This window comes from Pimephales promelas, chromosome 8 (genome assembly GCF_988280905.1).
Source record: "Pimephales promelas chromosome 8, fPimPro1.hap1.1, whole genome shotgun sequence".
NCBI classification, from domain to species: domain Eukaryota; kingdom Metazoa; phylum Chordata; class Actinopteri; order Cypriniformes; family Leuciscidae; genus Pimephales; species Pimephales promelas.
In genome coordinates, this window is record NC_142776.1 from 20,964,028 (window position 1) to 21,091,931 (window position 127,904).

General features: G+C 38.6%; 5 protein-coding genes across 27 annotated transcripts in view; all 5 read left to right on the top strand.

Annotated features, from left to right (window-relative positions):
• The window catches only part of kif1aa (kinesin family member 1Aa), a 75,292-nt gene extending 71,252 nt beyond the window's left edge, over window positions 1-4,040 (top strand). For all 20 annotated transcript variants that reach the window (XM_039691487.2, XM_039691489.2, XM_039691490.2 and 17 more), the window contains 4 exons: window positions 332-460; window positions 536-728; window positions 807-925; window positions 1,013-4,040. In XM_039691487.2, coding sequence (XP_039547421.2) covers window positions 332-460; window positions 536-728; window positions 807-925; window positions 1,013-1,055 — 484 coding nt within the window. In that variant the 3' untranslated portion in view covers window positions 1,056-4,040. The remainder of the gene's footprint in view (window positions 1-331; window positions 461-535; window positions 729-806; window positions 926-1,012) is intronic.
• Window positions 4,041-5,580: 1,540 nt separating this feature from the next.
• Window positions 5,581-14,464, top strand: scly (selenocysteine lyase). Its single transcript, XM_039691607.2, has 13 exons — window positions 5,581-5,682; window positions 6,179-6,294; window positions 6,405-6,514; window positions 6,814-6,914; window positions 9,478-9,661; window positions 9,845-9,972; window positions 10,231-10,392; window positions 10,480-10,586; window positions 10,706-10,742; window positions 10,932-11,015; window positions 11,608-11,710; window positions 12,034-12,109; window positions 13,482-14,464. The coding sequence occupies exons 2-13, from the start codon at window positions 6,182-6,184 to the stop codon at window positions 13,633-13,635; spliced, it is 1,359 nt and encodes a 452-aa protein (XP_039547541.2). The 5' UTR covers window positions 5,581-5,682; window positions 6,179-6,181; the 3' UTR covers window positions 13,636-14,464.
• Window positions 14,465-14,798: 334 nt separating this feature from the next.
• espnla (espin like a) lies at window positions 14,799-48,813 on the top strand. The gene is made up of 10 exons (XM_039691608.2): window positions 14,799-15,294; window positions 18,383-18,573; window positions 28,001-28,187; window positions 28,292-28,474; window positions 28,624-28,755; window positions 42,506-42,646; window positions 44,549-44,702; window positions 44,946-45,091; window positions 46,859-47,023; window positions 47,110-48,813. The coding sequence occupies exons 1-10, from the start codon at window positions 15,001-15,003 to the stop codon at window positions 48,589-48,591; spliced, it is 3,075 nt and encodes a 1,024-aa protein (XP_039547542.2). The 5' UTR covers window positions 14,799-15,000; the 3' UTR covers window positions 48,592-48,813.
• Window positions 48,814-49,049: 236 nt separating this feature from the next.
• klhl30 (kelch-like family member 30) lies at window positions 49,050-55,587 on the top strand. Of its 2 annotated transcripts, none has more exons than XM_039691605.2 (8): window positions 49,050-49,180; window positions 49,926-50,764; window positions 50,848-51,034; window positions 52,980-53,066; window positions 53,669-53,824; window positions 53,945-54,133; window positions 54,360-54,505; window positions 54,614-55,586. In XM_039691605.2, the coding sequence occupies exons 2-8, from the start codon at window positions 49,991-49,993 to the stop codon at window positions 54,857-54,859; spliced, it is 1,785 nt and encodes a 594-aa protein (XP_039547539.2). In that variant the 5' UTR covers window positions 49,050-49,180; window positions 49,926-49,990; the 3' UTR covers window positions 54,860-55,586. The 2 variants fall into 2 exon arrangements, with proteins under 2 accessions (XP_039547539.2, XP_039547540.2); XM_039691606.2 differs by having other exon boundaries at window positions 49,062-49,176; window positions 54,614-55,587.
• Window positions 55,588-56,666: 1,079 nt separating this feature from the next.
• crocc2 (ciliary rootlet coiled-coil, rootletin family member 2) lies at window positions 56,667-116,802 on the top strand. Of its 3 annotated transcripts, XM_089134143.1 has the most exons (38): window positions 56,669-57,667; window positions 58,030-58,177; window positions 58,289-58,394; window positions 60,684-60,804; window positions 84,362-84,526; window positions 84,708-84,791; window positions 84,961-85,067; window positions 87,538-87,682; window positions 88,206-88,312; window positions 88,759-88,965; window positions 90,348-90,444; window positions 91,012-91,101; window positions 91,318-91,458; window positions 91,778-91,977; window positions 94,095-94,277; window positions 94,813-94,957; window positions 95,746-95,892; window positions 98,157-98,387; window positions 99,290-99,483; window positions 100,930-101,057; window positions 101,409-101,578; window positions 103,830-104,009; window positions 104,941-105,075; window positions 105,606-105,749; window positions 107,287-107,525; window positions 107,638-107,797; window positions 108,918-109,085; window positions 109,164-109,548; window positions 110,862-111,013; window positions 111,342-111,462; window positions 111,550-111,713; window positions 111,908-112,159; window positions 112,239-112,427; window positions 113,505-113,654; window positions 114,544-114,744; window positions 115,321-115,452; window positions 115,813-115,992; window positions 116,085-116,802. In XM_089134143.1, exons 1-38 carry the CDS (start codon window positions 57,626-57,628, stop codon window positions 116,166-116,168), a joined length of 5,994 nt encoding a protein of 1,997 aa, XP_088990269.1. In that variant the 5' UTR covers window positions 56,669-57,625; the 3' UTR covers window positions 116,169-116,802. The 3 variants fall into 3 exon arrangements, with proteins under 3 accessions (XP_088990268.1, XP_088990269.1, XP_039547349.2); XM_039691415.2 differs by lacking the exon at window positions 60,684-60,804 and having other exon boundaries at window positions 56,671-57,667; window positions 58,289-58,395; XM_089134142.1 differs by lacking the exons at window positions 60,684-60,804; window positions 116,085-116,802 and having other exon boundaries at window positions 56,667-57,667; window positions 58,289-58,395; window positions 115,295-115,452; window positions 115,813-115,949.
• Window positions 116,803-127,904: the final 11,102 nt, after the last annotated feature.

Genomic DNA, 127,904 nt, shown 5'->3' on the forward strand with positions numbered 1-127,904 from the left:
GTTTTGAAAATGTACACCTTACTTGTGAAAATAGTACCAAAGCGAATAATAAAAACTGTAAATAATTTGGAGTCTAAAAATGGTAGAAAGCCTAAAAAGTATGTCTAACCAAGTTGTGTTACAAAATGAAATTGATATCACAAACATTTTTCCCTATAAAAGGGAATGCAATGTCCAATTTTGAGTGCTTATGCTTTTGAATGAATGTCCACTACCAGGGCATCGACAGGTACAGGCTATATTGTCATGTTTAGAAATATTAGTCTAACTAACACCATCTAACTAATACAGTAGTTAGTAAAATCTGTTTTCTTACTGCTCATATGTGTAGACCCCCAACACCTCGATCTCGTGCTGTCAGCCCCATCCCTGAGTCTGACACAGAGGGCAAGAAGTCTCCTCAACTGTCCAGATCAAGGACCCACACTTTCGTGCCAGATATTCAGGAAATCCGTGTCAGGTAATTTTCAGTCAATTTCATGAATTTACAAGTTTGGAAGATGACTCTAACCTGTACTCTATTTTCTCGCCACAGCCCAATTGTGTCAAAGAAAGGTTATTTACACTTCCTGGAGCCCCACAGCAATGGCTGGGTCAAGAGATATGTGGTGGTGCGCCGACCTTACGTCTACATCTACAACACAGAGAGAGACACAGTGGAAAGGGCCATTCTTAACCTGTCCTCGGCACAAGTGGAGTACAGCGAAGATCAGCAGGCCATGCTGAAGGTAAAACATCTACAGATATTTTCTTTTCTTTGAGTAAATCAGCTGAACTGTGTAACCCAATGTCTGTCTGAACTGCAGACCCCCTACACGTTTGCGGTATGCACAGAGCATCGTGGGATACTCCTTCAAGCCAGTAATGACAAGGAGATGCATGACTGGCTGTATGCCTTCAACCCTTTGCTTGCTGGATCTATCAGGTACAGTGGAGCACATATCAAACTCTTTCACACATGCACAAAAAGACCTTAAATGCCAATGTTTGTTCAATCGTCTTCTTCCGACAGGTCTAAACTGTCTAGAAGAAGAGCCGGGCAAATGAGGTTTTGAGCCCACCACATGTACAACTCTTCGAGGACAAAACACACTAAGGACTACTTGTAAATAGATCTACTGACAGATCCCCCAGTTTCTGTGCTCAATCAACTCTCTGACCCTCTGTTTCCTTCATGTGTGTACCTGCACCTGCCCACACTAGCACCAACTGTGCACCTGTATCTTAAAGGCCCCTTTGTTGTGCATTTACAGTGGCCTAAATATTCAACTTATAGCACCAACAGAACAGGCTAACTACTTTTTTCGGGTTAGAGATAGTATGCTAATGTAGTCTTCAGCAACATTTTAGAAAGTTTGACAATTCTGAAGCCGTCAGCTCATGCAAACACATCTAAATTTGGTACTGTGAAGAGTGAAATCCATATCTTGAGGATCCCATGGCCTTATTGTGCTACTCGACTTGCAAGTCTATGGGTTTAAAGCTGGTCGGAATTTAAGTCAGCAGACCGTGTGTTTATTTATCTCTTGGCTATGGAAGATAGAATTGATCAATGATAAGCAGTTCTTGGCAAGGAGCAGATGAATCACATCATATTACGCTCTTACTCTCTTTAAGTGCAGTTCTTGGACACAGTACAGCCCACCATAAATACTCATATACCTCTATAACGTCTCCCTTGAAAGGCCTTGAAATGCAGTTTTCAAAATAATCAGGGAAAATTTGGCAATGGGAAATTCGCTGTATGAGGACCATTATAAAGATTTGGCCTATTTTTGTTGGAGTACACTGGTCAGTAGATTTATCTAAAATGTATCATAATCCAGTCTAATATTTTATATAAAAAATGACCGGTATCCCCAAATTATCTTATATCTGTCTAATTTATTTTTACAATTTCTATTAAAGTCTTATCTAGTTAGGTATTTATTTAACATGTTTTTATTTATTTCAGCATGTATTTATTGACAAAGACTGTAATATTTTTTGAAGAAGTACAGTGCAATTTCTGCACATGACACTTTTTTTTTTATCATGAGTTGACTAAGCTCCATTTTGTGACCGCACTGCTCTCATTCCCCCAACATGACGAAATGCATTTGGGGAACAGGTTAGAAGTGAATGCTGGGATAGCTGCTATAACATGTAGATTACTTGAATTTTACTTTTTAGATGTTAGTTTTGCTTAAGAAAACCTTTTTTTTTTTTTCAGGTAGAGAAAAATTATCATTATTGCCCAGAATCCTACATGAGTGTTGGTACAGTGGTCAGTTTTTTAGAAAATGGAAGGTTTAGAAGTTTGTTAGAACAAATGAAATGTACAGTAATGATGGAATTTTATATACTCACCCCAGAGAGTAATGAGATATGATTTGTGCCTCTTGCATCATCAATTTTCATCATCCACTTTCAGTAACACCCTTTCTCTTTGTGTGTAATCATTCTTGTGCACAGGCAAAATCAGTTTTAATTAGTTTTTAGATCGTTTTCATGCCCAACAGACTAGGTTTTGAGATTTATAAGCATATCTACTGTAAATGGTGTAAATGATTTTTTTCCCACAATTGATTTCTTGCAAATGAACAAAACAAATCTACTTATTCACCCAGAAACATTTTTTTTTCATTGTAGGTTTTCATCTTGAACTCCCGAAATAAGCCCTTCTATTGTTCCTAACATCATTTTGGACCTATTTTTTGTGATAAAAATCATATAAAATATGTGAGGAGCTGATAGAGGGCAACATGATACATTTTAAACACCATTTTTTGGTTTTAAATTTGTCACAGGACGGATTGTTGTGCTTATTTCCAATTGGCAAACCCCCTTAAAAACAGGAAGCCATCTGAGCTGAGTTCGCTGATAGTTGTTCAATTTCAGCCGAAATATGGAATATGAAACAACATTTGTGATTTAGACACTTTTTGTGACAAAGCATTTGCAGGTGAAGTCCTGTAGGCCATACCTTGACTTAGGCAGTTTCTGGAGCAAAGCTCATGCTTTCCAGATGGCTTATAATGTCAGATGATTGGATGATCCTGCAAGTTGCCTAACTAACTCAAGCATGTTCAGTGCATAGATCAATTGTTTGCAAATCACCCGAGGTTCCTCCAGGGCAGCACGATTCAGGCACATGTGTATGACTGAGGCCAGCCAACCTACAGCACATGCTCAGTACAGCAAGAATCTGAAACCCTGAACAAACCTCTGCTGTAAGCATTTATATGTCTATGAATTCTACACTTCTAATTCCAAAAATCAGTTACTAATATGGGTGTTAGGATGGTATTCTGTTTCTGTGAGTAAAAGCAGAAAGCATATCCCTGATATGCTTCTCAAACCCCAAAGAAGGTTCTCTGTTCATGCACCTTTTCCTTTTTCCAGACACTGTATGTCAATCAGCTTCACTTTACTTTCATAACCAGGTCAGAGTAAGTATGAACAATGCCACTACCTTTATAAACAAGTGCATATGTTAATAGTAATAGCAGGTGTGTCAATAAAATTATTTAAAAAATATATATAGTTCAACTATTCACTTTCAGTTTTAGTACATACTGTACAAGCAAATGTAAATTGTCTTAGTTTTTGTCTGTGCACCTTGTAGAAAGTAATGCAGAGAGCTGGATTGTACATGTTATAGCTGTCCTATACCATTTTTACTAGCAATTTCCATAAAACATCGCATTATCATGTTTCCACGCTAAAAACATTGCATCCATTTTACCACCTCCCAAAGTATAAGAATGAATCAGTTCTCATAATCGACACCAAATATCTGTGTGCTTCCATTCGCCTCTTATGCACAGACTCCATTCATGAGCATTCTTTTTCTGTCGTTTTCGCAGTTTTACTTGCCTTGTATATAAACATGATTGCTGTGAATGGTGTAATATGCAGTTGTAACCGGTTTGTACCATCTTCAGTGGGCAGTAGTTCAGTGTCTCTTTCTGAGTGTTGGAATTATGAGTCAAATGTTTGTGTACACTTAACACATTGTCAGATATGAAATAAATGTGGAACTTATGCAACACGACAAATGACTTTGTCTTTTGGGTGTGTTTATTGATTTTTGAGCCAGTTTTATGCATGAGAAAATAGGAAAACTTGTTGAATAAGCGGTGCAGTGGTCCAATTCACAACACTGATCCAAACAAAAGATGTTTGTTAGTGTTTGTCTATTAGGTGTAAATTTGCCTTATGACGTCAGAGCCCAGAAGCCTAATTCGCCGCTGGTTCCTTTGAGATTTTCCTATGAGGTTTATAGGTTTTTTTTTAAATTTATGAAGTCATACTTTGTCATTTTGTACAAAAAAAATTACTCGCACCCATATAAAACATTTATAGCAGTTCTGTTCTACTGACAGAACAATTTTTGATAAGTAACTAGATAAACCAGCCTGGGGTGTGAGTGTGTAGGCTATGCAGTGTACGCTGTAGAAAAAAATGTCAAAGTGTCGACAAGTTATGTTAATCCACAGGCTCTATTTTACTCATGAATTGAAAAACCCCAAAGGAACATTTTTAAGCTAGGAACCAGCCACGAATTAGACTTCCGGGTTCATACCTGCACCAATCTGATCTAATTTCAAGATAATAAATGGAAGCATGTTGAGAGAATAAAGTCATAATTGCGAGCTATGAACTCAAAATTAAGATTTTTTTTTAAACTTGTCGCAATTACCCTTTTTATATAGGCTATTCTGTGGCAGAAAGCTGAAATTTATGAAGGTTAATGTCATAAAGAATGACAAGTCTGATTCAACGGCGCTGGCATTACTGTTTGATTTCAAGAAGAAAACAAGCAATTTACTATTAACTAGCCACTCTACTGTACTGTACATGCCTGATCTTAATTACAAATACCACAACAACACCTTTTACCATATGCCATACAGTTTGCATACTGAAAAAACAAGGCTTCTCAGCACCGTGATTTGATTGGCTATGATAGTCTGTCAGTCATTTATCTTTTATAAGTTCAGTTCTCATTGTGACATTTTCTTTTAAATCTCATTTGCAAATGGGTCACTCAACTACAAGACCTAACTTCCTTTACAGCTCTTATTTATTTTCCTTTATCCCCTGAAATCCCTAATGTCCACCTTAATCCCTTAATCCTTTAATTCCACCAATGTTCAAGTTACAGCCTTAATTGCTTAGGTTAGTATCTATTTAAAATAATGACGTTGTTTTCATGCTACTACAATTTTGTGGCTGTCTATTCCATATAGGTATCAATTATTCTTTAGGTAACGTTAGTGTTTATTCTTTAGGTATAGCCACTAGTATGATTTTTTTTTTTTAAGAATCTTAAATGTTAAAACGGTTTGCCATGCTGTCTTGCCTCAAGTCAAATCTAATGAACAAAAATGTTAACTCTACTACGACGAAGGCTTAGTTCATGAATATTAATAACGTGACGTACCACGAACAAAGGCTTCGCTTATTAATATTACTACTACTAGCTAGCGTTATCCTACAGATGGGACCTTTAACGTTTACCATGTAACAGTAACGTCAGCACGATCTGATTAATATTTCATGAAGCAGCCTTCGCTGTAGTAGAGAAACAGTAGAGAGAAGTGCGTTTCCGGTTCAAAGTGCAACGATCTGCCGTATCACCAGTTTAACCGTGAATCATTGACAGGAGTCAGGAGGACATTCGCTTAAGAATAAAAGGTCAGGAAATGGTATATAATTACATAGGCTATTCAGGTTTATCAGTAGTTATCTCAGTGACGGTTCTTGTAAAGCGACTATAAAGGCAGTTTAAGTAGCAGCTGTCAGACAACACACAGTGTGACTCCACCAGCAGTCTATCATCTAGCTAACGTTACACACAGTATGAATGAAAGTGCAATAAATCACTTGCGCGATTTTATTGCAACATTGTGTTTTATGAAACTTAATTTAGATTAAATGTCAACCTTGTATTTACCATGGCTTGTCCACGAAAAAAAAACAAAAACAAAACAAACAAAAAAAACATTATGTTATGCAATTCAACAAGCCTTGTTATGGCATGACCATAGACTATAAAAAAATATGACCCGGGCATGACCCGTATTACTGTTTTTTGTCTTTAGTGGTAATACTTTTAAAGCAGGTTTTTATTGCCATGCATGTTTAGACTGATGTACAGTATTTTGTCCTTTTGTCCATCAATGTAATCCAGATAATGGCTGAGAAGATTGATACCCCTGTCATCCTGGATCATAATTTATGGGGAACCTTAACACATCATTGTGCATCTGACCTGGATCATCATGGTGTGGCTGATGGGCCAGACAGGTAATGAATATGCCAATATCAATCTTAGACTGGACTAACCCTAAGTCATTCACAGTCAATACACCACATGCTCCAGAATGTAGTTTGTAAAACAGATTTGTCTGCTGCAGAATATACATGGACTACAACGCCACCACACCAGTCGATCCAGAGGTAATCAAGGTTATTACTGATGCTTTAACTGATGCATGGGGAAATCCCAGCAGTAATTACCTACCAGGTATGTGGCTCTTAAAGATAGATGTATGGCAGACCTCGACCGCTGACACACATTTAAAGGGATAGTCTACCCTAAAATTTAAATTCTGTCATCATTTACTCACACTCACATCTTTCTAAACCTCTCTGGATTTCATTTACTTCCATTATATGGGCATAAAACACTGATAGTTTTTTGAAAGAAAGAAAGTCCAACAGTTTTGGAATACAATGAGGGTTTGTAAATGATGACAGAGTTGTCATTTTGGGGGGAGAACTATCCCTTAAACACATACTCATATAGTTTTCCACCAATACTAGGTCTGAATGCCAGAGACATCATTTACCATTCCAGAGACACCATTGCAAGGATGGTTGGTGGAAAAGCAGCAGACATTATTTTTACTTCAGGAGGAACTGAGGTGAGGGTTTCAAGAGCACAGTTCAAACAGAATTTAGCAAATGTTCTTCTTTCCTTCTTTTTGCTAGCACAGTATTGAATGCCTTAAAAGCTGTTTCATATGGGTAATTCACATTTCATGAAATCAATAATTATAGTGAGTAAAAAATACTTTTTAATGAATCTTTTTTCTGCAATTTCACTTCTGTCGTAGCTTTGTTCTAAACCCGATACAGGTGCGGTCACATTTACAGTTGCATGGCGAAATTTCGTAGGCAAAGTCCAGTCATTTCAATATGAATCTCCATGATTCGGAGTCTCACGTGAGCATCAATTTTATTAATGTGACTGCACCATAGACTGTAAAAAAATATGGACGTAGTATCCGTGATGTCACCCGTAGGTTTCTGAAGAGCGTTTTTGAAGCCTAAAGTGGGCGCTGCCGACCATCACTATCTTGGCACCGTGCCACCCCTCGTCACTACCGGATAAAATAAAATGGGCAAAAAGGCGAGATGTGGTTGGAGCCGAGGTGCTAATGCTATGCTACTGTCCTTACGCTAAAGTGTCAGCTGTTTGAAGAAGTAAAGCCAATAGTTAAAGTTAATGTTTTTGCCCTTCGAAATACTACAATAGTTAAAAGACGTAACTAAAAGTGAGACTATTTACTTTACTTTTTTATCAATTTTATTAATCCCATAAGGGGCAATTAGTTAAGAGCAGCATGTATACTACAGTACATAACACAGATCACACACATTTCTCACAAGATACAAGCAGTCAGTCAACTATGTGCATTGTGATGCATTATTATTTTGCTAGTTAAAAATGTATTAATATGCAGACAGTAACTTACAATATTGCTCTGAGCTTGTTCGTTTGATAGTGATTTGTGCGCATACAAGTCAGTCAGCATGGCATCGCACATCAAGTTCGTAAAGAGCTTTATTCGGTCCATTTCAAAATCTGATTTTGGCCACCTCTCAATTCCTCAGATGAGTTAAACCAAAGATATTACCTCAGAAGTTCAAGTAAATTAACTAGAAATCCCCCCTCATTTAAGTGTGTGCATCTATTGCATGGATGGACACTAAAAAGTAAAATAAGTTTACAACCACGTTGTAAACATATTTTTTTCTGCTGTGAAGTTGGGCTTGTTAACATGGGGGACATGCAGATTTGGACATTCGGACTCACGCGTCATCCGGACTCAGTTATATTAAAAAATATCTTGGCAGTGGATTGCAACCAACAGATTGAAGCTTAAAAACATGCATCCATCTGTCATAAACAACTTCACGTGGCTCCGGGGGGTTAAGAAAGGCCTTCTGAAGCAAAACGATGAGTTTGTGTAAGAAAAATATTAATATTTAACACGTAACAAAGTAAAATTCTAAAAGGTACAATATGCAAGATTTTTCGCCACCAGGGGTCGCTAACTTCTAACAATAACAAAAGGCGTATATTAATGAAGCATATTCCACATTAATCGGAATTATAGATCTTGTCGTCAAGCTGATGGATCTTTTATAGATGAGTGAATACATTGATGTTTTTAACATGACTGTGGTATGAAGCAGGGAGCGATTGCTAGACATATACTAGTGCCACTAGTGATATAAAAGAATAACTATATTTCATGCTACAGAACTACACGCAAGTGCTGAATTAATACTCACACAGATCAGTTTATTAGAGGAATTAAACTTGAGGTAATGCAGCGCTGTTTCACTTGCTCTAACAGTCACACTATCACACTAAACGGCATTTGTGGAATGTTGTCAGTTACAGTAGGTTGTGTGTTGGTTGTATGAGACTTAGCTAGATCAACATTAGAGAATAACATACAGATCATTTTCTAACTTTTGATCATGTTGAACTACATAACATTGATTAGTTGTATGTACATGTGCTCACCTGTTTAATAAAGTAACATGCAACACTCGCGTCTCTGTCAAGTCGAAGTTAGTCGCGGATGTGGAGCTCTCGGCATCTCGAAAGATGTTTGTTTTAGTCCTCTTTTTGTCCTCAAAGTCTGCTTGCCATGGTCCATAATGTTTGAACAAAACAACAACAGCATGACCGTCCTTCTTGGCATAACGGGCATAACCGACCCAGTTGTCAACGTCTGTACGCCATGGTTGCAGTACGAGGTGTGTCAAACCTAGTGGAAACCGGGGGTAACGCAGATATGACGGCATTGACGCAACTTTCTCACGATTTACAAATAGTTGTAAACATTTGGGATATTGCAAGTTATCAGCTAAACAAAATATATAACATTAGCCTAGCGTGTTTTAAAAAAAAATACTTTTCTGCAAAAATCCTGCATATTGTACCTTTAAGTGGAATCCTTATGTTCGTTTGGCCGGAAGCTAGTTATTTTACTTGTGGACGTTGACACGAACATTCGTGTTGGTGCGAACAAGCCTTTACAATTGAAACACTTATCCGTAACGCTTCTTGTGGTAATCCTAATGATGCATGGCGCTTGTGTTTAGAGGTGCGTTGAAAAAAATCAGGTATTCAGAAGAAATTATTAAACTTTATCTTTATTTAGCTCTCTTTTTCTCCTGGACTTTCAGGCCAATAATCTGGTATTTCACACAGCTGTGGAGCACTTCAGGAAGAGCAAGACTTCTGCAGAGGGAGGCATGAACAGCCAGCAGCTGAATGGAAGAGGCTCCTTACCTCATATTATCATCTCTAATGTGGAGCATGACTCCATCAAACTCACAGCTGAACACTTGCTAAAAGAGGGCAAAGCAGGTTAGTTAGCAGGACTGGACTTTTGGTCTAAAACTTCAAATGGAGACATTGTTCTCTAAAGGTTTAGCTTGAGGAAGTACCTCAGTGTACTACTATAATTGAGAATATTGCATCCAAAATATGTCTATTGCTATCTGTATTATGAATGAACATAAGATATTTGTGCTTGGATTCTCGTTGTAGATGTCACATTTGTGCCCGTTTCCAAGGTGACGGCTCGGGTAGAGGTTGAGGATGTCATCGCAGCGATTCGTCCCACCACTTGCTTAGTGTCGATCATGCTGGCCAATAATGAGACAGGCATTATTATGGTGAGCGTGTTGCTCTGACAGCAGTGTGTCAAACTATTTCATAGTTAAACAATATAATGTGGCTTTGTTTTGGCCATTGGAACAAGGCTTTATTGTGAGTGTGAAATCGCTTTTATAAACAAGTTTTTTATAAACATTATGTTAAAGAGTAACTTGCATTGTAGATGTAAGTTTTGCTGTACTAATGAAAATAATGCTGTAGATTTATTTTTGTGCCATGATTTAACATAAGCACTGATGAGATGTTCCCTTCAACAGCCAATTAAGGATATTTGTCAGAGGCTGAAGGATGTAAACAAACAGAGGGCTACATCAGCTCCCAGAATCCTTCTGCACACTGATGCAGCCCAGGGTATCGGAAAGATACGAGTGGATGCACACGAGCTGGGAGTGGACTACATTACCATTGTAGGACACAAGGTAAGTAACAAGAGACGCTGTTGATATCTCATCTCTCCCTAAGCGAAGAAAATTAGAGATCACAATCCTGTTAATGGTGTGTTCCAGTTTTATGGCCCTCGAATCGGTGCTTTGTTCGCGAATGGTCCTGGAACCACAACCCCTATTTACCCTCTGCTTTTTGGAGGAGGACAAGAGCGCAACTTCAGGCCAGGGTATGACATGGTTTATTGTGGTATGTGGTTTCGTGTATGGGTGATGAATTATTGAACAGAATTAAAATAAGTGTTACCGACTCTGAAATCAATACTGTGGTTATCTCTTTATTTCTCAGAACTGAGAACACAGCAATGATAGCAGGCCTGGGAAAGGTAAAACCCACTATATATATATATATATATATATAATATCCTCATTTATTAATTCATTCATTCATCAATTTATTTTTTAATTATTTCTATTTATATAATTTATTTTATTTATTTATTTTCAGTATAAAGTTTGCTGTTTGTACATGTTAAAACATTTGAAAATGTATTTTTTTTTTTTTTTTTTCAAAGGCTGCCGAATTGGTAAGCTTAAATCTAGCAGAGTATGAAGCCCATTTCCTGGATATCCGATGTTATCTAGAGGAAAAGCTGCTTGTAAGTCTTTTTTCTGCTTTATAGATGACTGGTACAAATGTTTCAGGGGATATTACTTTAGCATATACGGTTTTAGTGCTTTCAAATCAATTAATCGCATCTGATATAACAGTTTGTGTGTGTACAGGTCAAAAGTTTGGAAACATTACTATTTTTAACATTTTTGAAAGAAGAATCCTATGCTCGTCAAGGTTACATTTATTTTATCAAAAATACAGAAAAAAAAACAGTAATAGTGAAATCGTATTACAATTTAAAATAATGGTTTTCTATTATTTATTAAAACAAGATAAATGAGGATGCGGTTAAAAAGGTAATCCATTGATAGCCCTAAGTATATGTGCACGCATATTACAAACTTTTATATTAGATGTGATTAATTGCATTTAATTGATTTCATAGCACCGATGAATCGCATCAAACATAAACGTTTATATACAGTATACATATTACTAACTAGCTCACTAACACCTCTGTCCAACCTAGTTTTGGTGTCTGAATATTTTTTGGGTTGACTGTATACAGTATATGTATATACATGAATAAATTTCATTTATTTATTTTTATTTTTTTTTATTGTATTATTTTTCAGGCTGTCTTTGGAAAAGATAAGATTCACTTTAACAGCCATTTTTCTGGATCAAGCATTTTGCCCAACACATGCAATGTTTCCATTCTGGGAAGAGGACTTCAAGGTGTGTGGATGGCCTCCTTTTCTAGCTTCATAATAAGTACATTATACCTCCTGATATGTATAGGTTCAAAATGTTACCTATATTTATAGTGCACATGTACATTTAACATTCATAAAGATTCATCACAGACATGATATATTGAAGCTTGATTAACTGACATGCAATTACAGTGGCTCCATTTTCTATAACAACATCAGTGATGTTTTTTTTTTTTTTTTCACATGTGTATTGGTTAGAAAAGTAGGTCAGGTCTTGACCCTGCAGATTTGTAAAACACAAGAGCTCTTGTGAATAATTGATAAGACTCTCCCCCCCTGCTGTAGGGCATAGAGTGCTGTCCACCTGTAGGAGGTTGTTGGCCAGTGTGGGTGCTGCCTGCCACTCAGACAGAGGAGACCAGTAAGTCATCTGTACTTACAATGAATATGTTTGGGGTCAATATCAGTTGATTTTTGTATCAGGACAGAGTTTTCTCCAGTTTTGTTAAATCCTGTCCCTTGAATCCTTAAATGATTTTTGATTATGGATGTGCTCTTAAATCCTAAAATAAAGCTTAACCATTGAAAAAAAAAAATATATATATATTTTAATTGTATATTACAAGATATAACCAACGATGCAATGTTTAAACATGATTTTCAGCTTCTTATTGTTAACACGCTCACCTCTTAACCTTCAAATGGTCTTTGTTTTCTGTTTACACTTCTGGGTTTCAGGGTCTATACAACCCCAACAATTGATTGAGTAATTGTACAAAAAAATATACATTTTTAATCATACAAATAATATATCATTTTTTTTGTTTACTTCTCATCTATTCATTAATGCTGTTTTTGGAGATATAAAGTACTTACTTACTTACTTATACCACACAATTCCTACACCATTAGCTTTAGCATTAGTATATGAAATATTATTTTTTTATGATACATTGCATTTATGCTCTAGTACTAGGCCTTCATTTCTGTGTAAAAAATTTCAGATTTATGTCAGATGTTTTTTTTTTTTGACACATGATGAAATACCAGAAGTGTAAAAACATTTTTTTACATACCTTCAGAACAACCGAATCAAGCCCAGTTTTTGTGTGTGTCTGTATAGATAGATAATGTATGAAAAGTCACAAAATCTTATTGCACTGAGATGAAGGGAACCCTTTTTTTTTTATTTAGTAAAAGTCGATTGGGGTTGTATAGACCCCATGACCCGATTGAGGGTTAAGGCCTGTTTAAACTAAGAACAATAACTATAATGATAACTATATTAGTGTCCACATCATCGGCGATGATGTAGTTCATTCTAAACACTCTTCAGGTAAGTTCTGTGAACATAATTTCAGCACAACAACTATCCTGCAAGTCAGATGGTTTTTCATTGGCTCTTAATGTAGAAAGTACTGAAAGTGAATTAGACATCTTTTCTCTTTGCCGTTATCATTGTAATTATAATGTGGACTTCAACTTAGATGTTTAATCTGGTAGGCTAGGATGTCCTACACACATTACTACATACAGTATAAAGCAAACCTTCAAAGCGAATTTCATGCTTTCATTGTTAAATATTTTCTTTAAAAAAGTATATTGATGGTTCAAAGGGTTCATGTTTAAGTGATTAGAGCACACAAAAACAAAGGTTCACTCGAACGTGGATAATGAAGTATATCTGGGCCTTTAGTCTGAATAAATCTTGATGTGTTCATTCCTTTCATTTAAAAAACAATCTTTTGCCTAATCCTTTTTATGGAAATTTTGTTTTGCTCTCAATTCCTTAGACCTTCCCATATTCTTCTAAGCTGTGGGATTCCGTATGATGTGGCAACCAACGCTGTGAGGATTAGTGTGGGTAGAAGTACCTCCCGTGAAGATGTGGACATTGTCGTGGAGGATCTGAGAGACACTGTAGAGCAACTGGAGCGAATGAACTAGTACCATTTGTTCCCTGAGGTGTGGATGTTGCACAATGCTTTATTTAGTCTATAGCTATGTGACTTTGCACTAATTCGATAGTGTCATGAGTAAAGGATTCAGGTTTCAGGGTCATGGATCTACAAACTATTTATTTAACAAAATATTATATTTGATCTAAATCTTATTTGGTTAAAACATTTGATATATGGAACTGCAGGGAATTTACTGTAGCTGAGAAATAGTTTTTAAACTTTATTTTTAGTTTTTAAAAGCTTGTATATAGGGGTGTGCTATATGAATCTTCTACGATAATATATTGTAATTATTTTAGCAATTTTAGTATGTCACTCACTTAGCATAAACCAAACAAAAGCACAACTTGAGTCCACACTATTCACTGAGTTAGAATGTCCCCAATGTTCAAAATATGGGGGCAAAAAATGTCCCTGAATGAGTTGTTTTTTATATCATATCCTGTATTTATATCATCAGATATAGTTAAGCAACAATTTTTGTAATTGTAATTTTTGCCAACGAGTAGTTCCAAACCATCTTAAGTATTAAGGGGTCAGTCTAATATTATATTTAACACACTGTGATGTTTTTCTTTTTTATAGTTTCATATTTGAATGATGTGTAAAAAGATAAATGTATAAAAATAGTTCTAATTATGTTGTAGATGTCCATACCCTATTTTTCAGGGAGAGACAAAGACCTGTTCATTGTAACTTGGCGGCTGCACTTAGTTACTTTGGAATGTGACGGAGCGTGCACGTTCAGAATGAGACGAGATATCTGTTACCAGTGCAACAAAGCTGCAACAGCATTATTAAATGAGCTAAACGGACTCTCTTTAAACGTCTCAGTGCTGATGTGATCTCACCTGACACTGAATCATTAAAGTTCATATGCTCTAACCAAACTGCCCCATTCTAATCCCTTGTTGTCTTTCCAGACACACTCTTGGCCATTCAGACAGAAATGAATTTTTAACATGTGAAAGTGAGGCTCACTGTAATCTCTAATCACATGCCTGCACACCAGTCACACACGTTTTAGTAGGTCTGCAGAGGCCAGTTCTCTCATTACTCTTGTGTCTGCTGCCAGAAGAGAGGGCAACCTTGAGCAAGCGAGCACAAAGGCAACGGCCGGGCCATGCAGAGCACCGGTGGATTGTGACGTCTTTCATTACCTTTACAGCTCACCGGGCCAGACCTGCTGCTCGCCTCCGCTCACCCAATCCCACCAGCTGGCAGACGTTTAGGTGTCGGCTTCCCCCGTGTGTGTGTGCATGTGTGCCGCGGGGGGTAGGTTGAGTTGCCCTACACACCCTCCGAATCCAGTCATAGGCGGTCGGCTCAGGTGCAGAGAGGCAGGGTTGACATGGTGCTCCAAAAGGCCATCGCCGCAGCCCGTGAGGGAGACCTACGGGCCCTCAGGGAGCTCGCCGAAACTGGATGTCTGAACGACGCCATTGCGGATGCACAGGGGGCGGGACTGGTGCACCATGCTGCACGCTGTGGTCAGCTGGACTGCCTTTGCTTTCTGGTGACAGAAGCTGGGCTGTCGGCCGACACAAAGGCCCTAAATGGAGCCACACCTGTCCATGATGCCGCAGCTACAGGTCACACCCGGGAACTAAAGTGGCTGGTACAGGTTGCAAGATGCAATATTAAGGTGAGTGGAGAGTGTAATCCTGTTGTGCGGACAGAGTTGGGTCGAGGGTTGATTTCTCTTTCTTCTGGAGGTCACAAAAGATGATGTTCATGCTGTTCTTTTCCATGCATTCAAACTAGATGGTGTCCAGAGATTTTTTTTAAGCTTCAAAAATGACAGAAAAACACGATATAAGTAGTCCAAATATGACTTGTGCGATAATTTCAAGTTTTTAAATAGCCTGTATTGTACTCTATTGTTATTTTTACACTAGCTCCACCCACCAGAGAAAATTCCAAAAGACACTAGACTGGTTGCTGGGACAGTGGCATGGAGAGATAGAGCAGTGGTTTTTAGATCTTGACACAACTAACCCGAGTTCCAGTCCGACGACTTACTGTCCCATTCTTCTCCCTTTGGTATTTAATAGTGGGAATAATAAGGTCCCAATAAGCCAGCAACCATTTTAATGTTATAAATATGCTCTGAATATGTTGTTTCTTACTGAATGTTACTCTGAGATGCAAATATTATGTATTATAATAATATTATACTAATATTATAATATTACGAAAGTTCAAGAGATTTCCACGATGTGTGCATGAGAATTGTGCAAGAAGTAGTAGATAAATAACGCAATTCTCGCGCATGCTTCGTGGAAATCTCTTGAACTTTCGTCTCAGGTCCAAAAGGAAGAAAAGGAATAGTCAAATAAAGTCGTTATTTTTGTTTTATTTCCGCACAAAAGTTTTCTCGTCGCTTGATAAACTTAAACTAAATAGTTGAGCCACTGTAGTCACATTTTCTTCATTGAAACCGTCAAGTTTCAATCCTTTAGGAGCCTATGTAGCAGTGATCCACCTCTCAAATTTAATCCAAAATATCTTCATTTGTGTTCTGAAGACAAATGAAGGACTTACGGGGTTGATACAGCATGGGGGTGAGTAATTAATGACTTAATTTTCAGTTTTGGGTGAACTATCTCTTTAATATGAATGATGCCAAAAAGCACTGGTTCTCATGTTTCTCCTGTTACTAATTTCATTGCATATGCCCATGTCACAGAAATAGAAATATTGTTTATTTTGGCCTGATACTCACATCATATGGTTATATTGCACACAATATTAAGATTTCTAAAGGATCATGTGACATTGAAGGCTAAAGTAATTGCTTCTTAAAATTCAGCTTTGCCACCACAGGAATAAATTCAATTTGTTTAAACAGTTTTGTTTAAACAAATTGTAATAATTTTTTACAGCATTAGAGTGTACTGTATTTTGATCAATTAAATGCAACATTAGTGAGCGCAAGAGACTTAGTTGAAAAAAAATGTTACCCTCCCCAAAACTTTTAAAATGGTATTTTTCCACAGACGCCAACATAAGACAGATTTTAAACAACTTGAGGGTGAGTGAAACAGTTTTTATTTTTGGGTGAACTATCCCTTTAATGAAATGCCTGACAGCACAGTTATGATATTTATCCATAGATGAGGTCAATAACGCCCATTCCTGCTAATGAAATACATCCTGGACTTGCCGTAATGTATGAACTTTGTTTATGATGCAAACCACTAACCAAAAGCAAGAATGTTATTGGTAAGCAACACCTGCTCCAAATATAGCACCTTACATACTGTAAGTAGTTCTCCCGGTCCAGAAACTGTAGAACGGTGTAAATGGTGTGATTACATCACTTTCCCTTGCTCTGTTTACTCATTGCTCAGTAGTATTGCATGACCACTGTAATCATGACCAGATGGGTTAGAGGGGGCTCAATTTAACCGTTAATGCTATTTGTTTACCAGGGGAGAACAGGCCATACTGTTCCTTCGAGACACACACACACACACACACACCTCCTGTTCTCACACTAATGCAAACCAGCGCAACATCAGCAACCTCTTGATCTAATTTATGGCCAGCTGTGTTGTATTAAAGTAGATGTTTTAAGTGCCTTGTTATCACGAACTAAAGTGATAACAATATTCTAGGTTGGTGGTCTTGCTTGGAGTTCATCAGAGTTTTTTTTTAAGCCTGTGCTTGCCACGGTGAGGTCAAAGTTGTACAGGGTTGAATTATTAATGAACGTTTCCTTGGTCTGATTAAATAAAGATGGCTACACTAATTTGATCACATTGGTGGAATAGAGGAGTGATGTGTCAGCAGCAGCAGATTTAGTAGAATGGATTTTATGATGACATCATGAGCTGACCTCTATCAAACTGAATGTTCTTTCAGCTCATTATGAACTCAATGGCAGCATAGTTTTATATTATTTGTATGCTCACTTTTCACATTCAAAAATAATAGAGTGTAATATTAATCATTTTTCCTTTAGTTTCCTCCTGCTTATGCAAACTGTGAAATCTGGCGTAATCGTCAAATGAACTGTGGATAAAAATCTGGTTTAAAAAAAACATGCATTGCAAGGTTTTAGAAATGAACTATTTCCATACATGCCAGTTTCATATGATTTTGAAAACTTTTGTACCAGTTTCAAAATATTGTTTGTTTCTAAAAATGTTACGTGGTCTAACCATCAAGTAAAAAGTGATTAAAAAATGTGTTTAGATCTTAATCATTAATATATCAAAATATAAAATATATTTTTCAATGGAAATAAAATTGACAATATTGTGAATTCTTAATTCATAAATAACACATTTCACCTCAAAAAAAGGTTTTATGACTTATGAGACTTATTTGCGCAATCATAAGGTTCTGCATGGGTGCTTTCTATGATATCATATCCTGGATTTCTTTTCAAGAATGTAATTATTTTTCGTCTTAATGCTTTTTCTTCAATATGCTATAAGGACACGTGTCTCACCGTGACATTTTTTGCATTATGCTGCTAAAAAAAGATTTTAAAAAAATTAACACAAATTAACACCATAAAAGAGGTGTATAGAACACATTGTATATGTAAATGGTATGTTTAATGTATTTATTATAAATTAATAGGGCAATGCAGATATTATAAATACATATATAGTAAAAGCATCTGTTCAAAACAGTCATTGTAGGAAATGGAACATTTGTGTGCAACAAAGAAAGTAATTTAATAAGTTGTTTATGACTCGTATTTGTTTGTTTGTATTCAGGATCAGGATTCTGGCGGGGCCACTCCGCTCCATCTCGCTGCTCGGTTCGGGAAAGTGGAAGCTGTCCACTGGCTGTTATCTCATGGGGATGGAGCAGAAGTAGAAACAAACTGTGGTGCTCTTCCTGCCCACTATGCTGCAGCAAAGGGTGACCTCACCTGTTTGAAGCTGATGATCGGTCAAGCTCCAGGGTACAGTGTTACAACTCAGACACTTACTAATGAACAAGATAAATCTCATGTGGCAGAGGTGGATGAATAGAATCATGTGACAAATTGTTCTGGGTCACTAATCTTGTGGGTCACACGTCTTGAGTTATTTGATTACAATGAGTGTATTTTTAAAAACAGATCCAATTACTTTTTGTAAGCACAGCTTAACATTTATCTGAAGCAGATAGACATTTTTGTTTAGTATGGTGATGTGTTATCTATTGATGTATTGACTGCACAGAGCCATCTACACGTTTCAAAGCACAGCCACTTACTGTATAATTGGAACAGCATGTGCCAAAAAAGCTGCTCAGTAATGTTTTCAACAGCTACCTATTATATTTTTTTTTATATGATTATGGCCTGCTTTCACAGACAGGGCTTAGATTAAGCCAGGATTAGGCATTAGTTTAATTAAGACATTTAAATAGCTTTTATACATGTTAAAACCGCTCAAATATGCATTTTTGTCTGGGACTAGGCTTAAAGGGATAGTTCACACAAAAATAAAAATTCTGTCATTAATTATTCACCCTCATGTTGTTCCATATAAGTAGACTTTCGTCGTTCATCTTCAGACCACAAATGAAGATTTTTTTTTTATGAAATATGTCCATTGACAGCTATGCAACTACCACTTTGACTCTTTAACAGTTCATAAACAGATCGTAAAACTAATCCATATGAATTGAGCGGTTTAGTCCAAATTTTCTGAAGATACACAATCACTTAATATTGTGAACAGATTGAATTTAGGCTTTTATTCACATCAGTGAACATAAACAGAAGCTCAACTGAACCTGCTTGACTTACGAGAACAAACCTCTTGCGGAAGCTCAAACGTGCAGCGTAACACTCAAGAATGAATCTCATTGGCTCTTGCTGATTCTCAAAGGTGCTTCGTAACACACAAAATTTAACCTCATTGGTTATTGAAGAAATTTAAACGTTCTGCTTCTGCGTAAGACGAGAATGAACCTCATTGGTTCTCGCATGTCAAGCTAACATGCCTGAGCTTCCATTTAACACAACTGATGTGTGAGTTGATTAATTATATGTGAATAAAAGCCTAAATTCAATCTGTTCATCATATAAAGTGATCGAATATCTTCAGAATATTTGGACTAAACCACTCAATTCATTTGGAAATATAAATAATAAAAAAAATAAGATTATTAGAAGAAACAAGGATTATTAGAGTATGTTTTCCAAGAATACACCATTTCCATTTTGGTAACATTTTATAAAAATTATACAGTAATAAAGTATTTACAAATAATTCGCGAACTATTCATTCATAGTCAATTAATTAGGGTGACCAGATTTCTCATGGTGGAATACGGGACGGGATTGACAGGCACATTGTTAAAATACATTGGTTAGGATTAGGGGATACAATTTGTACAATATAAAAATCAATACTTCTATGGAAAGTCCTTATAATACATAGAAACCATATTTGTTTGTTTGTGTGTGTTTTATTTATGTATCATTCATTTATTTGCAAGGAAGGACAGTGCATGTTAACATAACATCTCAAAAATATGCCAGAGTTAGCTAAAGGTTTTCATCTGTAGTCCTAGGCCCGATGTACAGTAGGCAGGCACCCTGGACATAAGTAAGAGGTAAAACAAGTTGATTATCACAAAATACAATGAACAGTGCATTTGCTGCCGTAGCAGGAATAAGACACCAAAACAAACATGCAACAAGTAGTTCTTGTGCTACAGAGCTTCAATCAGATACAGTACAGTATCTGATTGAATACAGTACAATACAAAATCACCATTAAAGGACACAGCCAATAACAATATTCAGTTATAATACAAAGCTTCAAAGGCAGAGTAAGCATTAAAATGCAGCAGTATCAAATTAGATAAGAAGAAGAACATGCAAGATGACTCAAGAAAGCGCTGATGGAAGTCCAGTGCTGGCATGTTTGAATTAAAGTTAAGTTTGGAAATACTAAAAACCGAAATACTTAAATTCTGTGACTATTTTAAGTTTTTCACCATGATATTACAATGTCTGGATTTGCTGTGGAGTTGGTAGTTTTAGTAAAAAAACATACCAACTATCTTTTTGACATTTAAAGGGATACTCCACTTTTAAGTTAAACAGTTGAGTTTTGACTGGAAGTCAATTGGACCAGAAACTGTCTGGTTACTGATATTCTTCTAAATATCAGAAAATCGGCTGAATGGGTTCGAAAATGGTAAAATTCAACTGTTTAACTCTCAGGGAGTTGTAAAATGAGCCTATTTCCAATTCCAAAAAAAGTGGAGAATCTCTTTCATTGAAGGCTACACTGGTTTAGTGATTCACTGATCTTTACCATAGTGTTTGTTAGTTTAGTTGCCACTGCTGTTTTTGATGGCCCATGTATGTATAGAACTGTGTCGTCTGCATACATTTGAATATTTACTTCTGGGCACACACATGGTAGGTCATTAATACAGGGTTTCCGCTGAGTCATAAAACATCCTAAATTTAACAATAATAAAATATGATGCAATTACATTAAATAGGCTACTACATAAACCAATTAAGTATAAAACAATAGTGGATTTAACATACATTTTTAAAAGGTATATTTTTTATGTAACCTTCTCCCTCTACACACTTTGATCAATTCAAGAATAATTCATGCAATTGTATATTGTGAATTTGAAAGAATTAAAAGTGCAGTTTCTTGTCTCTCCTCTTTGTATTAATCAAGTGGTTGAGGTTGAGATTTAGCAATTAGTAATATGTAGACCAATACTTTCTAGAGATAGTAGCCTGATTATTACATTAATCTAACTACACCGTTGAAGATGTCAGTTAATAATTCATAACTATTTTAGAGTAACTTACTGTTATAATATAGTAAACTTACTGTTATTCAACCTAAAGTAGGCTACTATTACTTTGATAAAATTTTACCTAAGTAAAAGTAAAAATACCAGTCTAAAAATCCACTCAAGTAAAAAGTAGTTAATTTAAAACATGAGTAAAAGTTGCTGAGTAACTTGTGGGGGTGGGGTGGGGGACTCCCCCATGTGGGGAGAGTTGAGAAACATCTCAGAAAATATCACGGTTTATGGTATTAAACAATTATTAAATATATAAACTGCATTCTTAAATTACGGTTATTATTATCATCAGTTAAAATGACAGTTAAATAAATTAAACATTTGTTCAATAAAACATATCAACTAACTTCAATAATTGATTATGAATAAGATTAACATCTTATTTTTTTATCATTAATAACTTATTAAATTATGTTTGAAAAATAAGTGAGTTCTATTAAATGTTTTTTATTCCAATTTTTTTAATGATTTAATAGAAATATATTATCAAAAACGGTGGTAATCAAATAAAAGTTTAGCAAACGTTTTAAATCCTTTTATTTTTTGGCAAAGTGCTACAAAACAGATTTAGTCAATTAAACCATGGACAAACAATATATATTCCTTAAAGAATGTGTAAATACATTTTAGTATTATTGTTGGTGTTTAACAGCACTTCCTCTTTAAAAAAGGGGAGGAGACCGCAAGAAACTCTGAGTTTACTGAAGAAAACCTGCTCCTGACCAGGTTAGGTTCACGGAGTAAGTTACCATGGTAACTGACTCTGAGTATAAGTTACCTCTCTTTCAGAAATGGGCTTGACTTACTCTGCTGTCTCAGGTTTAACTTACCTCCCTTTCTGAAACGGAAAACCCAGAGTTTCCCTCATTTCAGGGTTAACATACTCAGAGTTTTCACTTAACCTCCTTTCTGAAACAGGCCCCTGATTAAGGCTTTTATTTATCTTCCAGAGGCACTGGAAAACACAAGGCTGTGCTCTGATGACAAAACAGAACAAAGTGTGTGTGCGCTTAATGTATTTGTAAATATTTTAAAGAACACTGAATATTAATGTCCAATAAAGGTTGGTTTAAAGGAGTAAGCACTCAATTGCTGACATTTTCACACCTTTACCAAGACCTAATCTAAAGTGAGAACTATTTATGGTTAGCAAGTTGTTAATAAAGCATCATCTAACTCTTTAGTTATTTGAGCTTAAACAATAACACTTTGTTAATTACAGTGACAATGAATGAAGATCTCACCATTTTGTACATAATATATTAACTACAGTTTATAAACTATTAATTAACTATAAACTTATAGTTTATAAGTGATTTATTTATGCTTTGTTCCTGTATAATTATTATAGTGTTACCTCAGTTGGTACTTCAAATTTTCCCATTTAATTCAACGTGTTTATTGCTATTTCTTTGTAATTAATTGTAATTAATTTACTAGTGATTTCTGAGTGAAAATTGTTTCTACACATTTTTTTTAGTGTGGAGACTAAAATATTCATATCAATTCTTGTGAAAATTATAATTCTTATTATTCCATCTTGTGGTGACCAAAACTAGCTTTTGACTAAACTTCAGGACATCAAAAACAACAACAGTAAAGAAGCATATCATGTTATTCATCCATGTGTTTGGATATCTGATAACACATGCTTTGCCCAGGTGGTGAAATGGGAAGTAAACATGAAAGTGTGGCACGCCCTGATCTACTCATCAGAAAAAAGTCACACATAATGCACCCCTTACAACGAAGATACTTGAATGTGCTTCCTTATTCTCATTTAGGAAGACTAGTGCAAAATGGCCAGCGGCTAGAGCGGCTAAAGCCAATGTGACTTCCGTGGTTGTATCAGGGCAGACTGGAGACTCCTGACTCATGGGCTGGAGTGGGTTCTGGAGAGTACTCATGGGCTGGAGCGGGCTCTGGAGCAGACTCGTGGGCTAGAGTGGTTTCTGGAGAATACTCATGGGCTGGAGCGGGCTTTGGAGCAGACTCATGGACTAGAGTAGTGGATTCTGGAGTAGTGGATTCTGGGACTCATGAGCTGAAGCAGGCTCTGGAGCAGACTCATGGACTAGAGTGGGTTCTGGAGAGTACTCATGAGCTGGAGCAGGCTCGGGAGCAGACTCATGGGCTAGAGTGGGTTCTGGAGAGTACTCATGGGCTGGAGAGGGCTCTGGAGCAGACTCGTGAGCTAGAGTGGGTTCTGGAGAGTACTCATGGACTGGAGCGGGCTCTAGAACAGACTCATGGGCTAGAGTGGGTTCTGGAGAGTACTCATGGGCTGGAGCGGGCTCTGGAGCAGACTCATGGGCTACAGTGGGTTCTGGAGAGTACTCATGGGCTGGAGCAGGCTCTGGAGCAGACTCATGGACTAGGGTAGTGGGTTCTGGAGAGTACTCATGAGCTGGAGCAGGCTCGGGAGCAGACTCATGGGCTAGAGTGGGTTCTGGAGAGTACTCATGGGCTGGAGCGGGCTCTGGAGCAGACTCGTGGGCTAGAGTGGATTCTTAAGAGTACTCATGGGCTGGAGCGGCCTCTGGAGCAGACTCATGGGCTAGAGTGTGTTCTGGAGAGTACTCATGGTCTGGAGCGGGCTCTGGAGAAGACTCATGGACTAGGGTAGTGGGTTCTGGAGAGTAAATATGAGCTGGAGCAGGCTCGGGAACAGACTCATGGGCTAGAGTGGGTTCTGGAGAGTACTCATGGACTGGAGCGGGCTCTGGAGAGTACACATGGGCTGGAGAGGGCTCTGGAGCAGACTCGTGGGCTAGAGTGGGTTCTGGAGAGTACTCATGGTCTGGAGCGGGCTATGGAGCAGACTCATGGACTAGGGTAGTGGGTTCTGGAGAGTACTCATGAGCTGGAGCAGGCTCGGAAGCAGACTCATGGGCTAGAGTGGGTTCTGGAGAGTACTCATGGACTGGAGCGGGCTCTGGAGCAGACTCATGGGCTAGAGTGGGCTCTGGAGAGTACTCATGGGCTGGAGAGGGCTCTGGAGCAGACTCGTGGGCTAGAGTGGGTTCTGGAGAGTACTCATGGTCTGGAGCGGGCTATGGAGCAGACTCATGGACTAGGGTAGTGGGTTCTGGAGAGTACTCATGAGCTGGAGCAGGCTCGGAAGCAGACTCATGGGCTAGAGTGGGTTCTGGAGAGTACTCATGGACTGGAGCGGGCTCTGGAGCAGACTCATGGGCTAGAGTGAGTTCTGGAGATTACTCATGGGCTAGAGTGAGTTCTGGAGAGTACTCATGGGCTGAAGCGGGCTCTGGAGCAGACTCATGGACTAGGGTAGTGGGTTCTGGAGAGTACTCATGAGCTGGAGCAGGCTCGAGAGCAGACTCATGGGCTAGAGTGGGTTCTGGAGAGTACTCATGGGCTGGAGCGGGCTCTGGAGCAGACTCATGGACTAGACTAGTGGGTTCTGGGGAGTACTCATGAGCTGGAGCGGGCTCTGGAGTAGACTCATGGACTAGAGTGGGTTCTGGAGAGTACTCATGAGCTGGAGCAGGCTCGAGAGCAGACTATATGGGCTAGAGTGGGTTCTGGAGAGTACTCATGGGCTGGAGCGGGCTCTGGAGCAGACTCATGGACTAGACTAGTTGGTTCTGTTGAGTACTCATGAGCTGGAGCGGGCTCTGGAGCAGACTCATGGGCTAGAGTGGGTTCTGGAGAGTACTCATGGTCTGAAACGGGCTCTGGAGCAGACTCATGGACTAGGGTAGTGGGTTCTGGAGAGTACTCATGGGCTGGAGCAGGCTCGGGAGCAGACTCATGGGCTAGAGTGGGTTCTGGAGAGTACTCATGGACTAGAGCGGGCTCTGGAGTAGACTCATGGGCTAGAGTGAGTTCTGGAGAGTACTCATGGGCTAGAGTGAGTTCTGGAGAGTACTCATGGGCTGAAGCGGGCTCTGGAGCAGACTCATGGACTAGGGTAGTGGGTTCTGGAGAGTACTCATGAGCTGGAGCAGGCTCGGGAGCAGACTCATGGGCTAGAGTGGGTTCTGGAGAGTACTCATGGACTGGAGCGGGCTCTGGAGCAGACTCATGGGCTAGAGTGAGTTCTGGAGAGTACTCATGGGCTAGAGTGAGTTCTGGAGAGTACTCATGGGCTGAAGCGGGCTCTGGAGCAGACTCATGGACTAGGTTAGTGGGTTCTGGAGAGTACTCATGAGCTGGAGCAGGCTCGGGAGCAGACTCATGGGCTAGAGTGGGTTCTGGAGAGTTCTCATGGGCTAGAGTGAGTTCTAGAGAGTACTCATGGGTTGAAGCGGGCTCTGGAGCAGACTCATGGACTAGGGTGAGTTCTGGAGAGTACTCATGGGTTGAAGCGGGCTCTGGAGCAGACTCATGGACTAGGGTAGTGGGTTCTGGAGAGTACTCATGAGCTGGAGCAGGCTCTGGAGCAGACTCATGGATTAGAGTAGTGGGTTCTGGGGAGTACTCATGAGCTGGAGCGGGCTCTGGAGCAGACTCATGGACTAGAGTGGGTTCTGGAGAGTACTCATGGCCTGGAGCGGGCTTTGGAGCAGACTTATGGGCTAGAGTGGGTTCTGGAGAGTACTCATGGACTGGAGCGGGCTCTGGAGCAGAATCATGGGCTAGAGTGGGTTCTGGAGAGTACTCATGGGCTTGAGCAGGCTCTGGAGCAGACTCATGGACTAGAGTGGATTCTGGAGAGTACTCATGGGCTGGAGCGGGCTCTAGAGTGGACTCATGGGCTGAAGAGCAGTGTGTGGCCACACAAAATGGCCATCACCGTTACTGGGAGTGTAACTGCAAGTGGGACCACCTCTGGCACACCCAAACTTGGTACCACCGCAGAGATTCTAGCTGCTCGCACCTACGTAAGTGGTGTGTCCTCCAAACTGGAAACCAGTCTGAAATGTCTATGTGTGGCGAGCAGCACGAGGCCAAGGGCCGTGGGAGAACGACGCCTTGATAGCTTAATTAGGTAGATAGATAACATTAATGTGGCGTCCATGATGGTAATCCACAATCGTAATCCAAAAAAAAAACAACAAAAAAAAAACAGGCAATTAGTCCAAGCAATAACAGAGTCCAGGGCAGAGACAAAACTGAGAAATCCAAGGGAACAGGCAGGAAATCGCAATGCAGTACAGACACATACAAGACTTAGCAATGAATGCCTGAATTGACCAGGCTTATGGTTCTTTCGAAATTTGTATTTACAAGGTGGGGAGTCGTGTTTATGACTGCAGGTGCGTTCAAGTCACTTTTGTCAGAGTAAGATGGTGGTGTATTTTCTCGTAATTAATTGCACAAAAATACAGCAAAGTTCTTAACTCATGTGTGAGTTTCACTCATGTGAAACTCATGTGTAAAAAATGTGTGAGTGACAGTGAACAAGAGGGGTGTGCCCTCTGGTGGGTAAACAGGGCACTCTGGTGATCGTGACAGTGATATAGTCAGGACGAAATAGAGCCATGTTTGTGGATAGGATTTGGTAAGTTTAATATGCAGCCCGGGGAATGCATATATTAGCCTCAAGAGTTAGAAAATCCCACATGAGTGCCAGAGAGCTGGTGTATAATGGATGCACCTTATCCATCATGTCTGGATGTACAATACTGGAAGTGAACTGTTTTAGCTGCTGCTCACTGTTACTGAACCCAAAGACAGTCCTGAGCCCTTCACACCTCGAGAGATCGGCATTATGTTAGAGCTTTTGGAATTAGGCGAAGCAACTACCAAATAGATGTGAATTTACATGCTTGGTGAATAGTACAACATTTATAAAACATTTATTTATTTATTTTTTAAATCAAGTTCCAAATTGCCATAGCCAGTCAGTTGCTCCTGAAAGATGTGTATTTTCCGAAGGCCATAGGGGTTTCTGCTGGTGAAGCTTCTTCTGGTTTTTTTTTTTTTTTTTTTTGTTACTTGTATTCTGTAAGGCCCCATTACATTGATCAAAAGTGACAGTACAACTTTTATAATATTACAAAAAATTATATATAAAATAAATGCAGCCTTAGTGAGTATTAGAGACTTTCTTTCAAAAACAATATTTGCTAAAACCTGCTATTCTAAAAAAACTTAGAAACCTCCTGAGGGAACCTATGGTGAATTAGCCTTCTGTGTTGGCCTACAAATTGATGTCGTGACTGAACAGCTCTATTGAACTTTGCATTAACTTTACATTAAAGTGATTAATATCCAGATTATAATTGGTTTAACAGTTGTGGACATTCTGGCTGAAAAAGGTCTTCCTTTGCTCTGTTTACCCTTATAAAATAGTTGATTTACCAGACCTTATATATCGAGATTTCTTTAGCACATGTTTGAATCATGATTAAATCCAATGAGTGAATCTCAAGTCGTTGGTCACACGTCAAGATGACCAGTGACACAACGGTTGATTGAAGGAGGAATGCATGTCATCCGTAAAGGCACAGGAATACCAATAGCAGAGAGAGATTTCACTTCACTTCAGATTTTTTAGTGTGAGATTCATAACAGGTCTCAAAAACCCACTTAAAATATCAAATTATGCTTTGAATAAACATTTAAATGGATCTTTTTTTCAGGTCTGTTAATCGACAGACTAATATGGGTGCCACACCGCTGTATCTGGCATGTCAGGAGGGACATCTGCATGTTGTGGAGTATCTTGTGAGAGACTGTGGAGCTGACTTTCATCTAAGAGCCCAAGATGGCATGACGCCATTGCATGCTGCAGCTCACATGGGCCACCATGCACTGGTCGTATGGCTGGTGGGTTATACATTTACCTACAGGCATTTACGCTTTGGTAACATGTTGTAGTAGAGGTCTACTACAGGTTTACAAGTGCATAAAACTTGTTTGGTCTATTGCAGGCGTCCTTCACAGACATCAACCTGTCTACCCAAGATAATGAAGGGGCGACCGTTTTACACTTTGCTGCCAGTGGGGGGCATCATTGCATCTTGGAGACATTGTTACAAATGGGATCAAAGGTCAAAAAGGATTACTGGGGTGGCACTCCTCTACATGATGCAGCAGAGAATGGGGAAATAGAGGTGGGTTTAAAGTAGGATGCGAGTCTGTTGTGTGGTGTCTAAAATAGAATTTATGTTAATTATGCATTCTAAATCTTAACTACAGTTATAACTTTGCTCTGTATAAATAATTTTTAATAATTAAAGGATTAATTATAATATTTTTTCAGTGCTGTCGAATCCTACTGAGTCACCGGATCAGCCCAAAGGAAAGAGACATAGATGGATTCACGGCTGCTAATCTGGCTGAATACAATGGCCACTTTGAGTGTGCCAGATACCTTCGCTCTGTGGAGAGAAATGTAAGGATTATTTTTTCTTCTTTTCATCAAAAAGGTTTAGGGATTGTTCTTACAAATGTCTTTCTGAATCAGCCTGATGCACGCATGAGACACAGGTATGGTATTATTTGAAATTTCATGCTGCTCATGTCTTGATTGTGGAAATACAGAAAAAGGTGACTTAGCATAAAACAAATCATATATATATATATATATATATATATATATATACACTCATCTAAAGGATTATTAGGAAGACCTGTTCAATTTCTCATTAATGCAATTATCTAATCAACCATTCCCAAGGCAGTTGCTTCAATGCATTTAGGGGTGTGGTCTTGGTCAAGACAATCTCCTGAATTCCAAACTGAATGTCAGAATGGGAAAGAAAGGTTATTTAAGCAATTTTGAGCGTGGGATGGTGTTGGTGTTGGACGGCCCAGTCTGAGTATTTCACAATCTGCTCAGTTACTTGGATTTTCACACACAACCATTTCTAGGGTTTACAAAGAATGGTGTGAAAAGGGAAAAACATCCAGTATGTGGCAGTCCTGTGGGCGAAAATGCCTTGTTGATGCTAAAGGTCAGAGGAGAATGGGCCGACTGATTCATGCAGATAGAAGAGCAACTTTGACTAAAATAACCACTCGTTACAACCGAGGTATACATCAAAGCATTTGTGAAGGCACAACATACACAACCTTTGAGGCGGATGGGCTACAACACCAGAAGACCCCACCGAATACCACTCATCTCCACTACAAATAGGAAAAAGAGGCTACAATTTGCAAGAGCTCACCAAAATTGGACAGTTGAAGACTGGAAAAATGTTACCTGGTATGATAAGTCTCGATTTCTGTTGAGACATTCAGATGGTAGAGTCAGAATTTGGCGTAAACAGAATGAGAACATGGATCCATCATGGTGGTGGTGTAATGGTGTGGGGGATGTTTTATTGGCACACTTTAAGCCCCTTAGTGCCAATTGGGCATCATTTATATGCCACAGCCTAGCTGAGCATTGTTTCTGACCATACCCGGCGCTATGGGCGGGCCTTAGGGGGCCGGGCCCGCCTACCGAGCGCCTGTGCCCCCCTCTCCATGCAATTTGCAATTAATAAATTTTAAAAAGAAATTTATTTTAAAAATAAAAATAATGTATTGAATAACTCATGCGGAGATTCCACTCCCAAAAACGTCGACTTCAGCTGTATTAAGAACATGAGTGGGCCAGTTATTTTTATTACTCTTCTTAAGTTGCACCAGCCCTGACACAATGCTACATCATAAAACAGATATGTACAATAACATTACGATATCCTTTAATCGATTTAAATAGTTATTGATTTAGGTTTATGTGGTCGTTCAATTACGCCTTTATATTTGTATTAAACGTGAATGTAAATAATGGTCCAGGTGTAGACCTTTTGCCAAGCGTGCCAGAGATTCTGGGTTCTAATCCGTTCTAATAACATTTTTTTTCCATCAAAACTGATTATGTTTATCATTATCAGTGGTTGTATATCAGGCACAGACAAAACATCTTCAGAACATTTTGTGTTTTAACTTCACCGTAATGAATAGAGTCTCTCCACAACGGATTGCGCGTCCGAGTGAAGACTGTGCGCAAGCCAGAAAAAAAAAAACACATTAGCCTATCCGCGCCAGCGGCAACGAGCATTAATTTGAACAGTTGATTTTAAAAACACATTTCAGCGCTAGATCGTCTCTTATTTAAAAAACAAACGAAACGAATGCTCTGCTAGTTAACTGAAGATGTTTTGTTTATTTGTATTGGTACATTCGTGCCGGAATGTTTCAAAAGTGGTGGGTACAATATCGACGGTGGGGACATATCCCACCCGCAAATTACGCCTGGTACTTGAAATCGGCGTAATAGTTGGTTTTTGTCCTATAGAAAAATGTATTGGATGTCATAATTAGGCCCCCCCTACAATATTAAATGCCCGTCCATTGGTTTGTTTCTGCAGCCGGCTCTGTTTCTGACAATGTCCATTACTTTATGGCCACCATGTACCCATCCTCTGATGACTACTTCCAGCAGGATAATGCACCATGTCACAAAGCTCGAATAATTTCAAATTGGTTTCTTGAACATGACAATGAGTTCACTGTACTAAAATGGCCCCCACAGTCGCCAGATCTCAACCCAATAGAGCATCTTTGGGATATTGTGGAACGGGAGCTTCGTGTCCTGGATGTGCATCCCACAAATCTCCATCAACTGTAAGATGCTATCCTATTAATATGGGCCAACATTTCTAAAGAATGCTCTCAGCACCTTGTTGAATCAATGCCACGTAGAATTAAGGCAGTTCTGAAGGTGAAAGGGGGTCAAACACAGTGTTAGTATGGTGTTCCTAATAATCCTTTAGGTGACTGTGTGTGTGTGTGTATATATGTACTGTATGTGTATGTATGTATGTGTATATATATATATATATATATATAGAGTTTGTTTTGCCACTGTTGAACTTAATGTCATTTTGAACAGTGCTTTTTGAAGTTAAAGTCAGAATAATGTTGTAACGTTCGAGGTCCAACTAAGATGATCAATAAACAAAAGGTTCAAACCAAAAGTATTTATTTAGTAAAACAAGCTCAGGTAATCCACATTAAATAAGACAACGTAACAGCGTGTAACATACGACTGCAACTATCGAAAGGAAATAAGAAACTTAAATACACAATGATTCACACAAAGACTAACATGATTGTTCAATGACTGTCCATGGCACCTAAAGGCTGGTGGGAACACAGGAAAAAGTTAACGGAAAGTCCAATATGAAAATGAAAACAAAGGCAAAATGCCTTTCAACAACTATTGTTGTACAATAGTTCTACAACTATTAGAATTGACCTGAAAGATAATTTGTGGTCAAATGCAGGAGATTGTTAAAGGAATAGTTCACTCAAAAATTGCAACTATCTCATAATTTACTCACCCTCATGCCATCCTAAGCATATTTGACTTTCTTCTGTCAGTGGAACAAAGAGTTATATTAAATAATATACTGGGTCTTCCCAGCTTTGTAATGGCATTGAATAGTGCCAGAGTTTTTGAAGCTCCAAAAAATGCATCCATCCGTCATAACAGTGTTAGCAATGTTTTTTTTATAAGAAAATAATCATATTTATAACCTTATAAACTATAATCACTGGCTAAGCTTAGGTGAGAATAGACACCTCTCATGAAAACCATGTAACTCTCTCATGAACAAGCGTAAGGCCTTTGGCGGAAGCTAGTGATTATAGTTTATAATGTTTTAAATATGGATATTAAGCTTTGTTTCACCTTTCGCTTAAATTAACTATTCCTTTAACCCTCTGATTTATTAATTATCAAATAAATATTTATTTTCAAATGACATTTTTTAGTCTTTTACATATCTGTCACCCTGCATTAATGGTGTAATTTAAGTCAATGGCAATTTGTAGATAATATTAAAAACAATATGAGCATTTAAACCATTAACCTACATTTATTATTAAAAAAATGGATGTGAATGAATGTAATATTTCAACGTCATTACTGTGGATGATTTGTCATAGTATAAAAATCCATGAATAAATGCACAATGAAATTGTAACTTTGATCCTATTCTACAGAAACGTTTTTACCTCACTTCATTTGTTAGAACAAAAGGTATATGTACTGTACATATTGCAGATGTAATGCATCGGATGGTTAAATATCTTTCATGAAGTGTCAATAGACAAACTCAGAAAGCAAAAGCAACATTTTTTCAAATTAATTCCTTGCCTTGAAGGATCTGAAATCAGATTTCATGATCGATTTGTTTAAACTGACATGTCTGTGAAAATCAGGCCAGTAACTTTTGAGGTGTCATGTAGCACCCACTTTCTAAGAAGAGGCTTTTGTGTGCGGTGTACCTTAATGGCCTTTCAGCCTTCTTGTTTCTTGAGGTAAATAAGATACTGCTCAATTTAAGTCATACATTTTTCAAGGGTGAACATGGTAGTGCTCATGAGACGGGCACAACGACCGAACCGTATAGGAAAATAAATTAATTCCACATTTAGAGCACAAAGTTGATGGATCAGTCTATGGGGTATTCTGCTGTTCTGGTGATTTACAGTACTGTATCTCACAACTATGCGTTCTTTCTTTTCTGGTTTGAAGATGTCCATCTGCGTTAATAGGCGGTAGAAATAGCAGCTGTTTTTGCTGTTCCCATTCAAGTTTTTGTCTTGGATTTCCTCCAACATACCTTGCTTAGCTGATAAAGCACGTTTAACGAGCTAATACTGAATGTTTGAGCTAAAATCCATATGAACAATTTTAGAGGAACTGAATATTAATTTTTGTTAAGTAAACATGTTGTATAGGCCATACATTTCTTTTATTTAAACCTTATGTTGGTTACTCAGCTGTTGAATTGTAAGAAAATTACTGACACATTTATGACAATGCAAGCTGATTTTTTTATGGAAGATTTGTTAGTTGAACCTAGTTTTCCAAGTTTCCAACCATAAGGCAAGTTCTTGATACACCGTAAATGTCAATGTTTCAAATGAATTGTACTCTAAGTTTGAAAAAACAAAGCCAGATCTAGGACTTGAAGCCGTGTAATTCAATCAACCAATTAAAGCTAATAAAGAATTCAATCAAGTTTCATTAGTTTTAAGGTACCGCATCTGTGATTCCACAGAATTAATGACATGGTTTCCAATAACCTTACTCACACTCTTCCATAGATCTAATGCAGACATATAAGCTCCTTGTCATCATGGGCATGAATAAATCAGCAATTCATTGCTCCTATATCGATGTGAGGCTCAGGGTGCCACTAGACTTCAAAAATTAAGTCGACCTGTCCCAACAATAGAGATCTAATTAGCGAAGGGAAGCAGTTGAAGCATCAGATGCTGCCGTTCGCAGTCTCTCTATGTACTGGGGGCGTATCAGTTACCTTCTCACCAGCAGCCTAGCTCAGGTAGAGGGCCGGGGGCTGAGCCGGTTATGGGATCCACAGGGTTTGGTTTCAGGGTTTTTACCATTCTAATGCTTGGAAACAGATACTTGATCTATCAAATCAGTTGGAGAACAGGATGTTTGTTGGCTTCAAATGTGCATCTGATTGAAAACTACCATTACCACTACCATTGAAAAGCTAAGAAAAAAAGGGCACCTATTATGCTACTTTTTACTAGATGAAAAATAAGTCATGATGTCCCCAGAGTGTGTAAGAAGTTTTAGCTCAAAATACCCCACTTTTGGGGGTGAGCAAAAAGTGTTGTTTTTGTGTGTGTCCCTTTAAATGAAAATGAGCTGCTGCTCAAAAAAAGGGTGAAGCCTAGTGTTGCCAGACGCACGGTAATTATTGTATCTTTTCGGATAGTTTTGACTTCTATGATGTTCTATCAATAGGGATGGGTATGATTAATCGACGATCGATTATTGATCATTAAGAATTTCGTCGATCATGTTAATTTGTTATCGATTATCATTAAACTAATGCTGCTGCGTTACGTAGTGTGAGTGGAAAGTGAACGTGTTCCCCGGGCTGGTGATGTTAGCGCGGAGGTACCTGTGCATCCCGGCAACGTCAGTCCCCTCAACAGAGCGGTGTTTTCAGCGGCTGGACTGAAGCATTTGTTTACACTCGACGCGTCTGCACGAGTGTGAAGGTGCGAGCGAAAAAAATTAGTATAAATATAAACACCTCATCCGTTTGGGGAGGTGCGCGCGCAGTCTGCATAGACTCGCACTGAAGAGCGAGGCGAAAGTGTAAACAAGGCTTGACGGTCACCATGCAGGTTACGGTCGCGTCTGACCCCAGATCATGTCATCAACATGCTTATCTTTCTCAACAAAAGTCAGTAGACTGGAGCAGAAGTTGTATGCGAGTTATTTTTTATGAAGCTTTAAGTAGCCTAGCCTAATTGATTGTCAGGTAGGCTAATCTCTCTCGCCCTTTCTCGACTCCGTGCCTTGATTGAGTTACATTTTGACAACCTGTCAGATCTAAATGTTATTGTGTTTTTGGTTAAGTTATTTTTATTATTACTTATTATTTTGGAACAAACGAGGGTCTCACGAGGGCCAACTCGCAGCTGCAGGTTCGGTTGCGTTAAAACACCGCCGCGCATATCTTCAAATTTAGCCTAACCAAACGCCCAGTTTAACAAGTTGATCATCTTGTAATAAAGATCTAATCGAGGAAAAACACTTTATTGTTGTATTTTCATTGCATTTTTAATTTATAAAAAGTGAAATATGAGAAATTTGAATATAAAAATATTAATGATTAATCGATAGTCGATCGTTGATTCTTCCAACGATCGACTAAGAAAATTTAATCGAATGCCCATCCCTAACTATCAATAATGAAAAAAATCACATCATTTACGATAATTTCAGAATTGTGTGACACTTAAGATGGTGGTTGTTGTAATCATAAAGATCCTATACTTATTGATCTAGCTGTGTATGCTTCGTCTACTGTGTGAAGAACGTGAACGTAGTGTTACACTGAGGTTGATATTTTAGCAATAAAGAAATTTTCATGTCGTGTCAAAAAGTTGTTGGTCAATATATAGCTGTATTCTGTACGTTTGACTCGTGTATGATAATTTTCTTCCAAATACGATAATTTTGAGCTTTTGGTACGGTACTTGGACATTTGCAATCTGGCAACACTGGCAGAGCTTCAAGAGCAAATTCTCCGGATTACCAACAACAAAACAGGACAATCTCACACAGTAAATTGTCAGAAACTGTAGGTGTTCAGTTCGACCTGGAGTTGGACAATGATGCCAAGAGAATATATGCTGCATGGAAATAATACAACAGGTATAGTTTAGTTTAATTACGGTTATAACTTATGTTGTCACCTTGCTTTCACCTTGCAGTTGTCACCTCCGTCCGAATGATGGCCAAAACTTTTCTAATAAGTTTTATTTATTATTTAAAAACACTGCAAGAGCTAAATAAATAACAGTACAAGAAGTGCGCATTAAAGTCTTATCCATAAACTCTCTCTCCATTTCATTATGGACTCTCTCTCCAACACACCACGAATAACACAAAACCACTCGTTACAACTAACAGTAAACAAATATATACAGACGCTATGCATTTATTTTTCAAGATGGTTCCTGTCTGTATACACGAAGTGAACTGTCTATAAAGTATCTTCTTATTAAACGATCTGTACACTTACAAAGTTCTCAATGCTGCATTTTGCATGTATGAATCCTCGTGTTACTGTGTTAGTGTTGGTCTATTTTGAGCCTTATTAGTGGTATTAACTGGCGATTTCTTTTTACTTAGTAAATGCCCCCATTACTTGCATTATACGCTAAACAGTTTTTAGAGATAAAACTCTTTACATTCGATTATCATGAAAACAAATCTCAGAGAACGGTTGACTAGGTACCAATGTTTTATTAGACCAAAGATTCATTTTGTGCTGGAGTCCTCCTTTAAAGTACCCCTTTAGTCAATTATTGTATCCCTTTAAACTCATCTTTGATCACCACAATAACATATTTAAGCGTTTTTTTTTTCCCTTGAAACGTATAATTGCTTAAATAAAACTCTACACGGTTCTAGTCCGCCTCCTCTCACTCACACCAGCTTAGAGATCCACTTGTTGATGATCATATGTTGATGTGATTGGTTACAAGGTGGTTTGTGACGTCAGAAACACCAGCAATTTCAAACTACGTTTTTGAGACTGGTTCGTTTTGGTTCACTGCAGTTTTAAGTAGAAAATACTCAGCAATGGTGGTGACTTGTGAATTTGCACATGGTGTGTCTTAAAGCACGGTAAAAATATCACACAGACATAAAAACAACATTAAAAACTTGATTTTCACCATAGGGGGACTTTAATAAATGAGATAATTTGACTTTTCTATGAGAAGGCAAGAAAAACGTATGAAAAGATAAAACATATATTTTCATTTAAAATATGTATACACCTTGTGTAAGGAAAATATGTTATCACTTTTTACTTTTTAGAGTTTTTTTAAATTGAACATTTTCTTGAAAATTGTATATTTTATTTTTCTAAACCACATGAACCATGCAAAAGGTACATTTATAAGAACTTGCCACATGTTTTAAACCAGACTAAAGTTTTTTTCTTTTCTTTTTTAATGGCCACTTTTATATATATTGACTCAAAAATGGTTCCCATGCAGACCTCCCACTGGAAATAACTCTGAATGGTCCATAGCATTATTTCTCCTGGTCCGCTTACAGTATTCCAAGTTGTAGTGTACTTCAAAAGGTTTTATTCCACCTCAGAGTGCTCAGGACAGGTCATCTCATTTCCTAACAGTGCCTATAATGGATTGTTTGGGCTTCTGGCCAGAGAGTTGCGTGCTAGGTATTTCCTCATGTTTTGGTTTCATCCCAAAGAGGTCACCCTCCCTGAGCACGGCCCTCCGCTCAAAGTGTGAGTGCCTTCTCCCTGAGACAGCTGCAATCAAATAAACAGATCAAGGGTTTATTTTACAACACGCATATATGCTTTCCTCCCATCCTATTCAGGCAGGGAATTGAGAGGCCAGCTGTATTAAATGTGTCTCTTCTGGTTTATTTCAGTACAACAACAAAAAATTTGTTCTAGATTGGGATTTGTTCTTAGTGCGATGTTCAAGTTTAGCTCTGTGGTTTGTTTATTGCAGGTGCTTTCAAGCATTATAAAAAATCCTTTGGGTTTGGATCAGCAGGAAGCCTTTATAGAAATGCCAGTGCTAAACGGCCACTAGGGGGTGGTAAGGGAGCTATTTGTTTATGAGCTTACCCCCATGAGAAGAATCTTTCAACGTGTTTCTCATCAAACGTTCAGTCATATCTCAAGAATGCTCTGATTGCTTTGACCTTTAGTGGTCCGCTACATATGGAACAGTGTTTACTTCTTAACTGAGAATGTGCAAACACAAAAGGTTTTGTATTATACTTTTTGTGCACCTGCAGATTCAGGGTTTGCTATAAGAATTCTTGATTTCATAATTTCTTCTGTCTTTGACCTCAAAGGGAGTTGTTATCATGTTGGTTTGCTTTGGGAACCAGTTTGTACATTGCAGATGTACATCAAGTGCCTCCCAATACAGTGCCATAGTTAAATTAATATTGACATAAATAGATGAGTTGTTCATGGTTTTACCAGATAAGGGCATTCATCTTTATCCTGAATTCTTGTACTTTTACATGCTCTGAATTGGATGGAGAATGTACTTCTCGGCCATTAATGAATGTGTACGTTATGAACTCATTCTAGGACAATTTTACATCCCCCATCTTGACATTGTTCTTTGTGACCTGTGTTCCTTGACCTATGACATACTAACTTTCTTGTCACTTATAGTACTTACAGTTCAAGTTCATGGACTTTGAATCTGGTGGCCTTTCAGCATCTGGTTATTATCCACCTACTGAATCATGAATACTGAGAATTTGGATATTCTCTTTAATTGACTTTCTGTTGTTGTTGTTTTTTTTGCATACTGTATAATTGCAAAGTATGCATATTCAGATGTAGGGCATGTCCTATTTTTACTTGCTTCTACTAACTGAAAAATTAATTTGCTGCAAAATAGCATAGATTTGAATTGGCCTTTGATGTCTACAACAAAATCTGAATCTGAGACATGATTTATTTCTATAGTATTTTACTCTGAATAGTTATTGTATTTTTACTAGAGGGTTCCTTCTATTCTATTTTTCATCATTGACATTTCTAAAAAGCACATGGGTCAATGACCTATAAGAGTGTCTATGATAAGTTAAAGAAAAAAATGTTTTTTTTTTTTTTAATCTGGTAAAAAAAAAAAAAAAAAACATGTTCCAAATGCTTAGAAATGTACTCTTTGTATTTTTATGTTGGTGTCATTTTTTATGTTTTTTCAAAGTAAAATGTTTTTATAATATGATGAATTATTCATTCCTACATCTCTATCAAAATTACAACTCAAAGACTCATATTATCTGACCGAATGGCCTTGACACAGTTATTATACAGTCTGCACAATATCATTTCCTTTTTATTTTTTATTTATTTATTTATTTATTTATTTAATTTTTTTTGCATGTTTCTCGTGTTGGTTGGACTGCATGACCTTGTTGGTCACACTATGTTTCACTTTGATTTTGATGCACTTTTTTATATTAAAAACATTGAAGCAGGTTTGTCAAAATATCTAATTTCATTTAATTTCATATATATATATATATATATATATATATATATATATATATATATATATATGTATATATTATAACAAGCTTCTAAAGGTTTGCTTTGCAAGCAATCCATTCATCTAAAATTAAGCCTTTTTTATTTCATTATAATATCAGGGCCATTGTATCACCCTGTCATTAGTTATTTTACACACTTAATTCTATAATAACGAATGATGCATTTTAATTCACAAACTTTATTTATTTTGTAATACAATAATAGGTTTTGCACCTGTATGTCTGCATGCTGATTGTTATGATGCTGGAGTCAAGTGATCTGAGTGCATTGTCACCTATTTTTCCAGGGCATGCATTATTAAGCAAATCATGGAAAGGTTCTACTCAAACAAAGCCCTGTCATGCAACACCTTTTTCATTGATTAGTGTTGATGTGTGTTAGGTCACGTCCCCAGTTTAATGTTGTCAGAGACCAAAAAAACAACTACAACAACAACAACATCTGAAAGAAAGAGATAAAGTGTCTCTATCCGTTTCTTCTGATTTGACAGTCTCCTGCTTCCTATCACACCACTCGCTTGTTCGCATGTTCCTATTGGTTTGTTCATTAGTGACATTGCCGGCTACCCAATCCACTGTGTAAATTATTAAGTGCATTCTCCCATCAGAGTTTATTGTTTATTGTCTGTTGGGCCATGGCCAGTTGTTAGGATGGTGTTGATTGAGTCAAGACATCTCTGGGTTTGGTGTTCACACCGTGTGTCACTGTCTAGTGACACTGAGTGATCAGGTGCTGCCTGCTAGGATATTAACCACAATTAAGAGGACCGTACTTTGTAAGTAACTCTTGTGCTTTTCGTGCATGTTGTTTGTTTATGGAGATAATGCAAGGTTGCTATCTGGTTCTTGTACATTGCGTAATTATTTGTTAATTCCAGATGTATCATCGCATGAATTGCTGTATTTACTTTTACACTTGGTTTGTCTCTAAACGTTTGTAATGATGAAATAGCTTTTTGCTTCAAAACAGATATTCCTTTTAATTGTTTTCACTTGATATGATCTAAATATGCTCATAATTCTGTTAAAAAAATTCACAGCATGACTGATGAAGATTTTTACATGTTGTAGTCTGTCTTTAATTTATGTTATTTATCACTGAACAATTTTAATTTTTTTTTATTTCGTTGGTTGAAGAATCTGTGGATGGTTATTATTCACTAGTTATGGCAATTCTTAGGGAAACTATATTACAATTCTGGCTGATACTTTCCTGGCTAATAAATGTGCCGACTACTTTGTCTAAATATGAAGAGTTCAGATGCAAAAGCCTCTAAATGCCATTTGAAATTTTCTTTTTTAATGATGATTTTTATGAAACTTGTATATTTAAGTTCAGTAATTTCACTTAAATGGCAATGATAATTACCTATTAATTGTTATTTAAGTGAAATTTCTGAACTTAAATATACAAGTTTGCTAAAAATTATCATTAAAGAAGATCATCTGAACTCTTCATATATTGAAAAATTAAACATTTAAGAATTAAAGCGTCACAACAATTTAATGTACATGTTGTAAAATGTATATTCATTTTGAGATTTGCCCAAGATTTCATTTAAAAGTATCATTTAAATTATTAGTGATTTTAAAGATAAACTCTTAAGTTAACATTAAATGATAGCAAATATAACCTAAATATAAAAAAAGGCAAATGTGCATCCACAATTCAAATTAAATTATCAACCAGCGTCCCCTTGGAATTATAAGGCTCTATCTTATATTTTTGTCAATTTAGTTATTCACATATTCTTATTCTGTGACAATTTATTTACATTATGTGATGTGTTTTGTACATTTAGGGTCCCTGTTATTTTTATGTTTGAAAGAAACTTGTTCCCATACACATTTTCCTATATGGAATGCAAAAAACTTTGAAGCTCAATATCTCAAAACTGTTCAGAACGCAGATAGAACCTTATAATTCCAAGGGGACGTAATATAATATAATTAAAACAATAAACCTCTCTAATATCAATCTGCAACCAATATACAAATACATTGTATACGCTGTATTTACAGTATGCTTGATTGAATGTTAGCTTTTCTTCATATCAGTTTAACAGTTTACCTGATATTGCTTGGTTACCTGTAACACAATTCTATGTAAAACAGTATGCCATCTTCAGTTCATTCATCATCCTTTCTCCATTTTATCATGAACTTTACAGCACAGAGGATTTTACCGCTGTAGACACTTTGGACGGTTTTCACTCAGTCCTATAAATTCAAGATCTGTCAAACATGTTCATCAGATGTTTTAACTGAAGGTGTAAATGTGATTTAACATAGAATGTATTGTGTCAACACAAGTGTGTGGTCTTGAATTCCTTTAGCAAGCAGAGGGTTTAACCTTACCAATCCTTTTTACACAAACTATTTAGGCCTACATGGTTTTACCATTTCTGGTTCTTTTCTTTCATTCCCACCATAATTTAATTTCATGTATTAGAAGAGAACATTGAGAAATACTTCATGGTTCCCATTTGTTTCAGCTCTTATCTTTGAGTATTCCCCCTGAGTAACTGTCCAAAGCAACCAGTGAAAAAGAAAGTCTTCAAATTGTTTTACACTGGATTTCCACCATATGACTACCATATGGGATTTATGGATTTGGTACTTTTGCTGTAGTCTCTCTCACTTCATCGGCGCTCATGTGGCCTATAAGGCAGAGAAGAGGATGCGGGGACCGTGTTTTTACAGCATCCACTGCCTAAGCCAGCTGATGGAAACCAAATGTGCCATGGTGTCCACTGGCTTTGATTAAACCTTCACGCAGAGACAGATGCATCCTGATCATGAGCGAGGAACTGAACTGCTGCTCAAAGGTCACGAAGGAAAGAGATTCCACTTCGCTAATGTAGTTTTGCCCCATATACCCACTTTACCCCTCCCAAAGTTTATCTATTTATGAATTGCACAACTTCTGGGAAATGTATTCCTGCCTTTGCCCAAGCCATGTCACAGCACATTTCGTGCTGTTTGGACATCAAAGTGCCGTGCAAGAGGAAATTGGGAGGACCACCTTGCAGAGACAAAGCAAAATAGCATGCTGCGGCATATCAGTGTTCCCTTTGATGCTCTGTGCGTGTGTGTGTTTTACAGAGAGCCCTTTGAGAGCCACATTTGATATGCATTCTGCATGGAGTCCATTAGGATATTACAGTTTCATCAGCGGTGATCTAAATGTTTCCATATACTCTGCATTTTCCCTCTGGTAAAGTGGGATCTAGATGTTGGGCTCAGGTACAACTATTTTGCCCCCTAGCTAGGGCCCCTCTTACTGTAATGCTCACATATCGCTACGCGGACCACAACACTGCACAAAAGACAGACCACAAATAGCTGTTTCTCATGTGTATGATTGGGATATTCTGCTGTGCGATGTATCGAATGGCAATAATTGGGCTTTTATTCCATTTCCCTTACAGGTCTACGTGAAATAATTTGCTTTGATGGCACACTACCTGAATCAGTAAATATTGTATGATGATAAAAGTATCGTAATGTGTTACAGCTCTGTTCAACTGCACAGCCCCTGGAAGAGAGCTGTCCTATAGAGGAAGAGCTTAGAGAGAAACCAGCTGTGTCCCGGCAACTTAGCTCTGATTATTACAGACAGATTACTAGTCCACACAAAAACATGGACAGTCTTAAGGTGAGTCTTGGACGTTTTTGAAAAATAACATGATACGAATGATAAAGCATGCCATTAGTTCTGTTCTAAAATTCAGTGAGCTGTTTCTCTGCTTATTTCCTATATAATATAGGTAGCTGCCTTCCAAGGCAGCGTTTTAACTGCATAACAGCTCTTAAATTACTCATTTCAAATGCTATACTTTGAAACAGCTCCATGCGCCACACAAAAAGGAAAAACATATCTGTCAATAGATTTCAATACAGTTTAACATACAGTAGCATGTTGCTAAGCTAACTGCACAATACTGTAATAAGTAGGGGGGGGGTTGACTGCGATTTCACTTTTTTCATTTTAAATAGTGTGTAATGTTGCTGTTGGTGCATGAACAGTATCTGCAAAGTTGCAGTGCTGAAAGTTCAGTGTAAGCAGAGATATCGTCTTTTAAAAAACAGGAAGTATATTGCCTACAAAAACGACTCGATTGGGACTACAGATGGGTTATGGTACGTCACTAACCCATACATTTGCATCAACCCTCCCTCCGGAATATGCAGGAAAGGGCATGCGCATATTTCTGCAGCACGTCGAGTGTGTTGTGTTCATCTAGCTGTCTGTGTCAGGTCCTCTGTGTTCGGGCTTCCCCACGGACGTACATGTACTTCGTCAACAATGGATACAATTTATGTTTGATTATGTTCCTGAAAATGACGATCGTAATTTAGCTCTCTGTGCTGCGCATTTTACGGAAGACAGCTTCCAGAATCTCCACAAATTCAATCCTGGATTCAACAAGAAACTGTTACTAAAACATGAAGCAGTTCCAACTTTAAAACAAGAGGCAGCAGTTGTTGGGCCACAACCTGTAAGTAGGCTAAGACTTCATCATATTAAATGTATTTGCATGTATAATTCCAGACGTAGCCTTGTGTTTTAGTTTTTTCAAATGCCAGCGCTGGCTTTGTAGCCACTTGGCTACTAGTTATGCTATTTTGTGTCTACGACAAACGCGTACAAACATTATGGACCTGAATTTTGTATAGGGACTAATGTTGTTTAAATGTATTTTTCATGTGTTTTATGACGTTATTTTCGATTTGATCAAGAACGTAAACTTGCCAGCTCTGTTTGAGTATAACATAGTAGCCAGTCAGTTGCTATTGTTGTCAGTCAGATGCTATTGTGTAAAACAAACGTGTATAAAGTTAAAAATTTAGCAAACTATCATTCAGAAACGTTTAGTAAGAGCCGTGTGTGGTGAGGTTCTGTGTACTCTCTTCATCGCCGCTTCCTCGGTCTGATTATGCCTCAAATTGATACTGCAGTTCGACACATATTTACATCTGGACCGGAGCTCATGAGATTCATGTTTCGCTCGTAAAGGTAATGGGCGTTAACCTTCCGGACAACGTGAGCGACAGTTTAGCCAATAACAACACACCGGGCCTGCGTGTTTCTGAGGGAGTGGGTTCATAGAATCAGTAAGAGTAAGTCAACCGCTCGTTCGAGGACAGAGGAGAGCGCGGCTGACAATAAAGGTGAAGTTTATAAAAAATAAGACTTTTAAAAAAAGAAAAACCACGAATACATGTTATATTGCACCCCATAAACACAATCATGCAAAGAAAAAAAGCAGTTAACCCCCCTTTAAACTGTACGGTGCACAGAAATATTGTAACTTTAATAAAATCAAAAACTTGTTTTTGATACATTTTGGTACTGAATGTATTGATGGATACTTTGGGCTTTAGAATGCAACTTAAACTCCCTCAATGAGCTGCTCACTAGACTTTATAACAGGGCAATTATTTCCATGTTATTTTGAATTATATCAAAAAAGTGTGTTTTAAAGCATTAGTTTCTGACTGTAGTAAGTGTTGACATTCAATTGAGTGTCTTTCCATTTAATTTTTACCCCACCAGCACCCTGAGACAGAAGATTCTCCTCAAGCCCGTTACCCCGCTCCACCTCTTTCACCTCCTCCACCCCCTTCCACCACTACCTCCCCGATCAGATCACCTCCATCTTCTATCCCACATGGGAACGCTTTACACAACGTCCACATGGCTACTACCGGTGAGAAAGCCCTAAGGGGGCTGTTTAATACCCCTAGTGCTGCTCGGCAAGTTTATGTTCTGTAATCCTGAGAGAATTTTGTGGACACTGCTGTCACCATTGACTCATCCTTCCTTAACATCACTTGATGACTTAATTCCAGTTCAATGAGTAATGGTAATCAGCCTATGTGAATATGATCAGAACATAACTGGAAACAGATGAGAGTAACAAATGGTGTTCTTGTTCTGATTGTCATTGCAGTGGTGAAGAACCTTAGCTCCACTACGCCTGCAAGTAAGCCAGTACCAGAGAAAGGGAAACTGCTAATGGGAGAAATGAAACTGGGAGATGTGAAATCTATCGCCAGCTTTAAAAAATCTGTATTGACTACAGATTTGACATTTTCAGTTAGTAAATTTACCATACAGTTTATCATAATAACTAAGTCTAAAGGCTAACTACACTGCAAAGACAGACGCAGACCAATGGTGACAGTCACCAGATTAGAGCACTTCTCACTTCTCAGATGATGCAAGACAGAAAAACGCTGATCAGCATGTTCAGTCGGCAAAAACAAGCTCCGACAAACGCTAACAGACTCTGACAGGGGTGACACACTGATCTGACAAAACCCAACAAAATGTCTGTTGCCGTCTGTCTGTGCAGTGTAAATTGGTCTTAAAGCTGTGTTTACACTAGCATAATACTGTTGTCAGTCCTTTGAATTCTAAATAGAGTTACATGACCTATCCTATCCATAACTCTGAAGTCACATGATGTCACGTTTCCAGATCCAAAGGCTCCTCGAGATCCAAAAAAGCAAACCACAACCAATGCTAATACACACTGACAGTGTGCTGTAGTACTCCCAAAAAAATCACGATCCTAACCCTTATCTCCATATGGAAATTTCAGATGGCCAGACAGTGATTCATCTCTGAATCTTTTAAATATTAGTTTTTTGGGGATTCCGTGACCCCCGAAGATTGAGTTTTTAAAAGTTTAGCTTAAAGGTGTGATATAAATGAAATTGAAGAGTGCTTATGCAATGCACGTAGGCTAGTATTGTAAACCTTACTCCCCTGGCTTCAAATGGCGCTACTGACGGATGCTAGCGGCTGTGGTATTTAGCGTCCTTGATAGCTTGCCTGCTCCCACGCCGGACAACCCGGTTTGAATCCCGCTCAAATGCTGCACTATATACTCTAAGCAAGATTGGCCACATGAACTTGAGATTCGTTTGGATTCCTTCATTAGGACATCATGGAAGTCCCAAAGTCAGCATTTTATATTGATGCTAAAGCCCTCTAAGTGTTCATTGTGAACAGAACACAAACGGCGCTTTTCCATTACCAGTACCAGCTTTACTCGCCTCGGCTTGCTTTGGCTCGGCTCGACTCAGCTCGCTTTTCGCTCCGTTTTCCATTGCAGACAGTACTGACACAAAAAGTACCCGGTCGTCATAGCGACGCCTTTCATTCCTCGTTACCCCATCAACCTCTTGCTTGATCCTCTCTTCGGCAACCAAACAAAGGAAAGTCTGCACCTCCTTGTTTGACCACGGCGTATTCTTGCGAGTTGCGTTAATTATAGGAGTTTATTAACTATCTCTGGCCAAACTATTTAAACATGGCGGGGTTATTCTGGATACTCCATCTGGCGCGTGTAATGATGACGCAGTGAATGGTGACGATTCTGTCTGACCAATCAGCAGTCGGCATTGTTTTCACGTGACAATTTAGTATCGCCTTAGCTCGCCTTAGCTCGTTTAGAACCTCGCCGGAGGTGGTACAAAAAAAAGTACCTGAATGCAGCTACAGGTACAACTTTTACACAGTGGAAAACCTAACAAAGGCGAGGCGAGCCGAGCCGAGCCGAGTCGAGTCGAGCTGGTACTGTGTAGTGGAAAAGCGCCATAAGAGGGTTGTCTTGGTAAATACAGTTGTCAGTGACGGTTGACCAGTTTATTTATTGACTTGAACTTTTATGAAATGTACTGAATCACTTTTTCATATATGTAGAGGAAAACCGCATACGAAAAAGAACCAAGTTTATTAAATTCATCGTTTCATATTAGCCAAGCATGATAGTGTTGTTTTTGTTTTTTATGTACTTGACAGCTTAAGGGCACCAGTACTTGCCAATACATTATTGTCTTGCCTTTTCTTTTTTAGAATAAAATGGTTGTGTTACCGACGGAGGAGGCTAATTTGTCTGATATTGATTACCTGGTACCCATGCACGATGAGAAGGGCAGACCCATAGCAGAATGGAAGAGACAGGTTATGGTACGACAGCTACAGGCCAGATTATTTGACCAGGAAACCCAGAGGATGAAGGTGAGATACAAATAGTGCATTAAATTTGTGACTGCAACTTTCTCCAGGTTGGATTTTGACTGGATGTATTGTATCTTATTAAACAGGAGAATGGTAGTAGATATTCAAAGATGGATAGTTGGAGGTTCTCCCAAGCTCACAATGCCATCCTGGGTCCATTTGGAGAACTTCTAACAGAAGAGGACCTCATTTATCTAGAGAAGCAAATTAAGAGTGTCTCGATGCATAAGAACTGCGAGGGCTATGAAATGGAGCTTGCTCATCTGGCCGAAGAACTTCGAAACATTCTCCCTGCACCGATAGTCAACATCACAGTCAACACCCAGTACAAAAACTCTACACCGACTCCCTTACCCGTTTGGTGCAACCGTATTTCGGGAATTGTGAAGAGTATGTCACTGCTTATGACCAACCTAACAGACCAGCCCTATTGCAAAATGCCAAACACAGAGCTTGTGAGTGTCTTCTCTCAGGCTTCAGAGAGGCAAGCCTCCACCAGAGGCAGGAGGGAGAAGATAGAAAACGAGATTCACCAGTTTGGGGTGTCTGTGAGGAACCTGAAGTCCAACTTTGAGAATCAGAATGAATCCTCATTGGAGGATTCAGGGAGAACAGAATCATTGGGTGAACAAGAGAAAGAGCTAGTGAAGAGTGGTTTGGATGAGGTCTCTCAAAAACAGGAACAAAGACCAGAGATTGACCAGAGTGATGATTTAGAGATCGACTATGTAATCAGCGATGCCATGGAAAGTACAACCCTGCGAAAGGAACGTATTGTGGTATTGTTCCTGGGTCACTGGAAGAAGTCAGCTTATACTGTAACCGTGAGAAATGCTCAGAGGAAGCAAAGCGTTGATTCGCTGGAGATATCTATGAAACCAAAGTGTGAACGTAAAGCTAGCTTGGATATCTCTCAGAAGAGGACCATGGAGAATGGCAAACTGGGGCACTTTTTCAAGCAGAGAAGTGGCATCAATAAGATGATTGGGAACTGGAGAAGCATGATCTCATTTGTACCGTCGCGGCAGATCCGAAGACTTAACCGGCAGCAGGCAATTTACTCACCTGAGCAGTTCCTCCCCCGTGTGGATGGATCTCCCGTTGACTACGACACGCTGACACTCGACCTCTTCATGCTCGGCTACTTTCACATACTGGAATTGGATTTGCCATCAGATGAGAGGAAAATGAGACACCTGTTGTGCTTTGAAGTGTTCGACCATGTGGGGCGTTTTACCTGGGAAACTGTCCGGGATTTTCATAAGGCTGTAATTCAGGACATTGAAGCTGGAAACCGGGAATGGAAGGATGGATTTGAGGACATTAAGGTGAAGTTCTTTGGTGATGGATCAGGCCAACCAGAGCTTGACCACTTAGAGCAGACAACGGTAGACAAGAGACCTGTGCCTAAAGTCATTGTACAGACGCCCACCCCGGATGAGGGTGATGTCCTGAAAAATAATGCAGATATTAGTTGTCTGACTAATGATGAAATTTGCAAATATATTGACCGTAGTTTTGCTTTCTGGAAAGAAAAAGAGGCTGAGATATTTGATTTTGAGGAATGACAATAAGCCGTTTGGGGGAGGGTGGAATGTACATGGATATCTTATATAATCTTTAACTATTATTATTATATATTTTTTTTTTTGATTTGAGTTAGAATTGGTACCAATATGTATATAGTTGTGACGGTAAAGGCATGTTATTGCCATTTGCTGGAAGACTGCCATAAGCGTAAGTGTTTGCTATTCTGTTCTGATTTTTTCTCAGAATTTTGTGATTTTAAAAGAAATATTTAAATGATTTCAGTTGAGTTTTTTTACACCTTAAAATCTGACATTTAGAGACTTACAGCTGACTGGTGTGCTTTATTTTGCACCAATATTGGAGGCTGCTTACTCTAATTATTAAATAAATGATCAGCTGACTGTTTACTCTTGTGCAGAGGGGTTGTGTGTATCTCTTTAAGAGCAGCTGTGAACTTAACTCTACTATTTTGACTGGCCTAAAAATAGCAGTGTGAAAGACAAGCATGCTCCCAGTGACTCTGCAGAAGACGACGTGTCCCCCATTTCAGACAGCAGCAACAAAATAGACTCCCTTTTAAAAAAGTACTATGAATAATGTATGGTTTCTACTTTCATTCACAGGCAGGTAAGTTTAATTCAGTATTTTTTGTCTTAAAAAGAAGAGATTAAACTCAACAAAAACAAGTACTGTCAGTTGTTCCTTGGACAACAAACTTTGTGTTTTAAGTAAATGGACCGAAACAATATTTGAAGTGTATGTTGTTTGAGAAAATGATAACAGATATATTTGTGTTTCAATTAAAGAAAATAATTTTGAATATTAAGGGGAAAGTGTATACTTTTCAATATACTTTGAGTTATTTTGTTGTTCTGATTAAAGCAACGTCATAGACGGTTTGTGCAAAAAGCCACAGAGTAAGCTGTTACTTCATTAGATTTGTACAGTTCTTCAGAATCATAAACAACAATCATATTGGAAATTCACAAGAATGGCCATTTTTTATTGTTTAACATCCTCTGTTGATTTGCCAGTGATATATATTTTGTAGTGTGTTATGTGTGCAAACAGGCAACGAAATTCATCTTGAATGGTTGTAAGTTTAATTCTCACAATTATACTCTCCCAGTGTGCCTTTCAAATATATTGTCTTTGGCAAGAACTTTGCTGAAAATCATCTGATAATTTGACTTATATTGATGTTCTAACATGACTTCATTCTCTTCCAATGTGTTTCTGAAATGTTCTGTTACCAAGCAGGAAGACTGAAAATGTGTCCTCGGGTCACTGGAGGCTCCACACTGCTCTGATCATGAATGTCGCAATCAGATTCCATGTGACTGATTATACCCATTTGTCTTGTCCGATGTAGGTAAACACTGAAAACATCTGTTGGTTGGCCCTGAATTCATTAAGGCCATAGGTCAGAGTGTCGTCATGGTGCGTAATGTAGACGACCTAGACTTCTGCCTCTCTTCCCACCCGCAGAGCATCTTAGAGGGCCTGCGCTCCCTCTGCTCTCAACCCAAACTTGTGGATGTCACCCTGAGCGCTGGTGGACGGGATTTCCCCTGTCACCGTGGAATCCTTGCACTCTGCAGCCATTACTTCCATTCCATGTTCTCAGGTGATTTCGTGGAGAGCATTGCTGCTCGTGTCGAACTTCATGACGTAGATCCAAATGTATTGTCAACACTGTTGGACTTTGCTTATACAGGGAAACTCACCATCAACAAAAACAATGTGGAGGGTCTCATGTGCACGTCCAGCCAGCTCCAGTTCCACACTGTCCGTACTGTGTGCAGCCGATATTTGCAGCACCAGATAGATGCCACAAACTGCTTGGGAATCCTTGAGTTTGGAGAGATCCATGGATGCCCTGAAGTTGTTGCTAAAGCATGGGGCTTCCTCCTTGAGAACTTTGAGGCAGTGCAACAACATGAGGAGTTTTTGCTGCTGGAGAAAGACAGGCTGGTGGCCTGCCTGAAGGATGAAGATCTGCACTTAAGAGATGACCGGTCCTGTACCGAAGCGGTTTTGGCCTGGGTCAGGCATTGTAGAGAAAATCGGATGTGCCACCTGCGAGAATTGTTGAGCTTGACTAAGCTTTCCCTTCTTCCAGAATCCTACCTCACTGACAACTTGCTCAAAGAGCCATTGGTGCAGAACTCACTAGAATCCAAAGAGTTGGTGGAGGGAATATGTAAAGAGGTCAGACAAATCTGTTTTATTGAGGTGTCTTAAATATGATGTTTCATTCTACAAGATACATTCTGTGTTGTTTCATTCTTCAGAAACGAGAAATGACAGGAGGTGTGTCAGAGCAAAGAGTCACTCAGAATGCCCTCAACCTGCAAGAGGTTTTATTTGTCATGGGTGGGCCCTCGCTGGATGACTCAGACGATGAAGACGAGGATGAAGATGAAGACACAGAGAGAAGGTTGCACCCCAGAAATTGTTGTTTCTACAACCCAAAGCTTGGTAAGAGAATCAACTCCATTAGGGAGAATTGGCGTAATATGGAATGCTTAAGATCTGATGTGCATACTACCAGTCAAATCTGAATACACTTAAAGGGGTAATTCACAAGATCCTCCTTTAATAAACTTTAGCTGTATAGTAGAAAAAGAAAATGTGGTATTCCCTTTTGTCAAAAATGTTGGAAAACTACACAACACCCATAATGTGAGCAGGATTTTAATGTACACAGTGCATGCATAATTATTATGCAAGTTGAAATTATGATCATATTTTTTTTCCACGCACATTTGACCAATTCCAAACTACATCAATCTTAATAATTACTATTAATCTCGTATTTAATCATTTTTAAGTGATATTTAATGAGCTCTATGCACGGCGGTATTTCCGGTGAAGGTGTATGGATGCTCGATAACTTCCGCCGATCGTAGAGTCCAATGCAATACCGAGAATTTATATAGAATTTTATACTCCATGGTTATAATAAAGAAACGTTAGTCACAAAAACAGATAAAACAGACACCCCTCGTTGTGTTTATGCTTCTTTTTAAAATTATATTAAATAAACATAACTATATACAAAATGACATCTAAAAGTATGTACGTTTTGTTTCAAAGACGGGAGGACAGTAAATTTTGAAGACTCTGCCATAATCCCGTTTTCCTCGGTTTTCCTCCGCTTAAATCTCCACAACCGGAAATGGATGAGCATCCTTGCGTCAAATGCGGAACTTATGTGTGAATATAGCCCATTAAGGAAGACTGGAAGTGAAAAACGCCTTATGTTCAGGTGTGCATCAGGGGCGTAGCCAGAATTTTATTTTTGGGGGGTCCCGTCTTTAAATGAGGGGGCAACATTATTTATATATACTGTATATCAAGTTGATCTTTCCGTGCTTTTTTAAAAAAGTGTAATATTGTACTTTGAGTTTGAGCGCCTGCCATTGTCACGGCATATTAACTCTCACGCAAAGATGAAGATGACAGCGTACGTTACGCGCAACTCGTTATATAAACAAATCAAGTTTGAAAATAAGCTGCATTTTACCGCGCAGCATTTTGATTGGTCAATCTATCAATCCTAATAAAACAACTTTTTTTTTTTTTTTAAGCAATCAGAAATCTGAGGGGACCGGACATGTAAATGAGGGGGCCTAGGCCCACCCAGGCCCCCTCGTGGCTACGCCACTGGTGTGCATAATTATTAAGCAGGTTTTCTTTACAGTTAAAATAGGCCAAAAAAAAAAAACATAACTTGCACTAAAAATGAAGGTCTAAACAATGGACAGCAAAACACTCATTGGTTATCGTGAGTGTAATTCAAAAATGGTTCAAGAAGAATATCATAGAATATCATGCAAAAGTTATCATTTTGATGAGGCTCACAGTTTATGGAAACACCAAATTAAAAATATCAGAAAATTCAAATATTACATGAAATCAATAAAACAAAAAGGATTTTAAATGCATAAATGTCGGCCCTCTGAAAAGCACAATAATGCATGTATATAGTTAAATATACTAAATATATTAGTTTAACCTTTTAATTTGAATTACTGAAATACAGTACATGAACTGTTGCATGGTATTTTAATTTATCGAGTTTCACCTGTATAGGGTCTGTAGTTTCCACAAAAGCCCTATGCTGACAAATAAAGAAGTAACATGTAAAATTGTAATTTTTAAAAGGGTACGTATGATGCTGGTTAAAAACAATATTTATTATTCAATATCCTTTCATGACCTTTACTTTAATTATTACAAAATGTTAAAAACAGTAACAAAAAAATAGCACGTGTATCCAAACTTTTAATTGGTAGTTAACAACCATGTTCTAGCTGGTTGCTATGTGATGAGATCTCATTTACTCTACCATACGCTATATATTGTATGTGTGCATTTTTAAGAAGATTTTTATGGTATATTTATTCTTTTTTTCCCATAGGGCAGTGGTTTCAGTTACCCGATTTCCCCAACTACAATAAATGGGGTTATTCTGTTGTCTCCTTAAACAGCAATGTGTATGTCACAGGTGAGCTGTAACCCATATCAACTTAGACAAAAATGTTTTCTTTACATAGCAGTGTGGATAATTTGCTGATTGGTTGGTTTGGTCTGTATGCCTCAAATCATAATACTGTAACAAGGAAAGAGAGACAGAAGAAAAGAGAATGAAATGATACAAATAAAAAACAGCAGGACACAACTTCTATTTTTACCAAGAGAAAACAATCCAAAGATTTCCATGGTATTTATAGAGCCTGTGCCCTTTGGGAAAGGATCAGTAAGATTTATAGTTATTACACACATGAATGGAACATCATCTCCAATGAGGATTTGGAGATGCTGAGATAAAACAGTCCCATGTCTTTTAGACAATCCTGCTAAGACTCACATAAGACCTGAAATCACTTTAGAAATGTGTGGACTAGAAATGCAAAGAAGCAGAACATTAACTTTGGGATGACCTAGGATACTTGGGGCATTATTGCCTAATGCGCCCTGGTCACCAATGGGGACAGTTGAACCTTCCTGTTGAGCTGAGGATTTATTCAAATAAATCAGCTAAGCCTTCATCTGAAATGGAATGGAAAAAATACCAATTTACAAGGTTTTTTTTTATATAACTCCCAGGAGGATCAAGAGGGTCTCAGTCCAACACGTGGTCCACCACAGAGACCTGGAAGTTCATCACTCGTGAGGGGAAGTGGGTCACAGTCGCCCCAATGTTGCGGCCCAGGACTAACCACTCTTCAGCAACTCTCAATGGAGAGATTTATGTAATTGGTGGTAAGAAAACAAATCAGTTTCCAAATGGATGCTTCAGACAAAGTTGTTTGTGTAGATTTCCCTGCGGAACTGGACATTTTTATGCAATAATAAGACATTGCATTTTTGTTTCACTGACAGGAACTACAATGGATTTTGTCGAAGTTGAACATTATGACCCATTCAGTAACTGCTGGACTCCCACACGCCCAGCGCTGAAGTATGTGACTAACTTTACCGCCACATCATGTGAAGGAAAGCTGTACCTCATTGGTTCTTGTGCTGTTAAATATAATGCCCTGACTATGCAGTGCTACAACCCTGTCATAGGTAAGAAACAACACTTGTCAACGTGCATTATGTCACAAGTATCAGTAAAAACAAACCACATCTGTCATATTAGAGCCTCTAGTGGTTTGGAACTAGCAATCCAGAACAATTTTATGAGACACTTTACAAGAGTGTTCACTCATGGAGCCCTGCCAATATTGAAGCACAGTTCAATAATATGTAGTCAGAGTATACTTTTCTAAATGAGGTTTCTCTTCTTCAACAGATAGCTGGTGTATCATCTGCTCTCCTTTTATTCCTAAATATCTCTCTTCTCCCCGCTCTGTCTCTATGGATGGAGTAATTTACCTCGTAGCAGATAACACCAAAAAGGTCTATTTGTATGACCCAGAGGGTAATATGTGGGAAAAGGTGAGTTTTATGTGATCTTTTTTTTTACACAGAAAATCAAGCACATTTAAAATTAGCCGAACCCTTATTGTACTGTTTATAGGCTATGTTTGCCATTTTTCTTCCCAGATTCAGTTTCTGCACACTCTTCATGAGAATGGGGATTTGGTGGTTCTAGGCAGGCAATTGTATGTGACTGGAGGTCACTGGAAGGGAATGGAGGGGGATTACGGTGTGGAAGTGGAAGTATACAACCGTGCTTCCAACACTTGGAAGGTGGACTGCTTTCTTCCCAGGCTCTGGTCCTACAGTGGCTGTTGTTCCATCTTCCTGGACACTTCCCAGTGGACTGAATTATTCCCTGAGGAGACTTAATGTCTGTCCTGTCCCCTAAATCCTGACTTAAGCTTTGGTGCATAATGTCCACTTTTCTCAGCGTACACTGGCGACTATCATTTAGAAAAAAGGAATTACAATGTCAGTTTATAACAATCATATCCCAGAGAGCACACATACTGTACTTATCCAAAACGTGTTAAAGAGCAATTCATTTGGAAAGCTTTTGCTGTATACAAACATCTTATAAACATATTTAAAAAGTCAGTTTACATACATTCTAAATCATACATCTTAAAGACGTTTTCTGAATGTCTATTTAACATATGATTGGAAATGTCTTAGAGACGTATTGCAAACACTATAAAAAAAAAAATAATGCGCCATTAGGGAATGTGAGGTCACTAATTTGATTTACTCTAAAGATAATATTAATTATTGCTTTTATTTGTGTAAAATTGTGTATTAAATGTTGAGTATTGTTAGGCTATAAGTATTTGATAAGGGGTGAGCCATTCCACCGAAAGGGTGACATTTCTGTCCCCAGGACATTATATGTATAAAACTGCAATGCATTTTATTATCAATCAAAATGTCCTGTACATTAAGCTAACTACAAATTTAAAATGTATAATTAAAAACATTAATAAAAACTACATAGAACACACACACAAAAAAAAATGTCGCCTCTCTCTATCTCTAAACTTTAGTGAAATGCAGTGATTAAAATCCTTCAGATATCTTTTTTTTTTGCATTGTTGTGTGACTTTATATCTAATCTATGCTTTAATATTTTTTTCCTGAGAAACAAAAAATTCTAATATTTTAGATAAAATACAAATTTTAGTCATGTCCCCGGGTTTTCACTCAGTCCTGTTACCCTAACACATCTCCACCTCTGAAAAACTTGGAATATTCCATAAGACACATTTTCAACTGGACGTTGCATCATCTGGATCTTCTGAAGGCAATGGGAAGACGATAAGTAGTCTAAGTCCTCACAATTTAATTTTATGAAATTGGAACTATGACTGAGAAGGTCAATCTCAATGTTACCTAAACTACAGTATTTCTTGGATTTTATTACTTTGTTTTAAGAATATTAACTTTTGGTAAGTCACTTTGCTACATGTCCTGATGCTATTAGCATATGGCCATTTGTCTTGTATTTTATAACGTTTTGCTTCAAAACTCAATCTTGTTACTTTCAGTACTTTTACTTAAATAAAAAGTTAAAGTAACAGGAGGGAGTAGAGTCCCCTGTCTTGTTGATTTAATACTGTAATAGTTGATATAGGCCCTAATACTCATCTGAATTATGAGGTTGCAATACTTATATTGCAGAAATTAGCATTAGTTTTACAATTTGATCAGCATACTTCCAGGAAGCCAGTCCACCACAAAGTGACTTAAAAGTTTTTGAAGAAGATGGATAAACACAGGTGCCAGAAACTCACACCTATGGCATGCTGCACGGGAAGGTGCAATTATACACGTGCAACCCTCTCTTTTCTCCCTTTTTTTCTTAACTTCCCTCTTTCTCCCTCCTTCTCTTCTTCTCTCTCTCCTTTTGTCTCTTTCCACCTCCTTCGCTGTGAAGTACTACATGTACAGTCTCTTTCATGCACACTCATATAGACACTCATGTTACCCAATGTTGATTCCCAAGTGTTCAACAATGGTTTAATAAATTAAATTATTTAAAATATAATATAAACTTGAGGCTTTGGTCTTAAAAAAATGGCTTGTGTTTTTTATTATTATTAAAATTCACCTTGCCTTAATATATATGATTTTTTTTTTTTGTCACAAATATCTGTTATTTGAACATATAACCAACAATTTCTTTAAAATAAACACTTTGTGGGAAAAACAAAGGAATTAATCGACATGCTTTTAAACATGCTTAAGGGCACATGAGTTTTTACTGCTTACCTTGTAAACAATTAAATAAAGTTGCCTGAGATTGACCAATGCACATTTTTAATAGTTAAATATGTGTAGTGATATTTTTATTTAAATAAAATTAAAGTTTAAAATTTAATTTCGAAGAGTTACAACAAAAATGTCACACTGTGGAATGGCTTGGGTATGTTTTTTTTTCAGCCTTATTTAGCAGCTAGTTGTTCTTTGCCTTTATGTGGCCAATAAATGTTTGTTTAAGCATTGTTAATGATTTTTCCTGTACAATTATAATTCAAGAATTCTTATTATTATTATTATTTCTTTTGACTGAATTTATTTCGAAATGTGTTCATTTTTAATCAGAAAAAATGTTTATTACAAAATCGTGTCGTTTAAAACCCTTGTAAGTCATCGTCAACATAATGAATTTTCAATAAGTTGCAACAATGATGACTGGAATAACCAGTGTTGATTTTGTTCAGCGCGTTTGTAACTATGGAAGCCGAAAAGCTTGCGTTTTAGTTCTCATAACAACCCTCGAGAGCGTCGGTTTCCCTGGAAACCATAGGCACCCACCCCTATGCACCCACCTCAAGCTTGCGCTGTGATTGCTACTTTTACACTTGTGGCTTCATACCAACACTAAATAGTTTGCGTTTAATATGCTTGTGCGCGTTATTAAAGCATTGACATTGAAGTGCAAAGCACTCTGCAACATTTCTTTCCAATAGAGAAATATTTTCATGCATTTACAACTTTATTAGCCTAACGTTACATAGCATCTCGCTAAACCCCGTTTAAGCGTTTAAAAGCACTTGAAGTCTCAGCAAGAATTGAGGACAATTGGAAAAACGTGGCTGTTCGGTTATTAAAGTGCATTGGATCACTCCCAGTTTCCAGATGAGTTGTGAAGGGGATCAAGGACTGGAAGCCGTGATTCAGGTGCGTGTTTTCCAACAGGAAAGCTGATCTTCACCAGCTGTAACTTAAATAGGTTATTGCACCTATTCAAAACAGCATGTGTGAATGAAAGAGGAGAGAGCTTGATTTAATATTAACGAGCCTTGCGATGTTTCAACAAATTAAGGTCGATCAGTGGGTCAGTTTCAGGTTCTTCTGTGAAACTTGAAGACAGGTGACTCATTTCCTTGTGCTGTTGTGATAACAGATTGAAACAGATCCAGACACGACAAACTAGTTGCAATAATAAAATAATTAGACATTAAGTTGAGTGAGATCTGCAGTGAGAGGTCACCTGATTGTACAGTAGTGTGTGAGCTTCTCTCCATGCACTAATCATGCAGAAGCTGGAGGAGTCACTGCTTAACCCAGATAGCAGTGCCGAGGAAAAGACTTACACTGTCCGTGGGGATGAGGAGGAGTCCAGCGCCACGGCAGTTCCTGCCCGCATCCGTGAGATCATCACCAGAAACCTGGCTGATACGCCCACAGGTATACTCTACACTCTGAATGACTGAGCACATTGGTGATGGGTCTGCTGGTATAATTAGAACATGTATATCCTATCATTTCCTCCCATGTTTTCCTCTGGTGATGTATCAGGCGAGAGCAGCGAGCTGGAGGAGAACCGGCTGCTGAAGGATCTGCCTCCTCAGATGTGCACAGACAGAGACCAGCTGCTCAGCAAGCAGGCTGCTCTCACTAGCCGGGTAGGAGCACATGCACAAACCTCACACATTATTTCCTTGGGTCTCTGGACTTCCAGTTCCTTTGGAAATCTGACTGATACAGTAAACCATTAATGCATAAATAAGCACACTTCACCACCTGATGGTGTCTCTGTGTATAATGGGCTGGAGAAGGCATATTTGGTATGTTCATCTTCGATAATAAACAAATTATTGCCCTATTGAAATGTCACAAGTATACTTCATTTTTATCTTAAGAGCCATTTTAACTTCTGGTGTCAGGCCGCTTCCAGTTATTTTAGCTGTACAAAAATATGCTACTTCATATTGCAGACTTGTGTTTTTTTATGTTAATTTATTGTTGGAATAATTAACACACTGGTTTGTAGTTAAAGTTTTTACCATTTATTGCACTTTATTGTATTCAGGTGTATTACTTTATTGTAGTTACCTATCCACCTTTTTCCAACTGAGCCTACTTTTTAAATTATACTCGGCACTTCCGGTTTAAGGAACTTCCACTTAAAATAATTGAAAGAAATAACTTCAAATCAAATATGCGGTACAAATAATGCTCCATTTTGATCAGTCAAGAAAATAATGTAGCTCTAGGTATTGTATTGTGACATTGGTATCACAAAAAAATATCTGTGACAATAGAAATTTTAGTCCTTTAGCTGTGTTCTGTTCTTCCTTTTCTTTTTCTTTTCTTTTTCTTTTTTCTTTATATTTTGTATTAAAATGAAAAAGAAAAATCCTCACTTGCATCTCTTTCCCTTTTTTCACAGGGCACTTAAAGGGGTGGTTTACTGCTTTTTTTCTTTGCATGAATGTGTTTATGGGATGCAATATAACATGTATTCATTTTTCATAAATTTCACCTTATTTTTCATAAATTTCACCTTTATTGTAAGCCGCTTTCTCCTCTGTCATTTGACCGACCTGTTGACTATGAAACCACTCCCCCAGAAACAGGCAATGGGCTCAGATTGGTTACTTGGGCGGGAGTGTTGTAATTGGCAAAACTGGGTAGTGCACGTTGTCCGGAAACTTCACGCCCGTTACCTTTACGGGCAAAAGTTGCATGTGCTCCTGTCAAATGTAAATAATGGTGTCAATACTGCCATATCAGTTTGAGCCAGAATCTTTTTTATCAGTTTTTAAAAGACAATATCTCTGCTTCTTTGAACCATAGATATATTCACTAGATGTTGCCTTGGCTACGGCAGTTCATTAGAACGAATACGTCAATAGAGCCACCATCTTCGAACAGGGGAGCCCCTCCAATTTAATGCATCAGCGTCAATGTAGACAAAGGTCTAACAAATAAAATCACCATAAATCATCATGAATGCGATTTTCTCGTTTTTTTAGTTCGTTCCCACGGTCAGATATGTATTTATCATTGATTCCAGGAAAATATATATATATATATTTTTTTAAAAACATTCTTCCTAGTTCAGATTTCATTCGTGTGAACATCATACACAGCACAAAAGTCCGCCACCATCAATTAATTCGAAGTAAAGGCAGAGATAGCAGCGTCACCTAGCTACTTCCTATGACAAGACCCCTGTTCCAAGATGGGGGCAGTTTTGACGCATGCTTAGAACCCCAAGGTGACGTCTAGTGCATATGTCTATAACGTTAAACTTTCAGTGCAATTTTGCAAATCTGTTCATGCACCAACAGCAACATTACACACTATTTAAAATGTAAAAAAGTGAAATCGCAATCAACCACCCCTTTAAAAATGTGGGTTTCTTCTCTTTTTCGACTTATCATCCCTATCTGCAGTGTTTCCCATTAATACAACATTTATCTGTCAAAATAAGAAAAAGCACTTTGAAATATCCATCAGTGTTCCAGTTAATGAAGGAACGTTTTTGACTAACTCCACATAAACTTATGTTATATAATATAGACATATATGTATTACTATACAGTAATATTGTCAATAATATTGTTGCTAAAAGACTGCTGATAGTAATTTGTTAATACTTTTACACATTTAAGTTTTCAGTGGTTGAGGGGTGAATGCCACCTCATTGTACCTAGTTTCTGCAAATTATTATTATTGCATTTTTTGAGCAAACCTTTAAACAATTTGGACTCACTGTTTGTGTATAGATTAACAAAATTTACAACCGTAATTCACACAAAGCGTTATGGGGCGCAGGATAAAGGTGGGTGGCGACTAATGAATTGAAAGTCTCCTAAATTCACAAGAAATAGCTTACTTCCACATTGAAAAAAAGGGATAACACTGTTCTATGATCTCATACTGTAACTTGCATTATTCATGGTTTCTCTCCTTTTCCCAATCAATCTTGTCAACCCCACCCAAGTGCATTCCCAGAGGTGCATCAGAAATCAAACCGAAAGCAGCCTGATATCGATGGGAATGTGATCTTGCCCTCTGGCAGTATGGTGAATATCTCTAACACACAGTGCCAAATAAAAAACATAAGCCTCCATCTTGTGTAAGCATGTGATTGATGCAAAGCTTCTGAGACCTGCACATTTGCCTCCTTGTGTGAAAGTCAATCCATGTCGGTATAGTGTAGATTATTGCCTTAAAACTCTCTCTAGGCTTCGCATAATGGACACTGGGGGATTGTCGATCAGTAACCTGGTGGCAGGGGTTTCTTACACTCTGAACTAATGCAGTCTTGGTCCAGAAAAAAGATTTTAAGTGAGTGTTTCCCTCCGTCCAGCAGTTTTTAAGAGATTGAAAACAGAGGAGGGACCATCACTAATAACGTGAGAGGTTGATGGAGCACCTTTGGACCCTGTTCCTATTTTCCTTCATTTTTTTCTGCACATGTTGGTGGATAGACAGATGTGTGTGTAGGGAAGAGATCAAGAGAGGGAGTTACAGAGGCTCTTTGACAGAGAAAGAGGGAGCCACATGGCTTTGAAATGGAATATGTGCACAGCAAACATCAGAGCCGCAGTGCTCTTTCCGAGAGGGAAAACCCGTTTGGAGTTTTCGATAAACAAACGGTGGTAAAGGGCCATGTGAAAATCAACTGTGTCACATGGAACGAAACATATTTATTTCTGCTTGAAGCTGGACTTTGGCTCTGAATAATGCGAATAATAACCCTAGCGTTTATGAAGGACTGATGTAAACTGAGCCATAGTTTATTCTGCATTTCATTACACTTGATCAAAGTGGCAGCACTCTGACGTCAACATTTTAGAATTAGAAATGAACACAGTGTTTTGTTTTTTTTTTAAACTCAAGCTTCTTTATTGTAGAAATTTGGGTGCACTTCATGAAGTCAATTGTGTATGGCAATCGAGATCTTCAAACCTAATTTCAGTTCAGTTTAATTATTTGGCATGACTTGAAATGGCATGGATGAAAATTCAAAATATATTAACAATTTTATAAACATAAAGTTTGTAGAAAAGTTCTCTTTCACTTTCTTACGTTTACAGCATCACATTGGCCACTGTCTTTCTCCCCCAACCTTGCTGTTTGGGGGAAAATAAAAAGGTCATTGGGCTTCTCTCATGGGACTGTGAAAGAAAAAGCTCATTTTTCATAGAACACAAAGCTGCCATTTGTGATAACAGTGCACTCTTTTTGCTGGGGAAGTTTAATGAATGCCAACTGTGCACATTGGCAGTTGAGCCTATTTTAAGATATGAGCTATATATAAAACTTAATTAGTCTGGTTGGTATAAATAAGTCTTTTTTTAATCCACACATTTATATTTTTGGAGAAGAAAGGCCTATGTCACATGAACTCTGAGAGAGTCGTCTCTCTCTCTCTCTCTCTCCCTCCCTCCCTCTAGCGCCAATTGAAAATGTTTTTTGTTTTCCAGTGTGAATGTGCTGACATTGTGAAGTCAAATGAAACCATACATATGAATGTAAACTTTAAGATGTTATGGCAACATATCACTGTAACTATACGCTGGGTGCCAGTATATTAACATGAGGTAATGAGTCCTATATGCTTACTAATTCGAAGACTGTATTCAGCCTCAATCTGTCTTGATGTGGGAATGACATTCTGGTGGAGTATGATCCATTTAATCTGTCATTCCCAATTAAAGTATAAGAAATTATGTTTTCTGTGTGCATATCACAAAGACTGGTGTTAGAACATGGATAAAGGCCAGTTCACACCAAGAATGATTAATACAAAGATAACTATAACGATAACTATTTTAGTGTCTACACACCATAGACTGAAAGCTCTACATCAATGTACGATTCTGTACTTAAGCACACACTGCAGATATGTTGTGTGCTGCTTTAAATGATGGAGCTCGTTGAAGCGGGATGGATTCTGATTCTTTCATTCTGAAAGTGATTCCAATAATATTGTTATAGTTGCGTCTCTGCAATTCTTTTATATTTAGAACGATTTCATGTTGCAAGACTCCATTAAATTGATCAAAATTGACAGTTAAGACTTTAAAATTGTTACTAAAACATCTATTTCAAATAAATGCTGTTCTTTTGAACTTTCTATTTAAAAAAATGCATAACAGATTCCATACTAAATATTAAGCAGCACAACAGTTTGTAACAATGATAATAAATGTTGCTCGAGAAATCATCATATTACAATAAATTCTGATGGATGATGTGACACTAGAGGTTATAGAAACTAGAAGGTTATAAAATAGAAAACAGTCATTTTAATTGTAATGATATTTCACAGTATTACTGAAGTAAATAAAATGCTGCCTTAGTGAGCATAAGAAACTTTTTTCAACAACAGAAAAAAAATGATTAACTTTTAAACAGTGGTATTTGCATATATATATATATATATATATATATATATATATGTGTGTGTGTGTGTGTGTGTGTCTGTGTGTGTGACCCTGGACCACAAAAGCAGTCCCAAGTTGTGTGGCAATAGACAACAATACATTGTATGGGTCGAAATTATAGATTTTTACCCCCATCTAGCGGTGAAAAGGTATATGACCATCCAGTGAATATTAGTTTCTGTTCCTCTCAATTCAGATTTCGTTTTAACTCCTACGGTGGCCAATGTAGTCCAAAACTAACATGGCTTCCAGTTCGACCTCGTCCATGAGTGTTAACTCAAACGTAAACGCGAAAGGCGAAGCTTGAATTAATGGGTGTGTCCCTCTTTGGCTAATGTACTTTCAAGATGGAGGGGCAACATGGCGACCGACATTAGAACCCCTTACCCGTATGTATTTTCAATGGCATATTATACACTCACGAGAATACTTTATTACTTAAACGAACTAAATATATATTAATGAGCACATATATTTTTGAAAGAACTAAGTATTTTTAATATGTATGTGTGTATATATATATATATATATATATATATATATATATATATATATTTGTGAGTGGATGCAGAAAAATTGCAAACATAAATGGACAACTTTAAAGGTGAACCTTAGATTCCAGATTTTCAAATAGTTGTATTTCGAACAAATATTGTCCTATCCTAATGAATCATACAGAAATGGAAAGCTTATAAGCTCAATAAAAAAAAATACCCTTGTGGCTGGTTTTTGGCCCAGGGTGCAACGTTATACTCGTGTAGTCTGTTTGCTTTGTAATAACGATTATAGAAGTGAATAGAGACCTAACGTTACCCAGCTCTGCATGAACAGTGTTGCTCCCTGATATTGTTGTCCCTGATGGAGTCCAGAGCCTCCGTCTCAGTTAGTAGGATATGGGGTGGTTCATTTTTTGATTGTGACCGGTAACGTTATGCTTTTGCCTCCATTTGGAGGCTTTGTTGTTTCTTGCGTTTCACCTGTATGTCTTGAATATAGCCTTCAAATGTATATTGCAGCCCCTTTTGCCTATTTCTATCGGACACTTTATTTGCTTCTTTATAAAAGTTATAACATTTCAGCAGGAAGAGCTGTCACAGCATACAGTAAGCCCAGTGTTGGGGAAGCTACTCTGAAACTGTAGTTTGACAAGCTACTCAAAAGTTAAAGTTAAACTACAGTCAAGCTACCCTTTTAGAAAAGTAGTTAGCTACACTACAAGTTACTATCAAAAAGTAGCTAGCTACATTAAAACTACTTTTGCTTTTTTTTTTGAACAAAGTATATTATAAATAACTGAAGTGTCTGAGGAATGATTTAAGTAAAATATTTAGTGTTTAAAACAATGCAATACAATTATGATTTCAAAGAGTATTGTTTTATTACACACAACATTCAAATATCTCAGACTGTTTGTCAAAAGTGCAAAATTGCAACAAATAGCCTACAACATTGCAAGAACAAAATATACATCCAACGTAAATTCCATGTAGAACATTTTCTCAAAAATACAGTTTGAACTTGGGCAAATAAGGCCATGGGTAATTAACGTTAGTTGTTCCTCCATCCTCCAAATCTGCCGTCACGTCTTGCTCCATCATGGATAATCATAATATGGGTGTGTCAACCCACTTCTGTACGTCAGTGAACCGTTAGCCGCAAGACGCGTGATTAAACAACAGGTGGCGGTAATGGCAAAAAAATGAGTTTGTAATCTAACAAGAAGAAAAATATCCTTGTATCGCGCTGATTTGCGCAGGCTCGAGAAACGCAATGTAGCTTTTGCTCGCGCTACACCGCTACTTGCTGCAAAAAGTTAGCTACTGGAAAAGCTACACTGTTTAAAAAGCAACTGAGCTACTGCCAAGCTACTGAAAAATGTAGTTAAGTTAGTAGCGTCGCTACTTGTAGTTAACTACTCCCCAACACTGAGTAAGCCATGTTGATACCAAACCAGAGCCCAGATGAAGTTTGACGGACGTAGCAACAGTAACTAAGGGGGCTTAGCCAAAGGTGAATTGGCAAACTAAAAGTTGACTAAAAAAACAGACATTCAGAACAGGAAAACATATCAGAAACAAACTTAAAACGTGAGAAAGAGACTCAACATGACAATTCCCCACCCTCTTGGATGGCTTGTCCTCGCACCGTATTGCATCCACAGGGGTGGGAGTCCTGGAGGCTGACGAGGTTGTGACTCTGTAAAACAGGAAGCCTCTAGGGTGGTGGGGGCCATGAAGGATTGGCCTCCATGGCCTTGACACTCAGCCATGATGGCTGGAGATGTTATGTAAGGGTTAATGCCCGACGAGGTGTCCATTGTCAGGTTTAAATGGACGACGGCGAGGCGTGAACCGGCCGGACACGCAGCGGAGGACGGTTGCCTCCGCCGAAGTCCATTAAAACCTGACAATGAACACCTCGAAGGGCATTAACCCGCTTATACCATGGTCACTTGCCAAATAAAACATTTTTAAAACATTAGCTGCTAGTTTATATTTTAATTAGGCAAAATCAAGTTTTTACAAATAATAACTCGCCTGGTTTATTTAGCAACCGGAGATATTTATAGTCCGCTCAGCTTGTAGAACCCTTCAGGTTCAAAAATGCATTTTTTTTTTCATGAAACACAAAGGTAGGCATTTATTATTTTTTTAATTACACATAAAACAATTAATCAAACAGGCTTCTTAGTCTTGAAACGCTGTACTCTCCTCCTGCCGGTTGTCTGCTGCGTAAAACTCCCGCAGGGTCTCATTTAGAGCAGCAGCGGTGTAATTTTCTTTGCGACGTTTCTCCGTTTTATTTACATTTTTTCTTTCTTCAGCAGCATCCCAGTCGTCAAAGTTGTCATATTCTCCATAAATGTTAAAAGAAATAACGAAGTCCCTCATTGTTGTATTAGTAGGCTATGTATCTAACTAACGTTAGATGTTTGTTTTGATAGAGCAAATTGTTAACGGATACTTTGACTGCCTGTTGCTATGGTTACTCACAGCTGTTGTAGGCAGCGCATTTATTTATTAATTTCGAATGGTAAACAGGCAGTTTCACCAGAACTACTTTACTAGGTGTCCTCTATCACTTTTTAACGGACACCCTGCAGCCAATCAGAATCGAGTATTCACCCAGACCATGGTATAAAGCCCCACGAGACACACCTGAACTGAAACTCGAATCAAATAATTTACCATGGAAACAAACAGGCATAGAACAGAACTAAATAGCAAACTAGAAAGCTAACTAAGCTGCTGTTTACTCGACACCGTTTTCAAATAAAAACGTGAAACTTATAATGCATTTTTGCTGTTCATTTAGCCTACACAACAACGGAGTTTTGGGGGCCTGAAAACGTAAACTACAAAAACACGAATTTATGAAGAAGATGACGCTATGCACCTGAGTATTACGTGTGCAGTCTATAGTGTTTCATCGGCATCTAATCGCCTAGCAGCAGAATACAGCGTTTTTAGTTGTTTTCGCAGATCCGTGTAAATGCGGATTGTTTTGACAATGGAGTCGTCTGCATGCGGAAAACTCAAAGGAAAAACGCCTCCCTTTTAAGCATATCGTTGTCGTGTGAACGTACCCTGAGAAACACAAGACATTCACAGAACAGGAAAACAGATCAGAAACTAACTCAAAATGTGCCAAACAGACACTTAAGGCGGGCATACACTGTGCGATTTTCGTCCGATTTTGAGCCGAATTCTGACTCGTGCGACTCATTTTCGTGTCGGACCGATTTTCAGCTTTGTCGTGCGTCGTTTGTCGTGCAGTGTTCGTGCAGTGTACAGGGAGAAACGAGAGGTGATTAGCCTCTCACGATTGACAATCGGATGGTCGGATGAATTTCTGGCATGTCAGAAATTTTGGTCGCTCCTCGTGACTATATCGCACAGTTGAAGCAAAGCTACGAACCGATTGCCCTAAACTCAGTGTTTTTTCCCTCACTGCACCTGCGCGAAAACAGAAGTTTAACCATTTCATCTGCAACAAAAATAAAATTAAAATAAAAACGAATAGAGGGAGATCAAGTTCTGTAGTTCAAACTAGCTACAAATTACTGTTGCTTACCTCCAGTTGTTCGTGTTGCAAAATGGATAATATTACCCACCGTCTTCAAGCCACCTAATATGTAACACCTCTTTTATTATTTTCTCAAACAATGTTTTTGAAATAAACCTGTTTTTAATTTTCATTGATGATTAATTATGGCAATGTTCGGACATATTATAGACGGTTAATAGTTATTTTATATGCCTATAATTCATTGTAATCGACCTAAATATTTTAGACAATTTTTAATGAGGAGTAAGATTGATATTTTATTATCCTCACAGCACGTTGGTTATGTGCTGTGAAAATATTGCGTGGCAAATTAATTATAATAGCGGATCAATTTAATAATAAAATTAGCCTATAGGCCTCCCCTAATAATGATAATATAATACTAATAATAATTAAATGCATAAATTGAAAATACTAAATCATCTTGATACTGATAGCAGATGCTTGTTTTGACAATATCTCTGGATACATACACGTAAATAGGCGCAATCCAGGGGGTTATCGCAGGTATTACACGTATAGTGTGAGCAGTGAAGTCGCAGCTCGACGATCGGACCGTACAGTGTGAGCACATAAATCCTGAACTTTGGCTTTGCATCGCATGCGATTTACTCGTTCAGTGTGAGTAGGTACCTTGCTGAAATCGCACAGACATCGCACAGTGTATGCCCGCCTTTACAGAGTAGATCCGAGGTCAACTTACCTGTGAAACTGCGTATAGAGGGCTCCTGTACCTGCTCTAGATGGTTTTCCTACATTGTGTTGATTTGATTTAGATGTTAGGCTCTAAATCACAGACTTAAATTTAGATGGATTCACGTGTGCTCGTTTTACTGTTTACCTTTTTGACTTGGTTTATTTGACTCAGCATCTCTGCTAAAGTAGGTGATGAAATGAGAATTTATCTCTTTTTATCTCTTCAGAGTGTGTGGGTGTGTTGCTCGGTTAACTTTAGTTGTCCTTTGAGATGTTTCTTGTTCTGGCGAATTTAAAGAAGCTCTGATCTGAAAGTGTTCCCTCTCTGTAACTGGGGAGGCCATTGTGGCGCAATGTGGGACATCTTACGACACTGGACTAATTGAATAGGAGAGGCAAACCCTCTAGTGGCTCTCGGGACAGTTTGAGTGTGGCCTCCTAAACAAGACTGGGAATGGAAATATTTGGGCTGGGAGCAAGGTTTTGCTCTGAAAGCACACCTCTGTCTCCTGGTAAAATCGCAGCAATCTCTTGTGACCCTTGAAAATTGCCCCTGAACCGGGATAAACCTTGACCTAGTTTGAAAATCTGCATCGTCTCAGGAGGACGAAGAAAATGTTGATGTGAACTTTGACCTTTCTGCGTTGATATTGGAAAACTGCCAGCTTGCAGTTTCTCAGGCACTGGGGCCATGTGTATTTGTGTGGGAGTGTGTAAGTTTGTATGTGTGGGTGTGTGTCAGGGAATTGCGTGGGTATATATTTTACAGCTTCAAGGCAGTTTTTGGACCAGGATTGTGTGAGACAGTCTCCCTGTGTGTTTTTGTAGGAGTTACCCAAATGTAGAGTTAGATGTATGATAAAACAGAAATGTTAACCTAATGGAACAGTGTAGAAAAACAACAATCACAGGGCCTTTTAAGCTGAGAGATAAATCACCAAACAAGTGAAAAAAGGGTTTGCAGCTAAAATGTGATGCTATTTGTCAGAAAACCTTTCTCAATTAATCCAGACTTGCAGACTAGTTGGAGACTTTTTGACAAAGAGCATGGCAGCTTCCAGCCTCTGCGTTTTGATCTAATCCCCACTCCGTCTTGTCAAACATGATTGCCACTGATATGGTTGTTTTGTTTGAGTGAAAATGGTGCACTGTCTTTGGCTCGATGTTTAGAGTTCGTTTTTTCGTCTACTTAAAGCTGCTAAGCCGAGCAGCGGACGCTAGTGGAGCTGAGCCAGTGAGTCTGGATCTGTCAGCTGTCTATGAGTCGTAAAAATGATTGACGCTCCAGAGAATCATTCCTCAAAGTAGGGATCATCCCAAAGTCCTCACTACATTTAATTAAGTGTCATTTATCTTTTTCTATATTTCTCTCTATTTTCCCTGTTTGATTGTTTCTTTCTCTTTTTTTTTCTTTTTTGACTGTGGGAACAGAAGAGCGAACTTCCTAGAAAGTATTTTACCATTTGCTAGCCATTTAAGCTTGACATCAGCATAGTTGTACCTAAATAGCCATTGTTCCAAATGGAATAGGTAAATAAAATGAAAATTCTGTCAGGTGTTCAACCTGCATGTCTTTCTTTAACAGAACACAAAAAGAGACGTTTTGAAAAATCTACTGGTGGCATTAAAAAGAATGGGGACTGGAACTTTCAAGCTTTAAAAATAATTCAAAAGTACAACAGAAGTGTCACAAAGTGTTCCAAATGGCTCTTACCTGTATATGCAGTGCTGCTTCCGAAATAGTATAATATATGTAAGTTGGTATTTGAATTTACTTTGTAGTACATTTACATTGTAGTATGAATTAAATTACGCAAGTACTACATCCGCCATGTTGTTACTGTCACATGACCTATCGGCGTCAGTTGTGTCACTTCCATTCATAAATACCCTCCCGTGCCCTCACGGGATAGTAAAGTGTCCATTGAATGCACACTTCAGAATCTCGGTGGAAGTAATATGTTATCCGGGGACTTTTCTTTCTGTTTTTCGAATACTATGTATTTGGACATACACTGTAGGCATATGGTACAATGGGGCTAAAGGCTCGCCTTAAAGTCCCTGTAAAGGCAATTCTACAAAAAAGTTCTAAACACATTATAAATGTTGCATATGTATTGCTAAAACATATTACAAAGACTGTGAACTGTGAAGTACTGAAATGTGGAGTTAGACCGTTAAACAGTTTTTCACCATTGCAATTTTACGGATTTTTGGGCGGGGCTAAAATAGGGCTCGATGACGCACTGGAGCTCATGAGCTCCTGGACACACCCCTATTTGATGACGCACAGAGTCTGATCTCTCCCCTTACACACAATAACACTCCCCGAGCACATTCGCATTCTGCTCAATCGCGAGTGACTGTCAGTACAGCTACAGCTGAGCCTACAGTTTTCGATACAAAAATGCATAGGCTACTACCTGGATGCGATCATGTACAAAACAGAACGGTATCTTCATTTAAATTCCATAAAAACGATCACATCAAGAAGAGGTTTTTAGAGAACCAACCTTGATGAAGAGCTGAGGATCACCGTCAACACTCGCCTCTGAAGTGATCATTTTACACTGGATAGTTTTATAAACTTTCCTCAGAGACAACTGGGATTCACTGATAATCCACTGTCACTGATGAACGGGGCCGAAACGACTATCTCCCGCCTCAGCATTCATCCTCCTGTCCCAAAAGCAGTATCAGCTAATATCCCCGTCGACAGCTTTCCCGCTAGTGGGCGTGGTTTCAGCGCAGCCAGCGGACACGCCCCCAGCGTTTGAGAACAGAGATAACTCCTAATTTTTTCAAGATTTTGATAGCTTATTTTATGTACTTGCCGGTTTTTTTTTATCATTCAAATTTGGCTGGGTGGCTAATAACACATTTTTCTGTGGTGTGACAAACTCAGAACACATACTTAATTTTGACTTTGCAGGGACTTTAAGAAAAATATGCTTTTCACTACTCCCATAGTGTATTATTGCAGAAAAAATATATATGTTTGTATTGAACTTAAACGTTGATGGAGTGGTCATAAAAGTGGTTTATTTTCTTTACCATTTGAATCTAAACATGTCATGTCAACAAATGGAAAAGTCAGCTGGCTATTTCTTTCTGTATTGCCCCAACAGCAACCTTTAGACCCAAAATACCATACTTTTTACATATTCTTCCATCATTAAAAACTGTTGCTTTAATTAGCTTGAACAATACTGAAAATCATTAAGACGACCTTTGTGTCAAATCTATAAATAGTTTTAGCGATTCTCATTTGCTACTTAGAACAGAATACAAATATTAGATCAAATTAGCAGAGAATCAACTTTGCACTGCCCGCGATCACGTCAAGGATCAATCAAATTTCCAGTTGCGTCTTGAAAAGTGGTTGATTTGGAAAGTGCTGTGGCAAGTTTTGCCATTTAGAGGTTTGGAAGAAAATAAAATCAAAGGTGCCTTTTACCCCAGTGCGCCTTTAGCCCCGCTGTACCCGACTGTTTTCCGCATACTGTTTAGCAGGGAACCCCTTCAGCAGCCCTTTGATTACTTTTTCATGAAATAAATCAAAAAAATGTATTCGTTATTTATGAAATATTGACTTGCACCCAGCTCTTTTTATGTTCACGAGACAAGTAGTCTCTTCTGAGCTAGATCTTTTCAACTAATTAGTTTATTAAATTCATAAAACCAGTGTGAATTATTTGTTTAGAAATCAAACTCAATGATCCAGTTGCAGCATTTTACAGCTCTTTGAATTTCCTTTTCAGTCTGTTGGTTACACAAAGCTGTCGTATGGCTTCAGACGACTTTTAATATAGTGCACTTTCATGATCATTTGATGGTACGTTTGCATGCTTTTTAAAGCTTAAATATTTCAGTCATCATTCATTGACCGGCAAGAAGAAAAACATTGTGAATCGTTTTGCAACGACATAAAGGTGAATGAATTTTTAAGAGATCTATTCCTTTAAAGATCTTTTGGTAACACTTTACAATACGGGTGCACTAATATACATTAATTCATACTTAACTAATGCACAGATAATCATGAGTTAATATATAACTCATGAAGAACTAAACCATTAATTAATGATTACTGCATCAGCAACTAATAAAGAGTCTATAATATGATTAATAGATTAAGTTATACATGAATTACTATTAATTCAGTGTGTCATTGTATATTAATTCCTTAATAACATATTTTATTAACTAACAGTGTAAATTAATGTGTTAATTACCACAAGTAGTCAAAGCTATGCACTTCAACTTCCAGTTGTCTGATTTAATTAATCATTAGCCAATGATTTACAAAGGTATCATTATGTTATGACTTTACTTGTTGGGGTACATCATTATTAACTAGTCATTTAGTAATTGTAGTAATTTGCACATGCATTTGCACTAACAATGAAGCAATTAATCATGTATTAATGCATATTAGTGTACCTGTCATATTATCTGGAAGTTGAAATACAAGGCTTTGGCTCATTCTGGTAATTATCATATTAATTAACATTATTAGTTAAAAAAAGAGCTATTGTGGAATTAATCCACAATTGCATATTTAATTAATAACAATTCATGTATGAACTAATACATTAACCCTACAGGCTCTTAATTAGTTCCTAATGTGGTAATCATTAATAAATAGCTTACATAATCATTAGTTACACATTAATTCAGTATCTGTGCATTAGTTAATCGTGAATTAATGCTTATTAGTGCACCCGTATTGTAAAGTCTTACCGATCTTTTTCTGTGATTGTGTCACAGCAGTTTTGCTTTTCATTGGGAACAGAGATCGTTCCTGGTCAGGATGCTGTGTTAACCACTTTTTTATTAGCACCCTATTCAACGTTCTTCGTTTATAGCTTAAGTTTATAGCTTAATTTTACATTAATTACAATGTGCATATGTTTTGTACTTGTTCACTTGTTTGTTTACATCCCTTGCTGTGGAAGGTGATTGTAAATTCCAAGCCCAATTGAAGCAATATTGCGCATGTGAACATGTGTTTGTGTTTGTATTTCGCGTGTGGATACTGCCTGGGTCCCTTTTTTTACCTCCCAGTAGGTCTTCTCCGCAGCAGCTGTGACTGTGGTCAAACAGTGCTCCATGGTGATAGTTGTTGGTTTGTGCCTGGGGGATGCAGTGGGGTCTCTGAGCTGGGGAGCTTCACAGCTCTCTGATTCCTGGCCAGCGTTGTGTAATCACTCACAGTGGCGCTGCAAAAACAGCTTTCACAATCAGCTGGATGTCTCTCAGCGGGCCAGCACTCCAGCAGGGACCGAGAGAAGGGCATATTAGTGGAAAGAGGACAGCAAGGCACAAGGGACGGGCGTGTTGTGTTTATATGTTTGAGTTTGTATGAATGTTTGTGCAGGCATTAGTGAATTTGCACATGTGTGAGATAAAGAGAATTGAAGTTAGCACGGGTAAGTATGGGGGAGTGTGTTTAGGTGTGTGCGTGTGAGCGTGTGTGTATATATATATGCAGAGGAACTGTACGTCCGCTCCAGCTGTGTTTAGGAATCTGACAGATTATTCACTACATTAATTCCCTTTATTAAGCCTCTGGGTCCAGGCCAAGCCAGTGAGAAGCGCTCACAACTGTAACCCCCTCCATGCCACCAGCAAATGACTGACTTTTTTGGTGATATTTGAGAGCAAGACATTTTTATTTTATATTAAAAAAAAATATGTACACACATTTATAGTTATGTGCTTGTGTGTACATGAATGAATCATGGCTGACTGCTTATAGGAAATCAGAAAATACACATTTGATTAATTAAATCATTCTATAAATAATGAAACAATTACATAAATAAAAAATAAATAAATTTTTCCCAAAAATGCTAATAGGTGTCCACCACTGTCATGCTAGTACAGCGTGACATTAATCAAAGCATACTTAAATCTTCTTATTTGTTTGAGTAATTGATAAATGGGTGTCAGAGTCAAGCATGGTCTTTCAGCATGTACTGTAAACACAAAAAACATGTGTCATAGATATTCTAGAGATCTGGCAACACTGACTGAGTGCACCTTTAAAATTTAAATAAAAATTCTATCAGCGTTTACTCATCGTCATGTCGTTCCAAATCTCTTGGACTTTCTTTCTTCGGTGGGACACATACAGTAATGTGTGTTTCACAGAAGAAAGTCATACAGAACGACACGAGGGTGAGTAAATGATAAGGATAGTTCACCCAAATTTAAAGGGATACATTTAAAGGATAGTTTGCCCAAAAATAAAAATTCTGTCATCATTCAGATGTTTAGACTGCAGGTAAATGTGGCCCAAATTTTTTTTTTTTTTTTTTGCTCACATGTGACTCAGATCGGTTTTTCTCATAACAGTGGAGCCCGTTCTCATCCTTTGGCATCATATAGGTGACGCCATATGACATTTCGTCGAAATACTACGCACATGGCACCCTTTAGCGTCAATATAACATGCAGAACCCAAGGCGTCATAGGTGACTGGCATCCTTTAGCATCAATATGAGACGCAGACCCTACCCCAGACCTAAACCTACCCATAACAGTGCGTGTTATATTGACGCTAAAGGGTGCCATGTACGTAGTATTTCGAGGAAATGTCATATGGTGTCACCTATATGATGCCAAACGATGAGAATGTGTTGAACAGTGTGAACAGCACAAACCACATGGAATCGGATCTTTTCAATTCCGCTTTGTGCCACTTCCATATGTGGTACTAAATTCAATACAGGTCAGATGTTTTGCAATGCAACCTCAGTCTGAACTGTCATATTGGAATTAATGCAACTTTTACATCACAGATCAACATTTGTCTCAATTCTGCGCTTATGGTAGTCACTTCAAAGATTGTACATACCCAAAGTTATCAAGACAGTTGCGAAAGTTAGAAGAGTGATGTGTCAGAACTCAAGTATTACAGTGACAGCCCTATATACAAGCAAAACATGAGGGCTCATATCATAAATGTTTTAATACTCTGCTCTCTTTTTTTCATATCCTTGTCATTGTTTTGTTTTTTTTATTCTTTCCTGCATATAAATTCACTGCCTTCGGCAGATCGAATCATTTAATCCTCCCAGTTCACTTCCGTATGACAGCGTTCTGCGTGACGTCTTTTTTTTATTGTTCTTTTACACATGTGGGTCAGTCCAGAACCATGATCTGTTCATATTGGAATCTGATATTAACCACATTTAAAACAAAAATGTGAACAGATACATTGCTAAAGTAGATGAAGAATGCGTAGTTTTGTGAGTGAAGAAAATTTTGAAAACAGTAATGAAACTGCAGGATTATGGTACAAAAAAAAACTCTTCTGCCAGTATTTTACCATTAAATTACACCAAAAAAGTTGTAATTCATCTTACGGTATTTAAAAATGTAAGATTACGGTACACACAAAAAAAATCTGATCTGAGCAATAAATCGTAATTTAGCACTATAAGGCTCGCAGTGTGAACATAGGCTTACTTATACCGTTATGTCATTCCAAATCTCTTGGAAATCTGTTGAACAACGAAGTCTCTTATCTTATATTTTTTAGGTTATTCAGGTTTGGAATGACATGATGAAATTGTTAATGGAATTTTTGTTTTCAAATAAAATGTCAGATAACTTTCAGAGCTTGTAACAGCTTTAACCTCTAATTGATTTAAGGCAAATTAGACTCATTATTCTTCAGCAACATCTTGTAAACCGACAACCTGGACTAACAAAAAGATTTGCTTATGAAATTCTAATTGATGCACCGGTGTATAAAAATTGTGGCAACAATCCACCTACCCCAAATTAGAAAATTTGAATGCTTTGATATTCATTAAGAGTGGCTGACAGAGTCCATTTAAGTGAATATGCTGTGCAAAGTTGCAACCCCAGGAAGCTTGACGGAAAATGAACATGATTCTAAATATGTTTTCTCTCATATTAGAGGATCAATCCACTCTTATGACCACATGGAGGGAGAAGCCGAATATTCTTGGCCCTTGTGCAAAGAGCTTTCAGTGGCCTTGAAAATGTTCTCTCGTTGGCAGATGAATCAAAGTGCTGCCGTTCCTTGATGTATTGTGAAATATTTATCAAACGAGACAATACAAGGAGTGGCACAAATCATAAATATTAAGTAATATAAAAAATGCTAATGCAAAACACATTTTAGAGAGAGGGCAGCGCGGGGCCTCTCTCTCTCTCTCTCTCTCTCTCTCTCTGTATAGATCTGGGGAATAGATACATTAAAAAAACAGTGGAAACCATGTGGCAATACAAGCCATGGATCCGGTCTTTTGCAATATGTTGCATGTTGATCATTATTGTAAAATGTCAGAAGGTGAAAGACTAGCGTTTGGGATAGGGGCCCTTCTCTATTAGTGATCCTTAGAGGCTGTTCTGAATGCATGTTCTGCTGAGGACTGTCAGAAGTACATATTCACTGTGTGGTCAGGGGATAGATAGACTGACTTTTAAAAACATCTTTGTTTGAGTGATCTGGTGCTGTCAACCAATGGCATGAGTTTTAAAACAATGGCAGGTAAGGAGGGCTGTAGGAGTCTTTTACAAAACTATTTGGAAACAGTCATTATTTTTTCTAATCTGCTTGGCGCCACTTGTGATGCAGAAATTACACACTTTATGCATGGTTTCTGACTCAAAAACGTTTTCAAGAATGTGGATTGATTCACTAAACACTGCTGTGAGTTGTAACATGAAATATTATCTTCTTGTCTATTGAACTGTTGTGGAAAATCTATATAACATCTGCAATCGTGTTAATATTCTTGTTTGTGTGTTATTGCCAGTGTTGGGAGTAATGCATTACAAAAGTAATACATTACAGTAACATATTACTTTTTGCTGCAACGCAGTAGTGTAAGGCATTACTAATCAATTTTCAGTAATATTTTACTCGTTACATGTTCAGTGAGGCTTGTATTACAGTTGTATTACAGTGTGTTGTCTGCTTTTACTTCTTAAAGGCAACAGACTATGTGAAAGTTTTAAAGCAGTCTTTTAGTGCCAGTTCAGAGCGGTCGCGTCTGTAACATTGTTTTTTCCTCATAAACGCGAACACGAAAACTAAAATAAAATGAATATTTTAAGTTTTATGGAGACTGGAGAGCCAACCCTTCCTCATCCGATTTACGCAGTGTAATTAACAGAATTACAAAAAAATGTATTTTGCCTCCTATTTTTTTGTCACGCATGAATGTGTGTCTTTTCCCTAATATTAAAAATAAAACATAGACTGATATTTGTCTATGTCTGGAGTCCTTTAAGGAAGTAGCCTATATACGTTTCAATACATGTATTTTCTGAGAATTTTTATTTCAAGTTTGACTGCAAATGTCATGTCCATAATGCTGGACTTCCCCAATTTTAAATAATATATCCTAGACTAGTTTTGTGGTGTAGGTCTACGTATTTTATAATGTTAACTTCAAATAATACTAATAGCCTAATTTAAAGATAAGGCAGCATTGGATATGGACGGTAAGGAGAATAATGCTGGAGTTGGAAGAGGTGTGTCGCGATTCTGTAGGTTCGTGGATCTGAGTCGTGTGGCGAATCGCGATTTCGGTTTCATATTGCATATCGTTACAGCCCAAAAGTTAAGTTCTACTTAGTTATTTTGGTGAAAGTAACTCAAAAGTAATACATGAGTAATGTAATGCATTACAATTCTGAGACAGTAATATAAGGTAATGAATTACTTTTAAATAACAGTAACAAGTAATACCTAATGTATTACAGTTTGGAAGTAACTTGCACAACACTGGTTATTGCTTGACTATTTGCATGTGATGCAAATATGAAAGACAAGAACTCATGAAAAACAATCTCAAACTTCATGAAAAACGATCTTGTTCAGTTGATATTGCTTAACTTTTTCATGTGACTCTTGAATTTTGGGGGCATTCCAACTTGTTTTTTGTTTTTTGCAAAATGAGGGACATACTTGATAAAGTCAGCTCTCCCAGCGGTAAAACAACTGTTACATCTTTATCATTGAATATTTCGTGATTTAAATCTTATCTGAATTTCCTGTGATGTGATGTGAGGTGTGTTAAGAGAACATCAGGCCACACCGATCTCAAGTCCTGTTATGTGGGGGAACCCGAGCACAAACATCCGTGGCGTGTACTTTGAATGTCTCATGGAAGGAAATTATACCCAAATGAGAAAGCAAGCTTTTCAGCAAATTTCCGATATAAAGCAACTCAAACTAGCCTGACTTCGTCATACTCATATTCTTGTAAGAATGTGAGTCTCAAACTGGTCAATAGGGCTTTGATTATGAGGCGTGTCTTAACCAAACAAGAAAAAAAAAAAACTCTGCACTCAATTGGATTGTCGGTAGACCTACAACCAATCAGAGCAACGCAGTAAGTCAAATACTTTGCATAGCACAGTTGTGAACTACAGAACTTATTTATTTTAGAAGTAAAATAACGCGTGTTGTTTCTTTTACTTGATCCTCCATGAGTGCGACCAAAGGAGAAACCACAATGACCACAGGCTTTTCATTAGGAGAGAGTGGGGCACAACCTAACGCATTTTGGTTTTGGCTCAATTAATTAAAAAATAATTAGATTAGATTAATATTTTTTTTACACAAGCAACATACACATCTCTGCTACAAATGAACACTTAAAGTTTTTTTCTAGGACCTACCATTTTCGTACAGTTGGACTGAAAGTGACAGAAGTGCAAATGTTACAACTCACCCCATATGCGGGGTTAATTGTAACAGACAGAGGGGTTAGTTGTAACACTTGTGTGCAACACACATAATCCAGTACTAGTTTATTTGAATAGTTTGATATTGTTTGTGCATCTGTATAGATAGATATCCATACATCCATCCCTCATGCAATCATCCTTCTATTGTGGATCAATATCATGAATAGAGACTGCACAATTCTGCAACAAATAATAATAAATAAAATTATAAAATATTGTAAAATTGCAATTAAATTAGATTTGTGTGTGGCAGCTGCATGTACAATTAATAGTATTAATAATAATAACAGTCATAATAATACAAATGAGCTTAAAATAAAAATTTAAAGGGTTTATTGCATTTAAAACAGGCCATATTTTTAATAAATAAACAAGTTATCATTCATAGTACACTAAATTTGAAACATTTTAAATTCCAACATTGTTTGTGAACGTCCAACAAAGTTAAATGTATACTCAAACCTGAAAAGTTGTGTGGCTTCATTTTCATTTGATTATCATTATACACTTGCCGGCTTGTTTGTAACACAGTGTTACAACTAACCCCGCTGTGTATTACATATTTTAAGCCTAGCTAACAGTCGCTAGTAATTGCTGACATGTTTCAAAACGGTGCTATGTTTGAGCCAACAAGACAAGTGATTAAGGCAATATAAAGTTAGATTTGGAAACGTATACACCCAACCCAGAAACCGAAAAAAAAATCTATGATGAAAAAATTTACTTGCATGGTGTCAAAACACTCTTTGTCCAGTATCTTCACGAAATATAATCAAAACTTTCCGCAAATTCGCGGGAGACTGTCTTCAGGCAGTGAGAGAAAAAGAGCAGAAAGACAGCCTGCTTGATCCTGACGAACTATGTAAAATGTCCGTGTAACGTGTTACATTTAACCCTACGTTAGGTTGTGCCCCGCGCTCCCCTACGTCCCATCTTCTTAGCGACCATCGGAGCCAGCTGATAAGTTACACTTTTGCTAAATCATGTAGCAAAAATATCTTTCCGATTGACAAATGCCTTGATTGCAGTTTTCTGTTCGTCTATTAAACATTCACATATTCACATTTGACCATGAGAGATTTTGCGAGATTTCCCATGTTCACAGTCGAGACTCTGTAAGTGTTTAGTGTGCTGTCTTGGTCACATCACGGCACTCAACATAAAAAAAAAAAAAAAAAAAAAAAACATTTTATTTTTTATCATGTTTGTGGTCTCTTACATTTTTTTGTGTCCTTCAGTGATTATTTTTGTTATCATTATCTGTCTTCAATAAAGGTCAATCATCACCTATTTAATCACTTAATTATCTAATTAACTTCAACATTGCTTCAGTGTTATTGTCACACCCTGTAGTGTGGACACATATGAACATTGAGCAGTGTTAATTTGACACTGAGGATTTTGCTCATATGAGTCCACACTACAGGGCGTGACAATAACACTGAAGCATTGTTGAAGAATTTTAAAATTACCTTTGCTCTAAGTGCATTGTATAAAGCTTTAATCTGAACAAAAGCATGTGGATAACACCCATGTTTGAAAATTCATCACTCATACATACACCACAAAGGCTGAGTGGCCTCTAGACACGAGTGACAGCATTCTACCCATGGACCAAAGCCAAGCCTGCGGCGGCAGATTGGCTGCAACCAGAGAGAGGGACCAGCTCTAGAATTTAATACCGTCATAATGCTGGGCTTGTTTAGTGCCGCTAGCAAAAAGATCCAATATCGACACATGTCATTGCATCACCCATCAGCCCTGCTTCAAAAACCTCTGGTCTCTTTGATGCTGCTGGTAAAGTCTCCTTCAGTAGCATATCCGTGATAATATTTTAACATGTGATGGGTGCTGTTACGTTGGTTTTGGACAGTAAAAAGATGCAGGTTTACTTTCCATTCTCTTAAAGTTTTTGAGAAATGATCTGCTTGATGAAAGCTGAGATGCTCTATAACGTGAAGAAGAATTCATATGGCTTGTTCATCGGGATACCAAACCCACAAAATGAATCAATCTAAAAAATCTATAGGATCCAGACTTTCCAAAACTTCTGAGCTGAAATAACCATAACAATTTTGCATTATTCTTGAGTATCTTAATCGTATGGAAGCCTGATTTCTGCCTGAATAAACCGGCAATTGCAACTTTATATCTCACAATTGGCTTTATGCCCAGCTGCACTACTTCCTGAACTTCAGCCAGCTCCTTGTTTCCTGTCTGCCATTATTGGCCAAATTGATTAATTCAGGTGTGTCTGATTATTGTAGCCATGACTACTGAGGCCAAGCACACCTGAATTAATCAATTTGACCAATAATGGCAGACAGGAAACAAGGAGCTGGCTGAAGTTCACGAAGTAGTGCAGCTGTGGGTAACACTTTAGAATACGGTTCCTTCGTTAATGAATAACTACACAAGAACTAATGAGTAACACAATATTAACAATCTAGTAACTATTATTAACTAACAAGAAACTCTGATTAACAAACTAGTAAGTAATAGCGCACAGACGAAAGTGGTAGTTCACTATTAACTAATCAATAACTACTATTTTTTTAATACTTCCCAGAGAACTACTGAAAAAGTTTATTAACTATCTAGTAACTACTATTAACTAAAATAAATTCTTATTAACGAATTAGTAAGTAATAGCTCACAGATGAAAGTGTTACTAGATACTTCTGTGGGAATTACTAATTATTTGGATTCGCATTATAAAGTGAAGATCATTGGAACTAACTAATAATTACTCAAGTGTTACTACATGATCTAGTCATGATTTGCGCAACCGTTTGAGATTTTTGGTGAACTTTAGTATACTTTTAGAAAATGTCTTTAGTAACGCTTGAGTAATTACTAGTTAGTTCCAATGATCTTCACTTTATAATACGAATCCAAATAATCAGTAATTCCCACAGAAGTATCTACTAACACTTTCATCTGTGAACTATTACTTACTAATTCGTTAATAAGAGTTTCCTTTAGTTAATAGTAGTTACTAGATTGTTAAAAAACTTTTTCAGTAGTTCTCTGGGAAGTATTAAAAAATAGTAGTTATTGATTACTTAATAGTGAACTACCACTTTCGTCTGTGCGCTATTACTTACTAGTTCGTTAATCAGAGTTTCTTGCTAGTTAATAATAGTTACTAGATTGTTAATATTGTGTTACTCATTAGTTCTTGTGTAGTTATTCATTAACGAAGGAACCGTATTCTAAAGTGTTACCCAGCTGTGCATATAGCCCATTGAGTCTTTAATTCTCATAATTGCAACTTTACATCTCAGGTAACTTTAAATCTCGGAATTGTGACATTTGTGGCTTTGTCTTAGATTTGAGATATCACGTTATCTTGTAAACTTGAGTTTAAGTCTCATTGTGTGAAAGTACTGTACATCTCATAATTGCAACTTTGTTCCTCATAATTGAACTTTGTTTCACAATGTGAATATATCACATACAGTATATCATATATTTGTTTCTCACAATCTGACTTTTACTTTTGACATTGTGACTACATTGTGTTATCTTGTAGATGTGCTCTTTTTTAAGTGTGATCTAAACTTACACTTCATTGATGTTGTAAATTTTGTTTTATTGATGGGTAAATATCATATCCATACTTGTAAATGGAAAAAATGTAAGCCCTCCTTTAATATATTTCTATGTGATTTTACTCAAATGTTTCAGAGCTTCAAATATTTCAAAAAACGTAATAGAAAGTTTGAAACCTTATTTCTCTCTTTATCAAAATATTGACTTTTTTAGTATTTTAATTCCTTTCATGTAGCTACAGTATGTGATTGTTTTGACCCTTGGCCCTTGCTCCTTTTTTTTTCTTCTTCTTCTTTCTAAATCCATACTCTGTATTGATCTAAATGGAAGTGTCTTACAGTTTTTTGTATGTTCCCTGTCTTGTTCTGTACATAATGCAAATTAAAAAAAAAAAGGTGACTTTGTTTCTCGTAATTGCAAAGTGTGACACTATTGCAATTGAAACGTTGTTTCACTTGACTTTATATCTCCCCGTGTGGCTTTATACCTCACCACGACTCTTTTTTTTTAAGCAACTTTATTTTATGGATCAAACTGAGGTACCTGCACACTAGATGTGTGCTGTGCTGCACCACTGACCCCCATAAGCTTTTAAGGCAGAACAATATGCTTGTGTGTAAGTGCCATTTATTTCATGACTTTGCATCAAACGCTTTTTGTGTTGTAGCAACAAATTGCCTCTAATTGTGCCAAAATAGTTGCAAAGATACATAATCAATAGAGTAGTGCAGCTGTTTCCAAAGGAGCCTTTAAACACAGCTGCTGCTGCACCCAATGTCCCCCCTCTCTCTTCTGACTCGTCCTCCACCCATGTTTTTCATTTTCTGTTCGCTTTCAAAAGCTGTCACCTTAACAACAGGCCATATAATAAGTCCCTGTTCCCTCATGAGCCCTGAACCCCAAAACCGCCCAGAGCCGGGTGCTGGTTTGCCCTTCTTTGTAGTATATGGAATTAAAGCTCTCCGAATGACTTTTTGAAAATGTTTTATTAAGGTTTGCGAAGCCCTTGGCTCCAGTTGGGAACAGGGGGACCATTGTCCCCGCATCTTGTAGAGGCTGCTGTTCAGCTTAGCAGTAGATTAATGTTTGCCTGTGATTTCAGTATGACCTGTAGTTATGTGCATTTCTGTTCCTTACTTCTTTGCAGAAAGGATGAAGTTGACTCTCCATCCACCTTTTACTCTCTCTCTCTACCCCTCACTCTGTTTTTCTTGCTTTGTTTGAATCAGCTGAAGCAGCATGTTGTTGTGTTGAGAGGAAACATGTGGTTTTTGTTAGTAGGGACTGGGTGTCTGGCACCATGATATGCACTTGGGGGTTAAAGGAAGATGGGAGGGGTTGGAGGGGTAATGGGACATTGAGATTGAAGACCCTGTAGGAGGATGGGAATCAAGGGAAAAAGACATTGCCATTGTGACAGACAACCTTCTCCTTTTTATACACAGGATCATGCTTCCTTGTGTTAATTTGCACAAACCTACCTATAAGTAAACTAGAAATATGCATGCAACACACACGCATGTAATCCCTTTTGACTTTTTTCTATACGATTTGAGTGCCTTGGAGTGTTATTTTGTTTTTGATCTTTCAGAATGTGTTTAAGTCAATTTAAATCTTGACTTTTTTTTTTTCTCAGGATAAAAGAAACACACACCGACCTTTCGCAGGGCATGTTGTATAATCAAATCCATTAAAATTTTCTGCAAAATATAAAACAACTATGAAACTTCAAACAATTTATGAGAGAGCAAGAATTTACAGGGTACAGTAAAATACAAAAATATGAAAACTGTTTTGGCTAACAAAAAACAAAACCAGTGTGGATATGAATTTAGCGATTTACCTCTGTGACAACTAGTCCCGAGTTCACCCATGTCTTGAATTAGACTTATTTTTTACATACAATGATTATTTGTTTTCTTGTTTCTAGCTTAAATCTAAAATCATACATCTAAAGTGGCCTTCTCATAAAATAAGAGAAGGTAATATTTGAATGTTTGAAGAAAAAGATACACTTGAATCCATTTTTCGCTGTGAATGTCACTAAATCATACCAATACAAATTGTGAATAGCCGTAAAGAGACTAAAAGGTGATCATATAATGTGTGTGTGCATATGTCTTTGCAGCTGGAGCAGATGCTGTTGCAGCAGTCAGGAGATTCAGACCAGAGTGTGTATGGCGTAGAGCAGGGCTGGCTAAAAGAGGAAGGACGATCTTATAGGCTGAAGCTCCAGGCCTTTCAGGAGAGTCAACGCAGACAGGCTCAGCTGGTGCAGAAACTACAGGCCAAGGTTCACTGTTAGATGTGGTCTCCTTCAACTTCAATTTTGTCAAAGATTGGAAGGATTTAAGGAAACTTTTACTTATGGGATATTTATTATGTAGAGAAACCATGATGATTTGATACAATTGAGAATGAGGTCCATCTAAAGTTGCAGAGTGAAAAATGAAAATATGTGTCTATGTCTGCAGTTGCTCCAGTATAAGAAGCGATGTGGAAATCTAGAGCAGCAGGTGCTGGAGAAAACCTCAGAGTCAGAGAAGCTGAGGCTCTCGGTACGTTTCACTGGAGAACTTGACCCGGTTTACTGATACTCGTTACGAAATTTTATTTGGACCTTTTTATTTTAAGAAATCTATCTGCTCTTGTGAGCTTTGTTATTGACAGGTGTTGCACTGTATTTTAGTGTGTTAGGTATAAACCTGCCTCTGTCCATGTATTTAGCTCCAGTCGCACCTAGACTCCTCAGCACACCGTCTCCAGCGCTTTGATCAGGAACACAGTCTGGATGTCCAAAGTAAACTTGCACTGCTGGAGGATGAGCAGAAACGGTGAGAACAAAAGTGATATTGGCTTCTGACAGTGAGAGGTGCAGAGAAACAAGTCGGCAGGCAGATCAAGGTAAAAGCAAGGAGAATGAGTGGGTCATCCAAAAAGTGTGGTAAGAATTTCTGTTTGGAACCAATGGAGAATTTTGCATTTTGTAAAGAGTTTTTCTGTTTTCTTTTTGTTATTTTTTCCCTTTTGTTAAAAAAAAACAGTTTAAGGTGGGAGTTATGTTTTGGAGAATGGTACCTGGTTTCCTGCTGATCTTTAGCTGGCGCAAGCCACTTACGTATATTCCAAAAACCAGCCTGACCACCGAGCTAGTATAACCATCTACAAGATGATTCAAGATGGTCTGAAAGTTTGATGTCACATCAGCTGTTGACCAGCTTAGGCCAGCTAATGAACAGCAGGAAAAAGCCAATGACTAGCTTGGATAATTAATGAACAGCTTGGTTCATCTAATCGAATGACCAGGTAGTAACCAATAGGAACCAGCTTGGACCAGCTAATGTCCACCGTAGCGTAGGTTTGTTAGTTATGAGCTTGGACAAGCTAATGACTAATCTGGTCCAACTTAAACCTTAAACCACAAAAAAACATGTTCCACAACTGAAGTACAACCACTTAAAGGATTGTCTCACTTTAAAATGAAAAATTAGCCCATGATTTACTCACCCTCATTAGGTCTATATAACTCTCTTCTATATACTGTACAATTGGAGTTATATATAAAAAAAATATCCTGGCTCTTTCAAGTTTTATAATGGCAGTGGATTGCAACCAAAAGATTGAAGCACAAACACATGCATCCTTCCATCATAAAGAAACTTCACCTGTCTCCGGGGGGTTAAAAAGGCCTTCTGAAGCAAGTTTGTGTAAGAAAAATATTCATATTTAATATGTTACAAAGTAAAATTCTAGCTTCTGTCCAAACGGCCATACGCTGTCTAATTGCCCCTAATGCGCAACTTACGAAACTTGTGATGTCAGAAGTAGCGTAATGTGTCATGGTGGTAAATATCAGCAGTACGTCGCATTACTCGCATACTGTACGTTGTGCTTTACACTTAAGTGGAATCCATTTGTTTGTTTGGCCGTAAGCTAGTTATTTTACTTTAGAAAGTTTTAAATATGAATATTTTACTTACACAAACTCATCACTTTGCTTCAGAAGGCCTTTCTTAACCCCCTGGAGCCACCTCAAGTTGTTTATGATGGATGGATGCACGTTTTTGAGCTTCAATCTGTTGGTTGCAATCCACTGCTATTATAAAACTTGAAAGAGCCAGGATATTTGTTAATATAACCCCGATTGTATTCGTCTGAAAGAAGAAAGTCATATACACCGGGATGGCTTGAGGGTGAGTGATTTTCATTTGAAAGTGAGCTGAATGCTCCAGCAGGGTACTGATCTTTTACTGAGAAACAAAACATGAGCAACATTTATCAGGAAGGCAATAGAGCTAATTAAAATAAAATATCCTAGTTGCCTACTTCAGTCCACACAAGCCCATGCTGGAAATGAATAGAAGGGGGTGTCAAAAACAAAAGTATCCAGTTTGTCAGACTTAATTATCACAACCTTGTTCAGCATCTCAGCCAAACAGTTTTTACTGCACTTCATAAAAAGAGCTGGCCAACCTACTGTCCCAGACGCCAGCCTTTAAAAGAACATGATTTACTGTGCCACTCACCCCTAATTGAAACAGTTATGGCAAACTCGTGGCCGTATGCTTGCCAAGCTCTCATCCATTTTTTAAACCTTAGTACCTCTGTCAGAGAGCGCACTGCAAAGTGCAGTTCATCCGATCATCTGTGGCTCTGCAGTCATGTAACACAATTTTTTTCATTTTCTATGTCAGAAAAGTCAAACTATGCCATGATTCATGAGAATTTCATTGCATGCCTCAATTAACTGAGATTCAGCAGGGCAGAAATGTTACATTGTGAATTAATGCTGAGCAGTCTGCCTTGGCGTTAAGTTTTCTCAGAGGGGCATGAGCTGCAGAATTAGGCCAAAACAGAAAATCATAAAACAAATCGACTTATTGAAAATGATTCAACACATTCTCATAGCTAGTCTTTCTCTGTTCCTCACCCCTTTGATAATCGTTTTGTTCGCCGCCTCACACCACCCTGGCGTCAATCTTTGTGTGTAACTGGGTGGATTCTGCCACGAATAATGTAAATAACCCTGTAAACTATTTGACAAGCAAATCTGGTGGCAATTAGGCTGGAGCTGACATGGACTTTATAAAACTGTCACGCACATTCCCCTCTAAGCGTGGCTGGCAACGCACAATGTGACGTGGGTCTTTATGAGCTTGTAAATATAGAAGCTGAAAGAGGCCGTGCGATGGAGGGGGGGTGAGATCATGTGTGAAGTTTCGAAAGAACATTTGGCTCGTGGCTTAACAGGTGGAGGTGCTCGTACCCAGTGCTCTGAAGTTGATCCATATATTTCACATGCAGGTGTTCTGGTTTGAGCCAGGTCAACGCACTGCTTCGGGAACAACTCGAACAAGCCAATGAAGCCAACCAGGCCCTGACAGAGAGCCTGCAGAAGGCACAAGAGGAGGCAGAGCAGAGGGACACACGACTCAGGAGGGAACTTGAGGTGAGAAGGAGGAGGAAAAAGAGACAGAAGGAAGGAAAGAGAGATCTGTAGTGTATGTTTTTTTTATCCAAATCCACAGTTTAAGGAAAATCTTTCCTTAATCCAACCCAATGAAACTCAACTCTGGAACTTCTGGAATTCCACCCTGGTGCCTGTTTTGTCAGTCTGGACACTGTCTTTGTTTTAAATCATTGTTGTGATTTTCTCAGCTGTTGTTTCCTGTGAAAACATTCCAGTCGATTGAAAAAAAAAAGAGTGAGAATTCATTGCTCGGTGAAAACATCTGGTCGTAAGAAGCAGCTCATGTAGTATACAGTCAAGAAAAGTTTACTGTACCGTTTGTGTATAAGTCTATGAGTGTCTGTGCCTAGAAGTCCAAATCTAGTATGTGTTGGTGCATTCATTATTGTTCATACTGTATGTGGGCATTAATAACGGAGACATCTTTAACCTCACACTCTTTGCCACCCCCCACCTCCATTACCAAACCTGCCGACCATATGGCCGTGCTGCTCTCCCGCAGATGAATACCTCCAGAAACAGCCGTGAGCAAGCCCGTGTGCGATCTCTGTGGCGCCAGGCTGCCTTCCTAAGCAGCTCTTTCACTCAGCTGCGGGCCTCCACTGACAGGTGAGTGTAGCTTGTGGCTAGAAACTCTTTCCAATTCCACCACCGTTTATCCCCACTTGGGATCAAAGCGGAGCGGGTCACCTCGGTCACCCCTCACCCATCCTGACTGCATCGTCAAGGGAAACGTGACGGGTAGATTGCCCTTCAGATTAGCCTTGAGCCATCCATCAGAGCCAAGCTTGATGAGGGCTCGGCCTGTGTGATCATTGTTGAGTAATTTGCTGTAATGTGGATTACTCAACACATGGACAGCGGAGAAAACGTTCACGACCCTTACTCAGACACGACACCGTTCAAAGAGTTTATTCCCAGATCACAATATAGTTTCAGCCATCTGGCTCTCGTCAGTTTTGAACGAAACACATTTCCTTGGGAACGTAAGGAAATTGTTGTGTAAGGAAATTTCATTGCTCCTGCTGGTAGTAACAGTTGCTTTGCGCTTCCAGGAGTCTATCGGACATGCGAGCCGAGTTTACGGTGGCTGGCCGTCGTCTTCATACGGCCTGTGTGAATTTGGAGGATAGCATCAGCCAGCCTTGTTCCCCCGTTAGCAGCGGAGTATCAGCACTAGAGAATCAACTGAGAGACAAGCTGAGAGAGGCTATGCAGCTGCAGGCCCGCTTTGATGCAGAGAAAGTAGAACTTAACTCCAGGTACAACATGTCTGTCTGTTTACGCACACGTCCCATTCATTTTTCACCAGTGATATACAAGTTGTGCAGCATGCTGTAATAAACATGTACGGTATTGGCAACTGAGGCTAAATTGTCGTATTCAAAGGATTCCGCAGTGTCATAAATTTCAGCACATATCCCAATGCTTTGAATTGAAGTATTGATGTCGTGAACTCACATCTCCTAGATGACTCATTGTGCATTGTCCTGAGTGCTGACACACAGGGAAGGTCAGCATGGATTGCCTCATCTATCCAACTATGTGGCGTGCCAAAACCAGAGAGAAAAAGTCTCTCTTTATTTGCCGTTCAGTATCCACTACATTCCTTCAATTACTTGTATAATGTGTCAGTGGTCTATGACACTTTCTTTTGAGAGCAGATCCATGGATCTGACAGAGCTGGGATGGGGTCTTCTGATGAATGGAGTCATTGCTGCTTCTCTCTTCTAGATCTTTTCATCAGTGACAGTTTTATAATGGAGAGAGCAGAGATCACTCTCCAATTTGATATATGAACTTTTAGCTGAGCTTTATTACAGAGAGAAGAAAGGGCCATAAACAAATGAGGATCAAATAAGTGCACTATAGAATGTTTGATCATTTTGCCTCAACCGAGTTCATGTTGCGCACATTGTTTTTTTTTTTTCATATTGTGATAGTATGTGTGTTCATGTTCAGAACCTCATACTTAAAGTCGGTACCTGTTTCTACTTGCAGAGTACAACATCAAATAAGGGTGTGCTCTTTTTCATAAAGGAATAGTACACACATTTTTTTTTTAATTCTATCATCATTTACACACCCTCATGTCACTGCAAATCTAGTGTGTATGACTTTCTTTCTATTGTGGACACACACAAAAAGAGAAATTCTAAAGACTTGTGATGATCTTTTTTTTTCCACACAATTTCAAGGAATGTGAGCTAATGCTTTGAACCTTCAAAAGAAACAATTAAATCAAAAATAACATAAAAGATATCCACACGATTCTGCTGCTAAATAGACAAAACAGACAAACATTTAAGTAGTTGTTATTCGCTGATGATCTTCCCTTACAGTGAACCAAATAGCAACCGGATCTTTGAGAATCATATCAGTAATATCTCAGACCAGTTTTGTGAATAAGATCAATGGATAAATTAAAACATTGTACTTTTCTACTTCTCACATAAATGTGTCAAAGAGAGATTTTATGAATGCCAAGATTTTTAGTGAATGATGGCCTAATTTCAGTGTGTTACTCACAAATCTTTCATATGGCTTTAGAAGACTTGGAACACTGCAAACAAGTCATTTCATCCACTTTTATGATACTTTAATATTATGATATGCAAAGCCTAACATGTGCATATATGTGCAGAATCCTGGAATTGGGTGAAATGGTGAAGCAGCTGCGGGCACAGAACAGTGACAAGGAGAGTAATCTGGCAGCACTGCGGAGCAGCTTGGACAGGATGGTGAGCAGTGATACAGAAGAATAATGTGTTGCTAGAATCATTCATTGGGAAGGGTAGTGATAAAATCGATCACTTCCATAATTGTCTGGATGTGGTTGTTTAGGCACAAACTATCATCATTTGGTGGAAAGGCTTTTTGTACCACTGCCCCAACTCTCTGGAAAAGTCTATTCCCCAACACATCCGCAACCTTTTACCATTTCACGATTTCAAACCCCACCTTAAAACATATTTTTTGCTACTTGTTTCCCTGACCCCTGACTCTATGATCTGATTTCTATGTTTATGTACCACTATCTATTATGTTATCCATCTCAATTTATTTGTATTGTTTCTACGCCATGTTTCTATGTCATGTTTATTTGTACTTAAGCAACCTTGAGTTTCCTGAAGAAAGCCGTTATATAATAAACATATATATACTGTATATATATATATATATATATAATATGTTTATATATATATATATATATATATATGTATATAACATATTATTATTACGATTATTATTATTATTATTATTATTATTAAGAAACTGCACTTTGACCTGAATGCTTTCCTGCATAGGAAATAAATCGGTCCGAAGACAGAACCGAGAGGGATGCCTTGCGCAACGAGATCAGCAGTCTGCAGCAGATACTCCACAACATTAATCAGGTTTACTGAACATGATTATGATAATCTGGGCCAGATGTACTTAACATGAAACAAGTTATTGATATTAGCGTAAATCAAGACATAATGCAGAGGTTCTGCTTGTAAAGGGTCATGGATTTTAAATTCAAATCAAATCTTGTGGTAACTACATTAATGATAAAACATTTTAATGTGATATTTCAGAAATATTTACTCATCTACTGTTTTCTCTGTTAGGTTGTTTGTGGAGAGTGTTCCTCAGAGTCATCAAGAGAGGAGCACGACTCTGTTTTAGCAGGATCTATTTCCTCTTCTCAACGAGACATCATTCTGATAGCAGTGCAGAGAGCCCTCTTACAGCGACAGGCACAGATTCAGGTTTGCAAACCTCCTGTACACAATGGTGTCAACACCCCTAAATCATGGATGAAGGGAATTATTTTCTCTCTTTAGCAAACCGACTCCAACATAGCAACATTGGCACAACCATTGGTTTTAATTTTTGGCTAGACTGTTTGTTTTCTGGAAAGATATTTTCTGTTTAGTGCCGATAGTGGGACAGAAATCACACACTTTAAATACGAAAACTAAATACGGTTTCATTAGTTCGCTTATTGTGTTTCCCAAATAGTTTACTCTGCTATCACAAAAAGTATGTAATTTACACAACTAAATGACAATGTCTATCCACCCAAAGGAGCAGCAAGCACGTCTAGAAGCTTCCCAAGAGCAGGTTGCCACCTTGCGAGATCAGCTGTATGTGGGGGAAGATAAAATCAGAAGCCTGGAACAAAGAATACGGGAAATGCAGCAAGAGAACCAACTATTGGAGAGAGCTGAGGAGGACAGCACAAGAGATGCCCAGAGATACCGCACCTCACTGGGCATAATAACCAGGTAGAGTCTACTGCTGATTAAAAAAAGGATGCCATTGTTCAATGCCAATGTAACCTGCACAAAAGAGTTTCTTACTGAACATTGTACCCTCTACTTTTACATCAGTATTTTTCTATAGAGTTTTTTAGTCATGACATCATTTTGTAGGCCAATTCACAAAGCTAATTAATAGATATCTGTGTATTTTATATATATATTATATTGATATCAAATGTTAATAATCCCAGTTACCTTTTCATAGTTAAATAAAAAAAAGTTTTATATTCTTTTACTATACTATGCAATTAATGTTCTTTTTATCAAAAGCTAGCATAAATCTCATCAAGTTTTACATTTATTCCAAAATAATAACTGAACGCAATAACAATTTAAACAATATGTTTTATTTGTGAACTGATGTTCAGCTGTTTTTTCATCAGTCATCAAGCTCTGTAAACACTGGTCACAGTCACAAAGATATGCCTTTAAGTTCACCAAGCTCACTAAAAAAAAAAACCCCACAGTCATCATGTGTTTTTGGCCATTTCAAGTCTGTTTTTGATGTGACATAAATCAGTGATATCTAAGTAGCTGAGGAGTTTACTTTTAAATTAGTCTTCCCGTTAACACCATCATTTTGTTCATTCAGACACGAAAACAAGAGGCAGGATTTATCACGCAAACCAATCATATCCAATCGTGTCCAATCATAGCTTGATGGAGGCATTGCCTCCTCTTAAGTGACTTTCCCCCATTCATTCTTATTTACCTCCCATCAAGCCCACCACACACTTTAAGGTCTGTTAAAACTCAATGGGCTCAGGGGAGGCACGTGGACTCCCGTTGTAACTTTACCTGCTGGTGTTGCTGTTGGACAGTGTTCTTTTGGAAAAACGAGTGTTCTTATAAAAATTTTAATGTCACATTTTATAATATTTGCGTTGTTTTATTTTTATAATGGATTATTTTCTCATCCAATTTTTTAAGGAGGCACTGCCTCCCTTGCCTCCTCAGATGAAACGCCTCTGCAACAGATGTTCGTGATTTATGATTCTCATTCATCAAGCATTCAAACTCACATCTATTTAGTAGTTGTAAGACAAATTTAGTGGAACTCAAATTTAGTCCAAATTTAGAGGCTCAAACTAATGCGTATAGCCCAAAGGCTTTAAATTTGGTAGGGACATGTCTCTACCAATATCAAACAACTACTGCATTTTCCCTAACAATCATTTTGAACAAACAAATAATTACAATATATTCATATATAGCCATATATATAGTGTCCATGAGTGTCTTATGGGTTTGATTGTTTTATTTAACTTTAAACCAAGAAAAGTCTCATTGAGATAAATAAATACACACACACACACACACACACACATATATATATATACATTTTTCCCTTGAAATCCCTCGATTGCCCCTGGCTCAAATTTAGTTCTCTACTCTCAACTCTCTTAAGTATATAAGGATAATAGGCTTAGCTGCACCTTAAATGGGTCATACCTTTGACATTACATGAGCTTAGAATTATAAGGTTCTATCTTGAGTTTCGAAATTGAGTTTTTGACATAATCTGATCCATTAGGTGTTTATTAATGCCTGTGTGGTGTTATTTTTGTAAAAAAAAAAAAAAAAAAAGATTAATAGATAAAGCTATAATAGAATATTATACTACATAACAGTTTTGCCAGCTGGGATGTAAAAACTTTGATGCTCAATATCTCAGAACTACCCTAAACAGAGATAGAACCTTATAATTCTAAGCTCACGATTACCTGAGAAGTTAAAGTAATATACTAGAAACCCCCGCTTGTTAAATGACATGTATTTATTGCATGGATGGAGCAAGAACATAACTAGTATTTAAAATGCACTTGCAGTTCAGTTGAATTATAAAGTTTACCCTGAATGTGCTGGATAAAGAAAACTGTTTGCTGAAATATCTAAACAATTAACAACATGGATGTGATGTACAGCATCATTATGATGGTAGACTAAAAAGCTGAATAAATTTCAGATTCTTTCAGTTGCTGAAAACTGCTATTATGTCCCCTCCAATGTCAAAATCAAACCTACATCCCTGAAGAGCTACATACCCCATCACAACTGTCCCTTTCTTTCTCCCTTCCTAGTGAAAAGGGAGAGTTTGAGAGGCAGTTCTTAGCCCTGAAGCAGCAGCTGGAATGCGCACAATCAGAACAGGAAGGTTTGCGAAGCTCCTCTCTGGATGTTCAGAGGCAGAGAGACCTCCTGAGGCAGCAGAGGGAGGACCTGGAGAGGCAGCTGGCTCGAGAACGCTCTGAATCTGAGAGGGGGTATGGCATTGCGAAACCTTAAACCCCTTGACTTCCTTCTTGGCCCTTGTTTATTTCCCTGTCCTATTGTTTACAGTCAGTATCACTAGCACATGTTGTCCTTAAAGTAGCCTTGAATCAAGACAGAATAGTATTTTTATTTTTATTTTTTTCAAATTAAACATGAAGATGTATAATGCATTTATTTTACTGGTTAGGTTAAAGGTAACAACCTGTTATTATGTACTGTATATTGATGAGAATTATTTTGGATGTCATTTTTAACATAGATTTTTAACTGCTCAGATGAGGAAATATCATTGACGAGTGTATTTATAGAAGGATATTTGCTTGTATATGTTTGTGTACACGAGTATGTAAATGTGTTTACATTAATATTATGTTTTGTTTGTATGTATAGTTTGTCATGGGACTGAATTGGTTGTTCTGCAATAGTGTGCTTAGGTTTCCATTTGCTTTTGTGCCGTCTTGACTGCATACAGATCGAAAAGTGTGTATTTATGTCTTGACAATTTGTGTGCATTGTTTTGTACAGACGACACACTCTAGAGCAGTTGGAGTTGAGACACTCAGATGTGCGTAAAGAGCTGGTCACACTAAAGGAAGCTCTGAGTCAGCTGACTTTACAGAAAGAGGTTCTAGAGGACGAAAAGAGCAGTCTCGCACAGGCTCTCTCTAGGGTACACATTCACACAAAATGCACATTCACTAACCTTCCCACTTCTTCACTCATCCATTTACTCCCACTCATTCGTTCCATCACACTCACTCACCTGCTCACTTACTAATTCACTCACTCCATCACTTTTTCATACTCTCACACATTTTCATTTTTCATGTTAGGCACTCACTAACATATTCTCTCAAAATGCTCATTCACTCCATTTTTTCATTGTCACTCCATAAAACATTATCTTCAACCACTCTCATTCAGTCACTTTTTTATTCACATACTGAATTTACATATTTCATTCATCTTAACAACACCTGATCTAAGTCTGTATAAAACTGTTCTCACCTCCATGTTCCTACAGTGAATTACATCCAGTCATAAAACTGTTTACCCAGTTTTGCATTATTTATCCATTAAGTAAACAGAGTTTTTTTTTCCCTGTCAAATGTCCAACTCAGTTGTTGAATTACTGGAAACTCAGTTTACTTTGACCTTGGGTGAGTAATGTAGCTCTGCTTATTTGTAGTGGTTTATATTTACCATGTAAAACTGCCTTTGTAAGATTTTTCATCACTTGCTCTGTCTAGCTTACAGTTTTTCCACACTTCCTCCGTTTTACCACAGGTCATTTTGGGGACAAAATGTAATGGTTGAACTCCAGTACTATTAAACAGCTCTGAAAACATATTTTACCCTGACCGCTGATTACAAAATAAATGCCGGTTACGTGAACTTGGTAGCTAATGATTGTATGTAGCCAAACTTCCCACTGATGTTTGTACTGCCTCCCTGTAGGCCGAGGCCCAGAATTCTGAGCAGGAACTGGCGCTCACTAAACTACGAAGTGAAGATGCAGCGCTACAGGACTCCCTGGCCAAGATGGGAGCACTGAGTGAGGGATTGGCTAAAGATAAAGTCGAATTGAACCGTCTTCTCCTACAGGTCAGTGTGGAACTGTATAGTGTGTTTAGTGTTACTCACTATGTTTGTGTGTTCTTTTAAGGCCAGCTATAGATTAGTATTCTATATAAAACGGTTAGTTCGAATCCTTGATTCTGATTGGTCAAGAGCTGTGCTTTATTCACGATAAAACACGGCTATGACCGCTTCACCCAACGGTTCTATTGATCGCTGCACAACACTGCAGTTTATGTTGTTTTTATTTGAGCTTTCATGCATTTTACACATTGAAACGGTGTTGCTGTTCACGCTCAGGGACTATTTTTTCTAGCGGAAGGAAGGGTTTTAGTGATTTTACTTCAAGAAAGTTGCACTAATACATGTTTTTTTTTTACTTTAATATTGTGTGTCAACCGTTTTATAAAAGCAATAAGGTACTCGGGGCAAGTGCTGGGTCGTGAATAAGTAACCCGCCCTTCAGCCATTACTTATTCACGATACAGCACAGCCTCTCGTACCTTATTGCTTACTTAAATAATCTCAATTGTTTATATATATATATATATATTTAACTTATTCAGTTTTATTTTAAGGAAAGAAAATAAGATGGATGGGGGGTGGGGGGTGCCTTCTCCACACGCAAGGTCTCTCGCTTGCCGTGCGCGCGCGTGGTTTCGAGCACAACATCGGTCTTGCATGCACGATCGCCAAAGGCGTCAATTTCGGCGGGGACGCGTCTTTAGTCATTCAGATTTCGTCATTAGTCATTTTGTACCCACCAATTTTGGAAACATTGAGGCGCTGTTTTTTTTGTTGAGAAAAAAGTTTATTCAAAGTAATGCGCCTTATTCACGGCAGCGCCATCTTTGATTTTTAATGAGAATGAAAGTGAGGCTGTGAGGGATAGACATGCATCTCTTCAATGGGCTGTATTGTTATTTAATGTGTTTTCGTTTTGTTCTGCTCATGAAACACTGGAAAAATATCTTTCCAAGAAATTTTAGTTGACAAAAAACTCCCGACAATATAAGCTGTGGAAAATTCTAAGTAATCTAGGAGCTTTATTCAGCTTTTTACAGCGTATGCCATTGGAAACACGGTAAGTCTAAGCCTCACAGCCTCACTTTCATACCTGTCATGGCGCTGCCCTGAATAAGGTCTATCCACAAGTTTCCGAGGGGCGCTCATGTGAAAAAATAAAGTGGGTGAAACTTCCGGTGAGGCGGCGGAAGTAGCATTCCAATGGTATTTTGTGTGTTAGTTAGCGAAGAGGCTAGCTGTTTTTCTGAGAATTATTTTACTATTTAAAGACGCCAATCTTTATGAGAGATGTCGTTACGGAGCTCAGGAACAACATATGCTGTTCGCGGTTGTATGTATAACCGGACTAAACTAATTCTGTGGCTTAAACGTGATTGTTTTGAACATAAGCTGAAAACGAAATCAGAGTGATCCTGCCATAGCCCGTCTCTGATCCTGCCAACGACTGTAGTTTCCATCACTTCCCAAAAGACGACGAATCTTCCTGTGTATATTTGTTTAAATTCTTAATATTCCATAAACTCTATCAGCATGTGATTGGCTGTTCGCTACTGATGTTACAGCTAAACTCAGGATTAAAGCCTGTGTTGACAGAATACCAAATGTGCCAGTTAATGTATTCAAGTAGCACATTCATTTATAATTTTGAATAAACTCCAAAGCACAATGACTAAGTGTGTATTTTTTATTATAATTGTTTGTCAGCTCGCACAACTGTCTGTCACCATGCCTTGATGAGTATTGATTATTAATAATGTTATTATAATACTCCCAATCAACTGCTGCGGAGGGTAAAGGTACTGTTATTTCAATCTTTTTAATTTCGTAGAGGTTGTGTTCCCACATTGTTAGCTAGTTTGGATCGCTATAACTTGAATGACTGTCAACTGTTGAATGTAGCGCTGTCAAGTAGCGCTTTGTTTACTTCAAACCGGAAGTTGCGCCCACTTTTGACGCAAGGCCTCATGGGGCGTAGGAAACTTGTGGATAACAAAAGAATAGCCTTAAATATATTACATTAACTGTATCAGTTATTTTGTTTATTTTGATAAAATTTGACATTGGAATGAAAGTTCAATTTGTTTATGGCGTACATTTTGAAACAACTTTTCCTGTGAAGCTGGTTGACAAAGGAAGAGTCTGGTATGGACACTAACATAAGAGAAAGAATCCACATCACTACATATGATGGCGACCAGCAGATCTTTTCATATTTATCATCTCATTTATCATAAAGATATTGTTTTTGATCTATCTGCTTCCAGGTCGAGACCGAAAAGTCAGAGCTTGGCGAACGCAGGCGGGAGGCAGAGCAAGACCGAGCGGCAGTCAGAGAGGAGCTCGCTCGACTTCAGCAGGAGCTATTAGATCTGACAGCAGAGAAGCGTGGTCTGGAGGCCTCAAACATTCACCTCCAAGAGGCCCGAGTGACCCTAGATGCGGAGTACAACATCCTGCAGAGGGAGAAAAACTCAGCCCTCGAACAACAAGCCCAGGTCAGCTGCTCTCATCCTCACAAAATGATTGGGTGTGTGCCCCATTACCCAGCATGATTCACAGCACTCAGCTGTGCTCTGATGGGTCTTGTTGTCACATTAAAAAGCCAAGGGAAGATATTGGACCCATCTGCCATGGTACTCAACACCTTCCTCTAAGAGTTCCAAATATGAGTCTTGGCCCAAGTGTGTGTTTTATGAGTGGCAAAGGAATTGAATGAGTGAGGCGAAGGGGATCTTGAGTACAAATGAAGGACAGGAAGCCTAGAGAGATAGATATTACAGACGGGCAATATCACAGTGAGAGAGAATAAGTGAGAAAGGCCGTAAATCATAAGCTTGATCTGTCTGCTAGCAGCTTTGCAACAGACAGTGTGTAATTCTCTTTTGTCTACACCTACCGTAATGTTTTACAGAGGTGTCACTATGTTAAAACTGTAGTGTTTTTAAGTTGTTATAAATCACTGGATCTTAATGCCATCTCCAGTTTTACACAGTCTTGAAGATATATTGTAAGTTATTAGGCCATTATTTGCAACATTTCCCTGTTTAACTTGCTGCTTTTTCGTTTGACCTGCTTGGCAGTACATTGAACTAAAATTTCCTTTGGTTTGCTAGCAAAACGGTTTAGTGCAGGCTCAGTGGGGAAAGTTTTAACATATCAGGAAAATATTTGGACAGCACGCTGTTCCTAAGTGGTCATTTACTGGCAAAATGTAGGATCTGACGTGATTGACAATCAACCGAATTATTAGTTATTGTCTGAGTGAGTCACAATCATGACGTTGATTTACTATCAGCCAACAGTGGATTTCCTGTCCATTTCTTCGAATGGAAATGTTCTTTCTTGTCACAAACAAAAAAAAGTAATGCTTCCATGTACATGTGTGTGTTTTGTGTAGGTCAGTAAGCAGAAGCAAGCCATGCAGGAACAATTAAGTGCATGTCGTAGAGAAATGGAGCTGAGCGCTGCCTCGCTGCAGAAGACTTGCAAAGAGAGAGATGAACTGGCAAGAGACAAAGGCAATCTCACAGTGCAACTCACCTCAGAGCAACGTAAATCCAAGGCCCTGGCCCAAGAACTGGCCGCTCTGCGGTGAGTCAATGTGTTTTAGTGCAAGTAGTATTTGGTGTATTAATGTGTTTATATGGGCTAAGTGTTTGTATTTATGTTGGAGGTTTGCAGGGAAAGTAAAACACCTGTGTTTTTTGAGTAATTATCAATTGGGCCTTTTCAATCATGTAGCTCTACCTAGTTTCACTAAGTTTCTTCTGTGAGAGTATCACCGTGAGATTAACGGTGTATTCACACCAGGAAAGTCCGATAGTTCACTTGCTTTGGACCGGACCAAATGAATTTTTTTTTTTTTTTTTTTTTTTTTTTTTTTTTTTTTGCTACGGTTCGCTTTCACACTGCTCTTTTTGCAAGTGAACCAAAATTTGTAAACCAAACACACGTGTGCTAAGGTCGTCCGTTCATTGGACAAGGATTCTCAAGGGAAATCAGGAAGTGCAAAAAAGGCTCAGCATGGAGATATTTCCATATATTTCATACTGCAATATTTGTTCTTTTACTAATTTTGTGTTAATTCTGTACAAACGCAATATGAAGAAACTAATGAGTATCATATGATACAATGTCATCTATACGATGTTGTAATTCGGATTTTGAGAAGTGTAACGTTTGAGTGGCTCTATAAACGCGGGGAAATACGACAACTCTCGTCTCTCGTGCATCTTTTCATTCGACCATCTACTGTTTTTTTTTTTATCTCTGGGCAACATCTCAACTTTGCGTTACAAGTGGCACTGCACAGAAGACGGAGAAGGTATAAAGTTTTCATTCATAGAGAGGGGCTATGTTCACTCATTCAAATAATGAGATTCGTATTGTGTACTAACAAGTGCTGTCAATGTTAACGCTTGCGATTAAGTTTGTCCAGTTTAACGTAAATTAACGCATCATCATCCTTGTATTGTAACTATCCTTACATTAATAATAATAATAATTCATTACATTTATATATAGAATTTTTCTCGGCACTCGCTTTAAGGGGGAAACTCGTCAACCACCACCAAAAGGTGGTGAACTGCAAATGCTTTATGAACTGCAAATGATTTTTTTTTTTGCATCTTTGCGCGATTAGACATTCACACACGACGCGCAGAAAGACGCGCAATATTCTCTTTCGACGCAGTGCTTTCTTGCAATTGGGTCGGTTCATGTTCACACCGTAAACGAACCGTACCAGAGTTTGTTTGGTCCGCACCCGAGTTCGATTGCTGTATTCACACCTGCCCAAAAGGTCCGCACCAAGGGGGCAAACGAACTAGAGTTCGATTCAATTGAACCAAACAAGGCAGGTGTGAACACCCTAAGCCTGTGTGTTTCTGGTTAAATCATCTGCAGGACATCTCATCTGACTTGAAGGATGTTAGCTAAAGACAAAGCCTTTTAAAGATGTTCATAAACAATAAACACAACTCATTATTCATATTTTGTATTTTTTTCACCATCTCTTTTGCTTTTTCCATTGCTAAGGGTTGACCGAGAGACTCTAGAGTCAGGCCTGTTGGACAGGCAGGAACTGGTCTCTTCGCTAGAGGCCGACCGGACTAGGCTAGAGGAAGAGAACGCTAGTCTACAGCAGGCTAACGAGACTTTGACGCGTGAGTGTCTCTCCAGGGAGCCTCTATCCCTCTCTCATTGACTTGGCTGAGCCTACTGGCCATTGGGCCCCAGCTATAGTCCACAAGGGGCCCATATATTTAGCCCAGAACTGGAGAACAGCTGAGGGGTCAGGCGAGGTTCTCTCTAGAGCTTAACAAAGTCCCCTCACAGATAGCATCCACACTGTACTATTTATGTGTTGGTGCTGTCACCATATATTGTGTGATGATGATTCCAAAGAGCATTATAATTTCATGTATCCAGCATGTGAACTCAGTGTGTCCCTAATGTATATTTTCATTACAAGGCATGTTTCTCCTCTGAGTATACTTGTTTGTCTCTTTGCACAGGTGAGCTGTCTAGTATTCACGGTGAACTAGAGCAGCAAATGTCCCGGGCTTTGCAGGAGAAACAGGCTTTAGAGTTAAAGCTCACTCTGGCCGAAAGAAGCGCACAACAAACCCTCATAACAACACAGCAAAGCCATCAGGAACAACTGCTTACTGAGCGAAATCGCAAGGTATCCCTGACATTTTTGGCATAACTGATGTGCATTTGGGTGTGAATCTTCGGTTTGACAGTATATCAGTACTATTTATAATTGAGTTGAATTAGTTCATTTTTTTCGTACAAATGATTCATCCTTAAAGTCATATTTGTAGATTGATGCATATTAATCTAGAGTTTCTATGCATTAAGCAAAAACAAAACAAAAACAACTATCTATGCAACTGTCACAGTGGAATATTACCCTATAGTCTATGTGGCATTATCTTTTTCAATGCATAAGTAAGCTATTGTGAATTTGTGAATGTGTGGGACTTCCAATTCATTAGCCACTATACTGTGTGTTAATACCTAAATAAATAATAAAGTATTGTAAACGGTAAAACAATTTGCGCTAAAAACCAGTGTGTTTACAATAATAAATTAAAATAATTTGACAACCTCAACATTTGTTCTCGGTTTGTTGACATTAGTAATCTACAGTACATTAATTAACATGAACTAACAATGAATCTACTACTAATAGTTTATTAAAATCAAAAGTTTACATTATTAAATGGACCCATGAACTAACATTGACAAAGATTCAAAAATACTGTAACAAATATATTGCTCATTGTTAATGTTAGGAAATGCACTTACTAATGTTAACTAATAGGACCTTAATGAACATTTTTACCATGATAACAAATAGCGGTTTGTAACATCAAGCAGCTTAACAAACTGTTTTTGTAAAGCTAAAATAACTGGAAGCAGTTGCCACCGGAGGCCTCGGACATTCAAGTTAAATGTTAAAAAATAAAGGACTCAGATTAGGACCGTAAGGGCTTAGGATGGCATTTGGGACGGGGTTATGGAGTGAACTTCTGTACCCAGCAAGCAATACACCTCAGTATGCATGGTGTTTTTATTTCAGACATGTAAACTGCTGTGTATACAGGATGACGATGCAAAAATGATTTAGTTTAGTCTTTTTTCCATTACAAATATAAAACAATTCTTAAAGGGGTGATGAACTGAGATATCAAATTTTCCTTGAGCTTTTGACATCTAGGAGGTCATCATATTATAAGAATATCCTGTAAGTTTCAGAACTGAAAACGTCCTTGTTAGTCCAATAAAAGCTTATATTGACACGAGGCTCAGCAAACGACTCATTTTTCAAAGTGGGGAACTATGACGTCAAAGAGGATAAAACACCACCCCCGTAGAACAAGATCAACACCTACTTCAACACGGCCGGTTTAGCCCCGCCTACCGATTTGCGCATTGCAGATTACACGCAGAGTTAAATAACATAGGCCTACCTCGTGATAACAAACCGGATCGAGCTACGAGCAATACAAAATATTGTGCAGTGGCTGGTTGTGGAAGAAGACAGTCGCTGCATATGCCTCCTCTGGATTCCAATAGGAATGCATGGTTAACCTTTATTTTTAATGATGTTCCAGCTGATGTGGGTAAAACATTGTCCGTTTGCTCGCTTCATTTCACTGAGGATTGTTTTGTAAACAAGACACAGGTCGAGACTGGATTTGCAGACTGATTAGGATTAAAGAACGGTGCTATGCCGTCTATATTGGATCTGACAGGAACACACGGACTCTGGGTCGAACATGTATGGGCGAATCATTCCGATTGCCATTTTACAACATTGGAAGTTTTCAAAACAATTTCCCCCATGTGCACTGACGAGTGAGTTGAAACTCATTATAATATGCAAAACTGTTATCCACTCACAGCAGTGGGCGTTTACTTCCAAGTCTTCAGTGCAAGATGCCCATAAAAACCAAGCTAGACTCAAAACTAGGGTAGAAAACAGGCTATTACTTATTCATTTTGATGTTTTTGAATGCAAAAACCAAGCGAACGTCATAAGTTGACCTCAGACAACAATATAAAAAAATTAAAAAGCCCCTTTAAATCAAGCGAAATTTCCTTCAGAAGTAAAATGACTTAATCCTAAAACAAGTTTTCCCTTTAAATTAAGTAGATTCCCCTGACCACTCTGAACTCAATGTATTTTGATTAATTCATAAATTTAAATCATTTTGCATCCCAAGTAAATGTATCTAGATTTAAGAATGTTTAGATATTTGTAATGGAAAACTGAATAAAATACTGAGAACGTGTATCAGTCAATAAGAGAAATTCTGGCAAGAGGAAGCGATTGAAATGCAATAACCCTAAACTGTAAAATTCTCCTGTGGATCAAGAGAGTACTTGGATGCTTATAACACATGCACCTGTCTTGTGTATTTCAGGAGCGCATGCGTGCAGACTTGTGCGCACAGAGGGAGCAGGCAGAGTCGCAGCTGCGGGGCAAGTGCGAGGAGCTGCGCATGCAGAGTCGTGGAGTGCTGCAACAGCTGCAGGAAGAACTGGCCAAACTGCAGCAACACTGTACAGAGTCCCTGCTGCAGGCCGAGAGCCATAAACAGCAGGTGTGTGTCTATCTGTCTCAAAACTTTTTTCTCAACTTCCCTTCAATCTGATCAAAAGGCGTGTCTGTAGCCCCAAATAGCCTTAAATGGTTAGTTCACCCAAAAATGAAAATTCTGTCAGTATTTACTCACCCTCATGTTGTTCCAACCCCGTAAGACCTTCGTTCATCTTCGGAACACAAATTAAGATATTTAAGATATTAAGATCGCTCCTGCATTCTAGTCCATAGGCTTCTTGAGGGAATGACACTTGCTGGCATCTAAAAGTCATTAAAGACATCGTTAAAATAGTCCAAGTGACTACAGTGGCTCTATCTTAAGTTTATCAAACGACGAGAATACTTTTTGTGCGCCAAAACAAACAAAAATAACGACTTTATTTCAAATATTTACTTCCTTCTCCATGGGCCTGTAGTCAGTTAACGTAGTGTGATAGCGTAGAGCTACGTCACACGAAGGCTCACTATTGGCCGACGCTGGTCATGTGTGTGATGCGTGTGACGTACAATAACAGAAGCTTACGCTATTAAACTAGTAACCTGACTCGAGGCAGAGAGAGAAATAAACGAATAGTTGAAATAAAGTCGTTATTTTTGTTGTTTTTTTGCGCACAAAAGTGTTCTCGTCGTTTGATAAACTTAAGATTGAGCCACTGTAGTCACTTGGACTATTTTAACGATGTCTTTAATGACTTTTCGAGGGTTCAATTGTCATTCCCTCAAGAAGCCTATGGACTAGTATGCAGGAGTGATCTTAATATCTTGAATATCTTAATTTGTGTTCCAAAGATGAACGAATGTCTTACGGGGTTGGAACAACATGAGGGTGAGTAAATACTGACAGAATTTTCATTTTTGGGTGAACTAACCCTTTAAAGCCAGAACATGGGGTAAATGGCACTGTAATTTTGTTGACTGTGCTTGATTGGTAGGTTCTGTCTGAGAAGGAGGCAGAGAAGGCTACTCTTACCGAGCGCATAATCATCCTCGAGCGCGACATAGAGACAGCTGCCCTTGAAAAGGACCGTATGCGTAGAGACTTCCTGAGCAAACAGGAGCAGGACAAGGTATAATAAATGCAAATATGTCTATGGATCATGTTTTGTCCTTATTAGATTAGTGCTGTAAAGTTAACACATCAATGAATAAGATTAATTGTTTAATAGCGTTATTTGTTTTATACATTTTCATAATTTGACATTAAACTGTTTGCATTCGAAAATCAGTTTGGAGCTGTAGAACCCAAAAACCCTCAGTGGAAGTGTCTCACACACTACACTGAAAAATGTTTTGTTGTAGAAACATTTTCACAATTAATTACAAAGAAACACATACCTATACGGCAGCAGGTCAGGCTGATGCACCATGACCCCGGATGGGAGTAAGGTTTAGGGGGTGGGTGTAAGAGAAGCAAGCTTGTGCACCTCTTGAGGCCAGGGGAGTAAGGTTTACAAAGATTTATTTGCTTTAAAGAGAACTGAATTAACTTGTTACCTACAGAAAAATGACACAGAGTAATTATTATGATCCACTGACAGCCCTAATCTAGATTTATCACATTATATATTCATTTTTCTCTCTCCTTCTCTCTCTGTAGGACACATTTTTAGGGTTGCAGGCAGAGCTTCAGGACCTGCGGTCTCGTTTCGAGGAGTCTCTGAGTTCCCGTGAAGTTTCGGAGCGCGGCTTAAATGAGCAGATCAGAGAGCTGTCTATGCAGAGGCAGGAGACTCAGCAAGAGGTCACACAACCCGAGACTTTACATTCACATTCCAGTTGTTCAGTTACAGAATCACATTTATCATCTAGAACACAAGAAAGCTATAGCCCAGGAGAGCAGTAAAATTCTGTTTGTGCCAGTGCCAAATAACCAACGTCATGTGAGTTAGGAGGCGAGTTAGTTTATGTTGGGCCGTGAGGAAACATAAGGCCAACTACCTACCAGTGGCAGCCTTGGGGAGAGCCATTTAGCACACACTCTTGTTGAACTTGGCATTAGTTAATGTGTGTCGAGCTTGTTCCTGGTGCCACCAGTTTGGTTGGTGCTTGCATCCATGTGTTTGTACACTTCTAAGGTCAACCTTGAGAATGGACTTCTGCACAAACCTCAGGCCACACATTTAGGCACCTAATGTGAGATGTGCCTCAGTGGCTGTGGTGAGAAATTCATCTCTGGGTGAGGCCTTCTACTCACCATGATGGATTCTCCATTCCTGTTTGATTATTTTCACTAATCCTCTTGGTCAGACGATGACAAACCATCAGTGGCGACTCGAGAGGGAGCGATAAAAGCTAGCAAGGGAGGGAAACACAAGAATCTCTCTATGATATGAAAAGGAAAAGTTGGAGTCACAAATAAGCAGGTGTTCAGGAGTTTATTTGTTCTTGTACTGTAATGATATGCTCCATGGAAACATCGCCCCCAATTCTTCAACAGGGGTCATCGCTAACCCAACTGTCTTTCACTGTCCTATTAAACCAACTCCCTATCAATGAATTAAACCAATGTGGTTTTGCCCCAGGCTTATTTCTTTTACATTAAGATTTATGAGAAGAAAACATCTTGTGTGGCCCAGTGAACTTACATGCACACATAAACACACACACATTTCTCCTCAACACACCAGCATATGTACACACTGCTGATGTTTCTCATCATTGCTGCTGTGTGTGGCAGTCTTTGGAGCCTGTCCTGTCTTTCTCTGTTTTTCTTCTCCCTCTTTCTCTCTGCATTCTGGCTACATTTTAGGGGAAAAAAATGCACCGTAAAATGATTAGCTGTAGCCAAGCAATTACCAGAATGTGGGTCATATTCCTGTGTGTTTACATGGGCGAGGAGTTTCACCCTGAGCATATCTGATGAAAGTGTTCGAAAATTTAAACCATTTCACATGCACTTAGAAAACCTTTTTTTAAATGCACATGAGAATGTGCCCTGAAATCCGGCATTGAAAGGAGTTAGAACTCTTTGGATGAGTCTGATGCTCACATGCTTTGAGAAGCTGAATGGAACAAGGCAGTGGAATTTTACTAATAGGCTGTGTTTCCATTTCATTCATCTCATGGAAAATCAAGTTGAATTGTCCTCAGCAAAACAGTGCCACGTAAGGAGTATGACTGTTAAAAGTCTTTCAGCATACTTGCGTGATTTAAATTGTCTTTATTTTAGATTAATAAAGTTACGCCATTATGCTCAAACCAGGACCAATCACTCTTTTTGTATTAACAAAACCATTTGGAATCATTTAATCTGTCTGTCTAATCTCGGTCCCTTTCAGGTGGAGCGTTTGAGGAGGGATCTGAGGGAGGTGGAAGAGAGCAGGGACTCTGGCCGCAAGGAGTTGATCGAGGCCCATCGAGAGCTGAGGGAGTGTTTGCAGGACAGGGACGCTCTGCGGCGTGAGGGTTTGGACCTGAAGAGAGCTTTAGGGGATGCTGTGAGAGAGAAAGAGGCCATCCAGACTTCCAATCACGAACTCCGTACAGCTGTGAAGAGAGCCGAGTTTGAAAACAACAGGTTTTGCGGACTAGTCTTAAGTTTGTTCAATCAAGAAATGGGAAATTTCTTTATTTCTCACATCATTACAAATGTATTAATCTTCCTTGTTTTTCTCTTCTTTTTTTATCAGTTTGAAGCGAGTGGGAGAGGAAAAGGAACAGAGGCTGACGGTTTTAGAGGAGTGTAAATCCTCCCTCCAGCAGGAGGCACTGAAGCTGAGAACCAACTTGCGTGAGCTTGAGAAATCACGCTTGCAGGCGCGCAGAGAACTGCAGGAACTGCGCAGACAGGTCAGGACTGTAGAAATCAAATGTTTTTCTGTTGTAGTTCGTGCCTTTACATTATCCTAAACAGGGATGTAGGAGCAATTCTGAACCTGGGGAGGACAGTAAATGCTCTGGGGGTCCAGGGTTATGCCCCCCCGGGAAAATTTTTTGAAAAATAAAACATGAAATGACACTTTCTGGAGTGTTTTGTGCAAAGAAATGGAGAAATTGAGGCTTACATGATATGTGAAAAACTGCAAGGTTAAGAGCATATACTTTGCATTGTTGTAGTATCAACATGAATTAGGGCATTTAGCATTTACATTACTGTTAATCAATCATGTACTGATAAACTCAAATAAATAGTTGATTTGATTTCCATTAACTATAAAATACTAAAAAATAAAATCAATCTATCCCTTGAAAGGTTATATTATATTATTTTTCAAGTTTTTCACAGAGATCAAACACAAATATGCTGACTGAATAGATTGCTAGTTTATTTTGAGTGCTAGCCAGCTAACGTTGGCAGTTCTCTTGGCAGTTTGCTGATAATCCGGTGTCTGAAGTAAAATGCTCAAAACGTTTTGGTTTAGTCTTATTTTCCTTACCTTGTCATTCAAGGCCAGGGCACATTTTGTTCATTTCTGGAACTTTTGCGTGCTTCCACATCCCGTGCAACGACAGATCTCCCAGGAACATATTGATGCGTACATTTATCCGTGTCACCTAGATATGCATGCGCGAGTGGTGCGCGATGCCTCGATCATGGTCGACTGACGACATAAGCAGCTGAAGAATACCAGCTGTTTTTAAAAATTGAATTTGAATATGAATTGTATTTAAAAGTTGCAGAATGGATTAATGGGGAGACTCCAAAATTGGCAGAGATAGGCAGGCAATTCAAAACAAAATCCTACATTGGGAAAAAGTGGGGGGGATAAAACTTAGATTTTGACACATCTATAAACATCTAAACAACATTTATTGTTAGTCTAGCCATATACGCATATACAGTGGAACAAAATGTTGTTTTACAGGTCTGCAGTGAATCGTCTTCAACATAAAATTCAGCTGTCTTGAGTTCTGTATACACGGCAACCATTTTTGTAAAATAACAACATAAAAAAGCATGTGTGAGCAGGTGAAGACATTGGAGGGTCAATGCACTCGACAAGGGCAAGAGTTGAGTGACATGCAGTCCAGACTGTCTCAGGATGAGCAGAGAGAAGAGGAAATGAGAAAGGAGACCTTCACTCTCAGACAAAGAGTACTGGAGAGTGACGCTGGCAGAGAGGCAGCACTGAAGGAGGTAAAACATATGGCATAATTACAGCATCCACACACAAATACAGTAAAATTGTTAGAACTGGTCTGTGTGTGTGAAAAGACTGCAGGCTTGCAGCGTCATGTAGCAGAACTGGAAGAAGCACATCGCCAGGAGAGAGAGATGCAACAACAACGGGATTCCGACCTTCAGGAGATCCAACTGAAGCAGCGTGAGGAGGCCGCTCTCTTGGAGGGAGCACTGCAGGAAGCCCAGGCCCAGCTCAGAGAGCTTGGGCTGAAGGTCAGTCTAGCAGAGTCCCGGGCCCAGAAGCTGGAAGAGCAGCTGGGACAGAATGATGCCATACGGAGAGATCTCGAGCACAGGTTGAATGTTCTCAGTTCTGCGCTGAAACGTACACTTGGAAGTGGGCGTGGAAGACGTTCACCCACACCTGGGGAACGTGGACGGAGCCCCTCACCATGGAGAACTCGCTCACCTGTAAAAGGTAAAACGTTTTCAGTTAAATAATAAATCTGGACTTCATTTTAGCAACGGTCAGTTTAGGGTCAAGAAGAAGATCACCACTCTTATATTACAAAGGATTATTTTCTTCAAAGCTGAAGGTTATTAAAGAGCACCCATCATGGATTTTTGAAAACATCCTGCAAAGATTTATATCTGAAAGTGCACCGTATATAAATTTATTGTCTTTCAAAAGTGAGAGTCGACTCTGAGTCCATGAAATGAATTGTTTTTGAAACGAGTCATTAGCTGTTTCGTCGTGACGTAGATACAGAACATTAGCTCATTGGCCGCTCCCAACAACTGCGCGCGCAGACGGGAGTGTAAATTTGAAGTCTAGTCTAGAACACATTCAAAATCTTCAGCTGAATCGCATCATGTCGAGAAGACGCTGTGTTCTACATTGCAAAGACAGTTCAGCCACTTGTTTTCATTGCCCAGGGACGAGCATGTGAAGAATCAGTGGTTAGAGTTCATATTTGCAACGATACCACAGCAGTATAGCCCGAACCTTGTGTTATCATTATTTTAATGACGAATCATTCAAAAACATAAATGAATTCAAATGTGGATTCGCAAGCCGGTTGTTCCTGAAAGAGGGTTCAGTTTCCAGTGTATAGGGATCAGGTTCGTCCTCCTACGAATCACAATCTGTAAGTAATATTAATAATGTTTGCTGTTATGCTTTCTGTAACATGCACAATATAGTTATATAAAAATGACAATTACCTCCTAAACTACTTAGCCAAATATGACTTCGCTCTATATAATAAGCACTGCCCCTCAAAAGCCACCGCAATGTGAGTTTCGCCAGGAAAAATTGCTCTTGACGGAGACGCGAGTAAGGGACCGTGTGGAAAGTGCACTTTTTCTGACACGTTTGTTCAAACACTATATACAATTTTCAACACTTGACAAGCTATAATCCTGGTTATGAGCGTTCCCTTGCCGACAATCTCAGCCTACGGTTTACCAATAACAACTGACTGGGTCATTTGACCAGTCCCCGCAGATTTGCGTCACTCAAAGGAGGTGTGTGGGAAAATGAATCGTCGAACTAATCATTTGGGAGTCGTTGAGCAAATCAGTTAAAAATAAATGCATATAATAAGACAAATAAAGTGTTTTTTATCCTTGCATGCACGTTAAACTGTTTTTGGGAACTCCCAAAACAAAAATAGGAACATTTCAAATGCTATGATAGGGGCTCTTTAAACAATGGTCTGCTCTAACATACTTGGTGTTCTGAATTACAAGTCAAAAGAATTAAATGGAAATTTGTGCATATGCCCTCAGGTGAAATCATGTCAGAACAGCCTGGGGTGGGTGGGTCGCCTGTGTGTTCTCTGTCCCCCTCCCACGGTGAGGATAGAGAGTTGGATCTGGACTCACTTCAGATGTTGCTGCGTAGCTTCCAGCAAGAGCTCAGGGACACACAGAGAGAGCGGGTACCTGACACCACTACATCACCACAAAGGACAAAGACGCATCATAAAAAGAAGTCAACATAAATACTATATAGTATAACCTACATAGCTTGTTTGGGATTTTTTGCTCAATTTGGATCTATGGTATACACTTCCATTTTCTTCCAATATTTGTAGGATATAACCATACAAACGTTTTTTTGGTTTTGAAAATGACCATTATCTCAATGGACGAAACTATAGTCCATATAGGCACACACCAATGAAGGATCACAAACAACACAACGTGTAACAAGAACAATGAACATATGAATAAAACATCCTTCTCTCCCTGATTGTGTGATTGTAGGATGAATCCCAGGCACAGGTGCATAGTCTCAGCAAGCAGGTAGAAAATTTGCAGGCCAGTCAGGAGAGAAGCAACACACGTATACAGATGCTGAAACAATCTATCAGAGAGCTTGAAGAGGGTAAGAAGGAACTCTATCCCAACACTTGGGTACTGCTCTCTGTTTTTGATTAACATGGGTGTGTATGTGTGGGTGTGTGTTTGCCAGGAAAGCGTGAGCTGGCCAAGCATTTAGAGGGGATGCAAGCATCACTCGCCTTACAGGATGAGGCAGTTCAGCGTGGAGAAATACAGAATAGGATGCTGAGTGAAGAGTTGGACAAAATGAACATCAGCCAACAGATAACTGAGGCAGAGGCCAAAGCACTGCAGGTTAAAACAGTCTACAGTAACACAAAAATGGTTTAAAAATGGTTTTCAGCCTCAAGGCTTCACAGAAGTGAGGGTCTCAATTGAACACAATAAACAGATGCATTTGTTATCATCAAAAATCTTTTAACAATAAAGATCTCTGATGAGGTGCTCTTTAGGAAGTCATATTATCGGTACAAATACACTGTATTCAGGAGAAGCTGGAGCGCTCCCAGGCCTCTGGGGAAAGTCTGGAGGCCGAGCGCCGTCGAATGAAGCAGATCTGTGAAGCCACGGAAGCGCGAGCTGCCAGGCTGGAGCTCAAGCGACGGGGGTTGGAGGGAGAGCTGCAGCGTGCCCAGCTCCGAGCCTCAGAGACAGAGGCGGAGGTCAGCTCACTGCAGGAACGCCTCAACAACCTCCGCAGAGAGCTGGGAGACAGCGAAGAGCGTGCTGCTCTCCTGAAGGTGTGTGAGGGTTCACGCTGCGTCTAAAAGGACGTTTCATGTTTGAGCAATATAATAGAGCACTGTTGTCCCAATGTAGGTTGAGGGTGAGAGGCTGGCAACTGCCTTGGCACATGCAGAACTTCAGGAGAGCCAGTTGAGGGAGCAACTGCAGGCCATGGCTGCATCCTTGACCGACAGCAACACTGCTGCAGGATCATCCCGGGATCAAGCCGCCCAACTGCAGCGAGCTCTCACAGCCAGCGAACATGATCGGAAGATGCTGCAGGTCAGTTTGGCTTTTATAGTTCGATAACTGCCATTTATAAAGCCCTGAAGTTGTGACAGTCTTTTCTTCCCTATTGTGAGACGACTAATTGAAAAAAAAACAACTAATTTAGGGAGGGACTTGATTTTGTCCATCGGGAATTGATTGCACTGTTGGATCATTGCTATTGCTGCTATTTCATGTGAGTCACTGGCTGTCCTGCCCTTGCACCAGTACACGCGTCATCAGAGAAGAGATGAGATGTCATTGCAAGAGGGAGGGGAAGTTGCTTAGATTGAAGGTTAACCAAGGGTACATGAATCAAAAAAATAAATAAATAGCTATATGCACAAATAAATCATTCAACTGGCCCTACTAGCAGCAATATACTAGCAGCAAAAATCATATAACTGCAAGATAGAAGACAAGCTCAAACATTTCAACTTGATGGAACTTGGATAAAAACAAGTTAAAGCAAATTCTCTATCATGGCTTTATTAAAAACACTGTCAATCATGTTTCTTCATCATGAACTCACAAACAACCTTATTAAGTTTGTTGTGGTTCAGCCACATGCACAATCATGACCGCTCCCATTTCACGTACAGCTTTAATTGAAACACCACAGATCATCTTACTACCATAGCCACAATATGTAGTGATTTATGCTGTGGTTTCCATGACTTTTCCAGATTTTACTTTTTTTTTTTTAAGTATTTACCTTTGCTCCTGTCTGTTCCCTGAAGGTGCTGGATGACGGTGCAATAAAAATCTGGACTGAACTCATTAATTTTCTCTGGCTCCTCTGGAGAGCTTTTAAGGCTTAGTATGAGTCTGTGTTTTAAAGATGCTGTACAAACAAAAACACTGCGCCCTCAGTGTAAATCTTTTTCAGTTTGCTTGAGACCTGCCACTTCTTGCCAATAAAAAGAGGTCCAGAGGAGGAAGAGAGAGTGGGGGGGAAAGGATAAAAAGACAGGCAATTGGTAGTAGTGAGGAAAAGTACAGCTTCCTCATTAAAACTGTATGTGGGTGTCTGATTATGCGTGTGTGGATTGATGCCCGTTCATACTTGTCTGGGTGTATATGTGTGTGCAGGAGAGGTTGGATAAGACACGGGAGGCTCTGACAAACGGTAGGAAGCAAAATCATGGCTTGAGTGAGAGACTACAGAGCCTGCAGAGAAGCCAGGAAGAGTCTGAGCTCAGGGTCTCCGAACTCGACAAACAGACACGTGGCCTGCAGGAGGTTGTGCACACACACACACACACACACACACACACATACTCTTACAGTTTACACACTGTTCTAAATGGTTAGTTCACCCAACAATGGAAATTCTGTGAAAATCATTTACTCACCCTTATTTTTTTTTCCAAGACTTTCATTCATCAACACAAATTAAGATATTTTTAATGAAACCATTACACCAAAACTTTAAAGTTTTAAAAACTTCATAAAGAGATCGTAAAAGAAATCCATATCGAGAGGATTGAACCAAGTCTTTTTTTTCCATTTGTAAATATTGATCAATGCAAGTACAAATAAGTCCAAATGGACGTGCTTGCGTGATCCGCGAGAACCAATGAGGTTTGTACCATCAACCATCAAGAAAGTTTGGTTGTGCTTCCGTTTACCATATTTGAGGTTTCATTAGAAATATCTTCAATTGTGTTTTTGAAGATGATCTCTTGAGGGTTTGGATTGACATGAAGGTGAGTAATTGATAGAATTTCCATTTTTGGGTGTACTATCCCTTTAATATAATATGGTCCTTGCAGGTACGTGTATCAAACAAATACTAGAAAAGCCAACCATTTCACAATAGGGTAGCAGTTTTTTTCTAGGGTAGTCATTTTTTCTCTGTTTCAGTAAAAACTACAAAATAAAAAAAAAACACACAACCAAGTACACTATCATGACCGTGATATACTGAAAAACAGATTTTTATTAAAAAAGTTGAATGAAATTCAACATTAACTTCTTATCTTACTCAGACAACAGGACACTCTGTTATCTCTTCCGAGTTTTTCCCCTGTATGTGAAACTTCCTAGTCCAGAAATCTATGTTGATCTTCAACCAGTTCTGGTGACAGCCATATAGATGGTGTCTCTTCTATCTTTTCTGATTTTCTAGGCTGTGAGACAGAGGCAACAGGCTGAGCAGGAGGCGCAAGAGAGGTGTGCAACCCTAAAGGGAGAAAAGGATCAGCTTCAAGAGCAGGTGGCTATCCTGCAAACCACTGCAGATCGTCTGCAGGGAGAGAAAGCTGAGCTGGAGAGGACACTGCTGCGTCTGGGAAAAGACAGGTCCTCTCTAAAACGGACCCTGGAGAAGGTGCATGTCATGCTATTATAAACACATTATGACTCACAACGACTGTCAAATATAGTTTGTTGTGTATTTCATCTGTGATGTTTACTCTCTGCAAACCAATCAGAGTGTCTTGTCTGTACCTTAAACTACCGTAAGTATTATTAGCTGAGGTAAGTTTGCATGAGAGCTTGTTTGCAGATTTTGTGTCTGTATGAGTGAAACATATAATCATCCTGATGGGTTTAGTTAAAGGGATACTCCACCTTTTTTTTGGAAATAGTTAAAAGAGTTAAACTGTTGGGTTTTACCATCTCATTGACTTCCATAGTAGGAAAAAAATATACTATGGAAGTCAATGAGACCAGAAACTGTCTGTTTACTGATATTCTTCTAAATATCAGAAAATCGTCTGAATGTTAAAATCGCCTGTTTAACTCTGGGGGAGTTGTAAAATGAGCCTATTTCCAAAAAAAAAGGGGAGTATCCCTTTAAGCTGCAAATACTATACATAAATGTAAAGCATGTGACAGTACTGTATCTCACACCAGATTTCTATCCTTGATACATTTAGTGTTCGCACGGGTGTGTTGTGTGCAGGTGGAACAGAATCGCCAAAGGAAGGAAGCCGAGGTACTGCATGCTGAGCGTGAGAGAGAACAGCAAGAACAAAAAATACAAAATCTAGAGCTAGAGTTGAGCGAGACACAGGCTGAAATTCACACACTACAGGTGATATAGATATTTACGAGTATTATGACATTTTTAATGCATGGATCAGAATCTAGTCCACTAAATTTTTGATTGGTACTTGGTAAAGTCTGATTGCTTCAAAGAAAAAACAAAAAACATAGATGTACATTTCTTCTCAAGAAACCACACGCTTTGAGGTGTTATTCATTCCTGTAGCCCAAAAACTGTGTGAAAAAAAATGTAATGCTCATGGTTATGGGTTTATCCAAGTGAGCAATAGTTATAGTGTCTTACAAAGCACTGCTAATAATACAAAAATGTTTCATATTTCTTTTTCCAGCTCTTTTTGTTTGTGTATTGGATTTGCCTGTGACGGGATATAATGTGTTGTCTCTGCAGTCCCAGATCTCTATATTGGAGCAGACTCACTCCCAGAGGCTCATGGAAGTGACGGCTCACCTCAGGCAAGAGCTGGACCTGGAGTCAGAGCGGATGAGGAACTCCCAGCAACAGGTAGAGAAAGCACTAGAGGCACGGGAGAAAGCTCACCGCCAGAGGGTCCACTGTTTGGAGGAACAGGTTTGAGAAAGCTATAAAGATGTGACCACATGCATTATAAGAGTGTACATTTACATCACATTCGATTGCAATAACTGTTGTGTGTTTCTCAGGTTTGCACACTGAAAGAACAGTTGGAGCAGGAGATGAAGAGGAGGCAAGCATATATGAAGCAAATGCATAGATTGGGGCTCTAACAAAACACGAAATGGCTTGGGAATTCAGGCCACGGTGACCAACTGACAGCTTTTTGCTTGTAATCTCTCAAAGGCCAATGAAACAAGGCCAGTGCTTACATGGATGGACTTATCCACAATGAAATCTTACACAGGCATGATGCAAACACTTTGGTTTTAAAAACACACAAAATCACTGGTCTCAGGGAGAATTGTTGGACTTAATTTGCACAAATACTTTAAGTAATCCTGATCCACACCATAAGAACCCAGTAACAACAAACAAAGAGATCACTGTTTCACTAAATTCTTCTCAATTGCCAAATTGTTTTAAGGATTTGTTCTGCAAACTGTTAAAAACAGACGATAAATCTACCTAAGTCTATCCCTGTTCGTCTTAGAGCATTAGTCTCAATTCAACACCACACACACACTTGCATTTTTACATTTTCAAAAAACATCACTTAGTATGGTTTATAAGCTGTTTCTCTCATGGGATCCAAAAATGTCCCACAAGGATTTCAGATTGCCAACTTTGTGGGTACATTTTGTCCCCATAATGTTGGTTTTATCAGGACACACACACAGTTTGAAACCGCTGAACCTACCTAAAACATCACACCCTAGGTTCCCAAACTGTTTATCAAACCACATATTTTTTAGGGGCCAAGCACCGAAGGTGCGGAGGCACCTATTGTATCTGTTCCGTTTCCTATTATTAGGGGCCAAGCACCGAAGGTGCGGAGGCACCTATTGTATCTGTTCCGTTTCCTATTATTAGGGGCCAAGCACCGAAGGTGCGGAGGCACCTATTGTATCTGTTCCGTTTCCTATTATTAGGGGCCAAGCACCGAAGGTGCGGAGGCACCTATTGTATCTGTGCCGGTTCTTATTATTATTATTATTATTATTATTATTATTCTTCTTCCGACTGGGCGTCTATGGCAGCCCATAGACCGGTTTGCGGGAAAGTTGTTTTGGTTTGACATTCTGATAGAGGACAGTCCCATCTTTAAATACACCAATTTTGGTGTCTCTAACTCATTCCCTCTAGCGCCACCAACTGTCCAAAGTTTCACTTTTATTATGCTAATAACTTTTGAACCGTAAGACCTATCAACAAAATTCTTTTTTCCTCTTATTCCTGAGCTCATGCCGATTCGATCGCGACCTATGACGTCATTTTCCGTCATAAAAACATGGCCGCCATTTTGAATTTTCCAAAAAATGTACTTTTGCGAACTCGTCCTAGACCGTTTGTCCGATTTTCACCAAAATCGCACCAGATCATCTACAGGCAGTGCTGACAAAAAGTTATGGAATTCAAGATAATTCGAATAACCGTTTTCGATAAACGCACAAACTAATTTTACATAACGCTTGCGAAAACAGACGGAAGGCTTTATCTCCGCAACGCTTCGTCCTATTAAGACCAAACTTGGTACCTGTAATCACAAGCATGACTTGAGGCTACATGCAGCGTTTCGGCGCAGCGCCACCTAGTGGTCCGGAGATATGAAAAATGGCTATTTTCGCTCATAACTTCTAAACGGTTTCTCCAAAAATCAAAAACTTGGTCTTGTTAGATTCAGGGCGTCATGCCGAGTCGACCGATATCCAATTTTCCCAGATCGGCCATTTTGGCTGTTGGCCATTTTGAATTATGTGCTAAAATGCTGTATTTTTTGAACGCATGAACGAATTGTTACGAAACTCGTTATGGGTCATCAGTACGATGCCCTGAAGGAGCCTGAGAAGTTTCGAAACAGCGCCACCTAGTGGTGAATTGTTTTATTCAAACGCTTATAACTTTGGGTGTGGTACACTTATTTTCACGGGAGTCATATTTTTGAGGTCCTGAATCGTTGCCGAGTCCAACGATACCAAATATGTCGGGTTTCGTCTCACGGATGGCGTAGCGTAGCGATTTAGCGCGAAAAAAACACTTGGCGATATCTTCAAAACCGCTGTTCCGATCGAGACGAAACCACCGCCAGAAACACGGAATCATAGCTTGTTAAATAGACGCTAATGCCCAAATGCGAAAATATTGATAGTAAGGGGTAGTAAAATTCAAACAAAGTCATGTGTCAGTCATTTTTTACGTGTTTTTTCATATAAATGTTTATAACTCGGAAGTGAATTGAGATATTTGCACCAAAATTGACACACATATGTATGGGGTCACTCTGAGGACACATAAAAAAAATTGTGGGACTGAGCCTCTTGGTGGCGCTATAATAGAACAAAACGTGAAATTCCCATTGACTTCAATAGAGTTTTGTGAATTAAAATGCTATACTAAACAAATGCATTGGTGTAATATTACAAAACTCAGTGTGTGCCATAAGCAGCATGCCCTGAAGGTACTCAAAAGATTTTGAGACAGCGCCACCTGTTGGTCAAAAGTTATAATTAATTTCTGAGAACGCTAATAACTTTTGAATAAATTTGCCTATTGCAATGAAACTGATCTTAATAGATTCCTTCTGTTATGCCGAAAACATAGATATCAGGTTTTCCATAATCAGACAAACTTCCTGTTCGCCATCTTTATTTCTTTGAAAAACCTTCTTTTTCGAACTCCTCCTAGACCGTTTGTCCAATTTTCACGAAAATTGAATCGTATCATCTCCAGACTGTGCCGACTAAAAGTTATGAATTGCACGATGATAGACAAAACCGTTTTCGTATACCACAGCATCAAAATGTAGGCATGCTGCCAAAATTACTATTTAGGCTTTATCTCTGCAATGCCTTCACATTTTGACACCAAACTTTGCATGTGTCATTGTCACCTCACTCTGACCACATCACATCTATTTCGTAACTGCGCCACCTACTTTTCGAAAGTGATAACCCATTAAATCAACTTATAAGTTAATGTTTATGTGATTTTCTTAGCCATTTGCCCAAAGTTCTCTCAAAATGCCCTTAATTGCTCCTTGCTGCAGTTGGTCTGCCACTCCTTGCCATTTTGGCATATGTTGCCGCTTCTTGCGCTTGGCCCCGGTAATGGCTGCTTGCAGCTATATTTATTATTATTCTTCTTCCGTTTCCGACTTGGCGTCTATGGCAGCCCATAGACCGGTTTGCGGGAAAGTTGTTTTGGTTTGATATTCTGATAGAGGACAGTCCCAACTTTAAATACACCAATTTTGGTGTCTCTAACTCATTCCCTCTAGCGCCACCAACTGTCCAAAGTTTCACTTTTATTATGCTAATAACTTTTGAACCGTAAGGCCTATCAACAAAATTCTTTTTTCCTCTTGTTCCTGAGCTCATGCCGATTCGATCGCACCCTATGACGTCATTTTCCGTCATAAAAAAACGGCCGCCATTTTGAATTTTCCAAAAAACCTACTTTTGCGAACTCGTCCTAGACGGTTTGTCCGATTTTCACCAAAATCGCACCAGATCATCTCCAGGCAGTGCTGACAAAAAGTTATGGAATTCAAGATGATTCGAATAACCGTTTTCGATAAGCGCGCAAACTAATTTTACGTAGCGCTTGCGAAAACAGACGTGAGGCTGTATCTCCGCAACGCTTACTCGTTTTCAGACCAAACTTTGTACGTGTCATCACAAGCATGACCTGAGGCTACGTGCTGCGTTTCGGGGCAGCGCCACCTAGTGGTCCGGAGATATGAAAAATTGCTATTTTTGCTCCTAACTTCTGAACGGTTTGTCCAAAAATCATAAACTTCATCTCGTTAGATTCAGGGCATCATGCCGAGTCGACCGATATCCAATTTTCCCAGATCGGCCATTTTGGCTGTCGGCCATTTTGAATTATGTGCTAAAATGCTGTATTTTTTGAACGCATGAACGAATTGTTACGAAACTCGGTATGGGTCATCAGTACGATGCCCTGAAGAAGCCTGAGAAGTTTCGAAACAGCGCCACCTAGTGGTGAATTTTTTTTTTCAAACGCTTATAACTTTGGGTGTGGTACACTTATTTTCACGGGAGTCATCTTTCTGAGGTCCTGAATCGTTGCCGAGTCCAACGATACCAAATATGTCGGGTTTCGTCTCACGGATGGCGTAGCATAGCGATTTAGCGCGAAAAAAACACGTGGCGATATCTTCAAAACCGCTGTTCCGATCGAGACGAAACCACCGCCAGAAACACGGAATCATAGCTTGTTAACTATACACTAATGCCCAAATGCGAAAATATTGATAGTAAGGGGTAGTAAAATTCAAACAAAGTCATGTGTCAGTCATTTTTTACGTGTTTTTTCATATAAATGTTTATAACTCGGAAGTAAATTGAGATATTTGCACCAAAATTGACACACATATGTATGGGGTCACTCTGAGGACACAAACAAAAAATTGTGGGACTGAGCCTCTTGGTGGCGCTATAATAGAACAAAACGTGAAATTCCCATTGACTTCAATACAGTTTTGTGAAATACAATGCTATACTAAACAAATGCTTTGGTCTAACATTACGAAACTCAGTGTGTGCCATAAGCAGCATGTCCTGAAGGTACTCAAAAGATTTTGAGACAGCGCCACCTGTTGGTCAAAAGTTATAATTAATTTCTGAGAACGCTAATAACTTTTGAATAAATTTGCCTATTGCAATGAAACTGATCTTAATAGATTCCTTGGGTTATGCCGAAAACATAGATATCAGGTTTTGCATAATCAGCCAAAATTCCTGTCCGCCATCTTTATTTCTTTGAAAAGCCTTCTTTTTCGAACTCCTCCTAGACCGTTTGTCCGATTTTCACGAAAATTTAATCGCATCATCTCCAGACCGTGCCGACTAAAAGTTATGAATTGCACGATGATAGACAAAACCGTTTTCGTATACCACAGCATCAAAGTTTAGGCATGCTGCCAAAATTACTATTTAGGCTTTATCTCTGCAATGCCTTCACATTTTGACACCAAACTTTGCATGTGTCATTGTCACCTCCCTCTGACCACATCACATCTATTTCGTAACTGCGCCACCTATTGTTCGAAAGTGATAACCCATTAAATCATCTTATAAGTTAATGTTTATGTGATTTTTTTAGCCATTTGCCCAAAGTTCTCTCAAAATGCCCTTAATTGCTCCTTGCTGCAGTTGGTCTGCCACTCCTTGCCATTTTGGCATATGTTGCCGCTTCTTGCGCTTGGCCAGCTCATGCCGATTCGATTGCACCCTATGACGTCATTTTCCGTCATAAAAAAATGGCCGCCATTTTGAATTTTCCCAAAAACCTACTTTTGCGAACTCGTCCTAGACGGTTTGTCCGATTTTCACCAAAATCGCACCGGATCATCTCCAGGCAGTGCTGACAAAAAGTTATGGAATTCAAGATGATTCGAAGAACCGTTGTCGATAAACGCGCAAACTAATTTTACGTAGCGCTTGCAAAAACAGACGTGAGGCTGTATCTCCGCAACGCTTAATCCTATTCAGACCAAACTTGGTACATGTTATCACAAGCATGACCTGAGGCTACATGCAGCGTTTCGGCGCAGCGCCACCTAGTGGTCCGGAGATATGAAAAATGGCTATTTTTGCTCGTAACTTCTGAACGGTTTGTCCAAAAATCAAAAACTTGGTCTCGTTAGATTCAGGGCATCATGCCGAGTCGACCGATATCCAATTTTCCCAGATCGGCCATTTTGGCTGTCGGCCATTTTGAATTATGTGCTAAAATGCTGTATTTTTTGAACGCATGAACGAATTGTTACGAAACTCGGTATGGGTCATCAGTACGATGCCCTGAAGGAGCCTGAGAAGTTTCGAAACAGCGCCACCTAGTGGTGAATTGTTTTATTCAAACGCTTATAACTTTGGGTGTGGTACACTTATTTTCACGGGAGTCATATTTTTGAGGTCCTGAATCGTTGCCGAGTCCAACGATACCAAATATGTCAGGTTTCGTCTCACGGATGGCGTAGCGTAGCGATTTAGCGCGAAAAAAACACTTGGCGATATCTTCAAAACCGCTGTTCCGATCGAGACGAAACCACCGCCAGAAACACGGAATCATAGCTTGTTAACTAAATGCTAATGCCCAAATGCGAAAATATTGATAGTAAGGGGTAGTAAAATTCAAACAAAGTCATGTGTCAGTCATTTTTTATGTGTTTTTTCATATAAATGTTTATAACTCGGAAGTGAATTGAGATATTTGCACCAAAATTGACACACATATGTATGGGGTCACTCTGAGGACACATAAAAAAAATTGTGGGACTGAGCCTCTTGGTGGCGCTATAATAGAACAAAACGTGAAATTCCCATTGACTTCAATAGAGTTTTGTGAATTAAAATGCTATACTAAACAAATGCATTGGTGTAATATTACAAAACTCAGTGTGTGCCATAAGCAGCATGCCCTGAAGGTACTCAAAAGATTTTGAGACAGCGCCACCTGTTGGTCAAAAGTTATAATTAATTTCTGAGAACGCTAATAACTTTTGAATAAATTTGCCTATTGCAATGAAACTGATCTTAATAGATTCCTTCGGTTAAGCCGAAAACATAGATATCAGGTTTTCCATAATCAGACAAACGTCCTGTTCGCCATCTTTATTTCTTTGAAAAACCTTCTTTTTCGAACTCCTCCTAGACCGTTTGTCCGATTTTCACGAAAATTGAATCGTATCATCTCCAGACCGTGCCGACTAAAAGTTATGAATTGCACGATGATAGACAAAACCGTTTTCGTATACCACAGCATCAAAATGTAGGCATGCTGCCAAAATTACTATTTAGGCTTTATCTCTGCAATGCCTTCACATTTTGACACCAAACTTTGCATGTGTCATTGTCACCTCACTCTGACCACATCACATCTATTTCGTAACTGCGCCACCTATTGTTCGAAAGGGATAACCCATTAAATCAACTTATAAGTTAATGTTTATGTGATTTTCTTAGCCATTTGCCCAAAGTTCTCTCAAAATGCCCTTAATTGCTCCTTGCTGCAGTTGGTCTGCCACTCCTTGCCATTTTGGCATATGTTGCCGCTTCTTGCGCTTGGCCCCGGTAATGGCTGCTTGCAGCTATATTTATTATTATTCTTCTTCCGTTTCTGACTGGGCGTCTATGGCAGCCCATAGACCGGTTTGCGGGAAAGTTGTTTTGGTTTGACATTCTGATAGAGGACAGTCCCAACTTTAAATACACCAATTTTGGTGTCTCTAATGCATTCCCTCTAGCGCCACCAACTGTCCAAAGTTTCACTTTTATTATGCTAATAACTTTTGAACCGTAAGGCCTATCAACAAAATTCTTTTTTCCTCTTGTTCCTGAGCTCATGCCGATTCGATCGCACCCAATGACGTCATTTTCCGTCATAAAAAATTGGCCGCCATTTTGAATTTTCCAAAAAACCTACTTTTGCGAACTCGTCCTAGACGCTTTGTCCGATTTTCACCAAAATCGCACCGGATCATCTCCAGGCAGTGCTGACAAAAAGTTATGGAATTCATGATGATTCGAATAACCGTTTTCGATAAGCGCGCAAACTAATTTTACGTAGCGCTTGCGAAAACAGACGTGAGGCTGTATCTCCGCAACGCTTACTCGTTTTCAGACCAAACTTTGTACGTGTCATCACAAGCATGACCTGAGGCTACATGCTGCGTTTCGGCGCAGCGCCACCTAGTGGTCCGGAGATATGAAAAATGGCTATTTTTGCTCGTAACTTCTGAACGGTTTGTCCAAAAATCATAAACTTCATCTCGTTAGATTCAGGGCATCATGCCAAGTCGACTGATATCCAATTTCCCCAGATCGGCCATTTTGGCTGTCGGCCATTTTGAATTATGTGCTAAAATGCTGTATTTTTTGAACGCATGAACGAATTGTTACGAAACTCGGTATGGGTCATCAGTACGATGCCCTGAAGAAGCCTGAGAAGTTTCGAAACAGCGCCACCTAGTGGTGAATTGTTTTTTTCAAGCGCTTATAACTTTGGGTGTGGTACACTTATTTTCACGGGAGTCATCTTTTTGAGGTCCTGAATCGTTGCCGAGTCCAACGATACCAAATATGTCGGGTTTCGTCTCACGGATGGCGTAGCGTAGCGATTTAGCGCGAAAAAAACACTTGGCGATATCTTCAAAACCGCTGTTCCGATCGAGACGAAACCACCGCCAGAAACACGGAATCATAGCTTGTTAACTATATGCAAATGCCCAAATGCGAAAATATTGATAGTAAGGGGTAGTAAAATTCAAACAAAGTCATGTGTCAGTCATTTTTTACGTGTTTTTTCATATAAATGTTTATAACTCGGAAGTAAATTGAGATATTTGCACCAAAATTGACACACATATGTATGGGGTCACTCTGAGGACACATAAAAAAAATTGTGGGACTGAGCCTCTTGGTGGCGCTATAATAGAACAAAACGTGAAATTCCCATTGACTTCAATACAGTTTTGTGAAATACAATGCTATACTAAACAAATGCTTTGGTCTAACATTACGAAACTCAGTGTGTGCCATAAGCAGCATGCCCTGAAGGTACTCAAAAGATTTTGAGACAGCGCCACCTGTTGGTCAAAAGTTATAATTAATTTCTGAGAACGCTAATAACTTTTGAATAAATTTGCCTATTGCAATGAAACTGATCTTAATAGATTCCTTGGGTTATGCCGAAAACATAGATATCAGGTTTTGCATAATCAGCCAAACTTCCTGTCCGCCATCTTTATTTCTTTGAAAGCCTTCTTTTTCGAACTCCTCCTAGACCGTTTGTCCGATTTTCACGAAAATTTAATCGCATCATCTCCAGACCGTGCCGACTAAAAGTTATGAATTGCACGATGATAGACAAAACCGTTTTCGTATACCACAGCATCAAAGTTTAGGCATGCTGCCAAAATTACTATTTAGGCTTTATCTCTGCAATGCCTTCACATTTTGACACCAAACTTTGCATGTGTCATTGTCACCTCACTCTGACCACATCACATCTATTTCGTAACTGCGCCACCTATTGTTCGAAAGTGATAACCCATTAAATCATCTTATAAGTTAATGTTTATGTGATTTTCTTAGCCATTTGCCCAAAGTTCTCTCAAAATGCCCTTAATTGCTCCTTGCTGCAGTTGGTCTGCCACTCCTTGCCATTTTGGCATATGTTGCCGCTTCTTGCGCTTGGCCCCGGTAATGGCTGCTTGCAGCTATATTTATTATTATTCTTCTTCCGTTTCCGACTGGGCGTCTATGGCAGCCCATAGACCGGTTTGCGGGAAAGTTGTTTTGGTTTGACATTCTGATAGAGGACAGTCCCAACTTTAAATACACCAATTTTGGTGTCTCTAACTCATTCCCTCTAGCGCCACCAACTGTCCAAAATTTCACTTTTATTATGCTAATAACTTTTGAACCGTAAGGCCTATCAACAAAATTCTTTTTTCCTCTTGTTCCTGAGCTCATGCCGATTCGATCGCACCCTATGACGTCATTTTCCGTCATAAAAAAACGGCCGCCATTTTGAATTTTCCAAAAAACCTACTTTTGCGAACTCGTCCTAGACGGTTTGTCCGATTTTCACCAAAATTGCACCGGATCATCTCCAGGCAGTGCTGACAAAAAGTTATGGAATTCAAGATGATTCGAATAACCGTTTTCGATAAACGCGTAAACAAATTTTACGTAGCGCTTGCGAAAACAGACGTGAGGCTGTATCTCCGCAACGCTTCATCCTATTCAGACCAAACTTGGTACATGTCATCACAAGCATGACCTGAGGCTACATGCAGCGTTTCGGCGCAGCGCCACCTAGTGGTCCGGAGATATGAAAAATGGCTATTTTTGCTCGTAACTTCTGAACGGTTTGTCCAAAAAACATAAACTTCATCTCGTTAGATTCAGGGCATCATGCCGAGTCGACTGATATCCAATTTTCCCAGATCGGCCATTTTGGCTGTCGGCCATTTTGAATTATGTGCTAAAATGCTGTATTTTTTGAACGCATGAACGAATTGTTACGAAACTCGGTATGGGTCATCAGTACAATGCCCTGAAGAAGCCTGAGAAGTTTCGAAACAGCGCCACCTAGTGGTGAATTTTTTTTTTCAAACGCTTATAACTTTGGGTGTGGTACACTTATTTTCACGGGAGTCATATTTTTGAGTTTCTGAATCGTTGCCGAGTCCAACGATACTAAACATGCTGGGTTTCGTGTTACGGTTGGTGTAGCGTAGCGATTTAGCGCGAAAAAAACACTTGGCGATATCTTCAAAACCGCTGTTCCGATCGAGACGAAACCACCGCCAGAAACACGGAATCATAGCTTGTTAACTATATGCAAATGCCCAAATGCAAAAATATTGATAGTAAGGGGTAGTAAAATTCAAACAAAGTCATGTGTCAGTCATTTTTTACGTGTTTTTTCATATAAATGTTTATAACTCGGAAGTGAATTGAGATATTTGCACCAAAATTGACACACATATGTATGGGCTCACTCTGAGGACACATAAAAAAAATTGTGGGACTGAGCCTCTTGGTGGCGCTATAATAGAACAAAACGTGAAATTCCCATTGACTTCAATAGAGTTTTGTGAAATAAAATGCTATACTAAACAAATGCATTGGTGTAATATTACAAAACTCAGTGTGTGCCATAAGCAGCATGCCCTGAAGGTACTCAAAAGATTTTGAGACAGCGCCACCTGTTGGTCAAAAGTTATAATTAATTTCTGAGAACTCTAATAACTTTTGAATAAATTTGCCTATTGCAATGAAACTGATCTTAATAGATTCCTTCGGTTATGCCGAAAACATAGATATCAGGTTTTCCATAATCAGACAAACGTCCTGTTCGCCATCTTTATTTCTTTGAAAAACTTTCTTTTTCGAACTCCTCCTAGACCGTTTGTCCGATTTTCACGAAAATTGAATCGTATCATCTCCAGACCGTGCCGACTAAAAGTTATGAATTGCCCGATGATAGACGAAACCGTTTTCGTATACCACAACATCAAAGTTTAGGCATGCTGCCAAAATTACTATTTAGGCTTTATCTCTGCAATGCCTTCACATTTTGACACCAAACTTTGCATGTGTCATTGTCACCTCACTCTGACCACATCACATCTATTTCGTAACTGCGCCACCTATTGTTCGAAAGTGATAACCCATTAAATCATCTTATAAGTTAATGTTTATGTGATTTTCTTAGCCATTTGCCCAAAGTTCTCTCAAAATGCCCTTAATTGCTCCTTGCTGCAGTTGGTCTGCCACTCCTTGCCATTTTGGCATATGTTGCCGCTTATTGCGCTTGGCCCCGGTAATGGCTGCTTGCAGCTATATTTTCTCTTTACTTTTGTTATAACTTGCTACTCTGTAACCTAAATAATTACTGTGATCATTATTTAATTACACAACCATTTAGAGAATAAGATCATCTTGTCTTAGCTAAATCACAGCTGAATCGGGACAGAGAACGAATCATATCTTCCCTACAATTTCAATTCAATTCACATTTATTTGTAAAGCGCTTTTCACAATAGATATTGTTTCAAAGCAGCTTTACAAGAAAATGTATGTTGTCTACATTACAATTTAGAGTGATCTGTTATTAGAGGTGACTGCATCCAAATTATGTATTTCAGAAATGTACATTTACAAATCACATAGTTACCTACTAATGTATTATTCTATTTAGGATATATATAGAAAATGTAGAATGTTGTTGTAATGTGGTGTTTCTCTATTGGGTGTTAAAGCGATTCTTAATCATGAATTATACTGTGTTTCTTATTAAAAACTGTCAATAAA

Excerpts from the sequence above, each read along its gene's own strand:
- espnla (XM_039691608.2), top strand. The coding sequence starts at position 15,001 with ATGGTGCTCCAAAAGGCCATCGCCGCAGCCCGTGAGGGAGACCTACGG. Across the intron at positions 28,188-28,291 it reads ATGCACTGGTCGTATGGCTG|GCGTCCTTCACAGACATCAA; the intron begins GTGGGTTATACA and ends GGTCTATTGCAG. Across the intron at positions 28,475-28,623 it reads CAGAGAATGGGGAAATAGAG|TGCTGTCGAATCCTACTGAG; the intron begins GTGGGTTTAAAG and ends ATATTTTTTCAG.
- klhl30 (XM_039691605.2), top strand. The coding sequence starts at position 49,991 with ATGGTGCGTAATGTAGACGACCTAGACTTCTGCCTCTCTTCCCACCCG. Across the intron at positions 50,765-50,847 it reads TGGAGGGAATATGTAAAGAG|AAACGAGAAATGACAGGAGG; the intron begins GTCAGACAAATC and ends TTCATTCTTCAG. Across the intron at positions 51,035-52,979 it reads TTTCTACAACCCAAAGCTTG|GGCAGTGGTTTCAGTTACCC; the intron begins GTAAGAGAATCA and ends TTTTTCCCATAG.
- crocc2 (XM_089134143.1), top strand. The coding sequence starts at position 57,626 with ATGAGTTGTGAAGGGGATCAAGGACTGGAAGCCGTGATTCAG. Across the intron at positions 84,527-84,707 it reads TGCAGAAACTACAGGCCAAG|TTGCTCCAGTATAAGAAGCG; the intron begins GTTCACTGTTAG and ends CTATGTCTGCAG. Across the intron at positions 115,993-116,084 it reads TCCACTGTTTGGAGGAACAG|GTTTGCACACTGAAAGAACA; the intron begins GTTTGAGAAAGC and ends TGTGTTTCTCAG.
- scly (XM_039691607.2), top strand. The coding sequence starts at position 6,182 with ATGGCTGAGAAGATTGATACCCCTGTCATCCTGGATCATAATTTATGG. Across the intron at positions 10,587-10,705 it reads GAGCGCAACTTCAGGCCAGG|AACTGAGAACACAGCAATGA; the intron begins GTATGACATGGT and ends TTTATTTCTCAG. Across the intron at positions 10,743-10,931 it reads TGATAGCAGGCCTGGGAAAG|GCTGCCGAATTGGTAAGCTT; the intron begins GTAAAACCCACT and ends TTTTTTTCAAAG.